A 143,466-nucleotide genomic window follows, 5' to 3' on the forward strand; every position below is an offset into this window, starting at 1 on the left:
GGTGGGAATGTGTGTCCATGGATGAGAACTGCTCCTCTGAGCCTCATCAACCCAAGTGAGCTGGGATTTTCTGAAGCTGCACTACACACACAGATGTCCTCATCTAACATTAGGGAAGCGTTGAGTAAGACTGCCCACTGGTATGAAATAATAATGATTTCAATTGATTAAGCAGTGGGTTTGATGATCTAAACAACAACACTGATTTGCGCTTTAAATAGACACCCCGGCGCTGGCCCTAGGCTGGCCTTGGGTAATTTTACTGGGCTGGTGCTAGTAGTGGTTTCGGGACAGAATAAAGCCCTCTGCGAAGCCACCTTGCTTCTGGGTTTTACAGAGGAGAAATAGTCTTGTTGTTGTGCACCTCAGGAAAGGTATCTGTGTACCCCGGCCAGTTAGTGTATTGTGTGCAGTTCTGGTGTCCTCAACATAAAAAGAACATGGAACTGTTGGAACAAGTCTGGAGCAGGCCACGAGGATGATCAGGGGCTGGAGCACCTCCTGTATGGAGACAGGCTGAGGAAGTTGGGGCTGTTCAGCCTGGAGAAGAGAAGGCTGCGTGGAGACCTCAGAGCAGCCTTCCAGTATCTGAAGGGGGCCTATAGGGATGCTGGGGAGGGACTCTTCATTAGGGACTGTAGTGACAGGACAAGGGGTAACGGGTTAAAACTTAAACAGGGGAAGTTTAGATTGGATCTAAGGAGGAAATTCTTTCCTGTGAGGCTGGTGAGGCACTGGAATGGGTTGCCCAGGGAAGCTGTGAATGCTCCATCCCTGGCAGTGTTCAAGGCCAGGTTGGACAGAGCCTTGGGTGCCATGGTTTAGTGTGAGGTGTCCCTGCACAGCGGAGGGGGGGGGGGGGGGGTTGGAACTGGATGATCTTGAGGTCCTTTTCGACCCTAATTATTCTATGATTCTGTGATATACAGGGGGTTGCTGCTGGTTGCTGGAGTCATGAAGCATCCTGGGAGAGATCCATAGGAATGACTGAACCCAACGCCCCGCTCCTTGCAGGACAGCCTGCAACTAAACCACAGTGCCAGGAGCATCGTCTGGAGGCTAAGAAGTTCCTGAACTTCTTCAAATTCTCTTTCAACCTTCCTTCCCCCCCCCCCCCCCAAAATCTGGAGCCATAATAAAGATAAACTGTTCCACTCTTTGCTATTATTTTCAGTATTTCACTGATGAGCTATTGTATTTAAACCAGACCTCTCAAGGAGTGCTGTATTTCATAGGGAGTTGGAATTGTACGAGCTTTAAGGTCCCTTCCAACCCAAACCAGTCAGGGATTCTTTGTTTCCAAATACAATCCCTCTCAAATGTCAGCTTTGACGGTCCTGTGTGCATATGGTAGTGCCGCAGAACCCACACAAGGTGCTGCCTTCCAGTTTACAATCATTTGCAGCTCATTTCCTATTGTATTCCTATTATTCCCATTTCCTATTGCAGCTCCTTTCTTATTCCAGTTTACCATCATTTGCAGCTCATTTCCTATTGTATTTCCTACAGAAATGAAAGCAAGGCGGTTTTCAAAGCCAGTATGGATCCTGGGCACGGCTGGACCTGTCTCCTCACTGTGAGTTGGCTATTTAATTAACGGATAGCAGTAACCCGTTTATATTTATCCTTGTCACCCAAATGCCTGGATTTTACTCGCTTCCTTCTGGGACAGCTGCGGTATTTATGGGAGCCTTGCTTTGGAAGTGCTCCCATAGGAGTCCCTGTTTGTGTATTCTGGGGGTTTGGGGCGGGTGGGTCAGTGTTCCTGGGAGAACATCCATTCATGTGGCCCCAAGGTATGAAGTAGGAAGTCATAACTGTACCGAACTGCACCTGATACAGGTTGGACACAGGGGCTTGGAGCAAGCTGCTCCAGTGGAAGGGGTCCCTGCCCGTGGCAGGGGTTGGAGCTGGAGGAGCTTTGAGGTCCCTTCCGACACAGACTCCGTGATCCCACGATTCGCGCCCGCTGCCGGCTCCCCCGGAAGCGCTGGCCCCGGACCCCCCTTGCCTTGGGCAGGGGCAGGCGGTGCCAGAAGCCGCTGCAAAGCCTCCACCCCACACAGCGCCCAAAATCCCCCTTTCCCCCCCCAAACGCCGCGCCCCGGCTGGGGCCGGCCCCGGGGGCGGTCCTGGCCGGTTACCGGTGCTCCCCCCCGGGGGAGGCGGCCGCACCACGGCCCCCGCCCCGTGCCCCCTCCTCTCCGGGCGGAGCCTGGCGGCAGCGCCCGCCGACGGCTGGAGTTTCACTCGGCGGCGGCGCCGGTGCTGGAGCCGGGTGAGGAGCGGCCGGGCTCCGCGCGCCCCGTGCCATGTAGGATGCTGCCGGCTCCCGCAGCCAAGCGGCCGCCGCCCCTGCTCTGGCCGCCCCCCGCCGCCGAGCCCCCGGCTCCCCCCTGGGCCTGGGTGCTCCCGGCAGCCGCGGGGCTCGTCCGGGTCGGCGCTGCCGCCTCCGGGGCTCCCCCGCCGCCGCCTCCGCCGCTGCTGCTCCCGGCGCCGCCGCCGCCCGCTCCCGCCGCCGCCCTGCTGCGGGCAGCCCCGGGCTGGCGCGTCCCCTGCGAGCCGCTCCTGCCGCTGCTGGCCGCCGAGCCCCGCTCCGCCGCGCTCCTGCACGGGCAGGTGAGGAAGGACCGGGGCCGGGGTCTGCCGCGGGGGCGGTTTCCCGGTGCTGCCGTCCGGAGCCCATCGCCAGCGCCGGGGATGGAGCCTCGGCCCGAAGCGGGGCGGGGGGGGCCAGCGGCGGGGCAGGTGCCCGCGGTGCCCCGTGGGCTCGGGGTGCCCCGTGTGCCGTGCCCGCTGCGCGGCTCTTCCCGCAGCGCTCGGCCGGGCGGCGCGGCGTGTGTCGGGGCTTCCGCCTTTCCCGGGACCCGGCCGCAGTGCTTCCCCGGGGCTGGGGTGCGGGGGGCTGCGGGTCTCCGACGGGGCCGCTGGAGGCCGATCGCTAGAGGCGTTTTGTGCCGGCGCAGCGCGGACGGAAGCTCTCCCGCGGCCGTGCGCGCAGGGAAGGGCTCCTTTTCGGTGGCTGTTCGCAAGCCCGAAGTTGTGACTCAAGTCGCTGCTCCTCCAGTGCGTGTTTCAGTTATGAACTGCTGTCGTAGCGCTGCTCGGAGCAGCGGAGCGTTCCCGCTGTCCCGGCACAGGGATGTGGCGGGTGCTGCGCTCCCGGCGCTGCCTCGGCTGGGTGGTTTTTACTCGGCAGAAGCACAAACGCAGCGGGATGCGAGCGCCGAGGCGTCCGCTGGCGCTCGAGTGATGGTTTCCAGCCTTCCCGGGCGCGAGCGGCTCTGGTGGTTTGGGAGCAGAGCGGGAGGGAGGCGAGGGATGGGCAGCGCGGGCTCTGGTAGAACCGAGCATCTGTTCCTCCCCGGTGTGAGAGCGCGTAAACTGCAGCGGTGGTTTTACCGTGGGAGCCGAACGAATTTAAGTGAAAGAAGAAACGTTTCTGACGTTTCCTATGGTTCTTACTCGCTTCCAGATGAATTTTAAAGCCAGTTTCTAGTGATGATCCTGTTCCGTGTCTGAGGTTGGTTGAGCAGAGGAGAACCAGACTGCCCTGGCAGCTAGCAGCCATTGGCCAAGTCCTGCTTTCCTGCCTGGCTGCTGATTTGTGGCTATCTAAAGCCCTTTATCATGCCAGTGCCAGGCACACTGTGCAATGCCTAAAGAAACCCAAATGGTTGTTGGGTTGAAGGGGCATATTTGAAATCTTCTGTACTCATATGGCATTAGGGAATTATGAAAAGCATCAGCTTATTCAGGATAAAACCCTTCTATTAACTTCTCTTACTGTCTTCTCTTTTTTTTCTCTCCCCCAGTGGATATTTGGAGCTCATTCCCCAGTCATTGGATTTTCACCTTCTTCGAGTGTGGAATTTGTCCCTGTTTTTCCACCTGTGTACACATCTACGGTCCCACCTCACGCTGGGAAAAACTGGATCGATAAAAGGCTCCCCAGCTGCAAAGTAAGTCTGGTCACGGTGTGTTGAAGGGTTTTAAGGGTGAAGTACTGGAAATGTCACGGGTTTGGTGAATTGTGAAGGTGTAGGAGAGGGCAGGAGTTGGTCAGGTAAAACTCCACGGAGGAGGAATGTTGTGAGGGATGGATAATGGAGGAGAGGAGTCTGCTTCAGCCGTTACACATCTTTGTTTTTCTCAAGTTTTAAAAAGACTGAAGTATCCTTGCCATTAGTCTTTATTACATTAAATAGAATGTTTCAGTGGGATGTAGTTATGGGAGTTTTCCATTTTCCCTTTCTTTTTGGTCCTTCCACTGTTTTCCCCAAGGGATGCTGCTGTGTTGCACTGGCAGTGCTGGCATCACCATGAGCACTACCATGCCCCTGGGGTGTCACTCATTGTCCTGTGTCCTCATCTTGCCCACAGCTACCTACATCCATAATTTATCTGGCTGAATAATGGAAATGTGTCTTTATGACGCTATCCCATGTCCCTCACACCCGTCTCTCCAATTTGGAAGATGGATGAGGTCTCTGGATCAGAGGTGGGCTTACTCCAGAGCAGCTGTGTGTGGGACACAAGTGCCTTCAGCTATTCCTTTCTCTGTATGATGCTGATTAGTCGTGTTAAATGGGAATCCACTTTTAAATGGTCAGCTCAACCCATCCTGCGGCACTGAGGGAGCTAAAATCAGTTATTTTTGCAAGCTGGTCCCTAGCTTGAGATACTGCCTGTTGTAATATTGAGTTTTATGTCTGAATTTTGTACCTCAAACCTTATCCTTCTATTCCTTTATGTTGGGCAGATATACCTGAATAATGCCTTTGCTCTGGATTCAGCGTGGCTCCATCCTGAGGACTCAGGACTCTTCCAGGGCAGTGAGAAGCCGCTGTTAATGAGCAATCAGGTCGCTATGGCTATAGCCAGGCCAGCTGCTGCCTCCAGGCCTCTCCCCACCGTGGTGCTGGCACCTCAACTGATACCAGGTCAGTAGGACGTTATTAATTAAGTACTTACGTTTTTTATTACCTGGATCTCTCAGAGATGCATAAACCGTTCTCTAATGTAAGGGTTTCATTGCATTCAGCTGAAAACCTCTTGCTTGATCTGAACCTTGATGGCAAAGTGCATTTCATCCTCTAAATTTCTTAAAGAACAAAAGATCACGTGTAATTATAGAAGATTATAACAGATTATTCCATAACTGGCTGTTGACTCGTGGAATGAAGGGGCAGCCTTGGCTTGTTTTCAAACAAGAAATTCCTGACACAGTTCATGTATAATTCTCCTGCTGGCTTCTAGAGTCTGGTGTAGTCTGTGTAGACAGCTCTCAGTAGGGAAGAGCAATTGATCCATCATCTCATTAAGACTCGGTTATACACAATGTTATTCCTGAAATAAATTCCATTAATCTGGGTAACTCGGCTATGTCACAGCTGTAACAGAGGAGCTGAGATTTAGACTTGGGGAAAAGAACAGGAATTACACTGTGGTAAAGCTGAATCTCTCTATTTGCTGCTGCAGTAGTGATTTAAAGTGGTTGTTTCATAGAAAGGGTTATAAAATGCTACTCATGGTTAAACCCATAACATATATCCTTAAATGGAAAATTAGGATATTGTTAATGGCTTGTTCTAAGTTGTTTCTTAGAGTGAAGGTGATGAGTGCTGGGTTGACAGCAGAGCCCTCCTTATCTTGGTCTTTGCCCTGTAAAGTCCTTTTTGTTTTGCTGCCCCGTAGCCCCCAGGAAGCCTTCCTGTGTTATGCCAGTAACCCAGAGATGCACTGAGAGAGTGCTGGAATTGCTCCTCACTGCCTGGGTTCGTTTGCCAGGCTGATTAATTAGCAGTGAATATTGGTCTGTACTGAAACACATCGAGCCGCTCGCATCGCTTCTGTGGTTTGATGGGTTAGCAGAAAGCTGCCTCCTCCTCCTGCCAGAATCGCCCCGTGCTCAAGTGGAGCAGTGCTTGGAATGAGACTGCTGCTGGTGGGATCCTGTTGGATGGATGCATTCCTCCGGGATACCGTGGGCAATTGTTGAGCTGCGCTCCCAGACAGGAGGCACCGGTTGAAGCTTGTTTTAAGGACAGGCAGGATGGAAAGAGAAGTGTTTTGTGCAGGGGAGTGACAGCCTGTTGGTTGGTTGGCTGTGTATATAACCCAAATACCCCAATATCCTAAACATGCATAAACATGTTTTATCACACAGTGTTTCAGACAGAAAGCGGGAGCGTACCTGGCACAGCGGGTTAGGGAAGCGTGCCTGGCTGACAGGGACATTCCCGGTCTGATGCCACATCTGTGGCCTGGAAGCAGGACAGAGAAAAGATGATTTTCTTCCCTCTGGGCAATGTGTGCACACAAGCCTGTTTACACAGGGGATGTTTGTGTGGATCCAACTCTTCCTCCAGCGGCGTGCTCAGTGTGGCTGCCACCTCCCCTCACAGGGAAGAGCTTCTGCCTAAGAGCTCATCTCAGTCTCCCCTCGGGCAGGTTAAAGCCATTCCCCTTGGCCTGTCCCTACATCCCTTGTCCCAAGCCCCTCTCCAGCTTTCCTGCAGCCCCTTCAGGCACTGGAGCTGCTCTCAGGTCTCCCCTTCAGGAGCCTTCTCTTCTCCAGGCTGCCCCAGCCCAGCTCTCTCAGCCTGTCAAAATCTTCCCATCCCTCATGAAATCATCCGATCCCTGTGGTCAGTGCTAACCCAGTGGTGTCCTAGGCTGTGTGTGAGCAGAAGTATGCATGGTGGTGGCACCGCTGCTGGATGGCAATATTGGTGCCCCACCAGAATCATCAGGAGCTCCTTCTGAGAAGTGTTATGGTTGTGCTCAAAGCATTTCCTATGCAATCTTTACACTTAATATGAAGAGTAATAAAAATACCAAGAGCAAATTGCTTAGTTAAGTGGTTTAAACTGAGGCGCTCATAAGCTTTGTGCGGGCTCTGTCTTCATTTTGGAGGCCTGTCTCATAACAGTTTTGCCTTCCACAGTTATCAGTAATGATACAACTGTTTTCTCGATGTATCAGCAATGTTACAGAGATAAAGGAAGGAGGCATCGGAGTTTGGCGAGCGGTAATGCTCGTCATTTAACAGCTGGAGATGCAGCTACTAAAGGTGTTATTTTCTGTAAGAAAAGGAAGCAGCTATTACACTCTTGCGTATTACAAAACATGAATTTGTGTACTTATTTTGTGTGTCTAAAGCCAACAGTGATGTTTTATTTTCCCACCTCGCCATGAGAGCTGCTTTCATGTCTGTTGGGTACTGCATTTTTCATGAGGAAGGCAGCGACTAGATATTTTTGCAGAGGAAGATTAATATTTGTGTCTCCTGCATTGTGCTCTCTGTGTGTGGATGAAATCAGGGCTGGTTGGGTCCCAAGGCAGATCTGCCCTTACGGCATCTGTGTGATGTACATGTCCCTCTGTGGGGTGAGGGACCACGAGCAGGACCCCTTGGTGGCACCCGTTAGATGAAAGCTGAAGCCCTCTGGTAATGTTCCATGCATTTACAGTTATTGATGCTATTTTAAGTGTGTGAGGGTGTTTTCTTGCAGTTTGGCATTCCTGGTTCTCAAAGCCATCATCAACAGTGGTGCTGTACAAAGAGCGTGTTCTTATTGGGTGTCTTTGAGAAGGCGTTCATAGAATCCCAGCCTGGTTTGTGTTGAAGGGACCTCAAAGCTCCTCCAGCTCCAACCCCTGCCACGGGCAGGGACCCCTTCCACTAGAGCAGCTTGCTCCAAGCCCCTGTGTCCAACCTGGCCTTGAACACTGCCAGGGATGGGGCAGCCACAGCTTCTCTGGGCACCCTGTGCCAGCGCCTCAGCACCCTCACAGGGAAGAGCTTCTGCCTAAGAGCTCGTCTCCATCTGCCTGCTTGCCAATGGCTTATGGAATGGATGCCCTCAAGAGTTTTTGGGTGCTCATTGTGGGCTGTTGCTCAGCAGCCATATGGAGTCCTGCAGAACTGGAGATTAGTAGAATAGGAGCCCCAGATAGGTGATTGGGTAAGTGGAGCTGGGATGCTGCCTCCTGCACTTCTCAGAGCAAGGGGAACCCTGGCATTTGAGCATCTGTTTCCATTTTGAAGCATTTGTCAGCCGTCAAATGGCTTTTTATATGATTTTATGCACATGTCCACATAAACTGCATTTTCTTGCTCGTGCTCTGTGCTGGATTGGCCCCGGTGCTGTGGATGCCCTCAGCAGTAGCTGCTGTAACATATGCAGAAGGATGCATTAGCACAAACCCATTGCTCGCTCAGAGGTGTCCTTGGGGGATCCTTGTCTGAGGCATGAGGGCAGGAGGAGATGCTGAAGAGGTGAAAGGTTCTTAATGGTTTTTATCTCAAACAAAATGCTCAGAGTATTGTATTTTCCTTTATAACAGAGGCAGTCTAACCTGGAATGAAGACTTGCAGGGTTTTCCAGTGCTGGTTTCCTCGAAGGAAGGTAGTCTTTTTAAATCAGATAGTTTGGTGTAGAATGATTCTGCAAGAGCAGTTATTTTCTGCTAAGTCAAAGCTCCATTGCTGCCTCTGCATTTCCACAGGGTCTCTTCTCTGAGTCGCAGTCCTTCTGCTCCTTCATCCATTGGTGTGGAAATCACAAATGCAGAGTTGATGTATAATCTTCCATCAAATCGCTTTAGCATTACTGAGGCCGTGTGGATTAATGTTTTCATCCTTCAGTTAGTGTCATTTCTTTTAAACCCTGTAACCTTTGCAGAGCTGAGCCAGTATTTGTCATGGGGTTGGAATTGGATGATTTTGAGGTCCTTTCCAACCCTAACTGTTCCATGATTCTGTAGCAAGTCTCAGCATTAGCATTTACATGCATATACTTGGGTCTGTACAGATAGAGTTTTCTGGGTGATTTCAGTTTAAATTTCAGACTTTACAAATCTATGACAAAATGTGATGGTTGTGTTAAATTTGGGCTCCGTTTTCTCATGTTTTGAACACTTTGGAAATACGTGGCACAGCACCTCCAACCCCCTGTATTTCCTAATCACAAGCCCTGTATCTGAAGCATGTGTGTATACAAATAGCCTGGGTTTGGGCTTCTCAGGATGGGTTCTCCTGTATTTAACGTGTGTGTGCTAGGGCTCCCTCTTTGTTAAACAAGAATGAGTGAGAAGCTGACTATCCCTGAAATGCCATGAAACCCCTCTTTCTTTGTGCAGCTTTCAGGCAGTGCCGGGGCGAGCACTTCATTCAGTCTTCGGGACCGCTTGACTTTAGTCACAGCCTTTACAAAGCTTTGGTTTTGCTTATTAAATTCCTGCTTTTTGGGGGCTTCTCCTGTTATCTCCCTAAATCCAGTGCAGACTTCAGCCCAGTTAAGATGGTTTTTACTTGAATTGTAGAAATAAACCTAAATGCAATGTGTTTATGGGAAGGGCTTGTAGGTCTGACCCTTTCCTAATATGGTCCTACCTGGCCCCAAGACTTCATTGTAAAGAAACCCAGATCTTTCAGTGACTTGAAGAGCCTGTTCTTGTTTGTGAGGAGCCAGGTATATTTATTTATTGCCTATGAGCTGTTAGTGGTTTTCTTGCTGTCAGGCTCATGCAATAGCTGGAGTTTACAAATGGAAAAGGCAATAAGCTTTTTTCCTCCCTTCAGGCTACGGAAGATAAGCGATATCAATATGTTTTCCTTTGCATTGGGATAAATATGCCATTTAAGCCAATCCTTTGCTTTGTTTTGTGGATGGATTGATGCTGCTGCAGTTGCTTGGCAGCTGGCACCCCAGACCATGTGCAGTTGAGGTGTCAGGGCCAGAGGGTTCTCTGTGGTCTGCCTTCTGTGAGCTTCAGTGCTGCTGTGAGCAGTCTGTGGGCTAGAGGTCTTCCAGGTATTTGTGCTGCACAAAAAGACAAGGCTTCTTGCCCATTAAAATCATGCTGGTGGCAACCCTGGGGTGGGCACTGCTTGGGGTGGACTTTACATGGAGGCAGGAGTGGAATTCCAGGCAGCTCTTGGGCACCTGAGGGAGAGCACCCAAACCACTCTTTAGCCACTCTGCAGGGTGAGCTTGCTGTACAGTGGGGTTCGGAGTGTGTAAGGAACGCCAGGGGGGCTTTAAGCAAGAAGCAGCCATGGCTTCACCTTCAAAGCTCAAATCCATCGGAAGGACTTAGGGGTGTTGGGTGACAAGAAACTCTTCCCTGTGAGGGTGCTGAGGCGCTGGCACAGGGTGCCCAGAGAAGCTGTGGCTGCCCCATCCCTGGCAGTGTTCAAGGCCAGGTTGGACACAGGGGCTCGGAGCAAGCTGCTCTAGTGGAAGGGGTCCCTGCCCGTGGCAGGGGTTGGAGCTGGAGGAGCTTTAAGGTCCCTTCCAACACAAACCGGGCTGGGATTCCATGATCATTTCAAGGATGTAGTTTGCTGAGGGATAAAGTGATAGTTTTGACCTGATTTGGAGTTCCATCCTGACCCAGGCCTTGCTCCCCATCAGTGATACCCAGCCTTAGATGCTCTTTGCGGTGCCATGCAGGGGTGGGCTCAGTTTAAGTAACACCTTCCTTTTCCTCCTCCTTTTGCAAGTGTCTACATGAGTTTTCCTGCTGGAGCCAAGTCTTCCATTGGTAGTTTGTATCTCTTTTAGAGATACATGTATTATGTGGAAATATTGGTCCTATTGACTTTACAGCACCAGAAAATAGTTCTTAAGTGGTAGAGAGCCGAGTGGAGCAAGCAAGAACAGAAAGTGCTTGATCCCAGGGGCTTGTAGTAAACAGCTGTCTAATCCTATTGATGAATAAAACTATGAATTAAAGAGATTTGCTTTCAGAGCTGCTGTTCATTTATGGAGAATTGGCTAATAATAGAAAAATATCAAATCCTGACGTTCGCACAGTGTCTGCAGACAGGGATTTTGCCCCTTATCCATTAAAGTTGGACCTCCCCCTTGTTGTAATACATCTTGCCACTTGGCATCTTACATCTGATCCTCTTCCAGCATGAGGGACTGTTTGTGGAGGAGGTTGAGAATTGAACCTTTAAGTTCAGGGAGCGTGCATCCCTATTTCGTGACTTGGACTTCCCTTGCACAGGAAAATCCAAATCCCACCAGCATCTCCTGGGTGTGCTGAAGCCATAGCTTTATGTCTGTCTATCACCAGGTTTTGCCTTGTTGTGGGGTGTTTTGCCTTGTGTTTTAATGGATTAGCTGGCCTGATAACCACAGCTGCTGGCCAAGAGAAGGTGGTGAGAGCAGGACCTCCCCCTGGGGAGGCTGGGAGGGTGATGGAGGGGGAGAAACCTCTGATCTCCACGTGGTTTGTGTTACGGCGTTCCCCCTTTTCCTGGTTCATCTTCAAGGAGGGAGGATCAAGCAACAAGAGCCATTTTGGCCTGTTTCAACTACCTTCTTTTTCCCTCTTCATCGAAGTTGTTGTCAGTTTTAGTTCTGATAAAAGCCTACTACAGAACTGTCATCTAACAGACTTCAGCTTGCAGACTCTGCAGATGAAGGAGAAGGGAGTAAGGGGTAATAAACAATGCTTCACATTTCAGTTTTTCTTTCATTGTCTCGGAGCTGTTTTTTCATACATCGATGGAAGCAGTGTTAAGTGTTTTGTGACAGGACTGGGCAGAAACCCAGAAGGAACAGGGATACGGTCAGGATGCTAGTGATCTATTGAGTTATTGCTAAAAATAAGGAGCTTGCATATTGCTTTGAGAAGAGGTGAAGGTGCTGTACATCCTTCTGTGGGCGAGGTTGAAGACCTCAGCATTGCTAACTTATTGACTCTGGGGTTAAAGTGTTTGACCTCTATTTAATAAGATGGTGTTCAAGGCCAGGTTGGACGCAGGGGCTTGGAGCAAGCTGCTCTAGTGGAACGTGTCCCTGCCCGTGGCAATTCCAAATTGGGTGAGCTTTAAGGTCCCTTCCAGGACAAACCATTCCAGGATTCCATGATAATTGACCATCGTGTGTTGTCTTTTGTCATGGCTCTGACTCCTGGTTCCAGTGCCTCCACCGCATTTCCTCACTGTTGGTGACCCATCTCTAAACAATCTTTGGTGCTTCTTCGTCTCCTTTCTGCCCTTCCTTTGCTTCACACCAAATTCTCTGCCCACCTCCTGAGTCTCTTCCTGATCTGTTTGCCTGAGAAGAGCAGAGCTGGAAGGCTGGGGAAGGGCCCTGTAATGGGGTTTGATGTTTCAGCAGATGAGCATTGCCTTCCTGTGCCCAGGATGGAGCATGACTTGGCAAAATGGGTTCAGGGAAAGCCTCTATTGCCAGGCAAAAATGTGCATTTTATTTTTCCTCCGCCCAGGGTATGTTGATAATGGTGTTTTTGAGGCATTTGACTCGTGAAAGCCATGGAAGTGTGGGGTGATGAAGGATTAACCCTTTCAAGAAGCTTTTGGAAACAGAGCAGGATCTGGTTCTCTCAGAAAGAGAAGACCTCCTCCTCTGCAGCTATGCTGAGGGCAGACGAAAGTCCTTAGCTCTCGACAAGTCACATCCTGCACCAACTTCCAGTTGCTTTGGCAAATGCTAGGTTATGTCAGAGGCTGACAAACTGCTGAAGATAATTGTTCAGCTGACAGCAGAGCAAGAGCGGGTTTGATGACCCGCAAGCACCCTGTCCACGCTCTCCTCTCCAGTAGTAACAATTATAGGGGCAGTCCTTCCTTCATGGAATTATTTAGGAGGAGAGAGGGAGAGAGAACTTCATCAAAGGCGAGGAAATCGCCCTCTTTCAGCTGACTGATGAAACTTTAATAAGGGCATTGATGAAACTTTAATAAGGAAGCCCTGCTTCAGGAGCTTTACTCATCTGTGCTGGTGGAAGCCTTCAGCTACCCGAGCGACTGAGGTTCCATTATTTTACTGCTTCCCTGGGCTCTTTGGGGAGATCGCGTCCTCTCCTCCAAAATGAAAGAATCCACGAGCACTGAACAGCCTTCCTGCTTGTGCACCCTGCGGGAAGCCAGGAGGAAAGTCAGTTTTTTTCCAGACAACATTTGTTTTCCTGTGACTTACAGAGGATGTTTTGTGGGTTTTTCCCAACTGCTGACAGCTTGAATTAGGAATGAAAGCAGGATATTGGAGGCCACGGGCTCAGTCAAGCCTAACGGTCTGTTCTAGTCCTTGGGTGAGAGACAATAAACTTGTATTGAACAGCTGGATTAGTTGGATGCTGTTTATTTCATATCACAGAACCCCAGCTTGGTTTGTGTTGGAAGGGACCTCAAAGCTCCTCCAGCTCCAACCCCTACCACAGGCAGGGACCCCTTCCACTGGATCAGCTTGCTCCAAGCCCCTGTGTCCAACCTGGCCTTGAACACTGCCAGGGATGGGGCAGCCACAGCTTCTCTGGGCAAAGGCACATGGAGTATTCCTTTTCATTTCCATTATGGCTCTGGCAGAATAATCTGGTTCTAGCCATGGTTGAATGAACAAAACTTGAATATTTTAGTGTGGTTTTGCTTGCGCGCCTGTTAATTTGTGCATGTGCAGATGTTTCAAGTGAATTGTTCTTGGCATTGATAAATACAGTAGGAATAATCGAAGGTTTTTATTATGGTGCTTACTGAAAATGCTTGACTTCTGTTTTGCTGTTGCAGAGCTGATTTTGTTGGCAAATAATTGTTTCTGATATTGTTTATGCCAAAAGTTAATGTAATAGCCTCAGGAGCCCCAATTAGCTGCAACCAAGGCAGGGTCATTTCCAAAAACCACTGACCCCTCTTTGCCCGGTGCTAACTGGGACCAAACCAGTGCTTAGCATCTGGATGAGGCACCCTGGATGAGGCATCTGGGTTACATCTGTGTGTAGGGGAACAGGATCTTAACCAAGCTTGCTCGGCTGCAGTTACCTTGCTTGGAGCATCAGTGCTGGGGGGGCTGCATCCCTGCATCCCTCACCCTACGGTCACACTTCCCAAGCACTGGCTGTGATCCCATTCCCTGTTTCTCTCACTGAGGTGCACATGGAAGCAGAAACGCTACAAACTCATGGAACGCCTCAAGTGAGGAGCCTGAGCAAACAGAGGTTTTTCTTCGGCAGAGCTACAGTTGGCTCTGGTTGCCTGGAGGGTTTCCTCATGAACCTGGGACGTTTGCTGAATGACATAATAAGCTAATGATTGCTTAATTTTTCCTTACCCGGCTCAGTGCAGAGCGAGTAACAGCTGGTGTTTGTCAAATTAGCTTTTCTCCGTCAGATTTTGACTATTCATTTTCTTGTTTATTTAACATACTCAGCTGAGAGTGAGCTCTGAAGGCCTGCCCTGCACGTCTGTTAGATTTACAGGTGAATATTCCCTGCTCTAAAGTACGTTTAAGCCTTGATTTAGGTTTTGAGTTCCCGTGTGGAACCACTGGAAGTTTCCTGCATGTTGTGTTTGCAGGATGAAGGAGGTTAGTATGTAAAACTGGTGAAACTCTGGTATTTGTGTGCAGAGCACAGGAGAGCAGTGGGGCAGATAACCCTAGTGTTAGAGGATGGTTAATACAGTAGGTAAAAGAAACGTTCAGATCTGCAATCAGACAACTTATATTTGGGAGAATTCAGAGTAAGGTGGTCACAGGCTGGTTTGTGTTGGAAGGGACATTAAAGCTCATCCGGTTCCAACCCTGCTATGGGCAGGGACACCTTTCACTAGAGCAGGTTCCTGATGGATTGTTCTGAAACTGTGGGAGCTGCAGGAAATGCCATCCAACGTGTTCAAATATTTGACTTTTTTATTGAAGGCTTTTTTTTTCCCATTTAAATATAATAACTTTGCACAGGCTCTGTATGACTCACTGCTGCCTTGTCCCTCTGGGTTGTAATGATATGTTCACGTATATTGGGTTTTAATATCTAGAAATGCACCAACTGCAGGCTAGGACTTTGAGAGTAATGATCAGGCTGTGTGGAGACCGCTGAGCAGCTGCCAGTGTCTGAAGGGGTCTCAAGGATGCTGGAGAGAGTCTCTTCATCAGGGACTGTAGTGCCAGGACAAGGGGTGATGGGTTCAGACTGAAACAGGGGGAGTTCAGGTTGGATCTAAGGCAGAAGCTCTTCCCTGTGAGGATGCTGAGGCGCTGGCACAGGGTGCCCAGAGAAGCTGTGGCTGCCCCATCCCTGGCAGTGCTCAAGGCCAGGTTGGACACACGGGCTTGGAGCAAGCTGCTCTAGTGGAAGGGGTCCCTGCCCGTGGCAGGGGTTGGAGCTGGAGGAGCTTTGAGGTCCCTTCCAACCTGAACGTTCTGTGATTCTATGTCTCTATTAGGAAAGAGGCTTTGAGAGTCTGCAGAAGATATATAATAGGTTAAAAATGTAGCATCTCTCCAAGGGACGCATGCTAACAGTGGGGGCCGGGTGGGGATGTCATAGAGTTTTGTTCTATCTTGTGCTGAGATTCAGACTGCTGAAAGCATTGTCTATAAATTCTCCGGTTTCCAGTTACAAAAGAAGCCTGTTGTGTTTCTCACCCTTCCGCAGGTGCTGCTTGCCAGAATGGCCTTAAAGCTGTTGGTGGCAATCAGACCCTGGCCTTGGCCACCACGGCGATGGTGTCAGTGGAGCCCGAGCCCCACCAGGGACCTCCGGCACCGAGCATCCAACCCTGCCACGTCCTCACCTTCTCCCCTATCAAAATCCCGGTTTTGGCTTCGCCTTTTCCAGGTAAGGTCAATCCTGGTGGCACTGAGGAGCTGCTTTTGTGTTTCCTTTGCAACAGAGAGGTTTCTGAGTGCGTTTTGGGTGCTGTTCAGGGGATATTGGTGGTGTTGCTGCGATCTGGAATGAAAGCTGTTTTGTCCGGTGTGGTTTAGAGGTGTTCTCTGGAGCTGCATGCTAAAAGGGACTTAAACACTGCACTTCATGGAGTTTTGATGTCATTGTGATGTTTACAGGCAGCAGATCCTGCATCCTCTGTTGTCAGTGACTTCTGTAAGAACACATGGTCTTGGTGACAGCAAAGCTTTGCAGCAGATCCTTGGGTTGCAATGCTGGCAGTGGAAAGGTGCCTGCTGCACATGAAATAGTATTTGATGAAGACTGAAGTAGGTTTGTGTGGGTGTTTGCAGTTATCAAATACATTGGAACAGTGTAGCCCTGGTTTTGTGTGCTTTGTGATGTTTTACATGGGGTTGCTTATGGCCTAAAATGCTCTTTTCTTAGCGTGACTTTGCGTAGCAGCTTTCTGCGTGTGGCACTCTGGCCCCCCTGACTCGCTGGGAGGTCTGGCTGCTTGAAAGTCTGCAGGGTGATTTTTGGAACCTACTTGGGACGCTGATGGTGGCCGAATATAGAAATGTTATATTCCAATTAAGTTAAACGTTTAAATTAGGATGCGTTTGCCATCTTTTTGGTACTTGAAGTGTAACGTGGCAAGATACTGCGAGATTGGATTCCGCAGGCAGCGTGCAGTTATGGGGTTGGTGTTCAGATGAAATCTGTTAATGAGAAATGTAGCTCAGTAATTACTGTTCCTGTTGAGCAGTCATTAGGATCACCCAGATAAATGCCTGTTGAGGGCATCCCATGGTGTCTTTGTGTTTAGGGAGTCTGGAGAGCAACAGACCTGTAGCAATGAAGGTACAAGTCTTTCAGACTGTGTCGAGAGAGGGCAGTACCCAAGTAAGAGCAGAAAGCAGAGTAATCACTGCTGTCGGGCAGGGATTTGGTGCTGCATCCCATGAGTGATATTTAACCCATAGAAACCACATCGCCTGTTTGTAAGTGAGCAGCTTTGTCGGCATCCCAAAGCCCTGTGAGGAGCAGAGGAGCAGCCGCTGGGGTGGGCAGGAGGCAGGGATGGGGCAGGAGAAGGATATAAGACTGATTTGTAGGTTAGCCCTTGAATGAATTTGGATGGGGCGGGTGCAGGATGGAGCATGGGGCAGAGCGGGGAAAGATCCCTGTCCTCACCCCTGCAGAGATCCAGGTGTCGCCTGGAGGACGGGGATGTTTTAAGGTCCTTTCCAACCCAAGCCGCTGGGATTCTGTGATCTTGGATGAGGACCCAAAGGGGAAATAAATCATTCTTTACGTGTGCTGAGGTGCAGGATTCTGTGCCAGATTCTGCCCTGAATGGAGCTGCTCAGGCGATCGGGAGAGGAGCTGTCACAGGACTTGTGAATTACAGCTGGAGGAGAGCCCTGCGTGGGGGGTGTCAGATGGGATCAAATAATCTAATGCCAGGAAGCCCCACCACTTGGATAACTGGCTCAGCTCTGCAGTGATAAACATGTCAGGCCATGATAATTGTTGCTTTCCTTTCGAATGAATGTATGATAGGCTATCAAATGGCAAGCTTTGAGTGCCTGAGCAATCATCCTATTATCAATCATTCACAGTAAGCCACACGCTTCTGGGTGCTCTCTCCTACAGAATATATAGTAGCTTTTTAGAACAGAAAGCTCCAGAGCGCCCGGTCCAGGTACAATAAACCTGGGATTCAGCTAACCGTTTTTCTCTATTAATCACTGTCTCTGGAGGGAGGCTGGTGCCTTGCAAAGGAGAACAAGAAAACACTTTTACGAATCTCCTTTTTACTGTGCTGGTGGAGAAGAGGACGCGGAGGTGCTGGGTTTTGGTTATCTCTGTCAACACCGGACTGGTCAAGAGCTTCTGAGGCTGCGCTGGGTGGGAAGGGGCATTTGGGTGTTCTCGGGGCAGGGACCACTCTGCATCCCCTGGCTGCATGCAGAGGGGGGCAGCCACAAGTACCTGGTGAAACAGGGGTGAGGGTTTCTGTAAGTGCTGATGAAGGACGTGGCCTTTTGATAGGCACGAGTGAAACGGGGCAAAAAACATGTGCAGAAGCTTTAAAACCAGCATGTTAAACTCGGTGTGCACTGAGTAACTCCTGCATCCCTTGCTGGAACACTGATGGACAAGGGGCTGAAACTGGGTTTAATGTACAGGAAGAACTGGTCAATTGGCCAAAGGCAGCTGTCTGCTGTCAGAACTAAATGCCTCCATCACCATATAAGTTAATGGCTGGGAAGATTAATGGACCTGCTTGAGTGAGTCCAGAGGAGGCCACGGAGATGCTGCGAGGGCTGGAGCAGCTCTGCTCTGGAGCCAGGCTGAGAGAGCTGGGCTGGGGCAGCTTGGAGAAGAGAAGGCTCCTGAAGGGGAGACCTGAGAGCAGCTCCAGTGCCTGAAGGGGCTGCAGGAAAGCTGGAGAGGGGCTTGGGACAAGGGATGTAGGAACAGGCCAAGGGGGATGGCTTTAACCTGCCCGAGGGGAGACTGAGATGAGCTCTTAGGCAGAAGCTCTTCCCTGTGAGGGTGCTGAGGCGCTGGCACAGGGTGCCCAGAGAAGCTGTGGCTGCCCCATCCCTGGCAGTGCTCAAGGCCAGGTTGGACACAGGGGCTTGGAGCAAGCTGCTCCAGTGGAAGGGGTCCCTGCCATGGCAGGGGTTGGAGCTGGAGGAGCTTTAAGGTCCCTTCCAACACAAACCAGGCTGGGATGCTGTGAGTCTATGAGAGCATCAAGGAAGCATAACCTAATGCACAGGTAGCCCCAAGTGCTTTGTAACTCTGTCAGCCTCTCTGTTAAAAACATTGTGCGTGGGCAGTTATGAACAGTGATTTATTGTCCTCAAAGAGGAATGCATCTTGGAGAGGAGCGTAATGCGTGCACCCTGGGGGCAGCTGCTTCTTTCGATTCATCTGTGATTTATAAAGTAACATGATAATTGATGAGCTTCCCATGTCCTCCTTGTCTATAGTTTATGCAAGGCAGTGCTCGCTTAATAGCAATGAATTTAGGAAAGCAAAATTAAATTATTTCCCACTTAAATCTACATGTGTATTGGTGCCCGTGAGGCTGAATGTCGTACGCTTACTTATACCTTGTTAAATTACTAAACTGGAGATCGGTATTATAATAGTGCCTTCTGTACTTCTGTGTTTTTAATCACAGCCATTTGTTCAATCGATAATCTTATAATTGAATATTTGTTTTTAAGGAGGCCTTTTAATATGATTAGTTTTGCAGCCTTATGGCTGCGTTGCTCCTGCCAGCCTCATTAGAGACCTTGGTGAGTCAGTAAGTAATAGCAGGTGAGTGAAACAAGGCGGGCGGGCAGGTGGGGCAGTAGGTGAGGGTCCAGGCTCCAGTGTCTTCCCAGCCTCACAGAGGGTATTTCTTGGAGCTTCCTTGAGGCAAAGCTCTTCCCTGTGAGGCGCTGGCACAGGGTGCCCAGAGAAGCTGTGGCTGCCCCATCCCTGGCAGTGTTCAAGGCCAGGTTGGACACAGGGGCTTGGAGCAAGCTGCTCTAGTGGAAGGGGTCCCTGCCCATGGCAGGGGCTGGAACTGGATGAGCTTTGAGGTCCCTTCCAACCCAAACCAGGCTGGGAGTCTATAACTCTATGATACATTTTCTAATAGAAATTCAGAAGTAGAGCCGTAGCAGAGTACAGGATATATGGGGAATTAAAGCCCGCTTGTAGCCTGCCCCTCTGCAGGATGCTGTGAAGGATCCCTGCTGGGTCTTTGGCCTTGGGGATAAGCAGATGAGGATGGGTTGTGCTGTTTGAGAGCACATGGCCCTTGGCTGTGATATGGGAGAAGCTTCTGTAGGTGTTTTTGTTGTTGTCTATTAGTTTGGCACCGTGCTGTTCTTAGAAACTTTTAGCGATGAAATAAATGCATGGCAAAGAAGAAACATAAAATCCTCTATATCTAAGGCTGAGGAACCTGTTTGTCTACATGAGGGGGTCTCTGATCTTCTGGGAGTCTATGGCTGCATGTTACAACAATGTAATGCAGAACAAAAACGCAAGCAAGGCTCTGACCGCCAGTGAGCAGTCAAACAGGAAAGGCAGAGGGACAAACATTTATGTCACCCTTGGAAGTTCATGCTCAGGTGTTGATATACGGGTTTATATGTGGGTTTATATCTAGGACTCAGTGTCTCTGTACCAAAGCTGAATGCCAGCCCACAGCATGGCAGCGGTGCCTGGACCACAGGGTCCTGGGGTCAGTGGCCTGGAGGGGTTTCTGGTTTTCAGCTGTAAGAGGCTTCCTTTGTCCTGAGAGTCTGCTGCAGCCTCAGTCCCTCTTGGTGCAGGACATGGACTTTCTGTTCGTAGTGCCTCTGGACTTGATGTTTTCCTGGGTAAGTCAAATCCTGGCCTGCAGCATGGACTGGGATCAGCCTGGCTGGGGGCAGCCCTGGGGAAAGGAACCGGGGGGGTCCAGGTGAACACAAGCTCAAAGGAGTGACCAGTGTGCATCTGTGGCAAAGAAAGCCAACAGGATGCTGGGGAGCATCAACAAGGGCATCACCAACAGTGATCCAGCATCACAGTCTGGACAAGGGGCGGGGACATCTAGTCTAGGTCACGCTTTGGTGAGGAAGGTTGGACCAGATGGTCCTTGAGGTCCCTTCCAACCTGGGATTCTATGATTCTGTGTTTAAAATCTGAAACTCAATTGAATTCAGTGTGATGTGATCGCTTGACTAAATAGGTGTTACAAAACCTTGTCTTGGTGCTAAGGGAGTTGACCTTGAATACCAGTGTTCTCCTTGTTTTGCTTTTGGATTTGTTTACTGCTCATACAATTGACAACAGCAATTTCTCATCTGTAAGAGATGGAGTCTGCCCTTGCCTGGACTGGCAGCTCTGTCAATGTGATGTGCGGTTCGTGTGAGGGTTAAGTTGCTGCTGAAGGCACTCTGTGGAAGTGAGGAGTCGGAGCGATGCTGTAAGCAGGGAAGGAGGCAGCAGAGTTGTGTGGCTCTTTCCCCAGCCTCAGCTGCACAGAAAAATTCCCGACTGATGAATGTGCACGGGGAGTGTGCGTACTGAAGTTCTGTTTGATTATTATTTTTATTGGGTAATGATTCCAGATAGAATATATGTTTTTCATATCAGATGAAAAGGCACATTCACTATGAGGGTGCTGAGGCGCTGGCACAGGGTGCCCAGAGAAGCTGTGGCTGTCCCATCCCTGGCAGTGCTCAAGGCCAGGTTGGACACAGGGGCTTGGAGCAAGCTGCTCTGGTGGAATGCTGAAAAAGTTGGTGCTGTTCAGCCTGGAGAAGAGAAGCTGCGTGGAGACCTCAGAGCAGCTTCCAGTATCTGAAGGGGGCCTGTAGGGATGCTGGGGAGGGACTCTTCATTAGGGACTGTAGTGACAGGACAAGGGGTAACGGGTTCAAACTGAAACAGGGGAAGTTTAGATTGGATCTAAGGAGGAAATTCTTTCCTGTGAGGGTGGTGAGGCACTGGAATGGGTTGCCCAGGGAGGTTGTGAATGCTCCATCCCTGGCAGTGTTCAAGTCCAGGTTGGACAGAGCCTTGGGTGCCATGGTTTAGTGTGAGGTGTCCCTGGCCATGGCAGGGGGCTTGGAACTGGGTGATCTTAAGGTACTTTCCAACCCTAACTGTTCTATGATTCTATGTGTCCCTGCCCGTGGCAGGGGTTGGAACCGGATGAGCTTTAAGGTCCCTTCCAGTGCAAACCATTCTGTGATTCTGTTTCTCTGAGCATCAAGGAGTCAAAAAGGAGAAGGTTCTAGCAGTACCATCAGAGCTCTGGTTTTGGTTGTTCGGTCCTTTTTTCTTTACCCTTTCATCTTTTTTCATCTACTGGTGGTTCTGCTCATACATGTACCAGGCAAAATCTTCCCTTAAATATTTAATGCCAGCCTTGCTGTTATCATAGTTTTTGTGCCAGATTTAACATGAAGGCTAAATAGGAGCTTGTGGAGGTGCAGCTACCCACTGTGCTGCAGCTTCACGCTTATGTGCTCTGCTGGTAGAGAGCATACTTCATTTTCCAGCACTCTGAAGCCAAGTCTTTGAAGAGGACTGTTGTAAAGACCCACCCAAACGCAGTAAACTTTGGGAATGTCACTTACATGGAGTGGTTCAGGGGTGGGATATGTGGTAATCTCTAATCCCACTTTTATGGCACTGTGTTAAGAATCGGGGTACTCATTTCTTACTTTCACATGCAATTTCTTGATTAGCAGTGTGAAAAAGGTAAGATTTGAGCCTGTGGTTACGGAATCCGTAAATTAGCAGAGAGTAGAAGTATTAAAAAAGGCACCATCTGCCATATAAACCATTTGCCACCTGTTCCCCTGCTTTCACAATTATTTAATGGTTTACATTTAATGTTTTAGGCTGCCACACAACAGCTGGGAAGTGACTAAGTATTTTCCCTATCAGTACCTTAACGGCCAAGCAACATTCTATGTTAAAACCAATTCCTAATGCCAGTGTTTTCCTACATGCTCTTTCATGTGGCTGTCAGCTTGCTTCATTAGCACATTCTGCTGATATAAAACACGGTTTTGTGACAACAACCACTCAATTATTTTTGGGGTGGTTCTGGGAGAAGCAGCGTCTTTCCACTGCAAGCAGAAGCGATGGCTATTTCAGCCTCACCTCTTCCTCCTCCCCAGGTTCTTACTGCTGCCAAGGGTGAGCTGGAGCAAGTGAGATGGGATGAAATTCGTCTGTAAGGAATAGGTTTTGTTTCCAGGGAGTGGAATTTAAGGAATTAAGGAGTAAGCTCGGACATCTCTGGTGTCTTTCAGTTACCTGGAGGCTTGTTCCACTCATTTCCTCCCAGCAGGCCTTGGGGATGAGGAGATTTGTCCAAACTCTGCAGAAACCGTGAATGTTTTCTTTCTTAACAACACTCATTAAAAAATGTGATCCTGTGAGTAAATACTTGGAAAGCTTGTGCAGCTGTGAGCATTCGGGTGGCTTCTCCCGGCTCCGAAGGGCTCATTTCTGCAGGTACTTATTCCCATCATTAGGAGGATTCATCACATAGCAATTTTCCTTGTGCATGTTATTTAAGATACTCTAGCCATTAAGTACTGCAGCATTCCTGGACATTAGGTGAGCAAGGAATAACAATTTGGGAAAATTGTGAAATCCTCCTAGCAGCCTTCCAGTATCTGAACGGGGCCTGCAGGGATGCTGGAGGGGACTCTTCATCAGGGGCTGTAGCAATAGGACAAGGGGTGATGGGTTCAAACTTAAACAGGGGGAATTTAGGTTTGATATAAGGCAGAAGCTGTTGCCTGTGAGGGTGCTGAGGCGCTGGCACAGGGTGCCCAGAGAAGCTGTGGCTGCCCCATCCCTGGCAGTGTTCAAGGCCAGGTTGGACACAGGGGCTTGGAGCAAGCTGCTCCAGTGGAAGGGGTCCCTGCCCGTGGCAGGGGTTGGAGCTGGAGGAGCTTTGAGGTCCCTTCCAACACAAACCAGGCTGGGGTTCTGTGAAAATCAAATGAGCAATTCCAACCAGAAACGGGGTGTTTAGCTACTCAGGAAGCTTTTCCTGGGTGTCCTACGTGTCTTGCAGGCTATGCTATGAACACGGAATAGTTCTAACAAGCTTGCTGTAAATGATCTGCCCAGCTTTAATGCTGTGTAACGAAGCAGGCAAATGAATGTTTATAGTTATTAAAGTGATAACTTCCTGCTCGAGCTAATATCCAGCATAAAATTGCCTTTCTGTTGCATATCTGTGTTGCCACGTACAGGGGAAGGCACACACGTACACTGGGCTTCTGAGCTGAAATGATGCCAGGGATCCCATTCAAATGAGTATCAATGTTTTTTCCTTCCATTGTGCAGTAAATCCCTACTGGAAGCTGCAAGTGCTCGGCTGCCCAAGTAAGACTCTAAGAAACGGGATGATTGTTCCTAAGATGGTTCTTATTATTTGTGTGGCAGTTCAGCCATTTCTTTGGGTTACCCAGGCAAACGCATTGCATGAGGAGGAGAGGTACAGTGATCTCAGGCAGAACTTCCTGCTATTGCACGTTTTTTACACCATCCCTGGTGAAAAATAAAGTCAATCATGGATCGTTTGTTGATGCAAATTATGGATGGGCTAAACTGGCTTTATTGGTCATGATGCACTTAGTCTGTGCAAATAGATGGTGATTTCCAAGCATTAAGATGATGTCTTATGTATCTGTAGGGAAAGACATCTCCAATCCTCCTTTTCCTGGAATTTCATTGCTGTGATATATAGTAGAAGGGAAAACTTTCTGGTGGTATAAAAATACACTTGCAGAGGGAATGTACTGCTGGGGTGCTTCATCTTATCTCATGCAAGAACCCTACAACCAAGCTGGTATCAGTTACAAACTAGTCCTTCATTTATACCATGCTCTTAGGTAAAGGGCTATTTTCTCTGGTGTGAACCACAAGTAGTGGTTCAGCGTCTTGACTGTAGCATCAAGTTCTTGACAACAGCAATAGTTGACAAACTAAAAGCTTCACATAGTAGTTAGAAAAGACAAACCACCCAAAACCTTCCAAAGGCCCAGCTCTTTGCCTGGGGAATGCCACTGAAGTCAGACTTAATTTACTCTGTGTTTAACTGCTTGTTAAAACAAGTAGTAGGGTTTTTTCTTCTTCAGAAAATGCCCTCGCACTGCTGTAGAGTGTTTAAATCAGATTTCACGTGTCAGTAATGGCGTTTACACTGTTAAAACACCTGCAGAGTGGTTTTTCCCCATTCAAGAGACAAGTAAGTGGCGCAGACCAGGCAGTTATTGCTGCTACACTTGGAAGATTACCATTAATAGGGCAGTTAGCAGTATTCCCTGCAGAAAGCAAAGGCACTTTGAGGAACTTTGTCTGCATTGGTGATGTTTCGCTCTTTCCCCAGCAGGATGGGTCTCTTGGAGTGTGCTGCCAGCCCCCCTTGCTGCAGCACGTGGGGAGCAAGCTAAAAGCACACTGTTGGATCACTTCTTTCTCTTTCATGCTGGGTGGTTGGTTGGCCAGCATCATAATCTCTGTCTCGGGAGTTTTGAGATCCTGCCTTGGTGGGATGTGAGTGCCCTCACTGTCTCAAGCTCATGCTTAAAAGGAAGGAGTCGGGACAGGGCAGGACTGGTGCGGTCTTTTAGGTCTTGATCTCTTCTTTAAGGGCTGAATTCCTCCCACCTGTGGCCCACAGGACTCCTGGGGATCCATAGAATCATATCATAGACTAGTTTGGGTTGGAAGGAACCTTAAAGCTCTTCCAGTCCCAACCCCTGCCATGGGCAGGGACAACTTCCACTAGAGCAGGGTGCTCCAAGCCCTCTCCAACCTGGCCTTGAAAGGTCTCCATTCCCATACAGCTCTTGAGGTGCCAGCCTGCCCACCAGTGTTCCTGAAGCAGCATCCCAAGGCTGGGGCTGTTTCATGTGTCAGGGAGTTCAAACGTTTCATTTCAAATCAGTTCAGCTTCTCCTTGTTAGCTACAAGAGAACCATTCCTTCCCCCGGTAGGCTTTTCCAATGATGGAGTCTGCTGCCTCATGGTTTTTTTCTATTGCAGACCCAGATTTAGTTGAGATTTCTGCATCTTAAGGCAGAGTCTTGGCTGAACTCGATAAAAGTGGAGCAGAAGTCTTAGAAGGAAAAAGCAATTGACTGAAACAAAGAAATAGGTCTTGCAAGGATAATAGTTTCAAGAAGAGAGTTGTGATTGCCCCCCTCTAGGAGAAGATGCATGGAGGGGAATTACTGTTTGTGACTGTGAGTTGTAAATCGGCACTGAAGTAACGCGTTTTGGTGGTGGCTGTTGTTTGCTTAAATTTATCTGTGCAATTAAACCATTAGGAGCTTTGCATGCGTTGCCAAGGCTTAATACGGTTACTGTGTCATGTTGCTGCAGTGCAAAATAATTCAGGTATGAGGAGGCAAAGCCATCCCTCCTGAGCTGCGTATTGGTACCACCAGAAATGCTGTGGTGATGCTGAGAGCAGGGCAAAAGAACAAATCTTGCTAAGATCCATGTGAAAGTTGGAAAGATGCGACAGGAGAGGAGTTCCCTTGTGTGCATGTCTCCTGCACTGGGGAGAACTTGAAGTATATTATCATGAGAAGGGAAATGTGGGATTTTTTTTATATTATAAATATATTTCATAATATGTTCGACTGGCTTCATTTTTGAGATGGGAGAGAGGGGAATGGGCTTATTTTGATGTTGTAAAATGAAGCTGTAGTGTGAGTTTCATAGAATCACAGAATCCCAGCCCGGTTTGTCTTGAAGGGACCTCAAAGCTCCTCCAGCTCCAACCCCTGCCACGGGCAGGGACCCCTTCCACTAGAGCAGCTTGCTCCAAGCCCCTGTGTCCAACCTGGCCTTGAACACTGCATTGGTGTCTGCATTGGTGATGTTTCGCTCTTTCCCCAGCAGGATGGGTCTCTTGGAGTGTGCTGCCAGGGATGGGGCAGCCACAGCTTCTCTGGGCACCCTGTGCCAGCGCCTCAGCACCCTCACAGGGAAGAGCTTCTGCCTAAGAGCTCATCTCAGTCTCCCCTCTGGCAGCTTAAAGCCATTCCCCTTGGCCTGTCCCTGCAGGCCCCTGTCCAAAGCCCCTCTCCAGGTTTCTTGTAGGCTTCAGCTTTCTTTTAGGCAACATCTTGTTTCAACCAGCATGTTCTCAATGTTTGATCTGTATTTGCAATACTGAATCCCATCTGTATGTAGTGTAAACTCAGTGCAAAAGCAGCATCTGATGGAGGAAGAAATCCTGTGGTCTTAAACTGTTCTGATCTTGTAGAATTTGCATCTGTAGAATCTTATTTCTTCTGATAGAAAATTCTCAGTGTGATGTGTTAGCCAAGGCAAGACTTTCACAGCATTCCCCAAAATGGAACAGGTTCTCAAGGGCTAATGGTGTGTTAATTTTCCCTTAAACAGTTTGTCTGATGTAATTGTGAACTGAGTAAACCCTGTGCCACAAAAGTGCCCTTCAGATAACTTAAGACTGCAATTATATTTAATCTGGGAAATTAAAAATACCATAAAAATACCTGTTTGGGAGCTGATTCTAAGGAAATCTCAATGTGAATGTAAATGTCAGGGAACCGTGGAGGTTCTGTGCTGATGCCCATGAGCAGCTTGGAGGCGATGGGGAGGGCTCCAAAGGTGGGAGCTCAGGGTGGTTCATTGGCCAGGACCCGATGGCCCTTCGGCTGGTGGATTTAGTCCTTCAGCCCTAGGGATGTGCATGTGGCATGTCCCCAGGGAGGACACAGGGCTTGTGTTATTATTGGTATTAATTATTATTACTAAGCCAGTGGAGCAGCTCTGCCTGTTCAACATCTTAAAGGGTGGGAAACAAGTTTATGGTGATTTTCATGGTATTTTTAACCAGTCACAGTTAGGAGTCAGTGGATGTTTTCTGGTTGACTTCACGGGTTTCTCCATCAGCCCCCATTATAGAAGTGTAAATAAATTTAACGAGGTAAAAATGAATCTTAGTTCACTGGCCAGAATATAAATAAGGAAAATTAATTAAATTCCCCAATTTGGAGCATGCCATAGATACTTCCCTGGAGGAGCTAAGGAGAATTGCATTGATTTTTATTACAAATTTAGTTCAGTCTACTGCATGCAAAACGGGATGGCGATGTTTCTGCAGCCGAGGGAAGGGCTTGTTTTGGAGAATGGATGAAGCAGCAAAGTCCAACCAGAGCCCCGTGGAACCAGAAAACAAACCCCCTCCCACCAGGTCTCACAGTGGCTCCCCACTGTGATTTCAAGAACCGGTTATCTTAAATCTCAGCATAAAAATTCACAGCCTGGTTTGTGTTGGAAGGGACCTCAAAGCTCCTCCAGCTCCAACCCCTGCCATGGGCAGGGACACCTTCCACTAGAGCAGCTTGCTCCAAGCCCCGTCCAGCCTGGCCTTGGAAGAGAACCTTGTGCAAGAGAATCGCATTTCTAGTTTCTACTTTACTGGTTTCAAAACTCCAAACCTAATTTATAACTGAAATCCTTGTAGAAATAAGTATTTAAAGATTTCACCCTGAAACACAAAGGATTAGTTCATGCAGAAATAATTACTCTGATACAGCAGAGAGAAAGTGGAATTTCTGAAGGTTTGAAAGTGCATAATTTAGTGTATTCTCTCAGAATTACATCCTGCTAACTGAAGAGATTGGAATTTTATGCTGGAGTTAGTTTTCATAAGGCTGGAAATAAATCATAGAAGTTTTGCAAGTGGGACCATGTTATGGAGCAGGTAGAAGCCTTATGAGACATGAAAGGTGTGGGGTGATCATTGTTGTTCCCTGCCCACCCCTAGGCATGTGCTTCTTGGTCCCATGGGCACACTGCAGCCCACACCAGTATTGGCTGGTGCATCTCAGTTCACAGTCTACTCTGAGAACCACTTCATTAACACCCTTAGAGACTCGGTTCCAAGTGAAATGCGCCGTGCCCACCCAGCAGAAGTCGCTGCTGTTGGGTTTGGGGACCTATATCCTTATTTTCCATATGAATCCATATGATGGATCATGTGAATAATTCAAACGGAGGCTTTCATCTTACACAGGCTGCCACGTTCCTGGGGTCAGGAGGTCCCCAACATGGGCAGTTCACCCAGGTTAAGTGCTGCTGCACTAGAAACTTGCCAAAATGTAATCCAATATTAACTTTTCTTTCCGTCTGAGGGGGCTGTGTTATGCTCTGTAATGCACCAGGAGCCAGTGGTGCCTCAAGTGATCACGGTGGAGTTTTAGACACGTGCCCCTAGAAACACACATGAGCTACTGCTAGGAAAACGTGACAGCTCCAGTGCTGCTCCTCTTAGCCATGGGTTACGTCTCATTTGTGTTTTACTGAAGGGTGAAATAGTAATGTCACAGCTTGCCTTTTACAAGAGGGAATTGAGAGGAAGCAATCCTCAAAATGAGAATCTGGAAAAAGGTAGATTACTGATACCTTAACACCTATATTAATGATTACATTCTTTTAAATATCAACAAATAAATCAGATACTGAGAACATACAGCTTAATTCTCTAAGCTGTGTTCCTCTAGCATCACGCAGATGAGACCAGGGACCTCATTTTACAAGGGCCGATAGGGCCAGGCCAAGGGGAATGGCTTGAACCTGCCTGAGGGGAGACTGAGATGAGCTCTTAGGCAGGAGCTCTTAGGCAGAAGCTCTTCCCTGTGAGGGTGCTGAGGCGCTGGCACAGGGTGCCCAGAGAAGCTGTGGCTGCCCCATCCCTGGCAGTGTTCAAGGCCAGGTTGGACACAGGGGCTTGGAGCAAGCTGCTCTAGTGGAAGGGGTCCCTGCCCGGGGCAGGGGTTGGAGCTGGGTCAGCTCTAAGGTCCCTTCCAATACAAATCACCCTGTGATATTCTCCTTTGCCCAGTGTCCATCGGCCAGGCTGATTCCCCAGTCCCTTGCCAGCTTTCCTGGGAAGGGGGCTGTGGGCAGGAGGCATCACATCCATGCGCAGTTGTCTGCACATCTTTGTGCTCAGCCTTGCTTGAAGGGGGCTCCTGGCTATGGAAAAGGTTGAGCAATGACCATCCACCTTCAGTAGCTGTAAAGTTGGGGCTGGAGGTTGACCATGAGCCCAGTGACTGGTTCATATGGTCAGTAAGTCACTTCAGCAGTGACAGTCTACATGGTGTCACCTTCTGTTGGATGGCATTGGCTTTACTGTTAAAGTAAGGCACAGAGGAGCAACATCATTTTAAGATAGAAGGAGAAACAATTATTTTCCCCCCTAATCTAACAGAGGAGCTGGGTTTCCCTTCACACAGTGCTTATTTTGAAGGTAAACCTGGAGGACGATACAATTCCATGGGCTTTGTCAATCACACCAGCTCAGCACCTGGATTTCATTCACTTCTAAAGACAAGCTATCACTTAGTGCAGCACTGTGCAAATCCAGCCCTGGCTTTGTTAAGCTTGACCAGTGTGCTGTGTTTGCTGTAGGCGAAGGTGGTTTTGCTGGGAGAAGAGTAGTATTTCATTTTCCCTGTCCTGCATCACTATGATTTTGCCTTCCAGAGGATCCTGTTCAGGGATTGCTTGGATCTAGAAGGCTGTGGTCATTTGGACAGGATAAAGATCTTTTTGCTGTAGGACTCTGTACCATTGTGTGTGTTTCCTCTGCAAACATATGTCCTGGCCACATGTTCCATGGCGTGTTACAGGAACTAAATCAGTTCTTATCTCATGGTGAGCTCACACTGTTCATAGGAATGAAAACAAAAACTTCTGCCTAAGAGCTCATCTCAGTCTCCCCTCGGGCAGGTTAAAGCCATTCCCCTTGGCCTGTCCCTACATCCCTTGTCCCAAGCCCCTCTCCAGCTTTCCTGCAGCCCCTTCAGGCACTGGAGCTGCTCTCAGGTCTCCCCTTCAGGAGCCTTCTCTTCTCCAGGCTGCCCCAGCCCAGCTCTCTCAGCCTGGCTCCAGAGCAGAGCTGCTCCAGCCCTCACAGCATCTCCATGGCCTCCTCTGGCCTCTCTCCAACAGCTCCACGTCCCTCTTGTGCTGCTGCCCCAGAGCTGGATCAGGGCTGCAGGGGGGAGGATCCCTCCCTTCATAAATGATGAGGTTTGGGCCAGGACAGCCCGGGCAGTGGTGTGGGGTTGAAGGGGTCCATTGGTCAGCGGAGCCTCCTTGCTGGGAGGAAGAGGAGGAGGAACAGCCGGGAAGGGGGAGATGTGGAGCTCCAGCGCCGGCTGTCTCCCCGCCTGTGATTACTGAGATGGATTCCGGGAGTTAATTAATGGGAGCGAAAGCAGGGAATCTAATTTCACACTTGGTGTAAGCAGCTGTTCGGGAGCTCGCTGTAAGTGGTGCTGAAGGTCTGCTCCAAAATGCATTACGGTCCTTCCGGTGTTGAAACCTTTGGGGCGTCTCTTGGTTCCCTTCTGTGGCCGCCCAATCCATAACGCTGCAGGAAAACGTGACATAGTAGAGATGGAGAATTCCATCTTTATGACTTCAGGTGGGGAATTGCTGTTCAGTGGCTCTGAAGCTTGGCATCTTGGGGGTTGTAATATTCATCCTTAAAAATAAATAGGGAGAGAAGAAACTTCTGGACAGAATTTGTGTTTTCAGTCTTCTGAACCTGTGGGATTTGGAGAGGGGCTTGGGACAAGGGATGTAGGGACAGGCCAAGGGGAATGGCTTTAACCTGCCCGAGGGGAGACTGAGATGAGCTCTTAGGCAGAAGCTCTTCCCTGTGAGGGTGCTGAGGCGCTGGCACAGGGTGCCCAGAGAAGCTGTGGCTGCCCCATCCCTGGCAGTGTTCAAGGCCAGGTTGGACACAGGGGCTTGGAGCAAGCTGCTCTAGTGGAAGGTGTCCCTGCCCGTGGCAGGGGTTGGAGCTGGAGGAGCTTTGAGGTCCCTTCCAGCCCAAACCAGGCTGGGATTCGATGAGTATGTGATTCTGTGAATCTGACCCAGGCAATGTGGCTCCAGCATGGGGTTAGCAGCAATCCAGGGAGCCAAGATGTTACGTGGGGATGCTGGCTGTGACACTTGGGATATGCATCATTTGCTTTTCTAATTGTGGGGCTTGAAGTGGTGTTTTATAGTCTTGTTTCTGTTATTAAATATGTCATTTTTAATACCATTATTATGATTCTTGCTTTTATGTCTCTTGTGATGAGAAATCTCATTAAAGTTGGGAAATGGTTTGTCTCGCCTGCTGCCGGGCACACTGCTCTCCTTCCAATTGAGATTCTTTAATGATTTTTTTTAATTAAGCACCCGTGGCAGGAGATCACTGATGCCATTCACAGGGGGCTTCACTCCTGCTGGAGACTGCAGACCATAGAATCCCAGGTTGGTTTGTGTTGGAAGGGACCTTAAAGCTCCTCCAGCTCCAACCCCTGCCACGGGCAGGGACCCCTTCCACTAGAGCAGCTTGCTCCAAGCCCCTGTGTCCAACCTGGCCTTGAGCACTGCCAGGGATGGGGCAGCCACAGCTAAAGGCAGTATCAGGGGTCTGGGCAAGGTATGTGTCGGGGCTGCTGTGTGGACTTGAGGAACCGTTTCTCCCAAAAAAGGAAGAAATGAGGATGCTGAGAACCCATCTAAAAATAATTCCTGTGGGAAATCTTGTAAAGTGAAAAGTTTCAGCTGTCCCCAGTGTGGCACCAATGCTTTTGGTAAGCAATCAGAGTTGTAACTGCCTGCGGTTGATGCCTGTTGAACGGGAAAACCAGCGCGGAGAGGGCAGCAGGGAGGTTTGTACATGGCTTTTCTTTTGGGGGTATTTTCTGCTTGGTAAAACCAGTGGGTTTGCGGTGCAGGAGATGCTCCCTGCTCACATCCTCCTCCCTGGGTTGGGACAGTGGGAGGGCGGCTGGTACCATCACTTCCCCCTGCTGTGGGTCAGGGAGAGGTTCTTTGGTTGTTTTCTAACAGACAGTATTTAGAAGCATCAAAGATAGCCTCTAAGAAAGGATAAGTGTGGCCCTTCAGCTGCTGGCTTTTAAAGGTATTGACTAGCTTCGAGTTCACTATGGTTTTGAAGCCGCTTTGACTTTGCGTGTTCCTGTGCTCATCGACTGGAAACTGCAAACCCCAGGTTGTTAAAAGGAGAGAAGGGGATAGGAAAGTGTTACCTGGCTCGGCTGGTTGGCAGGAAATGCTCACTGACACTTGGTACTTACTGTGCAGATTCACAGGCGCACTTGCTGCCTTTCTATCAGCACATCTTCACTTGCCACTCCAGTGAGCATTTTACTTCAGCATTTACTTGTCCTTGAAGTGGTTGTGCCAAGGCATGTTGAAACGAAAGCTTAACATTACCCTGCAGAAGCCAAAGTGCAGCTACTGCATGTGCTGGGAGGTGGCAGAGGGGTGCAAGCCACATCCTTAACAGTGTTCAAGGCCAGGTTGGATGAGGCTTGGAGCAAGCTGCTCTAGTGGAAGGGGTCCCTGCCCGTGGCAGGGGTTGGAGCTGGATTTTAGTTGCATAAATTGACGTAAATGGGTAGTTAGAAAACTTCCTGATTCAGTTTTCCTGAAAAGCAAAACTCTGACTTGAGGTGTTCAGTTCTTGCACTGGGACTCCCATGGGAATTGGGTGTTTGACTGAATTCGCATTGCTCGGATTTGTAGTCACCGCTGCAGCATTAGTCAGGTATGAGGGACAAGGAGATGCAGTGGTGAGCCCTGGTTAGGGGTTTGGAGTTGGCTGTGGGTGTGTGGATCATGGACTGATGCACCTACTCTGTCATCTTGCTGCTCTTCTGTATTTTCACATCAACACAGGGTGTATTTAGAATCATAGAATAATTAGGGTTGGAAAGGACCTTAAGATCATCCAATTCCAACCCCCCTGCCATGGGCAGGGACACCTCACACTAAACCATGGCACCCAAGGCTCTGTCCAGCCTGGCCTTGAACACTGCCAGGGATGGAGCATTCACAACCTCCCTGGGCAACCCATTCCAGTGCCTCACCACCCTCACAGGAAAGAATTTCTTCCTTATATCCAATCTAAATTTCCCCTGTTTAAGTTTTGACCCGTTACCCCTTGTCCTGTCACTGCAGTCCCTAATGAAGAGTCCCTCCCCAGCATCCCTATAGGCCCCCTTCAGATACTGGAAGGCTGCTCTGAGGTCTCCACGCAGCCTTCTCTTCTCCAGGCTGAACAGCCCCAACTTCCTCAGCCTGTCTTCATACAGGAGGTGCTCCAGCCCCTGATCATCCTCGTGGCCTCCTCTGGACTTGTTCCAACAGTTCCATGTCCTTTTTATGTTGAGGACACCAGAACTGCACACAATGCTCCGGGTGAGGTCTCACAAGAGCAGAGTAGAGGGGCAGGATCACCTCCTTTGACCTGCTGGTCACGCTCCTTTTGATGCAGCCCAGGATACGGTTGGTTTCTGGGCTTCGAGTGCACACTGAAGCCGGCTCATGTTCATTTTCTCATCGACCAGCACCCCCAAGTCCTTCTCCTTGGGCTGCTCTGAATCTCTTCTCTGCCCAACCTGTAGCTGTGCCTGGGATTGCTCCCACCCAGGTGTAGGACCTTGCACTTGGCATGGTTAAACTCCATGAGGTTGGCATCAGCCCACCTCACAAGCGTGTCGAGGTCCCTCTGGATGGCATTCCTTCCCTCCAGGGTATCAACTGAACCACACAGCTCGGTGTCATCGGCAAACTTGCTGAGGGCGCGCTCAATCCCACTGTCCATGGCAGCAACAGAGATGTTGAACAAGACCGCTTGAGTGCTCCTGCTGAGTGTTCCCTGCACTGCCCTCATCTGAACTGGAGATCCTTTTAATGCTCTAAGTAGCATTTGTGGTGATGCTGAGAGCACCTGGTGTCTGCAGAGGAAAAGCCCAGGAGCTGCCCACATTTTATGTGTGTCTGCAGCGTAGACTTGAAATCAACACGGATCATTTTGAAGGAGAAATTTTCCGGGCTAAGCTGTAGCAGAAGCGAAGTAATTGCAAACCATGTCAGTCTAGCACAGGTTGTAATCTGGTACTTGTAGCCATGTCATCTTTATGATTTGTATCTTGTAAATATCCGCTTGCGTGAGAGGAGATGAAATCTTATTTTCCCTTGGTCCCTAAAAATCAATTGCCCTGTTAAAATCATAGTGGATGGAAACTGCATTGCAGAGCAGTATCACAACATGCAATCATGTAGTAGGGCAGCCTGAGCATTCTTCTAGGCTGTTTGTGGTTATGAAAAGTCATCTCCATCCTCCCTTTAAAGAGGGCAGGGTTTATTGGATGCAGCTAAGGACACATCCCTGTACCAGAGTGCGCCTGGGAGATGTACGCACAGCCCATCTTGGCACATCTCTAGCTGCCCACGCTGCTGAGCAGGGATCCAGAGCTTATTCCTGTAGCACACACTGGAGCCAAAATACATATTCAGAGACCATCTTTGAGCTTTCTGCTACTCAGAACATGGTTCCGGTGGCTACCTGTGGAATTACAGTTTGTATAACGCTGGCAGTGGAGAACCTGCTGTTGGAGCACAGGAAGAACCGTGATGCCAGGACTTTGGAAGTGGGAACCCAGGCTGAGATTCTGGAACTTCTCCTGGACCCCAATGCAGCTTATACAGAGCTAGCAAGCGTTTTAAAGGGAGGAAGTTTAGAAGGGATAAGTGGTACCAAACCCATCTGTGCATCAATGCCTGTTGCCTCAGAGCATCCCAAGGTGGAAGACTTTGCCTGGGAGCCTCCTGCATGAAAAGGGCAGCTGGTCCATCCACCTCCGTGGGCTGGGGTGATTGGCCCATGATGGTGTCTTGCACTGGAGCCACCCAAAAATGCCGTTTATATTCAGATGGATGATACCATGCCTGCTGTTGCACAGCAGCGATGGTAAAGCAGTTTCCTTCTTTCACCTTTACACAAGGGTGGAGAAAAGGGTTAAATTCAGGATGGGATGTACAAGCCGAGCAGGCTGGAGGAGCAGAGGATGCAGATGGTGGAGGTGGTGGCAGTGATGAGTTGCTGGGTCCAGCACAACCAGAAAAGAGAGCTGAGGCTGCAGAGCACTCTTTGTGCGTCCCTGCTGTCCGTGCTTGCTGCCTCCCAGAGCTTTCAATCAGTCTGCCTCATGATTTAGCCCTACAAGCCCATGCCTTAGCTCTTTGTATTAGTGGGCAGTGTCAGTTATGCAAGCACAAAGAGCAGTTCTGCACCCAAACAATGAAATCCTGTGTTTTTCTGATGCACGGAGCGCTGCTGAAGGTACAGTCCTGCCTTTGCCATGAAGGTGGGGTTGCGTTTCATTTCTCCCCTTGGTCTTGAAAACACCCCCCCCATAAAACCAGTGTTGGTTCCACATTTGGCCTTGAAGTTATGGAGTTAGTGGCAAATATTCAAGTTCCCAAAATGTCTGTAAACCTGAGCCGTTTGGGTTGTGCATGGATGGCTCCCACCACATCACAGTTAACAAACCCATTCTTTTCTGGAGACCACTCTAATGTTTGCTGTAGCTCATTTACAGAGCAGGGACACCTTATGCGATGAAATTGTGACCTGGGAAAATGGCATGAGTAAGAACTTCCAGTTGTGCCCTTCTCATAGGAAAAAGGAGTTTCCCAGCGCTTCCAAGCCTCTGTACCTTTGGGAGAGGGTATTCATCAACAGCGATTTCATCCTCCGTTTCCATTCTGCTGTCAGGTGCAACACGCTGCGGTTTAATTTCTCTTTGCAGTTGTACGTAGCCCGTGTTCTGATTTCTGTGCTTGGCCACAGAAACTCGGATCCCTAATTTCTCTGTAATGAAGGGTAGCCCCGTGCATGGCTGTCAGCACAGGGTCTGCATGTTTTTAAATGGAATTTTGCAGGAGGAGGCTGTAGCTGCTCCCCCCCCCCCCAGCTGGGCTGGTTCTGGTGCAGTGTTCTGGTTCCTTTAAAACTGCATGATTAAAACAAGGCTGTTTCTAGCCCAGAGCAGCTATTGTTTGTGTAGCTGGCAGAAAATGAGGCGCGAAACACTCCACTAAGTCTGCATTACTATGGATGGGTTCGGCTCCAGAAGGTTCCCTTTTTTTATTATCCTTTTTGAGCCTGTTTCATTTGGTTTCTGTTGCTGATTTGTTTCTTCAAAGAGGTCTCAGGAAGAAGCTCTTCCCTGTGAGGGTGCTGAGGCGCTGGCACAGGGTGCCCAGAGAAGCTGTGGCTGCCCCATCCCTGGCAGTGCTCAAGGCCAGGTTGGACACAGGGGCTTGGAGCAAGCTGCTCTAGTGGAAGGGGTCCCTGCCCGTGGCAGGGGTTGGAGCTGGGGGAGCTTTGGGGTCCCTTCCAACTCAGCCCATTTAAGAAGCAGTGACTTCAGGCTGAGGAGAGTGACCACTGCACATCAACTTGGCTGCCAACACTTTTCCACAGGTGTTGCAAATTTACCTGTCTATTCCAAACCACTAAAGATTTCCAATATTTCCAAATACAGAAACATCTTCCTGTCTGTTTCCCATATTTGACCATAGCAAAGCTGAGGTCAGAATGATTGAACGGGAATTCTCACTGTAGAGATTTCCACAGGTTGACCCTGGAGAAGGAATCGGTTGCAGGTGTGGGTGAGCTGCTGGGTGGCCCCCACAGACTCTTGTGTCAAGTCATGTTCTGAACCAATGTTTTTTAAATAACCCGTTCCCAAAAGAAAGAGCTGGGGGAAAAGGAAGATCAAAGAACTCGGACTTTGCAAAGTGTGTCTGAAAGTGCTACAGGTCCTTACTCCAGGTAGTAGATTCGTGTCTAAGGGAGATTGTATCATGAGAAGCTTTTCTGCACATGAGGGGAAATCTGAAATGACAATCCTGTCTCAAAGTCCCATGAGACATGAAGTTTTTCAAGGAAACCTCGATTAGCATCTAGATGTGGGAGTTGAAGAGTTGGTCTGGGTTTGAGCCAGCGGGGTGCCATGGCTCAGCTCTGGTTTAAGTTGAGGGGAGGCTGCATTTTAATTGTGCTGAAGTAGAATCATAGAATAGTTAAGGTTGGAAAGGACCTCAAGATCATCCAGTTCCAACCCCCCTGCCATGGGCAGGGACACCTCACACTAAACCATGGCACCCAAGGCTCTGTCCAACCTGACCTTGAACACTGCCAGGGATGGAGCATTCACAACCTCCCTGGGCAACCCATTCCAGTGCCTCACCACCCTAACAGGAAAGAATTTCCTCCTTATATCCAACCTAAACTTCCCCTGTTGAAGTTTGAACCCGTTACCCCTTGTCCTGTCACTACAGTCCCTTCATCTCTATGGATTTACTGAGAGAGTAGCTGATGTGAGATTATTTTCTGGTCTTGGGAAGCCTGAAGACTTAGAGACCCTGTCAGGTCACTACCCTTCCAATGGATGTAGTGTGTGGATGCCCCAGTCTCCTTTGGGGGACTTTTGCCCATCAAAGACCCCCAAATATCTTCCCTTGAAAATCCAAATATGAAAAGTGTTACCAAGCTTCCTTGTGGGATGCAGGGAGGAAGCATAGCGTGTGCTGGAGCTGCTGCCTGGCTGTTGGAACACAGTGGGGGACTTGGCATCTTCCTGTGCAGAAACACTGCCACAGGCAAAGCACTGAGTTGTGAGAGTGAGACAAAGAGAACTGTTGGTTTGTGAGCCACCGCAGTGAACGTACGCGTTTGTACTCATCCTAAGTGAGGAGATTCTCCTTCAGAGCACACAGATATTGATTTTCTCTGCTTTGAGAGCTGAATCTATCTTCTCAAGCACCATTTTCAGGCATCCCAGCTGTTTGCTATGTAGATTGTCATGAATATCCCCCCCGGGGGCATTAGGCAGAGCCTGGACCGTGTTGCCTGTGCTGCTGCTCTCCTCTCCCACTGCTCAAGGGCACAGCTGCCATGCAGGGGTGCCTCAGATCCAATCCTTACATCCACATTACTAATAACGTAGAGGGAAACAGTTCCCAATAATCTGGTTTTCATGCAGAATTCTCAGCATTCGCCGGTGTAGCAGAAGATCATTGGACTGAACAGTAAATATTTGCCCGTAACTCCTCGGGGATGAAGGACACAAAGACGGGGATTTCAGAGCAGGGCAGTTCAGTGGCAGTCAGAGGAGATGACTTGTGCCTGATGGCCGAGATGGACACATCCGCTGGCCAGTAAGTGTGCAAGGGGATGGGCAATTACCTCCTGCAGCAATTCTCTGACCTAATGAGGGGGAGTTCCTAGGGATTTATGCCTCTTGGTATTTAAACAAGGCGAGCATCACTTGAAGCTTTTTTTGACATTCAGAGCGCTGTTTTCTTGTGGATGCTCAGTCACTTATGGAAAGATGAGGTTTTGCCATCATCTTGTCTCAGTCTGAGCACTTACAGCATCTCTCTCTTCTCCTCCTTCCTGCTGCTTATGGGTACAGAGGGATTCACCAGTCTTTGAGAGCTCAATCCTTCTTCTCAGATCTGTACAGGAGCGGTTTACAGTGTGTTTGTGGAGGAACTAAGGGGCAAACACCCCCAGAAACAGAAGGTATGAAGAGAAAGCTCTGCTTCTGTAGGAGCCTGGAGCTGTGCTGGAGCAGCTGCAGGGAGATGCGAGCTCCTCACCACAAACAGCTCGTTACTGACTTTCCAACAGTGTAGTGATGAGCCAGGGATGAAGGGCTTTGAGCTGATGCTGCTGGTGACTGTCATGTGTCTGCACCTGCTTTTGAAAAGGGATCTTCAGTCTGGCTTTGTGTTCAAAGCTGTGTACGGTGCCTGTAAAATACCTGAGGAGGGCCATGAAAGCCACCGGAGGGATGTGAGGGGTGCTGTGTGTGGATGTTTCGGGAGGTGCTGCTGGGGGAGAGCATTCTGCCACATTGACGTTAAAAAAGCATTGTGAGTCAAACAGTTGTAATCATGTAGTAGGAATTTATTTCATATTAAATGGTTATTCTTGCTACCATTTAACTGAATTCCAGTGTAAAGGTGGAAACTGGATGGATTAGGTGATCTTTGAAGGTCCCTTCCAACCCAAACTAGCAGGCTTCCAGTATCTGAAGGGGGCTACAAGGATGCTGGGGAGGGACTCTTCATTAGGGACTGTAGTGACAGGACAAGGGGTAATGGGTTCAAACTTCAACAGGGGAAGTTTAGATTGGATCTAAGGAGGAAATTCTTTACTGTAAGGGAGGTGAGGCACTGGAATGGGTTGCCCAGGGAAGCTGTGAATGCTCCATCCCTGGTGGTGTTCAAGGCCAAGTTGGACAGAGCCTTGGGTGCCATGGTTTAGTGTGAGCTGTCCCTGCTCATGGCAGGGGGTTGGAACTGGATGATCTTAAGGTCCTTTCCAAACCAAACCATTCTGTGATTGATTCTATGTAGAATTTTTTTCTTTCAAGTAGACTTTTGGTAGTTCTCTATGTTGTCTTTCAGCTGTACAGATAAATATGTATCTGTGTGTATATATCTGTCCATCTGTAGCTGTGTGTCATGCCACCATTTTTCATTTAACCAGAGAGAGAAAGGGCTATACTAATTTTCTGACCTCCTCATAGGGCAATTTATTAATCTGATGGCACAGCAATGAGGTGAGTGATCCTCTGCACTCTTCACTTTTAACTGAAAATATTAAAAATTCTCTGTGTCAAAACTGATAAGCCACCTAATGCTTTTCTAGGTTGCTGGGATGCCCTCGAGTCCCTTGTGCCTGTGCCAGGAGGTACCATAACCTGCTGAGAGCTATTCCTTTCTAGAAACTCATATTCATTTCGGTATCACCCTTCACCCTTCCAGCTCATTGCCATTCTTCTATTTTCCATCCCAAGTCATTGAATATATTATTGTTGTAACTCACCTGTACAGCAGCAAAATAGATCTTCAGTAGCAATTTCATGTTTTATTTTGCTTTAATTTAAAAACAGGAGAAGCCAAACAGAAATAAACCCCCGAGAAGCCTGGACAAAGAACCGCAAAGCAATGGGGGTGGTTCTGCCAACAGCAGTGATGCTGCCAAAATTTAAAGTGTTGTTTCTATTCAGATAGGTGTCGTGGTTTGAGCCCAGAATGTAACCCCCACAGGTTGAGATAAGAACAGTCCAGTAACTAAGGTATAACACAAACCACTGGTGCTACCACCAATAATAATAATGATAAGGGAAATAACAGGGGAACAGAATACAACCGCTCATCACCCGCCGACCGATACCCAGCCTGACCGAGCAGTGATCTAATCCTTCTGGGTAACTGCCCCAGTTTATACAGTGGGCCTGACGTGCTGTGGTATGGAATAGCTCTTTGGTCAGTTTGGGTCAGGTGTCCTGTCTCTGCTTCCTCCCGACTTCCCCTCCTCATGGCAGAGCATGAGGCTCACAAAGTCCTTGGTCAGACCAAACATTACTGAGCAGCAACTGAAAACATCGGTGTTATCAGCGCTGCTCCCAGGCTGAAAGTCAAAACCACAGCACTGCACCAGCTACTGAGGAGATAAATGACTGCTACTGCTGAACCCAGGACAATAGGGAACAATTAAAGTCTGGGTTTACAAAATTCTCCCCTTGTCTCGTCCCTGCTGACACGGGTGGTCCATGAGCTGTTACCTTCCTGGTGTATCTGTGGTTCAGGTATGGGCCGTGGTTCTCTATAAGCAAGCAAATGGATCCCATCTGCTTCTCATTGGGAAATTTGCTTCAGTTTCTGGTTTCTAACAGAGAATTCAAGGGGTTACTTGCACACTGCAGGTGAAGAAGTGCTCAGTGCAGTGGTTGCAACATAAATCATCGTTAACCTGTGTAACCACATTCATGGTAGATACAGGGAAGATTATAAACAGGGAAACAGGGGTTGCCATTTCCACACACCTTCCCCAGCTCTTGGGGGTGCTTTTTTGGGTGGCTGTGGCTTTCCTACCTAACACCACAGTGTATGGCAGCGTGATGGAGATTTCCTGCAGTCACCCAGCACTGGAGGTGAGGAAAGGAGAGGGCAGAGGCTTGGTTTGAGTCCAGGCTGGGAGGGAATACAGGGCTTTGAGAGCCCTTTAGCAGCTGGGCAGCATCTGTGCTGGAGATGTTTATTGCAAGGGTTCACCCAGCAGCAGCTTTACAGACCAGTGCGGGCAGATGGTGCTCTGAAAATGCAGCACGTTTTGCAGCCTAAAGCAGAGGGAAGAAGAGAATCAAACTCGGGAAGCATTGGGTATTTTAATGGCTGTTTCCAGGTCTGTTGAAGAAAGAGAGTAAGGAAAGGGAATTCTGCAAACGTGGCTTCCAGGCAGCCTCTGAAAACGGCCATGGGGAAAAGTGTGGTGTGACCTTGAGGAGAGGGTGGAAGCAGAGCTGAGGGGCTGGATGTCGCTGGAGGAGCCTGCATGGCTTGTAAAAATTGATTTTCTTTTTTGTTGCTGTTCAAGTCCTCCTTTGTTCACGCAAAGAGACTTCTCCCATCCTTTGCAGATAAGCAGTGTTGCCCCAGATTACCTTATCATGATGGATGTGGCTTCTAAATGAAGCAAGTCCCTGGGCCCTGATCTTCACTAACTTCTGGTGTCATAAAATGATAACAGCAATAATAAAAATAAATCAGTGTGTTTCTGTGTCTGCCTGCTACTGGCTATCAGATACAGTGATTGAAATTGTGGATTTCATTGCTTTTCTCCTTCCAATGCCCCATCCCTGGCAGTGTTCAAGGCCAGGTTGGACACAGGGGCTTGGAGCAACCTGGTCTAGTGAAAGGTGTCCCTGCCTGTGGCAGGGGGTTGGAATTGGAGGAGCCTTAAGGTCTTTCCATCCCGACCCGTTTGATGACTCTTCGATTCTATAGAACTAAGTGTTACATGTTCCAGGGATTTTCTGATCCTCCCTACTGCTTGGCCAGACCAAGGTGACCACAAGGGATACTCCTGGGGAAGCAGGATGACAATTGTCCCCATCATCTTGTCCTGGTGTTGATGCTGATGTCATTCACCGGGGTGAGGCCCTTGGGCTGGGAACGTGCACATCCCTCCCAAGTAAATTTTCAGTGATGAAAGGATCGGACCAGGGTTCTGTTTCCTTGTTGTTGAACCATCCTTTAGCAGTCTTTGCTGCCTGTGACTTTCCTTGCCAGTAGAAAAACTTCTTTTCTCTGCTGGGCTGGGTTTAAATTGGGGGAGGGGGTTCTGATGCTTGTTGCCTGACCTGCTTAATCCCAATTACATTTTTCTTTAGGTTGTTATCTTCTTCCCATGATTCTTTCTCTCAGTTCAAGTCCAAATCCCACAGGAGACATTAGAGAGAGAGCAGAAATGAGTTAAGTGTGAAATGCTGTCAGTGATTTTTGTAAGCAAGCTGTGGTTTCCCTGCAGCATCACGTGCTGGATTTTCATTCCTCGTACTTAGCTCCAAACTACCAAGCTGCCCGCGGCAGCAGCTGGGTATTACACATGTTCCTCACATTGGACAAGGGCTGGGTTTAGTGCTCACCGTCAAATCCCTCTCAGATGTAATGCCTCAAGTGGTGACAGCGAGGAGGATTTTGTAGAACTGCTCAGCCACCATAGTGACAAGAGGATGTAGGTGCTGACAAGGTGCTCTAGATGCTGTGTTGGGCACAGGGACCTTTCCCTCTCACCTTTCACGGTCTCTGTGTTGTGATGGTTGTGTCTGCAGGGTAGGACAGCATCCTCCAGGTACGGGATAAAGCTGTTTGTGCCCACCCTGCAACACAGACATGTTTGTTAGCTGCTGCTGTGGGATTGGTAAGTGCGTGGCTTCTCATATCTGCACTTCATTTGTCATAGAATCCCAAAGTGGTTTGGATTGGAAAAGACCTTAAGAAGACAAGGGAGGGTTTGATATGCTCAGTGCCAGAATTTCTCCTCTCATCTCTGAAACAGGTTTTACAGCACCATGTTCATCCACTCCATGGTTTCGTAGGCATCCATAAGAATAAGGAATTGATGGCAAGTTTGCTTTGGTCCTAAAACTTTTGCTTCCTGTAGGCACTCACCCCAAAGGAAACAGCAACTCTATCTGCTGCTCTGAGGAAAGCTCTTCTGAGTGTTTAGACCCAATATTAGCCTTTGGTTTCTTATTTCTGTTTTGTCTCCTGCTTTCGACTTCTCTGGAACTGGCTGGTGGGTTGGGTTTTGTTTGATTTTTCCTGTGCAGAAGTGGAATTCCCCTAAGGGGTAGCAAAAGGGCAAAGCCCAAAGCCTGCCTTGCGTCAGCATTGCTCCCTGGGGCCCCCTGGAAGGATTAAGGTAAAGCCCTTCCCCAGCACAGGCAGACCACTGAATATTTAATACTCTCTGTTAATATGTTCTCATTATGTTTCAATTTGGATGTAAAAAAGAATCACTGCAGCTCACGTTTGACTTAGAAATAAGCAAATCTTGCAGGGCCTGCTGGCTCCTATGATGGGGGGGATTTTCCGTGTTGCATCAGTGACTTGAAAGTCAACCAAATTATACTGTAAATGGGTTTTCTACTCTTTGGTCATGGGTACCCTTTTGAAAATGACATTCTTGGCCTTTACACCACTGCAAATTTCCACTTTCTTTAGAAACCAGAGGTGAATGTGTCTGTATACAGTGGAATGTAATGAATATCATGGAATCGGGGAACGGTTTGGGTTGAAAGGACCTTAAAGCTCCTCCAGCTCCAACCCCTGCCACGGGCAGGGACCCCTTCCACTAGAGCAGCTTGCTCCAAGCCCCTGTGTCCAACCTGGCCTTGAACACTGCCAGGGATGGGGCAGCCACAGCTTCTCTGGGCACCCTGTGCCAGCGCCTCAGCACCCTCACAGGGAAGAGCTTCTGCCTAAGAGCTCAGCTCAGTCTCCCCTCTGGCAGCTCAGAGCTGCAAGTTTAGTTTTATATGATGACTTCCATAGCATGCATGTTTAAATGGAAACCCTTCCAAATATATTTGTCTTTAATTTTAAATATGCATGGAAAACATTTCAGATCCTTGAGGAAGCTGCTCAGTACTTGCTGTGATTTCTCCTAGTACTGTTGAGTTCTGGTGTCCTTTTCCCACGCTGAACAACCACAGATGAGCACAGGAAGCAGCACTGAAACAGGAGGTTTGGTGCTTGGAAAGCTTTGCTGGAAAAGTACTGTGTGGTTCTGTGTTCTTGGTGTGTGTTCACCTGGAGAGAGATAGATCAGCTTGTTGCAGTAGAGATCCATTGGTGTTAGAATTGTGTCTTTTAGCTATCCCAGGCCAAAATGAGGAGGCAGCCAGGTCAGTGTCAGTGTCCAGCTTTTTGGTCAGCCCCTTTAGGTATTCCCTGTAACTGGCAAGGTGTGCAAAGCAGTAGATGGACAGGCAAAGTCTGAGCCTGTAGCGTTATGACAAGACTATTCCTGGCTGAATTATTTCAGGCAAACCAGGATTAATATTCACAAAAATGCCTTTGGTTTATATTCCTCTTTAACCATCAATCCCAGGGGTATAGGAACTGCTTCAGTAAATGTGTGTTTCATGTTTGGAAACAAATGTGTAACTACAGGCAAATATGGAGTATGTCTTAAAAGGTGTGAAAAGAGGAAGAAGGTGAATTGAATAGGGATGGGTTTAGGTGTCTGAACAGCATCCAGTTTTTGAAACGAGAACGTGCCCTGCAGTGCTCTGTCCCCTGACTCCCTCCCTGCAGGAAACCCAGTGTCCTGTTTGTTACGGGTTTCTCACCACGTGACTATTTCCAGGTGATGTGAAGGGTTAACCAATGCACAGGGGGGTAGGTCAAGCTGCTTGCTTAAGTGTTACTGCTTGCTCATCCTTATCATACTTGCAATGTACAAAGGGGTAGATCAAGCCACTTGCTTAACAATGTTACTACTTGTTCATGCTTACCGTACTCTCTGTATATGCTAGAACAAGATATAAGGACATGGCTATTGTTAAGAGGCAGGGGCTGTGACTTGGTTCCAGTCCTTTGGACACCCAGGCCGGCTGAAATTGGCTCTGCACTTTGGACAATGACCAAGCCTCCAGGGAACATGCATAGCAACTAGAGGTGAAAAGTTCAGGCCCAAGGAAGAGTCGTTGACTTCATCTTGAGACCCTCGCCCACGACCACCAGGAAGCACTGCGCAAGCGCAAAGGACCTTTCAGCTCATTATAATACGGAGTGGGGATAGGACATGAATATGTATAGGCATGATGCTGTGCAACCTCATGCGTATGTCTAACTTTAGAGGATAAATGCAAAAGGGAAACGACATTGAGGTGCGCATGCCTTTGGAGGAGCAATCCCCCATGCGCCTCAGCGCTGAATAAAGCATTCCTACTTTACAACTTTAACGAGTTGTGGAGTCTATCCGCGTATCACAGGGTGTATTTTAGGAATCCTTGCAGGCCTTTTCCTGGTCGAGTCCTGCCTGGTTGAAGCCCCACCACTGGCACCCCAGCAGTTGTGCTCTTCCCATTGCTGCCGTTCTTGCGGCAGCCTTACAAAGCCAGTAGTGAATACAAGTCCTGAGATATATTTAGCTAATATACATACAAGTGAGTAATGCTGCTGTTCAGTAATGCACGAAGAGCTTTTGTCCCAGGGCATGGAGTGGCTTTGCAAGAGGCAAATTGCAGGAAGAAAAGCTTTGGTTTTAGGAGTGTGTTTAGTGCCCATACAGCTCAATGGAGAGAATTGTGCTGACTTCACTGGGGGTAAGATTATGCTTGCGCTGTGGATATTTTCAGTAGGAATAGTTAAAAGAAATAATGTGGGCCCTGTTCTTTTGGGTTCAGTTAAAGGCTTCTTGAATCACAATGAGGAAAATCAGGCTTAAACCCTTGTCAAACTGCCAACCTAGGCTTAAGTTGGAAGTGCCATGGTTTAACTGGAAAAGGTAAGAATTAACCCTTAACAGTAGGAGCAGACCTCCACTGCCATGGCCTGCAGTGTGGTCCAGGACAGCATTGTGTTATTCTGCAATGGGTGTGTTAGTATGGGTCATTAACATCCATATGCTGTCTAATGAAGCGATGAGAGATGATGGATCTGCCGAGGCATGGAATAAACCTTTATAAGAACAGTTTTGCCCTCAAAATCTGTCTGATCCCTTTCAACCAAGCTGTGAGTGTCAGTAATGCATCCGCTCCATCTCCCAGGTCTTGTTTGGCTGCAAGCAAGTAGAAAAGGGGGTTAGCAGCAGTGATCCATTTGGGTGATGTGGGGTGAAGAAAGGAAGAGACTTTAAATGCTGTTTGCTAGAAATACCTGAGGTGGATATGTTAGCTGTGTGTTCTGGGGAAAATCTGCTCTCTGATTTGATTTGGCTCCTAATGCACACCTGGAGGTGGTGGTTTCTGCTGTAATAGTCAGTCAGTTACAATAAGGCCAGGTTGGACAGGGCTTGGGGCAACCTGCTGTAGTAGAAGGTGTCCTTGCCCATGGCAGGGGGTTGGAACTGGGTGAGCTTTAAGTTCCTTTCCATGATTCTGTTGTTCTGTAATGGGGAATTTTCTAATTCCCCATTAGAAATAATAATAGTATTAGAAATAATAATAATATTCTATTCTAATTTCCCATTCTTTTCTTCAGGTGCTGAAGCAGCAGTATAAAAATGCTGATTCAGGCATGCCAGGTGATGGGCTTGTGTATTATAACTGTTCCCATTTTCAGCCAGTGTGGCTGTAACCATTCCCACTGTGGCTAGAGCTGCTGTAGGAGCTGGCCTCCCTGAGTTGCCATTGCCTAGGAGCAGAGAAGAGGGAAAACGTCCCCGGGTTGATGCCAGCCCTGGTCCCAGGCTGCTCACATGGAGGCTTTTTGCTGGGCTGGGAAGTGATACCAGTGCTGGAGCTGTCCCTGCCACCCTCCTTCTGCCCTGCTCATGGTGATGCTCAGCCATTCCTGAGGTGGGGCTCAGCAGCGTGGCTGTGGGACCAGCAAGCTGGAGGTGGGTACATGGAGCTGCTGCGCAGGGGAAGGGAGCCTCAGGCACCCAGCCCTCCCCTGAGGTTCCCTTCATCAGACATGCAAATCAGTGTCTGCTCATTAGTTATGCAAATCAGAGCGGAGAATCACTTGCAAAAGGATCTTCAGGTTTCTGAACCTTTCACTCATCTGCTTTCATCCTCCTTTGTCCTTGTACCGTCCTGGTTGCAGTTGAGACCAAGGTCACTTGTGTTTGTAAGCGATGGTAAAACACACCGAAATGATCTTAAACAGGGACAGATGTTCTCCAAACGCATGACTTGCTGGTCAGGCCTCCTTGGCTGCCATCAGAAACTTCACAGAAAACATCACTTGCCTCCTTCCCATCTTCAGCATTCATTGGTTTGCAATAAGATTTACCCAAACTCAATCATAAACCGCACAGAACATCCATAGGTGGGTACCAGGTTCTTCATGGTTCACCTTTAGGTGTTATTCCAGCCCAGGTTGTGTTCAATTCAGGCTGAAAGCTTGTACTGCATCATGACATTAAACTCAATTCACAGAGTCTATTTGTATTCCAAATCCATCCATGCTCTTTATGAGCATGAAAAACTAGAAAGCATAAATATTTATTCCTCAAAGGTCAAGATTGCCTTAAATCATTCAAGCTTGTTTGGTGAGCATCAGATGTAATTAAACTGAGCAGTTGAACTCAATCTGCAGGTATGAAATAATGTGTGTATATATATGTGTGTATATGCTTGGCTTCAGTATGGACAGAAGGTGTGAGCTAATTGCTTCCATCACACCAAAAGATGCACTGATAATTTTGTTGCTCCTGCTTGTGATAATAAATCAGCATAAAGAAGCAGCTGAAATTGTATAATAGCAAGTCACGTTTGAACATGGAGCAATGCACTGTGGTAACAAAATGAGCGGAACTCATCTCATGTGTCCAACTAGAGGGACATAATTAAGCACATTATGCAAATTGTTCCAATTTTGGGTGTAGAGAATTGACCCTAATTGCCTGTGTACCAAAATCCACGTGCACACCTTAATGTGAGCCTCCAGCAGCCTGGTGTCCCTATAAACTTCAGCATCGGGCTGTGAACCTCCAAGTGTCCGTGTGTGTCCCACATGTTCTTCAGGTGCTGCGTGGCCACAGAGAGCTTCAGCAGCAGGAGGGGACCGGGGCAGGGGTTCACATCTGGAAGCATGGGCATTAAAGGGCAAACTGGAGATTCCTGGTCGTGCTCATCTCCTGTATGGTTTGGATTTGTTGCTGTCTTTATGATCTTTAATACCTTAAGATGATGACCATCTTTAAGGTGATGACTGCCATCATTAAGATGGTCGTTTTGGATATATTCAGAATCATTGTGTAGCCCTTTCCAAGGGTATTATTGTAATGCAAGGCAGTCACATGCACTTACCTCACTCAAGACTGATTTTAATCAGACTCTGAAAGCAATAGGGTGAAAGTGTCCTTTTTGTTGTCATCAAATTTACAAAATCACAGAATGGTTTGGGTTGGAAAGGACCTTAAATGTCATCTAGCTTCAACCCCCAGTTAATTTGAGAAGCCAAAGAAAACTCAACAACACTTGCTTTATGAAATATTACTCATGGAATTAATTGTGTAGTAACATGACCTAAGTTACAGATGGGAATCTTAGCTTAAGACATGGTCTCCAAGGATATGGAAATCAGCATTTCAGTCTGTTCATGTGGGCATCCTGCTGGGCATCTCCATAAAGCTGGAGGCGCTGTTGTGAGTCTGCTGTCATGTGGGTTGCTCCATATAATTAGAGGCACCTTAGACTTTGGTGTAGGAACTGATGGCTCCTCAGCGTTTCTTTATATCCAGAGAGCTCATCAAAGATAATAGTTTTGCCAGGGGCTTTGACAGGAGCATTAAAAAGAAGCTGTCATTGCCTGAGGTCTGAACAGCAGCTTGGGCAGGAGAATGGCTCACTGCCTCGTTAGAGATGGCCAAGTTACGAGTGCCTCCCGTGATGTTACTGTGCTGCAGGTAGCACAACAAACATCACACCGACCTGTTCCTCTTCTCTACATGCTTCATTTGTCATTCTTTCTTCAAAGCAAGTATGGATTAAGCTTAGTACTTTGCAGGGTATTTTCTTTATCGTGCTCCTGATCGTGTCTTGCAGGAATTTCTCTTATCCTGATGATGGCAGGGAAAAAAAAAGAGAAATAATCATATCTTTCTTTCCCTTTTCTGGTGTTTTCCAGCAGCTGCTTGTAGCTCACCTCCCCCATGCCCCCAGGCAGCCCATGCTGCTGCTGTTGTAGGGTCATTGTCAGCAGGAGGTTCTGCTGTCCCAGGGAGGAGGCCACCAGAAGAACAGCATGGGGCTGCTTTGTTGGGACAGGCAGTGCATCACAGAGGTTTTGCTGTTGCTGTCTCCTCTCTCTGCCTGCTTCGTCACTGTTAACTGTCTAGGAGCATCCTTTGGTGCCTGTTTCACTTGTTCTAGACTGTCATCGGTCTGTGGAGGTTTCCCACTCACCAAGTCAGACTGGGCATCAGGCCTGGGCATACGTGTACATGTCAAGGGTAAAGAAAATCTGTGCTTTATGTATGTGTTTGTACAGGTCCAAAGCCCAGGTCCAGGTTTCCTGTGGCCCCTTTAGGCACTGAGAGTTGCTCTAAGGTCTCTCTGGAGCCTTCTCTTCTCCAGGCTGAGCAAGCCCAGCTCTCTCTTGCCAGCTCAGTTTTCAGATGGTGGCTTGTACACAGCGTATGAAGACTGCTAATGGGGCACTGGAATGTCCATCTGAAATGAAATTATGTGTGCTATGGGTCGTTCAGGTTCTGAGACATGGTTTCGTGAGCAGTTAATGGGAAGCTGATGCTCAAGGTTTCACCTCAAATTTGCTGCTAGCCACAAATTCCCAAGGATTAAGTAGCTTGGTTTAATTTGCACAGCTCTAGCAGCAGACCCGGATTACTGATTTAACAGGAATGACATATAGCAGGAATGTAGTGATTTTGTTTTGTGCATTGTCTGAGCAGACTGTGATTCCCAGGGATAAAGCTGCTTGTTTATACTATCAGCAAAATGATTTTCAATGGGTAGAGTGGAACACAAAGAGTTTGTGGTGAATTAACAGTAAAACTGGAGGTCTGTTACTTAACCTTAAATAAGAAAACTAATCTTGCTGTAACCTGTTCTGAAGGCATTCATATATCCTTGAAGTTCTTATCTTAAGGCCATGTTTTATTAATTTAAGATTTCCACCAATGCTTATTTCGTGTGAACTGATGGACATCGTGGCCAGAGTAGACCAGTAATTCAAGTAACACAGCCCTCCTGTTTTACCGTGCAGACAGGCATAGGGAGAAGTGGTTAGCAGGAGGTTAAAAGAGCATCTGTGGAAAAAGGGAGCTTTTTAAAGGCATTTTTGTTCACTGGAAAAAACCCAAATGTTTCCTTGTGGTTTGAATGCAGGTTCCGCCTCCAGAATGGATGCTCACGTGGGTCCCTTGATGCCAGCGCAAGTCACCCGTGTAACGGCTTTGTCTGCACCGACGGTGACGTTCATGGCAACCAATTTGATGGATCAGGCCTTAGCAGGTGTGTTTATGGTTCTATACACTGATTATATTACTGAAGCATATGTTGTGTATTTGCATACTTCCAAACCGTCTTTCCATACTGCATAGAAATGGGGGAACCTTAAAAAATCAGCTCAAATTTTATGACATTTGCTTTAGCTCATTACGAGTGTGTTCAGAGGGGTTTGGATCCTGTGTGCTTGGTCTGGCAGTTGCTTTGCATTTGGTGATACAAAAGGCAAGTTTCCGAAGTGTCCTTGGGCTTTTCATGTCCCGTGCCAGTGGTATTCACAAGCATTACAGTGATAATGTGGTTATCTTTTGGATAGTTGCTCCATGAAGGCTCGTTGACTGGAGCCTCGGAGGATGCTTTGTGCTGTACTGTGTGATAAAGCTGCTTCATTTACTGTCATGTAAATGTGTGTGTGCTATTGTGAGAGAAGGGGCAGTGCTGTTCCCAAAGGCTGGAGGAAGTCCTGTGGCTTTGTTCAGATTCACATATGTGCGTTACAAATCATAATCAAAATCAGATTTTGATAGGAAATTGGGAACATCATTGATCAGCCCTGCAGTCCTGGTCCAGCTCTGGAGCAGCAGCACAAGAGGGACGTGGAGCTGTTGGAGCAAGGCCAGAGGAGGCCATGGAGATGCTGCGAGGGCTGGAGGGTCCCTCTGAAGCGGGTCCAGCTGCTGCTCAATGAGATCCTGTCTGAATCATGTTGCTGGGTATTCCAGCTCTATCTAGAAATTGCTGGAAATTTTAAGACACAGACACCTTAAAACTGCAGAAACGCTCATGCACATCTCCTGACACACTTCAGCTTAAGGTTTCTTGTCTGGTTTGGTTTGCTTCTGGTAAACACCTACCTCCTTTATTGCCCATAGTTATTGTGTTCCAAGAATTGCATACTTCTCCTTAAAGTCCCCAAGAGCTGTACTGACTTGCCTGCTTGTCAGAAGCCAGTGAGATGGAGGAGATACTGAACCTCTTCAAGGAATGCAGGGATGGATGCATGCAAGGGTCAGGCTGCTCTGCAGCTTGTTGAGAACTGAAATCCTGGTTTCTCGTGTATTCCACATGGAATAGACTTTATAAACTCCTTGCTGGCAGTCTTGAAAACACAAACGCTCCTGCTGTTATCCGGCATGCTGAATAAGGATGTGTCTGTAGAAAGCCTTTTGATGATTAGGTGACATCTAATGACAAGGCCAGTGTGACATTTGATCCATAAGTTGCCTAAGCCACGTGGCCCCATGCTGTTGGGAGGCCGTCGCTTTGGAAGAGCAATTGGTATGGTTTTATATGCATACAAGTAATGTAAATAAGACAAACATTACATTTTTGTTTCCAACTTTCTCTTGAAAAATACGAAAGATCTTTTTTTGTTCTCCTTTTGTCACCTTTGCTTTGCTGCCGAATGCATGTCAGAGAACAGTGGTACTTTCACTCAACCACGATGGCCTTTGCTTTAGCGTTTTGGAGGAGATCCCACTCTTCTTCTCCAGGTTGCTGCAGACTGTCCTTATCTCCAGTGGAACAACAATCAAAGCAGGAGTCATAATTGACAGCATGTGACACTCATACAGGTGTTTTCACACCTTTCACAGCCTCTAAGTGCCACAGAAAAGCAAATGTGCACTTGAAGCTGTGGCTGCCCCATCCCTGGCAGTGCTCAAGGCCAGGTTGGACACAGGGCTTGGAGCAAGCTGCTCTAGTGGAAGGGGTCCCTGCCCGTGGCAGGGGTTGGAGCTGGAGGAGCTTTGAGGTCCCTTCAACCCAAACCATTCTGAGATTCTATAGTCATCTATGTGTGCACTTTAAGTAAAATCCAATCAATGGAAACGTTTAGAATCAAAATTTTAAACTAATGGAGGTTTGGCTTCCAAATACTTTTGCAAAGTATTTGGTTTAATCTCTTGTCCGTAGCTTCTTGTGGCATGAATCAATCTTCCCTCTTTCCTCTCCCTAATTCTGCTTTTAATGAGATGTTTATGATCACACACCTACACCCTCTGTGATATACCCAAGACAGTTTTGCTACTTCACCTTTATTTTTCATACTGTGAATTATTCATGGCTCTCTACCTGCTGTGGATCCTCAGAGTAGTGTCTTTAATCAGATATCTTTATCCTCCCATCTCCAGCGCATCCTTCAGCGGCGTTATAGCGAGCGCAGGAGCACATCATCAGTAATTGTACTGCTGAGTTTGGGGGCAAAAAAAGGTGTGTGATTATGTTGGAAACGTGTCAGGGTAGCTTAATTGTCAGGTTGTGGGATTGTATATGTACAGAAGTTAAAGGGGGGGGGGGGGGACACGGGACGAGTTTAATTAATGAGAAAAGAGTGATCCTGAGCAAAGACATGCACTGGTTGCTGCTGGAGGGTAAACACCTCTTGCTGGCTGGCTGTTCCTGGTGTGTTCAGAGAAGTCTCTAAGGATCTGGGGTGGGGGGGAGTATGGGGATGCTGCGAGGGCTGGAGCAGCTCTGCTCTGGAGCCAGGCTGAGAGAGCTGGGCTGGGGCAGCCTGGAGAAGAGAAGGCTCCTGAAGGGGAGACCTGAGAGCAGCTCCAGTGCCTGAAGGGGCTGCAGGAAAGCTGGAGAGGGGCTTGGGACAAGGGATGTAGGGACAGGCCAAGGGGAATGGCTTGAACCTGCCCGAGGGGAGACTGAGATGAGCTCTTAGGCAGAAGCTCTTCCCTGTGAGGGTGCTGAGGCGCTGGCACAGGGTGCCCAGAGAAGCTGTGGCTGCCCCATCCCTGGCAGTGCTCAAGGCCAGGTTGGACACAGGGGCTTGGAGCAAGCTGCTCTAGTGGAAGGGGTCCCTGCCCGTGGCAGGGGTTGGAGCTGGAGGAGCTTTAAGATCCCTTCCAACCCAAACCAGGCTGGGATTCTGCGATCTAAGGAAGTTCTGCCAGTGTTCTGCTTCATGCCCTCCTCTGGAAGCAGAGTGGGGCTGTGGCTCAGCAGCACGGGCTCTCTGCCTCCCCTCTTGCAGTTGCAGGTCTGACACCTCGCTTTTCAGAAGCTTGGTGTCCCTCCATAGCAAAGTGAGCCTGAGCTGAGGTGTGCTCCTGCCCTGGCATGTGTTCCCTGCTCCATGGGCACCAAGTGCCTCTGAGCTCGAGGGCAGAATACAAGGTCAAGTTATTTTTTCTTTACATGACATGGAAACCAGCCGCAATGTTCAACCATGGATATAAAGATAAACGACTCCTGACGTGCACAGTGACTTTCAGGACTCTCTGTTATTTTATGGGTCTTTTATTTCCATCTTATTTCCTATGTGCTGACTGTCCAGAATGTTGTGGAGGTATATTGCACATGCGAATGCCTAATGCACTGCGTGCTGCAGAAATTCACTGACGTGCTGTGCTGCGGGTGCTGCATTTCAAGCAAAACCTACAGCACCCAGGCTCCTGCCTGGGGCTTCTGCTTTCCAGTTTGGATGCAGTGAGGGGGCTTTCTAAAGGGGAAGGAAAAGAGGTTGACTTTGGCCTTTGCAGCACAGTGTTTCCATGCTGAAGATGTGTAAGGTTCAAAGGGGAGTGAGAATGGCTGCAGTGTGCGAGAGCCATGCCCCCGCTCCATGCTTCAACCCAATCTTCATTTATGAAAGGGCAGGGGAAGAGCAGCAGTAATAAAAGTACTTACCCCGTATGTGGTACCTTCCTTTGCACCAAGCTGGAGCTCCCAGCGCTGTGCCAAGGCTGCTTTAGGTTCTCTCTCCTATTTCATTTCCTCAGCATCAGCTGCGGGGAAGCCCTCTGCTGAATTTCACATGTGCAAAGGTTTGTTTAAGTCTGCCAACTGACAGCTCTGTGTTTGCATTAACGCTTCCAAAGCCAGGCAGTGAGTTGTCGTGTTCCTCATCCATGTGTGTGTGCGTGCATCTACATGAATGAAGCATCGTGTCTCCTTCTTAAACCAATGTGATAATGAAGACTACAAAGGAAGGAAAATTCTAATAATAAGAAAAAGCTTTTTTTTTGTCCTTGTGAAATAGAAGGAGAAAGAAGTGTGTGTGTGTGGGGGGGGTTGGTGGGATTTCCCTGCAAATCAAAACTAAAATCCCAGCTTTGTTAGGCATCCTTTCCCAAGTGCTGCTGCTCCGTGTCTGAGTGACAGAATCCAAGCAGCTTTTGTCTGTGTTTCTTTCAGCAGCAGCTGACAGGCCTCCCAGACCTGTTGCTCCAGGGATTGTTCCATGACAAGAGCAGGAGCCAGGAGCAGGAAATGCTGAGGCATACCATGCCACTCAGCAGCGTTGCCCTGAAAGGCTCCTAGCACGTGGACAGCCATGGTGCCTGTGCCAAATGTGCGCAGGCAGAACGTGCCTGGCACCAGATGTGCGCCTGCAAAGGGATCCCAACCTTGGGCTTTAAACTGCTACAAAATCAATGAGGTGCAAAGGAACCTTTGCTGTGGAGGGGCATCTGAAAAGGTTCCTTTAATCCCCTACACATGTATTTCGGTTCAAAGCCCTCGTCGGAAAGGAGGTGGCTGTACAGGACCCGTTCACCAGCCATGCTGAGGGCTGGCTCGTTGCACACAGTGGGAGTGGAGAACAAGCCACCAAGGGTGTCCCTGGGCAAGAGCAGTTGGAATGACAGGAAAACACAGGGCGAGATAACGAAATACCTCCGTGACATAGCCCAGAAACTGCACTCTGTCTTCCTTCTGCTGTGCGTTAGCGATGGAGAATGTATTAGCACAGTTTAATTGAAGCGAGGTTCCCTAATTGTGGCTCCAGGTCGCTCCGAGCAGTGCATGCAGGAAGCATCCTTGGTCCTTGGCTCTCCTGCTCCGTGGAGGTGGGTGCTCGGGGCCTGGCTGAAGCCAGTGTGACAGTACCACGTTCAAAGACCCATGGGCCCCACATCACTTTGATTCCCGATTACCAGATGTCGAGGGAAGAAAGATAAATTTAGAGACCCTTTTGATATGTATTAGCAGCTCCCTATGCCTCGCTCTTTAATGTGGAAATTAATTGCTATGATTTGTAAAGCTTCTTTTTCACTGCCCGTAAAAATTAAGTGCTCATCTGCGAAAAACGACATTTGTTTAAATATTTATCATTATGATATATTCCATGGTGAAGCAAATGGCTCAGGCTCCACCTTTCTCTCAGTGTAGCCCCTGTTACATGTCGCCTATGCTGTAGTCTGATTTTGAAATGAAGTGAATAGTATTTTGATGTGTGAATCTGCTATGTAACATGCAGTCCTATAGAAACCCTGCAACAGGGTTCTGCTTTGTTCCTGGGTCAGGGAAAGCAGGATGAAAATCTCAGAGCAATAAACCGCTCACTCTGAAGAGTATGAATGTGTCCCATTAAAACACAGGATGGTATTTAGACAGGCAATATGGTCCTCAGCACACATGCGTTACACACACGTATGTGTGTCGATAAGTCATGGCAGGGGGGTTGGAACTTGATGATCTTAAGGTCCTTTCCAACCCTAACTATTCTATGATTCTAAGTGAGTGAGGAGGAAGAGGGGAAGGCAACAGGGAGGGGCTGGGTTTAATTCACCAGCTGTGGCTCATTGGGAATGTGTTGCCCATTAAAAAGAAATCCTTTTCCCTCACAGATAATGGCAAAGAATCGAGTCGATCCTCCTGCCCACCCGCCTTGATTCTGCACACGGAGAGGAAGAGCACCCCTGGGCACAGCGCTGGTGAAAAGGTCTGCAGGGTTGGGGGGCCTCTGTAAACCTCTTTAAGCTATGGAACTGCACAAATCCAAGTCAGGATAAGGCAGCGTCCTCTGGCTGGAGCTGTGCTGCTGATACAGGATGGTTTCCTAGGGTCGATTTTGAAGAGCTATCTATCTAATTTATCTTGGTTTATAGGAGCTCTGTCACTGTAGTGTCAGGGTATCGGAGGAGGGATGCTCACAGCTGGGTTTGATGCTGACAGCTGGGTTTCCTCCCCATACTGGAGGAGAAGTGAGTCTAGGGGTTGGGGGGGGGGAGTGTGTGCATATGTGGAGCTGTGACACAGCCCACGAAGCAATTCATGTGCTGAGAAGCTGTGATCGAATCACAGTGTCTGTGATTTGCTGTCTCACTGCAGTGGCAGCGACCTGTGGAGGTGGCTCAGCCCCTGCTCGGGGCAGGATCATCCCCTCGGTGGGTGTTGTGCTGCTTATTGCAGTATCAGCCCCAGGGGCAAGAAAGAATTTATTCCTGCCCCCCTTTTCATGTTACTGATTTGAATTGCTGTGCACTTCCATAGCCTCCTTTACAGGTAATTACATGGTCCTTGAATAAAACCTCTTCATTAAAGGGGGCCTACAAGAAACCTGGAGAGGGGCTTGGGACAAGGGCCTGTAGGGACAGACCAAGGGCAATGGCTTTAACCTGCCCGAGGGGAGACTGAGATGAGCTCTTAGGCAGAAGCTCTTCCCTCTGTGAGGGTGCTGAGGCGCTGGCACAGGGTGCCCAGAGAAGCTGTGGCTGCCCCATCCCTGGCAGTGTTCAAGGCCAGGTTGGACACAGGGGCTTGGAGCAAGCTGCTCTAGTGGAAGGGGTCCCTGCCCGTGGCAGGGGTTGGAGCTGGAGGAGATTTAAGGTCCCTTCAACCCAAACCAGGTTGGGATCCTGTTCTATGATCTTTGTATTTTGATACTGCACTGAGCCACAGCACTGCCTTCCTCCCAGACCTCCCCTTGCAATTCATTTCCATAAGCTTTTACAATAAATTGCTGTTCTTCAGCAGGTAAAACAGCACCTGTACTTGCTGGTTGCACCATGCAACCTCCTGCATTGCCTGTTGCTCCATCCAAACAGCCTGGCCCTGTCACGGGGGGATTCCTGCATCTCGGGCTGCAGTATGCAATCATATCCACTCTCCCCTGTGAGCTGTTGGCGTGGATAAAAGCGTGTCTGCTGGTTTTTCATTTCTATTGCTTTAAGTCAGGCGATGTTTTGTGATTCCCCGTTTCTGGTCTATTCCCAAGGTAGCTGGTTGTTCATAAAGCCCCTTGTGCAATAATGGCCATGAGGTTGAACCACTTCAAGTTAAAGGGAGTGATTTGTGTAGCAGTAGCAGCCTTCTGCATCGGCTTCATTTGCTGACTAATCTCTATCTGTCTTTCAAGGAGCATTCATTTAAACTAGTAAATGAAGATGACAGCTCATCCAGTGGCAACAGGCCCGTGGCATCCACTCCAGTGCCGGGATCACCATGGTAAGCAATTGCTAAAAGCCATTCAGCAGTGCTGTTTCCGTTGCCAGAAATGCATTAGTGCTCTGTTACATGGGGAAGACACACTGCCCTGGGTGTTAAGTAGCAATGCTGGGGTCCTGTCCAAGCTTCTACTAGAGCTTCTAATTAATCTCATGATCCCGGTTCCTGACCATGTTCCCATTCAGGTAACTACATACTGGGTAACTACATCTCATAGTAATGAGTTATACTTTGTGGCTGGTCTAGAATCCCAGCCTGGTTTGTGCTAAAGGGACCTCAAAGCTCACCCAGCTCCAACCCCTGCCACGGGCAGGGACCCCTTCCACTAGAGCAGCTTGCTCCAAGCCCCTGTGTCCAACCTGGCCTTGAACACTGCCAGGGATGGGGCAGCCACAGCTTCTCTGGGCACCCTGTGCCAGCGCCTCAGCACCCTCACAGGGAAGAGCTTCTGCCTAAGAGCTCATCTCAGTCTCCCCTCGGGCAGGTTAAAGCCATTCCCCTTGGCCTGTCTGTGGGATCTTTGGCACTCTATGTGTGTATCATCCATTATTTGTTATTATCATATTGTGCCATTTTACAGACTGCTATTGTAAGCACAGTCCAACATCCTACTTCGTCTCAGCATCGTAAATACATTATTTACATCAGTCGTTTCTCTTCTTGACAATTGCTGCTCTGCAGTGTAGTGCAGAGGAGCTGCTTGAGTCCAGCAGTGTCATAAGTAGGTTATGGTTCCTCCTTTCTTACAGGGAAGAGCAGTAGCTGATGGTACTCACAGTGGGATCTAACGGCACCCCCTCCTACAGCAGCATCTGCTTGGTGTGGGATGGGAATCCAGGACCTCCACTCAAGTGCACTCCTCTCAGATCTAAGCTTGTGATATTTCAGTCTCTTAAGGAGAAACCCAGGATTTCTCGGTTTCCAGAGGACTGTTTAGTGTGTAAGGACCATTGGTTGAGGTGACAACTCCTGCGAGAAGAAGCTAGACCGTAATTTTTAATGGCAGAAAAGTTTTCAGGTGTCTCAGCAAACCTTACTCACCTGATGGAATCAAAACCCCACTAACATCATTATCTTGTGCCCTTACTCATTTGTAAATACAGTTTACTAAAGGGGAACATGATCATAACAATATCTCCATTTCCAGCTTATGCTCTGTGACTGAAGCAAAATACCACTTACCCCTTTGGATAACTGAAACCATTATTATACCAAAGGGGTAGAAGTGATGTGTTACAGGGGGAAAGGGACTTTAATCTTAAACTAAATGTCAAATTATGTTAGTCATAGAAAGGGAAGAGGTGTCAGCAAAGGACCCCAGAGTTTCTAACCTGCAGTGGTGGCACATGGGACATGGTGATACTCGGAGGTCAGGGAGCACCATCAATGTGTGTGTGTGAGGCCAGGGGAGCACTGTGCTCAGCAGCGTGCCCCTAGAGACAGAAAATGTGTTACCATACCCCATCCCTGGCAGTGCTCAAGGCCAGGTTGGATGCAGGGGCTTGGAGCAAGCTGCTCTAGTGGAAGGGGTCCCTGCAGGGGTTGAAGCAGGTTGATCTTTAAGGTCCCTTCCACCAGAACCCTAACAGAGGATGTCTTGTGGGGCTGTTTGTGATCCAAAACAGTTAGGCGTCAAAATAAAGTTATTCAAATATTTGTCACATCCCTGTTACTGCATCCGGCATTACTGCCAGAACCTCCATGGGATGTGCCTAAAGTCCACAGCTGGGTTTGTACAGCCAGTTCTGTGCTCCTGTTTCCTGGGAGATCATTTAACTCCACTGAACATGATGACAGGGATTTTCAGGCTCAAGAACACACTTATACCAAGTTGTTGCCATCACCTTGAAGCTTCCTCCATGGCTTCTTACAGGGGTTGTGCATCTTTCATTACATGTCTGGGCAAGATCAGTGGTGATGTCTTACCATGGTACACAGTACCTTGGGTTATCTTATAGCACTCCACAGTGATGGAGCATTTTCATGTTTGCAGTCTTTTACCCAGACCAGTCTCTTTGTTAACCAGTTTTGTTCCTGATTTTAATCACAGTAAAGCATCTTCTAATGATAAGATTTTTTCCTTCCATGTGTTTCTGCTTCAGAGACCGGCATTTTCCTAGTAGAAGTATTTGTGTGCATGAGGAAGTCAAAGTGTGTAGATGATGTTTGTTAGTTTTCATTATGATTCAGAGCATGTGGGTTTGAGATTGATATTCTGGTTGTTTATTTACATATAGATTTAGTATATTTAGTATACAGATTTAGTGAAGTGCAACTTGGGGGGTTTGAATGTCTATTAAGGATGGTGTGGTGCTTATTTTCATGTTGTTTTACCTGATCTAAAATTAATGCCAGGACAAGAAGTTGAACTGCTGCTGTGCATATTCAAACTGACTGAGCCAGGGAGCTGCAGCTTGCTCAGCAGCACTTGGGCGTGTTTTTCATACTTGAAAGAGCCCATAAAACCCAACCTAAACCTTTGTGGCAGATTTCTACAGTGCCTGGTGGTACCTGCCCAGAGCAGGCCATGGTGGGAGCCAGCAGGGATGCCATTGAGATGCCATGGGATGCTATGGGGATGCTGTTGGGTTGCCATGGGGATGCTGTGGTTGCACCTCCTCCCTGCTAGTAGTAGGCAAAGCACCAACCTGTGGTCATCAAGGCCACTGAAGTGATGGGCACCCAGCCCCAGTGCTGAGGGTTCTGCTACCTGCTGCTCTCAGCTGTGTCTTTAGAACATGCAATGTGTTTTCCTGTGGCTTCCCTTGCTGTGGGCACCACAGCGCTCCTCCCTGCCTGGTTCTTTTTCCCATCTGTGATAGAATATTCCCCCCACTGCTTTTCTGGGGGTGTTCAGACCATTTCTGTGACATTTTATCCTACCTGAGGTGACTGGTGTGGGCTGGTGTGGAGCAGGCTGTCAATCCAAGAGGAGCCTCAACCCACAGGCTGCAAACAGGGGTGCAATAAATCAGCTGTGGGTTAACTGCTTGTTCGTGGGTGTACCTGACGTTATCTAAGCATAGTCTATCACTTGGAATAGGTGTGTAGTCTGGACTGGAGATGACCGGGTCTTCTTCTTCAACCCTACAATGCAGCTGTCAGTCTGGGAGAAGCCAGTGGACCTGAAGCACCGCGGCGACATAAACCGGATCATCGAGGATCCTCCTCACAAACGCAAGCTGGAAGCTGCAGCAAGTAACTAAAGCCCTGTGATTATTTGCCTCTATTTAAACTCAAATATGGAATGAAGCGTGGTCACTAAATACGCTCAGAGAAAGTTTGATAACTGTAATTAGAGTGGGTTTCCTTTGGGGATTTCATCTCAAGTATTGCGTTAAAATTGATGTTTATTGCAAAATCCTTATTTTCACAGCACTGCTGAGCTTGGGGATAGAGTATTCTCATTATTGGCAATGAAGAACCAGGTGCCTTCTTATACTGAATCAATCTTTGATGTAGAAAATACATCTCGGAAGACGCTGTCTTTATGTTTTATTACACTTATTTCCAAGATGTACATTAGGAATGCATTACCAGTGAATTATTCAGCTGTTATACAGGGGGAGATGCTCCATAGCTAATGATTATCCAACCAAAGTGGGGGGGGGGGGGGAGGAAAATCCCTGCAGTAAATCTTTGATGAGTGTTCAAAGGTCTGGTGGAAACGTGGGTGCTTGCATCTAAACATGACCCTGCAGTCACCTTCTAAATGCTGAATTCCTGTTACTTAGTTGTGCTGAAGAACAGCATGCTGACCTGCAGGGCTGTGTGCTCAGTGCTTCAAAACACAGTTTAAATACACTGTTTGGCTGGTCGGTGATCAGGGTATTTGCTATCCAGTCATTCCCATCATGACCAGTTCATGGAGGCAGTTTTCCCAGCTTGCCTCTCCCATCCCATACTCCATCTTTTTCCCTGCTCTCTGTACCAGAGATGTTCAGGCCAGACTTTGTCCGTGCTGGTGAGCGGTCCAGGAGCAGCCCCGCATGCCAGCCCGTCCAGTAGTGTCTCCATGTTTGTTCCACCACATTGCTCTCCAGAGATTATGTTTCACCAGTTTTTGTGGACTCTTGTGGTACTGGTCACTGCTCCGTGCCATAGAATCCCAGACTGGTTTGGGTTGGAAGAGACCTTAAAGCTCCTCCAGTTCCAGCCCCTGCCACGGGCAGGGACCCCTTCCATAGAGCAGCTTGCTCCAAGCCCCTGTGTCCAACCTGGCTTTGAACACTGCCAGGGATGGGGTGTCAGTGATCATTTTGTTTCCTGATGCCTTATGTTGGCTTTCATGTAGGAGCAGTGCCAGTAAGACCTGCTCTTACTGGCAGGACATCCAGCTGCATCTAGACCACATGCTTTGATCCACAGGCACACCTGCCAGTTAGCGTGACCTGCCTGCAGGTAGATAAAAGTGAATGATAATCAGGATTTATGTTACCTGTGTTAGCAGAAGTGTGCTGATAAAAAAAGCTGCAAAGAGTGGTTTTCTGTTAGTCTTTATCCCCATATAATGTCATAATATTTTTCAATATAAATTTCAATCGTCAGGTGCTCTTTTATGTATCATTTATGTCTGTGGCATGAAGAACTTCAGCTGTATATCTAATAATTCCAAAGTTCATTCTTCAGGAGAAAAATATGGCACATGTTTGCTGGTACAGGTTATACTGAAAGACCAAATAATTGCTGACCACAGGGAATGATGGCCAAGGACAAAACTGAGGGTCATTGTTCATGGTCTGTAATTAAAGAGAAGAGTCTAACGTTGTTGTTATGTGCTGCTTCAAAGTCTATTTTTTGCTGTGTGTTCCATCCTTTCTGTTTATTACCTATATATACCACGCAGATCTGATTCATGCACCAGTTGCTTTGTGACCATGGTTATCATCATTGCTAATAGTCTTAATCTTCCTTGATATAGCTGGGAATTGTGGTTGCTCGGTATTTGAGTGAGTCAGGTTATAATTAGTATATATGAGCTGCTGAGGTGAAAGGAATTACTTGTCACTATTTCTCTTAGCTCGGAATCTGGAGTAAATAAATAACACATGAGCTGTGTGCTTCCAAAAATGGTTGCCAAACTTATTTAGTTTAGTTGGTGCTGCTGAGTTTTAATTGGAAGTCTTAAATCACAGGCATGGAAAGAAGTTGGCAGAGTAGTTCTTCATGGGATGCTGGAGGTTGTGCATCCCTCTGCTGAAAGAACAAGCGCACTTGTAATTTGAGCATAAATGCAAAATTACTATTTATCAATTCCTCCACCTCCACCAAGTATTAGTTCTTAGGGAGATGTGTAAGGTGTTGAGGTGTATGTTATATACTCATTACTGATCTGTTCCCATCAGGCGATCTCTCAGCTGGCATCCCCGGCTCCTCCATGGGGACGTCACCGGGGTGACAGACTGACCATAATATCCCTATTTGCCCTCAAAGATTCTTTGAAATATTTGTCTTACTACAATGGAAAAACCCCATTCTTATCTATTCCTATTCCTTCCTCTGCTCAAATGGTTTCTCTGGATGTTCAGGCTGAGGAAGTTATTTATTCAGCTAATTAAAAGAAAACGGACATTCTGGCCTCAGATAATGGCTAGTTAATTCATAGTTGGTATGATCCCTGTTCAAAACCAGTTATGATTTAGTTTAGTCTGTTCCCACAGATACTTAGGACCCTCTAGCATTCAAACATATGTATAAAGCATGGCTCCTACATATAGGTAAGCTCCCAAGCTTATGTGCAATACATACTCTACAGCACTGCTGATCACATCTTTGCATCTGGCCAGTGGCTTGATAATGTTTCAACTCACCTGGTAAATGCTGGTGTTCCCTCTTTGTTCTGGAGATTGAGCTGGAATTCATGACTTGGCTGGGATTAGCTGAATGATTTCATTAAGAAGCTCTAAACTTGATAGACCGTCAGATTGGGGCAGTGATTTCATGGAAAGATTGCTGCCAGGTAATATTCTTCCTCAAAGCTTTAAATCAATTATTAGATTTTGTGCTTGGCTGCCTCTCTTCCCTTTCAAAGTCAGTTTATAATCTTAGCAGAGGTCCAGCAGTACAAAGTGAATCAGTAGGTTCCTGAGTGAAAGTATAGATAGCGTTTGTCATGTTTTACTGAGCTTCCCTTTGCACTGAAATTTGAAGTGATGATGCTGATTCTAATCTCGTTCCATTTATCCAAGGCAGTATAACCGCAGCAGTCAGTCATGCAGGGAAAGTGAGAAGGACTTGGGAGGCTGTCATTGCTCTCTGGGAAAACCTGACTTGTGTCAGGAGCCAGCAGATGGAAGCAAACTCTGAAATCACAGGATCCCAGCCTGGTTTGTGCTGGAAGGGATCTTAAAGCTCCTCCAGCTCCAACCCCTGCCACGGGCAGGGACCCCTTCCATAGAGCAGCTTGCTCCAAGCCCCTGTGTCCAACCTGGCCTTGAACACTGCCAGGGATGGGGCAGCCACAGCTTCTCTGGGCACCCTGTGCCAGCGCCTCAGCACCCTCACAGGGAAGAGCTTCTGCCTAAGAGCTCATCTCAGTCTCCCCTCGGGCAGGTTAAAGCCATTCCCCTTGGCCTGTCCCTACAGGCCCTTGTCCCAAGCCCCTCTCCAGGTTTCCTGCAGCCCCCTTTGTATCAGAGTTCTTTTGTCTGAAGGCTAGATGGTGGCTAAGATTTGGTTGTATAAATGCAGTTGACCTAATTTACACAGTAAAATCTAGAAATTCTGTATCCTTTTCAGAAGTCTGTGAAAGATTCTGATCTAATTTGACTTCAGATTTGTATTCTTCAAGTACCTGTAGAGCCCCATGTAATTGTTTGTCATCGCCAGTGAGTTTGCTCTTGTCCTGTTGAAACACTGAATGGGAAAGACTCACTGCCCTGGCCAGACTTCTCACCACTTGCTTTAGTAAAAGAACATCCCATCAGTGTTTGTAATGTCCACGCATATGTCCTCGAGCCAGCTCTGGCTGTGGTGTGACAAATGGCTTCTCCTCTTCTTTATCAGTTGTGAAATTTGGTAGGAGCGGGACTGTGCTTGCCCAGTCACCTTCAGCTCTCTTGGAAGACACCATTAAGTACTCTGTCATATTTTTACCTTCAGATATGTCATATTTTTACCTCCAAAATACGACTCATTGTATTTTTACCTCCAGAATTCCTTAACGTTCAGACCACTGCTGCCTCCCCAGGTTGTTCATCCCCTGATAAACAGCTTTATAACATCTCTGTTGAATTACACTCCATTGCAGGCTGTTTTTCCTATTTCTCTGTGGTTTTGATCAGGTGTCCCAAAGAACAATTTCCAAGTAGAGGTAACAGCTCCCATGAACTTGTGTTTATTTAAAATGATATCAAATTCAATTTTGTTGTCAGGAATGTTGAGATCAAACTCTCCGTAGTTTGGAATGCCGTTCATCTCTCTGTATGAACATTTTATGTTCTAGTTTATACATTGTCCTTTTGTATTTCCTCCTTATGTGCTCTCTGTTCCTGGTCCTTCCCTCACTGCAACATTGCAGCTGCCATTTGGTTTTTGTTGTTCCTTTTGCAGTGATTTAGTGTTCGCGTTCTTCAAACACTTAATATGAAAAGGTAACATTTGCTGGGAGCGCACTAATAAACGTGTCATTTACTAAAATAGGGAAGCAAAATGAGCTGAGAACAGGATTCTTAAATTGAAACTTGAAATAAATGGCCAATTTTCTATTATCTTCAATGATGCAGATATTAGACCCATTTTGTAGGAAATGGCTTGGAGTTTCATCTGATTTCAGTGAGATCAGATCTCACCATACCGAGTTATTCAAACCTTTAAACTCCATAACCTTAGTTCAATTTTAGCTTTATTTTTGATCTATTTTTTCATCATTTCCTCCATAGCAAGCCATGTTTTCATTACCACGGTAATACAGAGAGGCTGACGTTTGGTGTTTCTGATATGCCCAAGCTAACCACGTACACACACCTTGATTATTATGTTTCTCATGGTGAGCTACTGGAGTCCCCAGCACAAGCCGAGCACTGAATGGATGTGGCTCCTGATGTTCTCTTTGATTTGTGATGAAAACTGCAGTTTGTGTACCTGAAGAAAAAGGATTTCCAGAAATACATATCTGTCCCATATGCTTCACATTCGTTATGTGACAGTGCAACCCCAGAGTCCTCCAAGGATGGTTGTCCAGACCAAGCCAGGAGCGTAACATTACCTTGGAGTTACCTGTGGCATAAGGAGCATGGAGGTTGTTGGTATCCCCATGATCTTGATGCACTGGGGGTGGAATCCCAGAAAAATAGCATTATATTTGCTTATATAAGAAAGGAATGGGCTGAGGAGGGAAGTTCTGGTGCGAGGTGCTGCTGTTGAATCCTTGGTTGCCAGTACTGACATAACCGTGCAGAAATGCCTTTGTAGTTGCATTTGTAAGGGAAGGGAGGAGGGAGGATCAGGTGAAACCATAACAAGATTTAAACCAGTCATGTCACAAATGAAAAATGAGGAGCTTTTCAGAATGGAAATGGTCGGGTTTATTGCTATCACTTTCATTTGGGTGAAGGCAATTGTGAGGATCTGATGAAAGATGTGTTATTTTTAAAGCGCTCTGTGGAGAGGGAAGAATAGCAAATATCTGAGCAGCAGCCAAAGGCAGGGAATGAAAGGTTAATTTGAGGAATCTGTATTCCCATTTATCTAGTTCAAATCTAATAACTATTTATTTCCTTTTAGCAGACAAATGTGTTAGCTCTTGCCCAGGGGATGAAACTGATGATCTTAGCATCAAAACTAAGAGAAATAAGTAAGTTCTAAAGTTTCTGTATTATATATAATGTTGGGAAGCTAATGTCTGGCACAAATAAATGTAAAGAGAAATACAGTTCTTTTATGTGTGGATAACTCCTTATGAAAGTCACTCTTAAGGTAGCCAGTCTTCATCAAACCCCATGATTCTCTATAATCTCTGTTTCCCCTGAAATCCATCAGTTTTTGTCAAATTCATGCTTATTTTGAAATGGTTAAAAGAAAAGATTATAAAGATATATGTGGTTGTTTCAAAGACACTGGATAAAAGCTTTATCTTCATTGAAGTGGAGCAGATTGTTTTCCACTGGTGTCAGGCTGCCAGCTTAGGATATCCGGAGGTATTTCTGTTATTGTGCTTTCATTTGACCTTTATTACTATGTGCGTTTCCAATTCTGAGGAAGTAAGAGGCAAAAAACCCCATGTGCCAAACAAGCAACTCCCTCATCCTTCACCAGAGCAGGAAGAAAAGGAACGTAACAGCTTGTGTTTTAAGGAGTACCTTAGAGACATTTCATTCTAGTTAACCTAACTGCAGCTAGCGTCGGCTGCTATGGGTAAGATACTGGTTTGGGCCATTAAAAAATAAGCCTGTAAAATAAATCTGCATAGAATAGTGTGTTATATTTTGAGGGCGTCGTGCTGAGCGAGCACAGCAAATATCTTGTGTTTTCCAAATGAATATATTGAGGATAATTCTATTCTCATTGCTGTTCCTATCCTACTACATCGGGTGGTTCCTCTGACCTTGGGAAGACTTTCTGTGGTTTTGTGTTGGTATGAGGGAAAAGTCGGATACTCCCAGATGGAATACTCATGCTATTTAAGCATTTAATGCTTGGTGTAAGAGAGTCTATTTATACTTTATGTGTCCTAAATATGTCCTATTTACATAGTGTTTTGCATTCGTAAACAGTATAAAAGTTTATATTTAGTATAAAATACTTAGGAATACATCTTCTGATGTCAGTGGGTTTGACAGTAATGGGCCGCATTCTGACCTGTGTACAGAGGTGGATGTTTTCCATGTGCTATTAAAGGGATTCCCTTTAGTGACTGGCTGAGAAAATGTGAAAGCATCTTTCCATTCGTGTAGCTAAGGAGAATTCTAAAACTCGAGAATCTTATTGAAAGAACTCCAGAAAAATGCACTTATTCAAAGATTATTGTGTTAAAAGTGCCTCTTTCACTGTCCACTTGTGAGTAAAGAATGTTATCTCATCTTCACTGGGTTTCCATGACTTACTCACTTGAAATACTAACTTTTAGTCTCTTATTTTCTTTATACTCAAAGGAACATTGTCAAAATTATCAGTCCCAAATAAGGCCCATCTTTTTAGATATTTGCAGAATTTATCTTGTATTTATTTGCAGAAATACGTCTCCATATACGTGCCTTTTCCCCAAAGCAAGTAAGTAAATGCAGCTCAAGCTGAGCAGTCTCAGCCTACCACAGAGATGCTGCCTGACTCTCCTGCCTTAATGCACTGTAGCATCGTTCTTGCGGTATATATTTATAGATACATAGATATGTATATATGCATATATAAGCATAAATCATACAGCAATCAAGCTAAAAGCGCAACCACATCATAAATGCAACAGGGTGGTGGCCGGCATCTTGAATTGCCAGCAACATTTGCTGGGCACAGGCAGCAGAACAGCACTGCAAAACGACCCTCAGTTGTGACTTTATGCCGCAGAAGTTGAATAGCAGGTGATAATGAATTTATATCAACTGCTGTTTATGCCATCCTTTATATTATGTTGTTTTTATGTATGGCATAATAAATAATACAACCTTTATTGTACTTGAGATTTGTGACAAGATGTTCATTGAGAGGCTATTTAAATCTCTAAGAACCTTGCCATAAGTTCATAGAATCACAGAATCCTGGAATGGTTTGGGTTGGAAGGGATTTTAAAGCTCACCCAGTTCCAGCCCCATGCCATGGGCAGGGACACCTTCCACTAGAGCAGGTTAATATAAAGAGTAAAGCAATCTTCAGAGAAACTTAGGTCTTTTGGGGTTTCTTCACAGTGGCAGAAGGGCTGGGGACACCTCCGTCCCCCTGCTCCCAGCAGGTCCAGTGGGTTGAGCATCTCCAAGGCTGGAGCCCCACAGCCTCCCTGGGAAGCCTGCCCCAGTGCCCACCAGCCTCACAGTAAAAAAGCTTTTTCCTGCGCTTAGATAGATTTTCCTCTTTGTGCCCATTGCCCATTGTCTCTTCTTTTGTCAGTGGGTACCACAGTTACATAAAAACATCCCACTGCCCTATCCGTGTGAAGATTTCCAGGCTTCCAGGATTGTTCTAGTAGGCTGCCCGCATGTGTCTGTCTGAGAAGGAAGTCACATTGTTGTTTGTGCAGATTATTGTATTATTTTCTAAAGAAAATTCTTTATTGTGTTCTAGTCTCTATTGTGTTGTATCCTTTATTGTCATTTTTGCCACAAGAAAAAAGCCTGTGTGATTTGCAGCATCGTTTTCAATTGCATGAGGAGGACTGAAGGAAAGAGGGGCTCTTCTGGTGCTTGGCTGGTGGAGCAGGATGCTGTATTCCTCCCAGTTTGGGCTTGAAAAAGCACTTTGTATCTACTAGAGATTGGATTGGGCCTTTCATGGATCATGTCACAGACTGAAATGCGCTATTACAATATGAAAGTCACTGTCAATCTGTGAAGAACACCAGTTTGGTATCTCTCAAATCACTAGTAGCACAGCATCATTTTAGGATAAATGTGAGTGTAATGTAATTATTTGCAGAAGGAAGATAGCCCGCCAGAGCTCGCATTCCAGACTAATTTATTCATTTGCTTGGAAACAAAATAATGCTTTCCTGTTGAAATTTCAAACTAAGTATTATTCTGTAGTGGGGAAAATTGCCTCAGTAGAAAATGCAGTCATGCCGGTAGGAGGCTAAAAAAGAAATCATCTTATATCCATTATCCTCACTTGAACCTTGTGAAGACTCCAGACCTTTCCAGAAAAAGCCTTACATTCATTCATAGAATCCCAGCCTGGTTTGTGTTGGAAGGGACCTTAAGGCTCATCCACTTCCAAACCCTGCTCCCACGGGCAGGGACCCCTTCCACTAGAGCAGCTTGCTCCAAGCCCCTGTGTCCAACCTGGCCTTGAACACTGCCAGGGATGGGGCACAGCAATGCTATCTATGTGCCTTTATCCAGGGGGTTCCTGCAGGCAAAGGGACTCAGGCAATACATAGTATTTCTCAGAAGCACCTATTTATCCAAATCAGATGCAACCTAAGAAAAGGGCTGTCAGGATAAATACGGACCTTTCTGCACTGACAAAGGGCAGGTTCTTCACTGATGCTTTATTTGCAGGTTTGTGCATTGCCAGATTTCTTCCCTTAGGAGCAAGCTCCTGGGGTGCATGAGAACATAAAGATCAGTGTTGACTTTCAAATTCTGGGGCACAAAGGCAGAGGATGGAAAAATAAACCAAGTTGAGTCTCTTCAGTCACAGCTTTCGAGTCTCCAGTCCTTGACACATCTGATATGAAGTTGTCATATTTCTGTAGCTTGATATAGACCCTAGCATTGTGGTGCTGAGCTCCTCTGTGATCACACCGATGAGCATCCTTCCACATAATGAGCTGTTGGAGATCCACTGGCAGGGCCCATGAGCCCCATGGTTTAATAACACAGCACAGGGCTGGGTAACTTCTGAGCTGTCAACCTTCGCTTGTGAGCAAGAAGTCCAACATCCTGGAGGGTTTTCTTGGGAGGGTTGAAAGTCCCCTCCCCAGCTGGCAATTACTGAACTGTTGTCTATCTTACCTTGTTAAAGAATAGAAGATTCCCAAGCTGCTGACCAGGGAAAGGCTGAAACGGAGGAGAAAAATGAGGAGACATCAGCACCTCAGGTCACGCCTCCCCTAGAAGAGCGCATCACTCATTTCCGAGACATGCTTCTGGAGAGAGGGGTAAGAAATGCTTGTTTTCTCTGACGTATCCCCTTTATTAAGCTAGAGCAGCATCTAGGAGCACTACAGGAATAATTTCATAGCTGTGACTTAGCAGTCAAATGAAGAATTACTGAAGGTTTTTCTGCCTTTTAGCCATGCTGGGTTTGCTGTACTCTACTGTGACTGTTCTTCCAATGCCATCCGGTCAAACACGGCCTTGTGGAACTGAAAGCCCTTTGCAGGTGCAGTTCCAGGTAAATGCCTGTAGACAGACCCAAAGATAACCAGAGGTGGTAGATCTTCCCTGCAGACCAGTGGCTGAACAGGGCATGGAGACCATGGTCACACACCAGCCCTGGGGTCCAGCATGAACCTCAGAAATGGAGCAAAGAGGAAGAGATGTGTTGTGTACATCACCTGAAAGGCAGTGCCAGGCTTAGGAGTATTTTCTACCTAGAACAGTCCTGGCAAGCTCTTTGCTTCGTTTAGCATCATCACCACAAACTCTCATGATTCCAAATTCATTTACTGGCCATCCAGAGCCATGGAATCCCAGACTGGTTTGTGTTGGAAGGGACCTTAAAGCTCCTCCGGCTCCAACCCCTGCCATGGGCAGGGACCCCTTCCACTAGAGCAGCTTGCTCCAAGCCCCTGTGTCCAACCTGGCCTTGCACACTGCCAGTGAACTGATCATTTTGAGCCTGAACGGTATTAGTAAGCACACCAGGTTTAGGTCCTAGTCCTGTCGATGTAAATGGGTGTATAATGGAGTAGTGAGTGCAGATTTTTTGCCTCCCTCCAACACTCTGCAGATACATATTCTGTAGAAGTTCATGTAATTTCTGTAAAGAATAAATATCCAAGGTGTCTGTTGTTAGGCAGCAAAGCCTGTGATATTTATCACTGGTAATCAGCAGGCTTTAAAGGTAGATAATTAGAGCTCCAGAAGCTCAACAGTAAATTATCTCCACACCAGACCTGCTTTATTAACACATTTTGTTATTTATGCTTAAAAAATGCAGAAGTGCCAGAAATGAATACTGGTTAAAGACGTCTGCTGGCATCATTTAAGTCAGGGGGCAGTAAGTCAAAATCAAAAGCATTAGGGATGTTCTATAATAGGATTCCTCAAGTGTTTCCAGTGTGAGTCAGACTTACTGATAAAAACAAGAAAATCAGGAAATCTGCTGCTTGGTTTTGCTATTATTTAAAAGGCAGTGATAATTGCTTACTTTGCTTTTGCCCTGAGCAGGTTTTAAAGGTCCAGAGAAGGCACTGGTTAGCACCAGCTTCTTGGCATTGCTTGACACAAAGTGAGGCTGTCAGTGTTCTTTTAGCCTGGTTATTTAATGAACATCTCCTGCCATCTTCTCGTAATGTTGTTATTTCTCAAGAAGTTCCTTGGTGACATTGCGAAGAGCTTGAACTGGGTGGGAAGATCTTCAGCGTGGTTCTAAATCCTACATCAGTTACAGCGACAGAAGATTATTTCTTGTGAAGTTTTATAGGATTTTTGGTCTATCTCCAGGACAATGGCACTATAAAGTCTGTGGCAAGTTTTCCTATGGAAAAAAAATGGAATCACTGATATCCTCCTGGAATTTCATCCCATGATTTTATGATTCTGCAAATGAATCTGTGATGAATTAGCCCAAGCTTAACTAGCTTTGTGTTCTAACTGGCCTTTGTACTGGGAACAAAGCTGACGTCCACGTGTATGTAAGATACCCTAAAGGAAAGGATTCTTGCTTGATCCTTCTAAAGGGGGGAAGTACTCCTGAAGCCAAGAACCTTTCCAGGAGGAAACCCCAAACCTTGGGACTCGTCCACCTGTGTGGGCATGGAGGGTGATCCACAAACCCATTTGACTTCATCACAGCTTTCCTGCTTGAGCATTAAATGCTCTGTTTTAATTATACTTCACATACTTACTCTTTTTTAGTGAATTTATTCTTCATTGTAATTAGATGAATGATTAGAATATTTTATGTTACTCCAGAGTTTTCTGTAACAAATTAATTAACACTGATGTGGTACAAGGCACAGAAACCAGCCTGGGGATCTCAGTCCTATGCTCCCAGGCTGTTGTGTTGTAGAACTCTTTGGCACAGGGCACTGAGCATAAAAGAGACCTGCTCAGACCCACAGTGGTCCTTACAGCCCACACATCCAAAAGCACTCTGGGAGAAGGTGGAAGAAGCTCTGTAGGAGTGTGATACTTTCATTCCATGTAGCTGCAGGAATGTGAGCCATGTAGGGTATAAGGGGCTTGGGTGGAAGACCAGGGTCCTGCTCTGGAGAGCTGGGTTCACTGGGAAAGGGGAGAAGCCTCTAAATGGAGGAGATGTGACAGCCATGCTGCTGGAGGGAAATGGCACGTTTCCCGTGAAACCTGGTGTTTGAACCCCAGCCTGGTTTGTGCTGAAGGGACCTTAAAGCTCCTCCAGCTCCACCCCATGCCACAGGCAGGGACCCCTTCCACTGGAGCAGCTTGCTCCAAGCCCCTGTGTCCAACCTGGCCTTGAACACTGCCAGGGATGGGGCAGCCACAGCTTCTCTGGGCACCCTGTGCCAGCGCCTCAGCACCCTCCCAGGGAAGAGCTTCTGCCTAAGAGCTCATCTCAGTCTCCCCTCTTCTAGCATCTTGAAGATTCTCACCCCTAGTTCTTCTTTGTGTGCACGCACTGGCAGCTCATTTGAGTTATAATTTCAGTTTCAGAGAGGAGGAGAGTTAAAGCTGAGATAATTGTTTAGCTGGAAATTGATGCTTCTGTTGTACAAAGGGGGTCATAAAATGGCATTTTCCTTTCTGCTATGGATTCTTTCCACCAAAAATGTGGAATGACCCTCTCCCAGACACTCCCTGAGATGTCCTAGAGCAAATCAATAGTAATGGTGTGGGGGCGACCAGAGCATTACCAGAAACAGATTAGAATTCAACTTCCAACTTCTCTGAAGCATCCTTTAGGGGGTTCATTAGCTTTCTGAACTGCTCTTTTGCTTCACCTTGGAACATTTTCTTCTTTCACATCCTTATTAAAATTCCTTAATGCAGCTGTGTTTGTGTATTTCACAGGTTTCAGCTTTTTCTACGTGGGAAAAGGAGTTGCACAAAATAGTGTTTGATCCGCGCTACCTTCTGCTAAATTCAGAGGAACGTAAGCAGGTGAGGGTTGCCTCTAGTATGGCTCCTGATTGGCGACAAATGTCTCCCAAATGAAGCGTAATAAAAGAGGAATTATCTCGGCAGGATAAAGGGAATTGCATAAAATTAAAATGTCTATTTTGAGTTCTTCAGTGAGACTCGTAACTTAGGCTTTGCTCACAGGAAAATGCTGTCTCCTTAGGAAAGCAAGTAGTAATGAGTGTGTTTGTGCGAGATGAGCCACAGGCTCTTCAGTTGTAGGAACAACAACTACTGAGGCTGGGAAACTGGGCTGTAGGAAGGGAAGTGGCCATAAAGCAATGTTACCACTCTGAATTATTTAAATACTGTAGAGAGACTACTTCATTTTTATTACTTGGAATATTTTCTGGGAGTTTGCTGTTATTTACTGCTGTATCTTGCAATAACTAAGCTTGCTAAGACATAAATGGAGAACACTGTGGCTGTGCCGGTGTGTGTCTGCTGAAAGGGTTTAGCTTCTCTGGCAGGCTGCAAAGGGAGTGGGGTTCTTGCTGCCTTGGTTATTTGGGCATTAATCATCACTGGGGATCTAAAAGGACCCGAGGGCTGCAGTTCAGTCTAAAAAATGTAGGGCAGATGCAAGGAAGTTGCAGGGGAAGGGAATGCTTCTATTCTGTGGGTATTTCTCTTCCTTACAGTCTTTTGTCATCCTGGAGAGGGAAGAATTTTGAATATGGAATTGTCCATTTTTTAAATCAACACAATGAAAAATGTTTTTAATTCCTATTCCATTGCACTGGGGGCTGTGTTGTCTCATGAGTCACCAGAGAGCTTCTTGTGGGGATTTACCGAGGCACTGGGCACGTACATCTTCATTTATTCCTTTTCCAGTATTTTCTTTCCTAAGAAAAAAGGTGAAATAAAATAATAAGGAAATACAGGAATGAAAATGTAAGAGAAACTGCTAGAATGGAAAATAGTGCAAGGCAAGAGAACAAGCAGGGAGTTTTGTACTCACTTCAGGGAATCAGCAAGGACAAAACCTAGACCTTGCTGGGTCAATCAAGATTTATGACTTCTTTCTTTTTATCAGCCTTGGAGACGGTATAATAAAAATACATCATGAATACACATAATGTGCTTGAAGCACTGCTGAGAGGACCTCGTCTGTGGGGTGGGCTTCAGACTCAACACAAGGGTTGTGGAAAAGAAATCATTGGCAGTCCTGGAGGTAGAAACCTGCCACCAGGTAGAGGCTGGCTCAGAGCTAATGTGGAAGAGGGCGGTTGTTGGTTGCTCTTCTGCCAAACAGTGCTAAAACAGCAGCGTGTGGGAGCACGTGCCAGCTGTGTAATATATTGTAGGTGCTAAGCTCCAAGTTAAGATTTCCAGATGTTCATTATGAGTAGTGCCATTTAATTAGACCCCATTTTCCTCCAAGAAGTAGTTTAAGGATAAAGTCTCTGCCAGAAGAGATGCCTGATTTAATGAAAGTACTTCTTGAAGCACAACTCCAATTAGTAGAAGACATTATTTAGGTTTATGGAAACATTTACCTTCATGGCTGCTGGTGTGTGGCCTGAAAGCTCTCTAAATTATGCAGATTAATTGATATTGGAGAGCGTTAGAGGTGAAAAGTGGCTCAGAATGGAAGTGAGGAAGGAAGGAAAGAAAAAGGGAAGAAGGGAGGAAAGTGGGGAGGGAGGGAGGAAGGAGAAGGAAGGAAGGAAGTAAAAGGAAGGAGGGAGGGAGGGAAGGAAGGGAGGGAGGAAAAGGAAGGAAAAAAAAGAAGGAAAGGGAAAGGAGAATGAGCATGGCTGGCTGTACTGCAGTTTCCTCCTTTTGATTGTCAGGTAGGAAAGGGCAGGGAAAGTGTTTTGACTGAGATCTTCAAGTGTCTGAGAGAACTTCCTCTTGACCTGAACTTGTGTTCAGGTGGGTTTGGTGTGCAGGAATGGAAGCTCTGCTCTTGGTGGGTGTCCTCACACAGCCCAAGGGATGTAACGATCCGTTATTGAACATCTGCACACTCACCAATGGTTTCCAAGGGGTTATTAGCAGTTGAAGGATGCTTTTGTGTATAAGACTGGAACAGTGAAGGGTAAAGGAGCAATTGCATTAAAATAATGAGCTATCTGTTAATTTTGATTTAATACCTTGCTGATAGCTTCACTGATATCAGAAAGGCCAGCAATACAGTGTTGCCTACTCTATTTGTTCCATTTTTCCACCTGCTCTTACACTCAACTTACACAATTACATAGAGTATCATAAGTCTGGATTTCCTGGGGTTTTCATAGTACTTTTTTCATGGACATTTTTTGATGTTTGCTTTCCCAGTGCTATTTCTTCCCTTTTCCACATACTATGATAAATACCAGTTGTAAGTTGGCTACTTTAGCTTTCATGGCATGTAGATTTGCAGCTGTGCATCCTCATGGCTGATGAGGAAGCAACTGAGGTAGTAACCATAGTAATCATATTTAATGTATGTGATTTGTAGTGAGAAGGGTGGTGAATATGGAAAGCTAATGGCATTTTGAGGCTTTTATTCAACAATTTAGTGTGCCACACTTCTCAGAGCATGAAACGAGCAGGGCCTGATTTTTGCTATTAAAAATGTGATTAAAGCAGTTGGCAGAATTTTGTGCCATAGTGCACTACTTGATTCCTTTTCAAGACATCAGAAATCCAGATGCTGAGGCCATGCTGCTTATGTAGCTGCCAAATACTGTTAGAGGAAGATCATCAACCATTCCAAACATGTTAAAGCTTTTGGGTGTATGTGTACAGAGAGTCGTGTGTAAGCTCGTGGGGTTTGACAACTGATTTGAAAGGTCTTCAGGCTATTTGGGGGAAAACTACAGAATATCGGTGTTTAGATTTATAGACATTTTCAGGAATTCCAGCAAGTTGGGAAAGATGCAAGATCCAAAGTAAATAACTGCAGTCAGCTGCGCAGATGCCCAAAAGTAAGGCTATAGGCGTGAAAACGTGAGCAAGACGCTGAAGTCTGGAAATTGTGATTTATGTTGCTCTCAGTGTTTGGATGAAGATGCTATCTGTCCACATTGTGCCTTTTCCCATCCACTTGTTTTGTGAGAACACGCTGTTTGTGCTGCATGAAGTGTGTTCAGCTGCACGTTGAGTCAATGAGGGCAGATAAGAACTGCAGGTCTGGAGACTTGACAGCCCTTTGATGAAGCATAAATACCACGAAGGCTTTGTTAATAAACTCTGTATCTTGTTTTCCTTTCTTGGAAAGATATTTGAACAGTTTGTCAAGACCAGGATCAGAGAAGAGTACAAAGAGAAGAAAAACAAGTTATTGTTAGCCAAAGAAGAGTTTAAAAAGCTCCTTGAAGAATCTAAGGTGTCACCAAGGTATGGCGTTGCCTTGTTGAGTTGTTGAGATAAATTTTCTCATTTAGCCTGTGCTTATCAGCCCTGGAAAGTCATAACCCTGAGCAGACTCTTCATATTCAGCTTGTACATCCATTATTCCAGTGCTGGGTTGGCATTGCTTCCCTAATATTTTGTAATATTTTGTTATATTACTGGGAGAGGGAACATTCCATCCTTCCCTGTTCCTTTCTCCCTCTCTTATTCACAATATGCAACATTTTGCATACACTTTTATTTCTTCTGCATATATATGTTGTAATTATAGAACACACACATATCTATTAATTAGATAAAATCAATACATATTAAAGCTCATTTACATTAGGCATACAGGTGTAACTAGTGAAAACCCATTCAGGTTTGCCTTTTGACGAAGGACAAATGTAATTCAGCCAACAATATTAATGGCACATTGCTAAATTAAAATAAAGCGTGCAAGTGAAAGAATCCATTTTTCTACATTGCTTTTTAAGTAATGGACCCCAAACTGCACCATTGAGAATGCAGAGCTGAGGATGCTGCTTTCTCATTTGTAAATGATATGGAAATAAAGGTTTATATATTAAAAATCCAATTAAATTATCGGAACTGAGAAATTAGTTTTCTCTGCTCAAATACACGGGTAATTGTACAGCACTTCCTGCCCAGACGTGGGTACAAGCAACACATCAGGCTGAGTGGAAGTAATAACAAGCTTTTTACAACGAAACAGAGAATATTCTGGGCTAATGTGGCAGCTAAATGCTGGTCCCAGCAATGTGCTGGCTTTGAGGCCAGAGCTGTTATGTTAATGTTTCTGTTGAGCTGAATGCAAGACCACAGCAGCAAAGAAACTCATGTTCCATCAACAGTCTCTGGCTTGTTTCTGATATGCAATGAGATAAATAAATCAAACATATTTCCAATACGAAGAAAACAGGCCTTTTCCCAAGGGGCTCTTACATATCTGCACAGTGTTTAGAGCTCTGATTCAGCCAAGAATAAGTACTGCGAAGTCAATGTGGCAGAGCACAGCGACGATCACTGACAGGAGAAGCAGGCAGCAGCGTGGTGCAGAGGGCAGCACAGGCAGAGGTGTCCCATCACAGCATCCTTGGCAGCAGCTCTGGGACCAGCCGGAGTGCCAAGCAGCCAAGGGAACACCCACTGACCTGGAGCATCTCCAGTGTCCCCGTGTGCTTCTCTGGAGTACTGGGGATCATTGAATCCCAAAAGGGTTTGTGTTGGAAGGGACCTCAAAGCTCCTCCAGCTCCAACCCCTGCCACGGGCAGGGACCCCTTCCACTGGAGCAGCTTGCTCCAAGCCCCTGTGTCCAACCTGGCCTTGAACACTGCCAGGGATGGGGCAGCCACAGCTTCTCTGGGCACCCTGTGCCAGCGCCTCAGCACCCTCCCAGGGAAGAGCTTCTGCCTAAGAGCTCATCTCAGTCTCCCCTCTGGCAGGTTAAAGCCATTCCCCTTGGCCTGTATATATAAATATATAAAAAGTCAAGGAGTTTAAACAAAAACTCCTTGTTGGTAGCCTATGAATTATGGTGCCAGTTCATTATAGTGCTCACCATGCTGCTCTCAGACTGGGACCTATGGACCTCTACTGGGATTAGCAGAAGCATCTGAGCAAAGATACCAGTGAATGTTTCTGTTCTCAGATACCATGTTTGGAGCGGAAAATGCTGGGCCTGATGACGAAATCCTCCTGCAGAGCTCCCTATGGGTTTCAATGACATGGTGCCCATCAATCAGAGCTACAATTAATTTTTTTGCTATTTTTAGGAAAGATGAAACTATTGGGTGTTTCATCAGGTGCGGTGCAGTCAAAGTGCATTTGTTTGCAATTAGGCACAGGTCTGGTTTTCTGCTGTGTTATAAGCTAATTATTGAAATACTGGCCAGAAGTACAGGCAGGCATAGATTAAAGCTGCAGTAAACCAGGGTGCAGCAAATACTGTGTTAATGATTCCGAAATGTCCTGTCAACCCTCACCTAGATTTTTTTAAAGCAACTTAAATGTTGCAGGCTGATCCATGAGTCCAAAGCAGTTCTGGCATGGTCTTGTGTCCTGGGTTCAGCAGCAGCAGTCATTTTTCTCCTTAGTAGCTGGTGCAGTGCTGTAGTTTTGACTTTCAGCCTGGGAGCAGCGCTGATAACACCGATGTTTTCAGTTGCTGCTCAGTAATGTTTGGTCTGACCAAGGACTTTGTGAGCCTCATGCTCTGCCATGAGGAGGGGAAGCCGGGAGGAAGCAGAGACAGGACACCTGACCCAAACTGACCAAAGAGGTATTCCATACCACAGCACGTCATGCCTGGGATGTAACTGAGAGTTACCGGGAAGGGCGAGTACACTGCTGGGTCGGGCTGGGTATTGGTCAGTGATGAGCGGTTGTATTCATTTCCCTTGTTATTTCCCTTATCATTGTTATTATTGGTGGTAGCAGCAGTGATTTGTGATATGCCTTAGTTACTGGACTGCTCTTGTCTCAACCCATGGGAGTTACATTCTTTAGATTCTCCTCCCCATCTGTGTGGGAGCGGGGAGTGGGGAAGGAAGGGGAGGGAGTGAGCAAGCGGGCTGTGTGGGTCTGAATTACTGACTGCACTTAAACCATGACATCTTGCTTTCCTCATCCTGGGTTTGCCATTATATTCCTGTCAAATATCAGAATATCCAGAAGGAGTCTTAATTTGTGTGGAATTCATTCATAGACTCACAAAACAGTTTGTGTTGGAAGGGACCTTAAAGCTCATCCATTTCAGGACACCTTCCACTAGAGAGGTTGCTCTAAGCCCTTGAACACTGCCAGGGATGGGGCAGCCACAGCTTCTCTGGGCACCCTGTGCCAGCGCCTCAGCACCCTCACAGGGAAGAGCTTCTGCCTGAGATCCAGTCTAAATTATTCCAGTATAAAACCTCCTAAACTAAACTCTGTAAAGCCTCTCTAACTTCTGAGGCTTTTAAAACAGCCATTTTTAAAGCTTATTTTTGTTAATTACCAAAACATCAGGCAAATTGTGTTACGGCAGGTCCCTCAGAACATCCTTGGGTTTTAGTGCCTGTATGAAAAGTCAGACCCAGGTTAAAGAGTCAGAGAGTGGATTGGCCAAGCCACAGCTTTTAAATTTGTCTCTTTTCTGCAGAACAACGTTCAAAGAATTTGCAGAGAAATATGGAAGAGACCAACGGTTCCGGCTCGTGCAGAAGAAGAAGGACCAGGAGCACTTTTTCAATCAGTTCATACTTATTCTTAAAAAGAGGGACAAAGAAAACAGGATAAGGCTACGGAAAATGAGATAAAAGCTCCTGAAACTGGCAAGAAAGACACAGGTCCAGGCTGTGACTGCACTAAGGAACTCGCATGAAGGCTAAAGCGTTCAGGGTTAAACTTGGGACAGCTTGATGAGGAAGAGGAGATCCCTGAGGAAATGTTCCTCTAAGTGGAGTTTGGTGAACATATATTGAATTTGGGAAGGCTGTTCTGCAGGAATCAGAAGGATATTTTGTTCTCAAAGAATTAATGTTTCATATTGAAGCTCTCTTTTGTACAACATCCAGAGTTTGATGCATTTCTAATTGCCATGATATGTCAATCCGTTAATTGTTTTAATTATGCAAATTACTTGTAATATACACAAATTATGAATCCAATGCAGATTTATAATTAAGCAGAAGCAGATGCCATCCATAACTATCTCAAGATATTTCCATCATTTAGGGGAATCATCTAAAGCAATCTTTTGGCAACTTTACGCATTACCCTAAAGTGTTTGGAGGTGCAGTTGTATGCAGGAATCCATTACCCGGTGTTCATACGTCTCTATCCGGTTCTCTGAGTAGTAGTAATAAGATATTAATTGTTAACCTTAGTGAAGAGTGTGGAAATCTCGGCATATGTTCCATAGGAAAACTCCTAAGTTTCAGAACTAGCTTTCAGCTTACCGCGGATAGTGCTTTTGGGCACACGGGTGGTAGGAGCATTTCACTGTCAGCAGTCCAAAAAGAAATTAATTTGTAAAACCCTCACAGTACCAGTTATGTTGCTGTATGTGAAAAGTCTGCATGAGATTTTTCTCATCATATTTGTATACATAAATATTTAACTTTTTTAATTAATAAATATTTTAAGCCAATTTTCAGGGGGGTTTAAGTTTCTGAACTGTTGGGAATGTTGGGTGAGAGATCGCAGGTCTGATGGGTTTTACTTGAGAGAGAGAAAAGCAGGGAGAGTTCCCACCACTCATGATTTGTGTGCTAATTCCACTACTATCAGTTGGAATTTGGAGCATACTGAGAGCGAAATAGTTGCTCTGGCTGTGAAGGTAGGATACCATGGCTAGAGTAACTGAGCACAGCAGTAAATCCCTTCCTTTATGCTGAATGAAAGACACACTCTCCTCTGTGGTCATGATCATTTTCTCATTTGACCTGATTTTTAAGTTATTACCCAATAGATTTATAGATTTCTATTTTCTAAGTAAGCTGTTGATATTTTCCCCAGCTGATGGCAATTTTTCTTTAGCCTTGCACTGCATATTTTTTTATAATCAAGGAAATAAAGTGTATTTTCTAATCCTTTGGAAAAATGAACTCAGAATAATTCAAAAAAGAGTATTTAATGTAAGATATGTATAATCATAGAATGGTTTGGGTTGGAAAGGACCTTCAAAGGTCATCTAGCCCAAACCCCTGCTATGAGCAGGGACAACTTCATCTAGATCAGGTTGCCCAGAACCACATCCAGCCTGGTCTTGAGTGTCTGCAGAGATGCCACATATAGAATCATAGAATCACAGATTGGTTTAAGTTGGAAAGGACCTTAAGATCATCCAGTTCCAACCCCCTGCCATGGGCAGGGACACCGCACGCTACACCATGGGCTCTGTCCAACCTGACCTTGAACACTGCCAGGGATGGGGCAGCCACAGCTTCTCTGGGCACCCTGTGCCAGAGCCTCAGCACCCTCACAGTAAAAAAAAAATCCTTCCTTATATTTAACCTGAACTTCCCCTGTTTAAACATATTACGCCTTCTCCTATCACTACAGTATAGACCACATCCCTGGACAACCTGTTCCAGTATGAAGTATGTAGAGTTTCTAACTTCCATGTGAAAAAAGAAATCATTTATTTCTATGAGAGCAAGATCTGACTGAAGCTGCTGGTGGTTTGGGTCAGGAAACGTGTTCCTGTGTTGGCATTATTGGGTTTAAGAGGTGCTGCCCATTTTCACAAGCGAGGGTGATGCTTCGGGACTGAGCGAGCTGGAGTGCGAGCTGGTAGATGCCGTTTGGTTTTAATGGCTTGCAAGACATGTGCTAGCTGCTTACAGGTTTATTTTACAATTATTTTTACATCTCTGGAGGAGCCTGGTTTGCTCCCACCCCTGTGCAACTCGGGAGTCCTGCGGGAATGATGTAGAGACAAATGCTGTTCACTTCAAGTGTGGTAGGACCAGCAGCAGTGACCTGGGAAAAAGACGTGGGTTGAGTGGGCTGAGGACAGACTTCAAAGGGGCTTTCAGAAGGTTTTGAAGGTTTTCCTTTTGAAGAAAGAGTAAGCTGCAGCAAACCAATGAGACGAGGCTTTTATGACTACAGCGTTTCTGTTTCAGTGGCTTGTAGCCCTTATGTTGTTTTCTGGTTTAACTGTATGTGTGTATCTGGACCTTCTACTGCCATCCCCTATTTTGAATATGAATAAAATGGGATATTAATATTTTGAGGATTCTCCTTGATTTTGGCATTTCCTGACAATGTCAGAAATCCTCATCACAATGTAAATATGATAGTGAATGGATAACGCCCCATTCCTGGCTGTGTTCAAGGCCAGGTTGGACACAGGGGCTTGGAGCAAGCTGCTCTAGTGGAAGGGGTCCCTGCCCATGGCAGGGGTTGGAACTGGGTGAGCTTTAAGGTCCCTTCCAACACAAACCAGACTGGGATTCTACAACTGCTTTTCATTATCAGATTCTCCTCAGACCTGGCAGAGCATATGGCCACAAATGTGTCACCATCACACATTAATGGCATATATTGAGTGCCAAGACATTATAGCTAAGTCCAGGGGAGATCACCTGTGGAGTCATACCCAACACCTGCATGTCTACCTGCCACCTTTGGAGGTAGCATCAATCCCCCCAGCTCAGGTGCAAAGCACACACAGAGCTTTGAACTTCCTCAGGGATCTCTGGAAAGCACTAGGCTCCAGGAAATGCTCAGATTTGGTGATTTTTCTTCAGGAAATACAGTTTTTCCTGAGTCAGTTATTTCTTGTCTGCAATATATCTGAATTTTCACATGCTGGGTTGCACACTTCAGTATGGCTAAGTCAAGCTACGTCAAGGATGGACAAACAGTGCTGCCTACCCTTGATCATTGGGAAGACCATGTTGACAATAGTTTTGTGTGGAGCTCGTCTGTGTGAGGTGCTGTGGTGGCAGCCCCATCAGTTGCGAACACCAAGGAGGAAAGGAGATGCTCATGTAAGAGAAGACTGAAGAAAAACCTTAAACCCCTCCGCCTTTGTTTGGCTGGTCTGGAAAGGGAGATCATGATCTGAACAGGGGGAGATGATTTTTACCAAACCTGAGCAACTCCGCAAGAATAAATCAGAGGACACTGATTTCATGAGTTAGTTAATTTTCAGGACTCTCTTTTTCCCTTCTAAACCGAGGGCACTCTTCCTTTTGTCTGGGTAACCAAGAGGAAAATCTAATTATTCCTGACTCGAGCAACCCTTTGCAGTTTTTTCTGGCATGGTTTGAAGAGAGCAGCACCCGGGTGGATTGTGAATAAATTGTTCAAATTAATGTTACAAATTTTGTTCACCTTCGGCGTTCCAGGAATCCCGTGTTTCCTAATACCTGGCACATTAAAACAAGTGTAATCCATCTTTTAAGTCCTGGGCTCACTGGGATAACTGGACATGGGTGGGTTGATGAGGGGGATTCATTTATCCCAGGTCACTGCGCTGATGCAGGGGTGGGAGACAGCTGGGGTCATGCTCCTTCCCATCTTCAATGCAGGTTTTCTGACCCTGGTCTTTTCATAACAGCAAATATCAATATCCAGAAGGAGTCTTAATTTGTATGGAATTCATTCATAGACTCACAAAACTGTGTTGGAAGGGACCTTAAAGCTCCTCCAGCTCCAACCCCTGCCACGGGCAGGGACCCCTTCCACCAGAGCAGCTTGCTCCAAGCCCCTGTGTCCAACCTGGCCTTGAACACTGCCAGGGATGGGGCAGCCACAGCTTCTCTGGGCACCCTGTGCCAGCGCCTCAGCACCCTCACAGGGAAGAGCTTCTGCCTAAGAGCTCATCTCAGTCTCCCCTCTGGCAGGTTCAAGCCATTCCCCTTGGCCTGTCCCTACATCCCTTGTCCCAAGCCCCTCTCCAGCTTTCCTGCAGCCCCTTCAGGCACTGGAGCTGCTCTCAGGTCTCCCCTTCAGGAGCCTTCTCTTCTCCAGGCTGCCCCAGCCCAGCTCTCTCAGCCTGGCTCCAGAGCAGAGCTGCTCCAGTTCTCATCTTGTGGGCTCAGGTGCGTCCAAGCTGCCCTACACTTGTCACAGCCCCAGCTCAGAGTTGCCTGGGCAGGAGGAGATAACTTGGGGGTTCTGGTGTGGGGGTGCTGGGCCCATTTCTCCCTTGGAGCAGTGATGGTTTGGCTGTTGGAAGTAGAAAAAGGTGAATTTTTTACTGGATTTTTGAAAATGAGCAAAAGAAAAGGTGTTGGAGGGGGTGCAGATTTGTGAGGTTTTCCTTTTTTTATGTAAAGTTAGAAAACAAATATTCTGTAATGACTCTAAGTGGTCCTAAAGGAGCCAATAAAAGTGGGTAATGACATTGAAATTTGCTATTTCTGCGGGGGAAATAAAGTGGAAACAGAATCTTCAACAAGATTTGTAATAACTATAATCTGTCTTTGTTGTGAGAGGATTAAAACCTTTGCTATGTTTTAAAGTACCAAGAAAATGAAATGCCAGCAGCAGCAGAGTCCAAGCCCACCAGAGCAACAGGGGACAGAACTAGAAATGAGTTTGGGAATACATGGAGCAGGAATGAACTAACACACATTCAGAAGGAAGCTGCTGGTGTTGGTGAATTTCTTAGGATATTGGATTTCTTAGGACCAGAAAATCTTTTCTCAAAATGAAAATATTTTGATCCTGTAGCATTTGTTCAGCACTGTATTTCAGTAAACCAGATCCTGGTTTGCTTTGTTAAAGTAATTATGGAAATTAAACTTGGCATATAGGGGGGATCACAACAAACTGCACTGCCCTGTTCCTTTAAGCCGTTCCCTGTGTTCAGTAGCCTCAGCTGTGGATAATCCCACCTGATGGGGATTGGGCTACTTTCATTCTCTAAACCTGCAGAAACAGGTTTCAGAGATCTCAGGTGATTCATTCCTTAGTTTAAATGCTCTTAGGGGGAAAGCTTTTCCTTTTCTACTGTGAGTTTCTTCTGTTGCAATCGAAGTCCATTATGGCTTGACACATATGGACATAGGAAGCAATGTATATACTTTATATTTTGCCTGGAAATCTAATATATATGAAGCAGTTGGCTCTTTTGTCTGACCAATACCCAGTCTTGGCAATAGGATAAGGAAAGGGCTAGAGTAATGCCCATGGAGCTGCTCCATGCAAGGGCTAGATATGCATAGTGCCTGATGTCTGCTCATGTGGTGATGATCAAAGTACTGGGTTCCTTGCTGCTTGGTGGAGTCTCCAGTTGATCTGGATCTTCTTTTGGTTGCTCCGTGATTTTCTGTCTGTGATGGATTTGGTGTTTTGCTCAGGTAAGTGCCTTGGGGGGGTTGTATATCTGCTCTGTCTCAAGTTGGAAAAGCAAAGCACTCTGAAGGATGTGATGGTTTCCAGTTTAACCAATAGCATAGAGAGAACAACCCTGAAACCTCAAAAAACCCCAGAACAGGACATGCATAGATGATATGCTTGTAAGTTGGTTAGGTCATTGATACTGAGCTGCACACAGGGTACATGCCCAGACAGAGCTCTGGGTTTGCCTCCCTTGTGAACAAGGAAGTTGTAATTTAAAACTAAGTTGAGGTGAAATGGACTGTCAAAAGCTTGAGCTGTTTGCATATCAGCTTCACATGCTGATAGAATACTAATAATTAGCTTGAACAATGCTGTTTCAAGAGTAATCTGTTTGTTTACAACCTGAACTGGATGAGATTTGACTAAAAATGAGATACATAGGAAAAAGCAAAGGTGATAACCCTATGGGGGCTTGTCTTTAGGAAAAATGAAAAAGGGAATAAATTCTGAACAATGAGAGCAATGTGGAAATATAGAAGAGAGACTGTTGATGGTAGTTCTTCATGGGTTTTGGCTTGAGGTTTTCTCTGCTTTTGGGCTTCCTAACAAGGCTGTAGGTTTTGGGGTAGATGATAAGTGGGTCAGCAGCAGTTAAAAGTCATTCTGTTCCCCTTTCCTAAGTACTTTCTGGCTCTCTTTTTTTTTAATTTAGGTCTTCCTATTGTGCTTTCTTCACTCAGGTTTACCTCAGTAAATGGTGCTTTCATCCCATTCCTCTGGGAGCACATCTTGATATTGCTGTGATCATTGTTGGGAGAGCTAATCTCTAGCATAAATGAAGAGAAGTCACAGAAATGAAAACAAATGGTGGGAATGTTCCCAAGAGACCACAAATTTACTTTTCTAGATTCACAGCGAGATGCTTTGGGTTTGCTTCTGTGGGCAATTTAACTTGATTTATCCTTCCAACCATCAATGAAATATCTATATATTGTATTTCTTCAGCAGTGGCTGTGACATCCAGAATTGTTGCCTCTCTGCACGCTTTTCATAATGAATACACTTTGCTTCTCACAGAGCTCTTCTGTATCCAGACAGTTTTCTATGGTTTTCTTCTGCTTACTTGTCTTGAGGTTGTTGTATTCCATCATGTTTTCACACTGCGGAAGGAAAGAGGGCAGTAACTAGAAACACGGAAGAAATGCTTTCTCTTGGACAGGGAACTGAGTTTCATGACTGGCTGCAGAGAGAGAACTGAAGCTGATCTGCTTTTGAGGAGTCTGTGAGAAGTTGCCTGGAGACAGTGAGGTGGATGCTCTGTCTCCCCCTCACTGAATGCTTTGTACTTAGTTGAAATTGCTATCAGTTGGACATTATTTTCCCCCAAGCATCCTATACTGGATTGGAAGAGACATTAATGCAGAACCCTGCACATGTCTGTCTGTAGTTTTGGGGTGCCTTAACCTGGGTTTTCAAGATCTAAGGTGAAATATGTAGCTGTGGAGATGAAATAGGCAGATGTATGAAAATGGGTTGGGAACTCAACTGCACATGGGCAGCTGCAGTCGCTGGTTGGCTGAATGTACTTGACATTGAGAACAGTAGGTTTAAATATTTCTAAGCACCCAAATCTCCTAAAAACCTGACAACCTTAAATTAATGTGCAGATAAAGGGTTTGCTGAAGTCCTGCTGACATCAGCAGAGTCGGGCTTCACCTCTTGGGTCATAAATGCTTAAATTTGGACAATAACAAAGGAAGCAGGGGCTTTGGCCATCACTCCTCATCTCTGTCCTGTTCTACATCCCTGCAGAGATGCCTGACCTGTTCCCATGCTTTGGTCGTTCCACCCTTACAATAGTACTTTTCAGTGCGATTTCCAGTCCAACCCTGGAAAACACGTAACAATTGTTCTTGCCCTTCCTTAGTGGTGCTCTGCCTGGTGTGCTGGTAGAAAGTGCCCCAATCCTGATATCATTCACCCTAAGTAAGGCAGATTTCTTCCAGCCTCTCAGGTTAGCAACTCATTTTTACAATTGCCTCATAGCTTTTCCTTGTTCCTACCACAGTTCATTTCTACGAAGGGCTTTTGCAGTGATCAACAAAACATGATAATGGATGCAGTTACCACAAAGGTACAAGGTAAATTCAAGTCTTTCATGTTTCTGCTTGACAGTCACCTTTGTTTTGGCATAAATTAATCCCCAGGTGCCTGATCTCACATTTCTTATTGTTAATCATTTCCCATTGCTGTTCATCCTACCTCCTGTGCTGGGTTCATTAACACCTTGCCTAGAACCCTTTGTGTGGCATCCTTCTTGAAAGCTCTTTGGAAGCCCAAGAGAGTTTACCTAAAAAGTGCCTAAAAAATCAATGCTGAGCCACACATGAGTCATGGAGCTATGAGCTATGGTCTGTTCAAACCAGGCTGGATGGGGCTTGGAGCAAGCTGCTCTAGTGGAAGGTGCCCTTGCCCGTAGCTGGTGGTTGGAGCTGGAGCTTTGAGGTCCATTCCAACACAAACCCATCTGGGATTCTCCACCCTCCTGTGCTTGTCGTTTCCTGCAGTTTCTGCCAGTTAAAGATGTTTGGACTGTGATCATAGCAGAAGTGTTTGTCTTTGCTTACAGCTCATTCCCAGTCCACTCTATTTCCATGCCCAGGTTTAGCTTTGGGGAGAAAAAAGATAGATATTTTTTGCTGGTTTAAACTGCAGCTGTTCCTGTCCCCTCTCTTCACTGAAAACCACAACACATCCCTTTATCTTCTCTTTCTAGTTATATACCTGAATAAGTTGTCACTATTTAACTCTGAAACAGTTTTCAGTATATACCTCAATGTCTTCTGTAGTTGTTTTTTTGGAGTTAGCTGTACCTTTTTGTTACCAGAAGCTTTCTTTGCCAATTCAGTCTTTTCTTATTTGCAGGCTCCCAGCACTCCCCCTTCTTTGTGAGCTTGTTATTTAGAAGGAAAAAAGCCTGTTCTTGTAAGCCCTCATTCTTGCTCGAGATGCAGATTTCGGGCAGCTTTTCAATTGAACTGAAGTCTCCAGTTCTGCATCTAAAGATTAGTCTGTATCTTTCTACATTAATTTTACCACATTTGCCTGTTGGAATCTCTTTTTCTATAGCTGTCACCAACTTTGAACAAAACCGCTTTGGGATTAACAAATCAACATTTTTTTTTCCTTATGTTTTCCTAACTAGCTCTTTTATGCAATTCCCAGCATTTATCAACCCTGCTCTTAACACGGCATCATCTTTTGTTAGTGATTTTTCTATTATGTGTTCAGCTAGAGCAGCTCTTCTGTTAATTCCTCTCCCTTGGAGCTTTCATAGCAGAGTGCAATGGCATTGAGATTTCTGTTCCTATATTGTCCTTCCTGTTACATGAACCTCCACTGCCTCTTCCTCAAACTTCTTCTGCAGTGCTGTCCTCCTGAAATATATAAGAGCAAATAAATCACCTTCAAGGGGCCCTTGTTGGAGGTTATGTTCTTCAGCATCATCCCAACTTTGTGAGCAGCATGAACAGGCCTTATGTGATGAAACAAAATGTGCTTTTTAATATATTCCTCCTTTTCCTACCTTGAAAAGTTCCTCCCTGGCATGCAAGAAAACAGTGTTTCTGCCTGGAATAAGCCCTGCATGAAAAACAAGAATACATTTGAGTGTAAAGAGAATTCTTAATAAAGTCCTTCCACATCTGAAATGTCGGTGGTTGTAAGCACGGTTGGCTGAGACTCCCAAAGCTTGTGTTTTATTTGGATTAAAAGTAATTTTCCATAAAATGTGATGTTTTTTCCTTCTAAAAGAATTAAATATTGATTTAATAATTCAAAGTCAACTGGAGGTTGACATGTCATCCTGCCCCCGTTCTCTTACAAATTGCAATGGTATGCTTCTATTCTTTAACAAAAGCTGTTTATTTTTCTCACTGATAGTCAGAGTAGCTGTAATGTTAAAGTGATGGGGAATCCTCTTCCCTTCAGCACCCAATGGTGCTTTTCAGAGTGAAGAGCATGGCAGGGACAAACAGATTGAGGGGGCTGTGCAAAACCTCTCTGTGGTTAAAGGAGATCTGTGTGGATGGCTAGACTGGGGAGGTCATAAAATGGGAAAAATGAGAACTTCAGGAGAACCTGCTCAATGCAAATGAGCTGGGATTGGTGGCACAATGTGTGATGTTCGTTCTCTCCACTCAGTTGTCATTTAATACTTGGAATCCTAAAGGAGATTAAAGGCATTTAATTCATTCGTAAGTTTTTGTATGTGGCTTAAGGTGAAAATCAGGCCTTAATTAAAATGTATTATTTACAGACCACGGAGAGCTCTCTCTTCTCTTCCATTTCCTCATTTAATGTCTTTCTGGGGGAACACAGATCTAAATATCTGTTGCATTTGTGATCCAGCACCTACTGGATGATGAAAAACCACTCTGAGGGTGGTGGGGCACTGGCACAGGAGAAGCTGTGGCTGCCCCATCCCTGGCAGTGTTCAAGGCCAGGTTGGACAAGGCTTAGAGCAAGCTGCTCCAGTGGAAAGTGTCCCTACCTGTGGCAGGGGTTGGAACTGGGTGAGCTTTAAAGTCCCTTTCAACCCAAACCATTCTGCGATTATGATGATTTCAGTGCCAGTCCTGCTTAGCCCTGAGAAGCAGCACAACACATGGTGCTGATGCACATAGAATCGTTAGGGTTGGAAAGGACCTTAAGATCATCCAGTTCCAACCCCCCTGCCATGGGCAGGGACACCTTATGCTAAGTCATATCACCCAAGGCCCCGTCCAACCTGGCCTTGAACACTGCCAGGGATGGAGCATTCACAACCTCCCTGGGCAGCCCATTCCAGTGCCTCACCACCCTCACAGGAAAGAATTTCCTCCTTAGATCCAATCTAAACTTCCCCTGTTTAAGTTTTAACCCGTTAGCCCTTGTCCTGTCACTACAGTCCCTAATGAAGAGTCCCTCCCCAGCATCCCTATAGGCCCCCTTCAGATACTGGAAGGCTGCTCTGAGGTCTCCACGCAGCCTTCTCTTCTCCAGGCTGAACAGCCCCAACTTCCTCAGCCTGTCTCCATACAGGAGGTGCTCCAGACCCTGAGCATCCTCGTGGCCTCCTCTGGACTTGTTCCAACAGTTCCATGTCCTTTTTATGTTGAGGACACCAGAACTGCACACAGTGCTCCAGGTGAGGTCTCACAAGAGCAGAGTAGAGGGGCAGGATCACCTCCTCACATGTTGCAGCTAAAGCAGCCAGAAGTGATGATGGGTGATAACCAGGAGGAGGTGTCTCTATGTTTGAATAGTGCTTGGCTGATTGCTGAGGGGGACCAGTGTTAAAATGGTGTGACTGCATTAAGGGGGGACATAGCCTGTCGGTGCCAGTGGCTCTCCAGCCCACCACCTCCAGCAAACAGCCAGTCCTTCAGGATGAGCTGTTCGGGGAAGTCCCTCCTGTCCCTCTTGGACCAGTGAGGAACCAAAAGCTACCTGCACTCCTGTTGCATCTCACTCTTTTCTTCAGTGTGTTATTGCATCTTTGAAACCTGGCCATGCTTCATCCCCCACTGAGAAGCAGTAGAAAGGGGGAAAATAAAAAACCTGAAAAATATATTCCCTAGGTGATTTGCTCTATGTTTAATTAGCTAGAAGTCATAGTGAGGGCAGTTATTGCTTGTCATTTGCAGCACCGTTCTCCTGGGATGGGATCCTGGTTTATGAGAGATCCTCGTGGTGTTTAATTCTTGCTACTTGTAAATTCTCCCCTTTCCTCCATCAGAAAAGCCATGGGGTTTGGGAGTGTTTGGCCTCCTTACAAGAAAAATTAAATAACTTTCAGCACTGAAACATCCTCATTCTTCAAGACCAAAATATATAGTAACCTGGTATCGTCTCACATGCACAGCTGAATAGAGCACACATAGATGATGTGGTCATCTCCAGGATAAATATGGACTATCTTTTGGATAACATAGCCCCAGGCAGTCTGCATGGGTGGTTCTGAAAGAGGTGAATGGCCCCAAAGGAGCCTCACAAACCTTTAGCTGACATCTTGGCAACAGAATGACTGCAGTGATGGTGGGGTTGGCACATTTGCTTCCTATGGCCATTGAGTATCTGAATGATGTCTGAAAAAATGGTGCAAAACTGTCCTGGGTTCAGCAGTAGCAGTCATTTTTCTCCTTCTTAGTAGCTGGTGCAGTGCTGTGGTTTTGACTTTCAGCCTGGGAGCAGCGCTGATAACACCGATGTTTTCAGTTGCTGCTCAGTAATGTTTAGTCTGACCAAGGACTTTGTGAGCCTCATGCTCTGCCAGGGAGGAGGGGAAGCCGGGAGGAAGCAGAGACAGGACACCTGACCCAGACTGACCAAAGAGGTATTCCATACCACAGCACGTCAGGCCCACTATATAAACTGGGGGCAGTTACCCAGAAGGGTTAGATCACTGCTCGGTCAGGCTGGGTATCAGTTGGTGGGTGGTGAGTGGTTGTATTCTCTCCCCCTGTTATTTCCCTTATCATTGTTATTATTGGTGGTAGCAGCAGTGGTTTGTGTTTTACCTTAGTTACTGGACTGCTCTTGTCTCAACCCGTGGGAGTTACATTCTTTGGATTCTCCTCCCCATCGCTTCGGAAGTGTTGGGGAGTGAGTGAGTGGCTACGTGGTTCTGAGTTACCTGCTGAGCTTAAACCACGACAAAAACAAAGCCTTATCCTCTACTGCTTTTAAAGGAGGAGGTTTGGATTGGGTATTAGGAACAATCTTGACTAAAAGGATGTCAGGCACTGGAACAGGCTGCTCAGGGCAGTGGTGGAGTCACCATCTGTGGCTGTATTTAAAAGCTGTGTAGATATGGCATTTGGGGACATTGGTTAGTGGTGGTCTTGGCAGTGCTGGGTTAATAGCTGGACTTGATCTTATAAGTCTTTCCCAACCTAAACCATTTTGTGAACCTAAGCAGACATTGTTCTCAACTCTGGCAATCTCCCTGCATTATTCTGGCCTCACAGCAGCCACTCATAAGGGATGCTGTAACTTTTCCCCCCAGTTTAACTTTCCATCCATGCAGTTGTCCTGAGGACCTCCAGATACTGCTGGGCTCCTGTCCCTTGTACCCTGCCGCAGCTTAACACTGGTGACCTAAAAGTCAAGTTAATTTCTTTGTGCTGCAATCACTTAGGTGGGTATTGGGTGAGCGAGTAATAAATTGCTGCTGTTGATGAGCAGTGAAAGGTCTCGGTGCAGCAGAACGGTTCATCTCTGTCTGACATTTAGAGCAGACGGGCTCAAGGGACGTGCTGACAGGGGCCTTGGCTGTCACAGGGGACAATTACGGGTGGCAGATGCACTCTGTGGGCAGCGCTTTTGTCGGGGCCAATTTGCACAAACAGTGGCTAATTAAAAATTATTCAATCTATCAATTCTTGGCTGTCACTTTCTGTGGCCGAAGGCTCTGCAGTGGCACTGAACAAAGGGACAGTGCCCGCACGTCAGGTTTGAAATGGTTACACCAAAATTGCTATTGCAATGGGTTGCTGTGAAAAGGGAGATGGGTGCATTGCTTTAAATTAAAGTATTTGCATTAAAAAGAAATCAAAATAGATTATTTTAATTGCCTTAAGCAAGCTACAAGTTCCATTACTGAAGAGAAACCTGGAGAGGGGCGTTGGACAAGGGCTTGTAGGGACAGGCCAAGGGGAATGGCTTTAACCTGCCCGAGGGGAGACTGAGATGAGCTCTTAGGCAGAAGCTCTTCCCTGTGAGGGTGCTGAGGCGCTGGCACAGGGTGCCCAGAGAAGCTGTGGCTGCCCCATCCCTGGCTGTGCTCAAGGCCAGGTTGGACACAGGGGCTTGGAGCAAGCTGCTCTAGTGGAAGGGGTCCCTGCCCGTGGCAGGGGTTGGAGCTGGAGGAGCTTTGAGGTCCCTTCCAACACAAACCATCCTTGTGTTTTAGAATATTCTGCTGTGTCCACAAAATGCAGGAGTAATTATTTTCTCTTTTTCTGTTTCTTTTTTTTTTTTTTTTGATATAAGAAAGCTGCCTAAAATACAGTGCAATAAATACAACACAAACTAACTAGATTCTAACCTGCCAAAGGATCTTCCTCATCCTTCACACTGCAGTCATTGCTGATGCTGGAGTACATTGGCCTCTGGCAAAGTGAAGGAGGAAGGGGAGGCATGCACTAACAGCCAGTTGGAAAAATTAATATTGAAAGGAAAAGAGGCCACCTGCAGCACTCCTTTGAGCACATGGAGTTTGTAGGTTTCACAGTGTGATGCCAGGGCCATGCAGTGAAAGAGCATCTCTTCTGGGACTTGTGTTATCCAGGGAGCATGGCCTCAGCTCTGTTCAGACATACCTACAGCTCACACAGCTTTCTGAGCCTGCCCTCAAGGCTCTCCAGTGCAGAGTATTTCCATTAAAAGTAGGGATTTCTCTTTACAGCCTTGGTTGTGCTTTACCACGCTTGTTATGGGGGTCACTTGTGCAGTGAATGTTGAGGTTTGGGTTTGTTGTTCACCAAAGTGAAGATTAGGATGGAAAAAAGCCATGTTTTCCTCTCTGCTTTGCTGGTCTCTTTAAGTATTCTGTGCTTGTCCTCTGTTAGGAGAAGTTTTGCCACGGGAGAGATACAGGGAAAAACAAAACCAAAAAGCCGTACGATTGTTTACTTTGTATGCTCGGAATTATAACATGAATTATGCAGAACGCCAGAAGTAAGCTGAAATGTGTTCAGGAGAAGGTATTGTGGGTTTACATCCCAGCACTGCTCATCCCCGCATCGGTGGCTGCCATCACTGCCAGTCATCCCAAATCCAGAGCAGAACCCCCCTAAAGGAGCCGACAAGAAACCGGGAGAGGGGCTTGGGACAAGGGATGTAGGGACAGGCCAAGGGGAATGGCTTTAACCTGCCCGAGGGGAGACTGAGATGAGCTCTTAGGCAGAAGCTCTTCCCTGGGAGGGTGCTGAGGCGCTGGCACAGGGTGCCCAGAGAAGCTGTGGCTGCCCCATCCCTGGCAGTGCTCAAGGCCAGGTTGGACACAGGGGCTTGGAGCAAGCTGCTCTAGTGGAAGGGGTCCCTGCCCGTGGCAGGGGTTGGAGCTGGAGGAGCTTTGAGGTCCCTTCCAACCCAAACCAGGCTGGGATCCTGTGATATTGTCCTGTCGAGGCAGGACCCCTCTGCTCCTCCTGAAGCTGGTCGCACATCTGTTCCCCAGGGCTTTGGGCAGGAAGTCCCACTGCATGAAAAACATGTTCCTGGCTTTCTGTCCGTGTTTCCTGATGTCTTTCATCTCCGTTGTTCGGCTTTAACTATGAGAAGAAAGAATTTATTTCCCTCAGTGGAGTTGTCAGCTATTTCTTAGGCTGTACAAGTATCTTGTGATTATCCTTCCATGATAAAACCTTCATGGTGATAAAACCATTATGTTTTCCAACTGGTGTTCGAGACGGAGCAAGGAGGAGGTGGGGCTTTTTTTGTACTTTAATATGTTTAGTTAGATACAGCAGACAAGAGGATAAGTTTTACTCCACTGATCTATGATACTCAGGAACACAAGCCATTATATTTCAAATCTCACTTATTTTCTTTCAGTAACTCTGTGTGTCTCCCAGCAATGGGACATACACCTTAAGGGAGATGCAAAAATCAATGTGTTCCTTTACTGGGCCATCCTGTAGAATCATCCCTGGATGGGCAGGCCGGCAGTGGGGCACTAAGGTCCCTGCTCATGTGTGAGCATCCCCCAGGGCTGTTACAGGAAGCCCAGCAAAAACCTGATTTCAATCAGGGGAATCAGAACTGTTGTTTTTCAGTTTTGCTGGCTCCAATCTGATTCCCAATTAAATGAAAAAGAGCCAATCAAAGCCAAACAAGCTGGAGCACCTATTGCAGCTGATGCCTTGGGTAATTTCAATCTCACCGGTGCAAACCCGTGGTGGAGCCGATGGTTCGGTGTCTGGTAGTAACTCAGCTCCTTCTGACAGTAATGACAGAAGCAGATGGTTTTGCACATGGGTTTTATTTCTATTTCTATAAACAAACATTTATTCTGACTGCTATGCTAAATATATATAGTTTATTAAATGGTCTTAGCTGCTACTGTGAGTAACGGTAATTACCCGCCCCATGTGTTGGGTTTATAGCAGGAGCCTGACACCTACTTTACAGCAAATGAATATATGATACATATATCATACATATATATGACTATAGTGACACAACTCTGAAGTTTAAAAAAAATATAACAAATTGAGCCACCTGTAGTTGATGCTCCAAAGCCAGAATCATTTCTAAAGCAATCTTCATGGCTGTCTTGCGAGCTGGGAAGGGTAGTCTAATATAAAATATGCAATAGTTCTACTTCTTCCTTGTACTTCTGACCTGACTCTTTCAATAAGAAAATAGAATCATGGAGTCACAGGGTGGTTTGAGTTGAAGGGAACTTAAAGATCATCCACTTCCAACCCCTGCCAGAGGCAGGAACACCTTCCACTAGAGCAGGTACCTACAAGCCCATCGATCCTGGCCAACCTGTTCTCTGGGCAACAGAGGTTCCCTCTGTAGTTTGGTTTGTGGGAGAGCTGATCACTAGATGAGCTGCTTGATAAGCCTTTGGAAGTGGAGAACACCGCAGTTTTCCATGGGGCCATGTGCACCTGTGTTTTCCAGGCTTTTCTCTGGGCTGACTTTCTTTGTCTTTAAGTGAATTATTTCACAAACCAGGATGTCATTTGGTAACAGCATTAACAGAGGACCCTGTGTCACGAAGCGCAGCTCTGGGTGATAAACTGGCTGAACCCTACCCATGGGAATGTGCATCCTATGGGAACCTGGGCTGCAGCAGGGCAGGGCTGCAGCCATGGACCCTCAGACCCTAATCTGGTTTATCTCCCCATAACAGATAGCAGCAGAGCCGCAGGCTCTTGCTGTTGGGGAAAGCCTGTGCTGGAGCTTTGTGCCTTCCTGTGAGTGCTTGTGATGAAACCCCTACAGCCAAATGTCAAAGCTCCTGCCTTCCGAAATGGCAGATATAGAAGAAACCCAACATTTAACTCATGGCCTTATCTCCTGCTGAGCTCAGGACTCTGTAAATCCCTTTTGCAATCCAGCACAACCTTCACGTGCAATGCATTAGCTGTAGGTACGGCCTTGTCAGAGCAATGCACTGGAAAATGAATGCTAACAAACTGGAAATCAGGCTGCTTTATGCAGACTCGCAGAAAAGAATTGGTATTACCTCTGCCACCTCCTCTGCTTCCTGCTCCCCTCAGAACCCTCCTCGGCTCTCTTCAGCAGTGCATTCAAACAGCAGAAGCAGTGCAGGGATTCAAGCGTGTGTGTCCTGCTGCTCTGACCCCCAGCAGCAACAGGGTGTGCAGTGATAGCATTTTGGTTGTGTCTTTCTGCCCACTGCAAAGCTGAAGTGTTCCCAGATAATGAATGATTCAGTCTAGAGGTTGTTGGTGTTGGACAAGATGCTGATGGGTGGAAGCTGGTGGGGACCTGCTGGTGCTGAGGTCAAGACCTCACGACACAAAAGCATCTGGTCGGTCCATCATAACCCATCACAGGTTCTTCCACAGCTCCTCTGAAACCTGTCCCCACGCAGCGAGGTGAGACAGCATTTATCAGGAAGCCAAAATAGCAGCTAGAGCTGTAAATAGGCCCGGGCAGAGTGTTTGCAGTCAGAGATCAGCACTTCGTACAAATCCTGCTGGGATCGGATTATCCTTGGCTTGACTTTCCTGATCTTTTGGTATGCTGCTCGATCAGCGTCCTTCTAAACTCGGCCTTCTGTTTTCCACTTTAATTCCTGAACTCGATTATCCGCTCTCCCCTGTGTTTAAGCCAGTTTTGGTTCACTTACTTCACACTTATCTTTTTCAAAGTGTCTGTGTTTACAGTTTAGCTAATTTAAGTTTTTGTTTTCCTCTCTCTCCCTGCAATTATGTGTTATAACTGATAATTTATGCTTGGGGGGTATAAAAAAAGGCATATTTTGTTCCAAAACTGCCTGGCTATTTAGCAAAGCCAGCTCTGTTCAAAGCACTCTCCACTACTGCTAAATCAATCTCTCAGATCCTGCAGACATCCTTTGGCTCGTTGGGAATCTGAAGCGTGATATCATAGGAAGGTTTGGGTTGGATGAAGTGCATAGGTTTAAATACACCGCAAGGCTGAGAGAGTCAAACCTCAAACATGTTTGGGATACTCAAAATAATAATGGATAATGGATATTTGATTGCTGTCTGATGCTCGTGGCTTGCTGTGGTTGTCACTATCCCACTGCCTGTCACCTGCATGGGCCCAGACCCACTGGGATGAAGTTGGTACCTGCCTCAGGTCTGCACGGTGCTGGGCATCCCTGGCTGCTGGTCGTGAGGAGTCCATACATAAAACCCTTTACCAAGGAACTGTGAAAAGTCCCCAGAAAACAGGGATGACAAAGCAGCTGGTTGCTTTAGAGTAAATATGGATTTCTCATCCACCAGATTCATTAAGCAACCCAGTGCACTTATACATATGTATAATCAACCATTTCCAACAACTCCTCATTCCTTTTATCTCCTGACAAAAAAAGGAAGCATTCAATTAGCAAACAGAGGCTTTAAAAGGGTGATTAAACAGAGCTCAGGAAATAATAAACCCAGTTAATGAGTAAGGTCGTTCCAGACTTGCCATTTAAGGTACTTTTGTTCTTTGAGAGGAAAGCTCCAGCCAAAGTCCTGCTCATGGCAGTGTTATCCAGGGAAGTCTGTGCTTCCCATGAGCACACCAGGGCCCTTCCCGAGTTCTGGCCATCAAGTCCCAACCTGATTCCTTTGGGTAATGTGCTGGTGTCCTGGGAAAGCTGCTGCAGGGCAGGACCCCCTTTGCTGTGGGGCTGAGGGTGTTGTACCCCAGTCTGATGCATAGAGGAGGGATCTGCCATCTCCTGTGCTCTTACCTGAGCACATCCCTTTGCTCTGGGGAGACCCCCCTGCAGCCCTGATCCAGCTCTGGGGCAGCAGCACCAGAGGGACGTGGAGCTGTTGGAGCGAGGCCAGAGGAGGCCATGGAGATGCTGCGAGGGCTGGAGCAGCTCTGCTCTGGAGCCAGGCTGAGAGAGCTGGGCTGGGTCAGCCTGGAGAAGAGAAGGCTCCTGAAGGGGAGACCTGAGAGCAGCTCCAGTGCCTGAAGGGGCTGCAGGAAAGCTGGAGAGCGGCTTGGGACAAGGGATGTAGGGACAGGCCAAGGGGAATGGCTTTAACCTGCCCGAGGGGAGACTGAGCTGAGCTCTTAGGCAGAAGCTCTTCCCTGGGAGGGTGCTGAGGCGCTGGCACAGGGTGCCCAGAGAAGCTGTGGCTGCCCCATCCCTGGCAGTGCTCAAGGCCAGGTTGGACACAGGGGCTTGGAGCAAGCTGCTCTAGTGGAAGGGGTCCCTGCCCGTGGCAGGGGTTGGAGCTGGAGGAGCTTTGAGGTCCCTTCCAGCACAAACCCTTTTGGGATTCTGTTATTAAATACATTTGCAAACATAACGGGCATAGATTTCACATCACTGGCCAGCAAGGGAGAGCTGATTGTTCGGAGCACATAGACTGAAGCTTGCATCAGGACATCCTTCCCCCTTTCTTGTGTGGCTGCCCTGAGGAGCACCACTCACTGATAGCACCCAGCTGCCTCCCACAGCAGCATATCCGCAGCACCTCCAGGACACTGGCAGTCACTGACTGTGATGGGTTTTGGGCTGTCTGGCTTGCAAATAGATCGATTCCAGCCCCAGGGATGCTCGGGGAGAAGTTTTGAGCTGTTTGAGGAGGACATTGGAGGTACAAAGCAAATTAAATTTAGCCTGTAGACTCCTCTCCTGTGGTGCTCTCAGAGCTCGTTTGGTGCTGGCAGGGTGAGCACACAGCTGCTTGCACAGCACTGTCCCACAGAAGTGATGCCTCATTTATTCCAGACAAGAAACAGCCGCCGTTACGGTCAGTTAAGCAGGGAGGTGAGGTTGGAGTGATGGAGACGTGCTGCCTGTGCTCCTCTCCACGCTCACTCCGGGTGGAAAGTGCCTCCTTCCCAGGAAACAGCTCCCTGGTTTTAAGATGCTAATTCTCATTTCAGTTGGACTTTTTGGTTTCCTTGTTCCTCAAGCAGTGAAGGGTGAGCCAAGACCCTTCTATGCACACAGCTATTGCCTGACGTCCTCTCTCTTCTACTTGAGTTACTGTTCTTCCTTTTCTCTATCCTAACACAAATGAAAGTCTCCTTGATTCAGGTTCACCTCTTGGCATCCCCCCTCTTCCCATGGAGCTTGGTGCTATGAAACATCCCCATGGGTGAGGGTTTTCTAACGCTTTAGTTGTTAAAATTGGCGTTGCTCTCCTGCAATAGCCACTTTTAGTGACATCGTGTCATTTAGCAAGGCAAAAACTCCATTACCATCTGCATTGCTCCTATCAAATGTGCTGCTTCCCAGCTAAGCTGCTCCCAGGGGTCATTTACTCCTGCAATGATTTTGTCAGATGGATGCTTACATCCCTCCGTAGTGCTTGTAAGCATCTATTAAGTGAAGCCACTTGCCCTGCATCGCTCCTCCATAACCTTTGTTGAAAATCCTGAGATTCATTCTAATGTGGTTTTAATTTGCCTTTAGCCCTGGCAGTGACTCAGCAGAGGTGCATTCTGCTCCAGATGGGGCCTGCAGCACCACTGCTCCTTCCTGCTCAGCTTTGTGGATTCAGGCTGTTCTTTAGGGGTGACAGGCCAAGGGGAATGGCTTGAACCTGCCCGAGGGGAGACGGAGATGAGCTCTTAGGCAGAAGCTCTTCCCTGTGAGGGTGCTGAGGCGCTGGCACAGGGTGCCCAGAGAAGCTGTGGCTGCCCCATCCCTGGCAGTGCTCAAGGCCAGGTTGGACACAGGGGGCTTGGAGCAAGCTGCTCTAGTGGAAGGGGTCCCTGCCTGTGGCAGGGGTTGGAGCTGGAGGAGCTTTGAGGTCCCTTCCAACCCAAACCCTTTTGGGATTCAATGAAAAGCTGTGGCCTGGAGAAGGCTCTTGGCACCTTGTGCAGGCATAGCTAAAGGTGGACAGAATGATGTGGTTTGAGGTCACCTGAAAGCATCCCTGGGTAGATATCTTGCTCTTTCAGACAAATTAAAATGCAGTTTGTTTCATGTTGGAAAAATAGCTTGTCTCTGCAGCTGATTAGAAAGTGTTGGGTTTGTGATCGGATGCACTCTCAGGGCAGCACAGTTTAATGAGCAAGACATCAGTATCCAGACTCACTCCTCTGCCTTGCAGAAGAAACCTGAAGGCAGGGATTGAGCTGACCCTGGGCTCGGGAAGTTTGAGCAGTGGTTTATTACATCCAGCCTGAAGTCGCTGTCCTGCCGAAGCCAGGTCAGAGAAAATTGGTTTTTGCTATCACTAAAAATTCTCATTTTTGCAAAGAAGTGTCACTGTAAAAACCCTTTTTTCTTAGTCAGAGAAAATATTCTTCCCCGATTGACTGTGTGGCTGAGCCAAGTCCAGAAGGCTAACAGATTATGCTTTACAGAAATAATTTCCTTAATCTTGTCGGCTCCTTGAAGACTTTAATCTCAGTTGAGGCTCACAGGCAGATATTTTATTACTGCTGGTGTCGCCGATCTGGTTAGGCTTAGAGACTTGTTAATAGAAATCCCGTATGCCTTTTGCCTTAGTACTTTCTTATTAATCTTTCAATGAGAAAAGGGAACAAGACTGGGCTGCTTTTGTGTCAGAATGCTGAAGTGTGGTTGCCCTTTTCATTTACTGGCCAGCCTAGTCCTGCAGAGCATCATCTGGCTGGAGGCAGATGAGTTGATTTCCTATCTCTGCTTCGTTTCTCCATAACAGCCATAAAGCCCCATTTTCAAAGATATTTAATAATTCCCCCCCCCCATTTTTCCATTCCTTGTGGTGCTGGAGGGCTCCCTCTTCACCCTGGTTTCCAGCCCCATGGCACAAGTGGTGTTTGGTGCCATGCAGTGGTGGCATGGGCAGCTTTGAGACCCTGCTAAGAGGCTCAGGTTCCCTGGTCTGAGCGTGGTGTTGGACCTTTTGGTTTGATGAAAGTGAATGAAAAAGCCCTCAATCACCTCCCAGTTCCTGTGGGAAATGAAAAATGGAAACACAACCCTACAAAGACCTCTCCTTCCAAGCCTAGGTACACCTTCAATGAAAGGCGTTAGAGACATGAAAAGCCCCTAGGAGACAGAGAACATGGAGAAGTGTTTTCCCATAGGTTCAAAGCTACCCCAGAGGAGCAAATTCAGATCTCGTGCATAGCAGCTCAATCTGAGCCTTCATGCAAACCAGCAGAAAAGGGCCAAATAGACATAGTAAACCTTTATGCATCTCCTATTACTAATCTATACTTCAGCTAACAAAGTGTTTTGCTGCTACAGTCGTGAATGTTCTGATACGTGGGATTTCAGTACACATGCCCCTTGAAATTGATTTCAGGTTGGAGCATCCTATATCCCGATATTTCTGTTTCTAAACTGATGAAGTCATAGAAAAAAAGAATAAGCAAGCAGATGAGAAACAGATTTTACACCCACCCCTTTTCTCAGTTAAGGAGCACCTCTGCTTCAGCCTCGGGAAGAGAAGGCTCATAAAGGGGAGACCTTAGAGCAGCTGCAGGAAACCTGGAGAGGGGCAGGGGTTGGAGCTGGATGAGCTTTAAGGTCCCTTCCAACACAAACCATTCCATGAGTCTATGATTCTCTATATAGCTGAAGAGCCTGCAAGCAGTTTGGCAATAAAAGAGACTGGCTTAGAGCAGTAGCTGAATGGCAGCAAGGTCTTTCCTCTCTGTAGTTCAGCAGATGGTTCGATCGATCACAGGAATGATCGTTCCAAACAGGCAATGAAGAATTCTGCCTTTCTTTCCACTTTCAGGAGGGTGGTTTCAGGCAGGGCACTACACCCTGTGCTGTTCCCTGCCCTGTCCAGCACCTCTCATGGGCTTCACTCACCCATGACGCTGGTGAGGAGTGGACAGTGCCCCAAATCCTTGTGTGGGCTCCAGTTCCATGTAGGGAGGTATTAGGGAGACCCACAGCAGAATGAAATGGTTTTGAATGTGATTGGTGAGCTCTGGAAACTGCACCATTTGATGCGCTCCTTGGGGAATCAGCTAAATATGCCTTGAAAGGGTTATCTTCTCTGTACCAAATCTGCTTACATTGAACCTACAGAAAGCTCCGTGGAAATATTCTCTGTCAGGATTTTACTTCTCCTCTCATGGAAGCTGGGATGTAATAACATTGCCTGAAAATACTGGTGCGGGAGGGAAGGAAAAGGAAAACGCAGAGGTGGATCAGCCAAGGGTTGGGATAAATTAGGAATTGGGAAAAGCTTAAAAAGACATTTTCAAAGGCTCTTTTCATGCATTCAGAAGTCTCTGCATGCTGCTTATATGGCATTTAGTGACATGGTTTAGTGGTGGTCTTGGCAGTCCTGGGGTAATGGTTGGACTTGATGATTTCGGAGGTCTTTTCCAACCTAGTTGATTCTATGGTTCTATAACATGGTTTTGGTGTAACCGCCAATGTTTGGAGCACAGGGCAGCTCCCATGCAGCAGGACTGTACGAAACCCATCAGGTACAGATTCGCTACTAACTGCATGTGCAGCAGTGCCCTTAGATCTCATGACAGTACTTCATAGCACGGACTGTGCACCATCACCACAGCTTGGTAGGACACTGCTTGGAAATGTGTGGCAAGCAGTTTGATTTGTGTGTAAACTCCCAAGATGCAATGAGATGGTTAAATACACCTTTACAGGCATGCACTAAACACGTTCAGTAATACTGCATGCTTATCTCAAATGACTAAATTGATGTATACCTAAATCTAGTTAGTATGGGTCTTCTCACTGACAAATTGAGTGTTTAACTGCTCATGCTATATTTATGCACATTTTGCACAATCCCAGCCTGGTTTGTGTTGGAGGGGACCTTAAAGCTCATCCCGTTCCAGCTCCCTGCCAACCTTCCACTAGAGCAGGTTGCTCCAAGTCCCGTCCAACCTGGCCTTGAACAATGCCAGAAATGAGGCATCTATTACCTCTTTGGGCAATCTGTGTCAGTGTTTAGATTAACATCCGAATCAAATAGATATTGAGAATTAACCCTGGGTTTGGAGAAACAGGAGAGGTCTTGACCTTGGCCACTTAGAGACTGCTTCTGGAGCATGACCGCGTTTCAGCCACGTGCAACACTGGGCACTTGTGGGTGAGCAACTTACAACACCCCAGATTGTGGCTTTGGTCCATACCCCATGCTGTGCTTGTGAGGATGGTGAGGAAGAAGCCAAGGGAGCACAGAGCTGCAGCAGGCTGGAGGAGCAGGGAGCAGGGAATGGGATTCTCTTCCCTGCTGGCTGCAGGGGCTATGGAGTACTGGGCATAAATCACCAAGATGCATTGCTGCACAAAAACCACATTGCACAAGCTACAGTGGGAATAAATCTTTCAAATCAGTCAATTTATCAGCAGATTCACAGTTCCTAATTCAAAACAAGGGAAGTAATTATTGAAAGAAAGTCATTAGTTGAAGTAAAGCTCTTTATTGAATATGCTACTGAGTCGTTCTTGTAGGCACTTGGGGGTTTATTGCATTGTGTTTGAGATGAAGGAAATCTCTGCAAGGTCACTGGAAAGAGCCAGCCATGGGCTGGAGCAGTCCCCACCTCATGGGGCATGTGGACTTGAGAGTGATGGGTCAGTGTTGCCAGAGTGCAGCTTGCTCTTAGTGCTGCTCAATGAGATGCCTGTTCCACTGCTGCATCCCACTGTGACCTCCTTCCAACATGGGGCTCTTCCAGCAGGATGCTTCTGCTATGCGCAGCTGACATTGGGATGCATTTCTTATATTTGAGTAGAAAGTCTTTTAAACTTTGGTGCTCTGCTGTTAGAGTTCACTGCGAAGTCCACTTGGAGAGCCCTTTAAGACACCCTGGAAAGGTGACATGGAGAGGGAGGATGCTTTGTCTAGAAGTACTCTTCTGAACTGGCTGCTGAGCTTGCAGTAATGCTGGGGGAACAGAAGAACTTCAGATGAAGAGCCCTTTGCATAGAGATGTGGTACATATCTCCCATCACAGTCTTTACTGGATAGACGGCCAATCAGAATATCTGCAGCATGCCTTAGGGATCCCTTAACTGTGTCAATCCAGTGTGATGTCCTGTTATGTGGACTATAACCTCTCAGTTCCCAGAGTCTTGGCTTTTGCCCTGGCTCAGCCCTTGCAAGTCTGGATGGTGTCTTAGAACATCCTCCAGTGGCAGGATTGCTGAGGCTGCTCCATGCTCAGTGCCATGGCTCCTCAGCAGATGGGTGACCATGGTCCCACCTGCAGCCCGTGTCCATGCAGTGGGTCGTGGTGAGATGTAACCTGATGGTTGTTAGAGCTCAGCAGGAGTCTGTTCCCTGCACCACCAGCCCCTCCAGAAGTAGAGGTTTGAAGGAGGGTTTTGAAAGAGCTAGAGTAATTTTCTACTGTGTGAATAAAAGAAATGAGAAGATGAAACAACCTATTCTCTTATTCCAGCTTTATCCATCTAGGGGTTTCTACTGCTGTTGTTATTGAGCCTGAATTTATACTCTAATTGTCAGCTCTGGCTGGCTCCCATCCCATTTTGTTTCAGCTGATGGAATGCATCAAATCATCCCTCTTTAATAGAGGAGCAGTCTCACTGCTCCAGCCTCAGCAACTGAAAAGGCTGAGATGCATCTGAAGCTCTGTGCAAAGTGATGTCTGGCTGCAGCTGGGCTCTCTATGGCTCTGGGGGAACTTCACGTGCAGTTTGGGCCATAAAGGCCTTGTTTGCACAGGAAGCAGTTGGATATTTGCTCAGTGGCAGAAAATGAAAGGCAGTCTTCAGAGGCTGGTCAAGAGGAACAGGGAAACCCAGATGTAGAGATACCTTTTGGAGAGTGGTGTGTTAATTTGGGGTTATTTAGTCATTAGTGGCTTTCAGAGAAGCTGCTCCATCCCTGGCAGTGTTCAGGGCCAGGTTGGATGGGGCTTGGAGCAACCTGGCATAGTGGATGGTGACCCTGCCCGTGGCAGGGGCTTGGATCTGGATGAACTTTGAGGTCTCTTCCAACCGAAACCACTCTGTGATTCTATGATGAAACTCAGCAGTCGTAGGAGTACCTACTCACTCATAAGTGGCAGATGGGGAGGGTTGCAAGTTGTCTTTTCTGGTGAGGTACAGGCTGTTGTGGTATTTTGGCAGTATTTTGACATGATCAAACGCCCAAATCGACTCTGTGTCAAAGGCAGCAGCTACGTTGCTATGCTGTGAATAGTGCACGAGCATATATTTGTACTTCATCAGTATTGCATTCAGTATATGGTGTCATTTTAGTTTTGTCTGAAAAGAAACCCAGAAAGGAACAGCCATTTCAGCAGTGATGCTGGCTTGTCTGCGTTACTGCATGGACTCACACACACGAGCGCTGCATAACGCCGTATCGAGGGACTCGCTCGGGAGGACAATTGGCTCATGATGGTTTTAAAACACAGAGGAATCAAGATCAAACTCTAAGCATCCAACTCAGACAAACAGCCCCAGCACGAAACAGCAAGAAGAGGTTGCATTACGAGCACGGCGCTGGAGAGCTCTGGCTCAGAGGCTGAGCAGTTTTGTTTTCAAAGGGAACTGAACTAGGCGGCACGGAAAAGCCACTCAATTCCTCAGTTTGCTGTTTCAAACGGTGCCAGTGCTGTATTTCACTTCCAATAGCATTTCTTCATGTTGTTTACAGAGCTTAAACTACCTCTCCTCGGGATCACTAGTATTGGTTGATTTCCAAAACGGAAAAGTTACAGCAAACATAAATCAGACCAGGAATTTATTAGGAAAGTGCATTTCACCTGCGATCAGAAGATTGATCCAAGGACACTGGTAGCAGGGAACTGCCTGCCCGCCCCCCGTTATTACTGTAATCTGTTCTAAGAATGTGTAATCAAGAATGACAACAGGAAACAAATGGATTGGGCTGGTAATGGCATGGGCAGCAGCGGGGCTGATTAACATATATATTCCATAGCTTCCTGGTGCAATACTTCATCTGGAGTGCAGGCTGGAGAAATGAAATCATTTATTTCTGTGACTGTAATAGATAGGAAAATGAGATCATAAACAGACTGGAATAAACATTACAACATAATTCACTGATGTTCTAAGTAATTCTAATTCATGTGTTAGTGGTTTGTAGCATGGTCACTAATTTCTATTTCATGTTCTTTTGTCTAAAAAAGAGTAATTTTCAAAGGAATGATGAGTTGTACTTGGCAGGATTTTGACTGGAACCCTGAGGGACACTGTATCCTGCATCTATCCCCGACACATGCTTTCCCACATAAGCCTTCACCTCGTGGTCTAGCTGATCTTCAAACTGCCAAGCAAAAGTAAGCGGTCACCAATACCAATGAGGTTTGACCATCTCTGTGTTGGATTTTAGCCCTTATTCATGGAAAGGGGTTCCGATATCCCTCCTTTTTCAAGTTTACGTTTTAACTTTATCCAAAGATGCTCCATCCCTGGCAGTGTTCAAGGCCAGGTTGGACACAGGGGCTTGGAGCAAGCTGCTCTAGTGGAAGGGGTCCCTGCCCGTGGCAGGGGTTGGAACTGGATGAGCTCTAAGGTCCCTTCCAACCCAAATCAGTCTGGGATTTTGTGATTCATGTGAGGCTCTCTATGCCCTTGGTCTGTATCACTCCTGAGCACACCAGCCACGTCTTCTCAAAAGCACAAATACGAATTAAAGAGCCAGGTCTTTTGTGGAGCTGATTGATGGGGGAGGTCTGGCAGATGTGGTACTGACACCTCATAGCTGAAAACTGATGGAAATGGAACATTCTGGTTATTCTTCTTGTCCTCTTGTACTATATATCTTTTTGTGATGCCCTTGGTACTTTCCCAGGCACTTTGTTTCTAGGTTGTACAGCAGCCTTGACAAGCTCTTTTTGGGAAAACAGAGGAGGTTTGCTCTCTTTAGTCCCATTTGCATTCAAAGACCATGCGAGTTTTCTTGACTCCTGCATTGATTGTTTCAGCTCAGTTCTGGCCCATTTTAAAGCCATCTCCTGCTCTTTAGTTTGCATGCATGAACAACCTACCTGTGGTCCAGCCCAATGACCCAGCCTTGCCAGATGTTTCTGACTCACAGAGCAGTGTCCATATCATTACGAGTTTGAACCACAGCAAGTTAAGTGCTGTGAAGACATAGCCCTTGCTTGATCTGTCAGCACAGCCCAAACCCACTCTTGGTTTCCAGCTCCTGCCACCCTGTAGTACAGGCACTGCTTTTATGAGTAATGCCCAGATTTGCACATTAGTCTGTCTATGTCTTCTGATTACCAGCTCAGGTGTTGTGGAGAAAAACCTCTTAGAAGGATTAGTCCTTACAAACCCATATAGTTAATCAGTGAATTTTACCATGGTGAATTAGGGTCTATCTTCCTTCCTTACTTTAACCTGACATAATGTTTGTCAGGTTATTGTTTGGATATTTTCATTGCTAGGAGTGCTGACTTTAGGTTTATTATTATTTATTGGCTTTTATTCCTGTGGAGCCCATTACCTCAGTGGTACCCTCCTCCAAAGCATCTGAGCTCAGGACCAAGCCATGTGTATGCATACCCAGGAATCAGGAGGTATGGGGGAAGCAGGAGGCATGAGCCTTGACACCATCACCACGGGCTCTCAGGGGTGACTTCTGGCAGGTCTTTCTCCATGGATGTCTCAATGCTGTCCTTTTGTGATGGCAGGCTTTACTCCATTGAAAGCTTTTTCTTCAGCAAAACAAAGTAAGTCAGAAGTAAATTAAGTTTATGTTAGAAATTGGTGGTGGTTTATATATAACAAGGCGGATCAAGTGTCAGGTTTAATGTCTCTTACTCCTCTCTTTGTAATTCCATAAATCTCTACAGGATACCCTCTTATTTATTTCCTCTTGAATGGAGCCATCCCATCTGCTTGATTTTTCATGCGTTAACAGACGCAGATAACTTTCTATGTCTGTGCAGCTCTTGAGATGGTGAGAAATACTGAGTGCATTTTCCAAGTAAAGCATCTCTAGTTTAGAAAATATAAATTCAGGCTGGGACAAAGATCCAGCAACAGGTAGGAATCAAAGGTATCCTTCAGACTGTTTGATTTCTATTTCATTTTAATGATGTCTAGCCCTTTTAATGAGCAATATCACAGTAGGCAGATGAGTTTGATCTTAGAAATCATTTCCAGGTCTAATCCCTCACACAGCTGTAAAATGCTTCCAAATTTTATAGCAGTGTGTCTTTGGCAAGACGTGGGTTCCTCCACTGTCGTCCTGCCAATTGACCTGAACACGTTTGGTACCCACTAAATGACCCCACAGTCGATTTGGTTTTTTGACCTTTGGATGGTTTCAAGCAATTTGTGGCATCAGCAATTTTCCCGTTTCGTTGCTCAGTCTCTCTTCCAGAGCCCAGGCAGCAGAAAAGCTCTGATTTAAACAGCAGAAGTCTCGGCCGCTCCTGCTTTAACCTGGGGTCCTGTTGGTTTCTGAGTCATCACAAATGAAAAGCCTGAATTTTATGAAAAGATTCCCAGAAGTTTCTTAAAAGCCTTCTGGGGTCAGAGGTCTGGGAGCCGCAGCGGTCGCTCCCCAGGGCTGCTGCTCCTCCTGCTGTGAACTGAGAAGGCCCTGAGCTCTGCTCTTCCTTCCTTTGAATACCCAGAAGCGTGGAACTGTTAACTTTATTACACCAGCTACATCTGTGACACCCATGTGCACCTTCTCCCAGGGGAACGCGGGTGTTTTGCACTGCTGGGGACCAGAGATGCCCGAGGGAGCAGCAATCTGTGCCACGCACAGCCCAATCTACCACCTTGGTTATTTTTAACCACATTAATTTTGACAACATTTTGTGATTCAAGCTTGAGATCAGTTCAGATTTTTAGTTTTCTAATATTTGGGTTTTCTCAGATAATGCCTGTATAGGGTGCAGGCTGTGGAATTATGGCCATGAATATTCATTCAGAACCTGTCAGTAGCATTCGATGCTCCTTAACATGATCTGACAGCTTCTTGGCTCACTGGAGGGGTTGGCAGCCTCTCTCCAGCTGCTATCATACAGGTGACAACATGAAAAACAAGATCCCCATCCTCATGGTCATTGTAACTCAGCTCACTCAGTGGGGACACATCTCGTGCACGGCTGGAGGCTGAGAGGTCCCTGCCCTGATGTCCCTTGGGTGCAGGAGAGGGGACAGGGCTGCCCTTTGCCATGTTCCTGTAATCATGACTTTCCATGCTGCTCAGTGCCCTTTTGCAAGTACAAGAACTTCAGAAATTAGATGATCAGTGAGTTTTACCAGGGAGTCGCATAACATCCCTGTTATTGATCCATTTCACTTGACATGACGCCTCTTAACACGGTACCACTTAGTGATCAGAGCAAGGTCAACCTCCGGAGACCGGAGCAGACAGTGGCTAATGTGTGGTCTGTGCAAACGAAGGCTGATATAAAACCTTTCACCACTTCCAGTTAAATGCCTTGCTTACATCAGACACATAGGCATGTCTTAATTTCTCTTTCATTTTTAAGCTCATCTCAAATAAAGAAGAATTTGCCTTTGGATTTGAAATTGGGAAAATCCTACTCCATTTCTGAGGAGGATGAAAGAGGGAATTGTTCAACCTTTCGTGAAACTCCTGTAGGTATTCTCAGGAGCCAGAGCTGCGCAACCTTTGCAGAGCACCCCTTCATATAACGTATGGCAGCAGTGGGGTTTTGGTGTTCAAAGAGGAGAAGTGCTAGTGTATTTGGGCACAGCAGGCAAAAAGGATCAGACCAGCATCATCCCCTGCTTTGCAGAACTCCAGGGATTCAGGTCCCAGGGGCACTGTGTGAGGAACAGACAGGGTCAGCTCCAAAGCATCGTGTTTTGCAGGAGGGATGAGAAAGCAACTCTTTAATATTAACCCTGGGGAGCTTCTGAGTTGTTCTGATGCTCCATTCCTCTTCTGTGGGATATTCCTCTTTTCCTCCCACCCATTGGCATTAAATTCAAGGATAACACAGAATTAATCATAAAGCCATTTGATAGCTTGTCTGAAGATTTATACTCTTTTTCTCAAAGAAAAGAACATAGCCTTGTGCAGCTGAATAGCCATGAATCACATCAGTGTCACTGGTGGGACAGCAGAGAATGAATGCCTATTTTGCTTTTAAAACCTGATATTTAGGGAAGGAAATTCTTCATGCATTTTGAAGTGTTATTTTTATTACAGTTGTCACTCCAGCATTTAGCTGAAATTAGGCTTCTGAGGAAGAGAAATTTGGAGATGAAGTCAGACTTTGTGATGCAGGCCTGTTTATATGGGCTGCATGAGGAGCTGATTCCCTCCACGGAGCCAGGCTTGTGGCTGGAGTTTCCCCTTTTCATTCCCTGCTTTTCTCTATTGTTTTCTGCCTTTCTATTTACCTCTTACCATGCACTGGTGATGCTGCCAGTGCCCTCATTGCTTGGCTGGTGTCTCCTGCCTGCTTTTCCCTCTGCCCCACTGCTCTTTCTGCATCTCTCACCAACCCAGCCTTCACATGAGGTTCTTCTTGTGTGTCTTGGGTTGGGCTGTGATGTATACAGGTGCTCAGAGTGGTTGCTGCTGCCTGCCATCTCAGCTCCTTTCTCCCATATAACAGCCTCGTTGTGTTCAGGTTTTCACTAATGTGTAAGTGAAGGATGACTCTTCTGCTGCCCCATGTCAAGAGCCCACTGGACTTACCAGGGCTCTCTGACATTTCCCATGGAGGCATTTCAGAGTGGCTTTGGGTCCCCAGTTCAATCCAGGCTCTCGCTGGCTTCACTGAAACCACTCCTGTTATTGAAACTAGGGCTCTGCAGTGATCCCTGTGGGTTTTGGATTCACCTACCTAACACATATTCTCTGTTGGCGTATTGAGTTTAGTCTCATTCAAAGAATTTGCCCTCTAGCAGGGTAGAAACTGTTTTGGTGTGGAATGCTGAATGTGCTCTGACTACAGTGCAACTGGTAGAGGGTCTTGAAGATGTGAAAAGACAGTCTGGGAACCCTCATCTTTTCAAGGAAATGCTAAAAGATGAGTAACCTTGTGGTTTTGCTTATAAAGAAGGTACTACCATCATCCTACTGATGGATCTGGGCCCTACCTGCTTCCCATGAGCTCTGACCTTGACCTGTTCTTGCTGGTGGGATATCCCTCCTGGTGCCAGTGATGCTTCCCTGGGGGAAGCATACCTCAACCCACAGCCCCCATACCATTATTCTGAGCAGTTTTGATAGCCAAAGAGAGCTGTTGCACACCAGCTTATCCACAGCCTTTTATATTCTCTCTGCCTTATATAATGATGTATAATTTGCAGTGCAGAAGTAGTAGAAAGCTGAGCAAATGAGTTCTTCTGCTTTGCTGGGTTCCTGTCATAGAATCGTACCATCATGGAATGGTTTGGGTTGAAGGGACCTTGAAGATCATCCAGTTCCAATCCCCTGCCAGGGGCAGGGGCACCTTTCACTAGACCAGGTTGCTCCAAGCCTCATCCAACCTGGCCTCTTACACTCATAAACCAAAGTATTCAATAATGAGGTAATTCAGGGAAACTGATTTCCCATGTCATTAACTGGTCTTTAGCAAATTAGTCTAAATTTATTTTCCAAAATTTGTAATTAAAATTGACATATGTCTATATCATGGTCTAGTTTTCCTTCATGATTGTAACCAGACTTTAGCTGTGCTGCTTAACTCAGTCACAGTGGCATGTAACAGTATCGTAGCTTACCACGTTAATCTTTATGGACTCACCAGAGGCTTTCAATTTAGCAACCTGAACTGTCTTGGGAGTGATTTTAAGACTGTGTATGGAGCAGATATATTTCAAAGCCATTGCCTTATTCAGTGATCACATTTCTTGACCAGGTTTTATGATCTATGCTTTTTTATTGTGATCCGTATTAGAATAAGTGCTTTGTCTTCTGTAGTCATAACTGATGTGGTAAGCATTACTGATGGTCTGAGTGCTCATCCGTATCTGGCTGGCAGAGATCATTGTGCCTCTGGGTAAACCTTGAGCAGAGATTCATCTGCTTTGCAAAAAGGGTGAGTCTCAACAAAAGGTATAAAAGAACATGAATAATGACTTGAACTTTAAAGTTCCTCTGACTAATCTATGTTGCTCATACGTTTTCAGAATCCCGCCATACAACAGACAAAAGTAACATATGCTGCTTTTTTCCCTTCCGTCACAACAGGATCTTTTGTTGCAAGAGCAGTCCAAGTTTCACGTGTGCCTTTGGGCACTGAGGAGCAGAGTTTATTCCAAATTGGCTCCAGCATATGGGCTAGCCACTGCTGAGTGCAGAGTGGGCAGGACAAGCAGCTGCTCTTTGGATGAAGATGGAGAAGGTGTATAATGAGTTGGCCTCTCGTGCTGCTTTGGAAGAACGAAGATATTGCATTGCTGTCCTTTTAATATACCACTGAAATGGCAGAAATCTGACACCAGAAAAAGGTTGTTGGCTGGTATTTCTGTTTTGCAGTGTGTCCAGAATTAATTGGCTGGTGTGTTCGCTGGCGACTTACTCTGGGTGCATGCTGGAAAGCAAGGTTATTGAAAGATAGCTCCCCGAGGTGTTTTGTTTGGGTGGTTTTGTATTCCAGAAGGCAAACACTTCTGTTTTCTGTGAGTAATGTGTGCGGTTCCCATCAGCTGTCATCATCTCATCTCATAGAGTTTGAGGGAAAACTTGTGATCGTTCTCTGCAAATACCCTTGCACAGTCAGGCTGCCTGTGACAGTCATCAGCTGGTTTTCAAATGCTTAATGAAGGGCTCTCAGCACATCCCTGATATATATCTGTTGCTTTTCCCCTCAAAGTTCTCTGAAGCTGTCTTTTTGGTGAGAATTTTAGAGCAATCCTTCCAGCCCTTGTTGAAGTTCTTGTATTTCATACGTCTGGGTACAAACACTGTCTTTGCAGAAATCCTCCCTCAGACAAAACCAGGCAGCGCAGAGTTTAATCTTACTGTATAGAGCTGAACAGGTTAATACCATGAAATCAGAAATGTAGAAGGGCTTGTTCATCAAAGCGGGATCCCTGCTCACCAGCTTATTGATGTTCTGGGCTGAAAAACAGAGTGTAAACAGGCACAAGGGAATAAACTGCCATCATCATTGCCATCAATAGGTTGGATGTCTGGCCATTGCCCATCCCTTTTAAAAGCCATCTACAGCTGAAAGGTTGGCAATTGTGTGCTCTGTGTAGATAGCTGAATATTTTTTGTAATTGAAATAACTTTCATTCTTAATGCCAAGAACAGTTTTGGTCACCTAAGAGCTGCGGAGATGTGTATGTGAGGTGTGTCTGCGGTGTGCATTGGTCTCGGGCTAATTTCTAGTAGCACAATTTACGTGCCTTAAAAATAAAGTAAGAAAATCATATGGAAATCTTGCTGACAGCCTCACAAGGCAGTGGGCTACATGCTAGAGAAAAATGCTGCAGAAGAGGATAGCAGCACACTGAAAAACTGTGGAGAATTTGTCCTCATTCTAAGCAAGTTGCTGTTACACTTCAGTATGGTTTTCAGTTGAGTGTTGTCAGCCATTTCTCTAGATATGTGACTGAGGCTAAACATGGTTTGGGAATATGCTTAGAAGTAAATCTGATCATCCATTTCAGTAGTACCTGCAAATCCATTTGTTCCTTTCCTGGTGAATGTTCAAGTGAACACATTTCCCTGGCTGAAATAGAGTCTGTTTCCAAGGCTTGCCTTGGTGTAGCTCAGAGGTGAGGGATATTCAGGGCTTGCTCTACCACATACCACAGTCATTCAGCCTCAAGCTGTGCCAGAGGAGGTTTAGACTGGAGATGAAGAACAAGTCCTTCCCCAGAGGGTGCTCAGGCATTGGAACAGGCTGCCCAGGGCAGGGCTGCAGTCACCGTCCCGTTCACACCCCGTGGAGACGAGGCCTCAGTGCCATGGGTTGGGGGTGGCCTGGACAGTGCTGGGTTAATGATTGGACTGGATGAGCTTGAAGGTTGATTCTGTCTCCTCCAACCTAGTTGATTCTGCGACCTGCAAAGCTGGAGCAAGCTCTAGATCTTGCTTGGACTCCAGCAACGTCTCTGGAGTGATGCTGGGTACAAACCACTGACGGGTATCTCCTCACTTATGGAAAAACTTATTTTCCTTACTTTTTTTAATTGTCTGATGCCCTTCTTTTAAATGAGTGACTGTTGTCCTCTGAAATACACTGTCCGTTTTCCTACTTTCCCCCTCATTTGTGTTCTCTACGAAGCGACTTTTCCTCAGGTTGACAAAAGTATAGGTGAAGAATCAAATTATTTTACCTAGAAAGTAATTTCTCTATAATATTTCCAATTCTTTTTAATACCCCAATTGCCCCTCTTTTTTTTTTTTCATGATTTTAGTGTGCATACACATGGTCGAATGTGTTTTTAAGTATTACAATCACCCATCATAACAAGATGGTATTTGAAGGAGATTTTTCTCTCAATAAAACACAAAAGCACTCTTTGCAGAGGATGCTTTTGAGCAGAACATGAAACAGGTGGAAAATAGACACGCTCTGTAAAAAGCAAACAGGGAAAGGCAGTATTTTTAGCCTTTTTTGATATGGCAACACTGTATCCTGCAAGTCCTTTAAGCATAATTGACAGGATACATGTTCTGTGTTTTCAGCTTGCCTTTAAAACAATGGCTCTGTCCTCTGAATAATGGATCTGATCTTTTAAACCAAACACTAAGCATTATTTGAACCTTTCTTTTTCATTCTTTAGATTTATTAATAACTTCTTTCACTTTGTTTTTTCCCAAATCATTGATGACAATTAATTAAATTAATTAAGACATGTTAGGGGGTTACGAGGATGCTGGAGAGGGACTCTTCATCGGGGACTGTAGGGACAGGACAATGAGTGATGGGTTCAAACTGAAACAGGGGCAGTTCAGGTTAGATATGAGGCAGAAGTTCTTTACTGTGAGGGTGCTGAGGCACTGGAATGGGTTGCCCAGGGAGGTTGTGAATGCTCCATCCCTGGTGGTGTTCAAGGCCAAGCTGGACAGAGCCTTGGGTGCCATGGTTTAGTGTGAGGTGTCCCTGCTCATGGCAGGGGGGTTGGAACTGGATGAGCTTAAGGTCCTTTTCAAGCCTAACTGTTCTATGATTCTATATTTAAAGAAGCATCATGTATGACAGTAAATATAGCAATAAAAAGAAACCCAAAAGAAAGGCTCATGGAAATTTCCTTGGGTAATTCTCAGGGTCTGTACTTTGGAAAATGCTATAGGCAAAATACCTGTGGAAACTGTTTTTTAAAATCAGACAAGTGCAAAGGTCCCTGTTTCAATGTGAGAACTGAAAATACTAATGTTTTCCAATCAAAGCCTTTTAGTGTCTTGACCTTCCGAACTGCATTAAAGAGATTTCAAGCTGAGGCCTCAGGCTTCCCGGCGTTCATGCACATCCGTAGCTCCACCAGGTCCTCAAATGACAAAAGCCTGCAGGTGGAAGCCAGGGTTTATACAAGAAGGGTCAAACCCTGTGCTGAGATGCAAGGGGAAGCAAACAGCTGGATGTAAATTTAAGCTGCTGGCTTTCCCTCAGCCTTACAGCATCTCTGAAAACAATCTGAATTATAAATCAAATGCCTCACAGACAATTTTCAGCAAGAGGAGAGCTGCAAAATATCGGTGTGAGAACCAATCATCTGTCCAGGGTCAGGCTCAGCCCTGAACTGAGCAGAGGAGAAAATGCTCTTCCTCTGCCCTGAGATGCTGCAGGAGGAGCAGCTGTAGCTTCAGAGTCTCTTGGGGGAATGTCCAAGCTTCCATTGAAACACCAATAAACCCCAAAGCTTTTCTAACTCAAAGCAGCACAGGTTTCCTTCTGGTGCCTAAAGGGGCTGCAGGAAACCTGGAGAGGGGCTTGGGACAAGGGCCTGTAGGGACAGGCCAAGGGGAATGGCTTGAACCTGCCCAAGGGGAGACTGAGATGAGCTCTCAGGCAGAAGCTCTTCCCTGTGAGGGTGCTGAGGCGCTGGCACAGGGTGCCCAGAGAAGCTGTGGCTGCCCCATCCCTGGCAGTGTTCAAGGCCAGGTTGGACACAGGGGCTTGGAGCAAGCTGCTCTAGTGGAAGGGGTCCCTGCCCGTGGCAGGGGTTGGATGAGCTTTAAGGTCCCTTCAACCCAAACCAGTCCGGGATTCTATGATTCTCTGTCTTGCAATGTCTCACCTTGCTCTCTCATTTGGAAGCAGTTTTCCTGCCTTTTCTGTTGACAGCATTGAGAACACAGGATCAAAAGCGCCATGAGATCTGCATGTGCAGAGGAGGATGAATAACCTGAACCCACCCAACCATGATAATTGCAGTGAGCAGAGAATGATAATTGGCATCAGTCCTTTGAAGGGTTTTTATTTGGGTTGAATGGCTCCGCTGAGTTAAATGTTTTATCAAATCTGATAAATAGCGGAAGAGTGAATGGGCTCCATTGAAGCCAAGGGAGTAAATTTGTGCCTGCATAACTTAGGGAGGTCAGACCCCAGCTGGCTCAGCATTTCAGAGGAGACCTTCAAGAAAAGCACATGACAACATCTCTTCCTTCTTACCTGATTAGTGAGGCTCCAACTCAGTATGTTCTGGAGAATGACCGAGGCCTTGCGGGGATTGTGTCTGCGGGGAATGGTCTGTACGTGCCCGCTGGGGTTCCTGCCCAAGCCCCTGTCATGAGGAGACCAGGACATGGTGGTGTCCCCATAATTTGATTGTCTTCAGACTTGATCTTTTAAAAACCTACCCCTGTGAGGTCTTTGGACTCATTTTGAGTGTCAGGGGAGGAACAGATGATATTATTCCACTTACACCTATTTCTATTAGGCCATCGTTGTACCATATAAATTACTCAAAATAAAAAATCAATAAAAATTCTCAATGCCCTAAGAACTCAGGAAATAAATTCATCACATTTAGCACATAGAAATAGGGAGCGTTCAGCAAAGGTCTATGTAGCAAAACTGGATATATTGGCTTATTCCAATGCTCTTGTTATCGGTGGCTGTTCTGACTAGAAAACTCATGAGTGCTTGACTAGAAAACTCACATTTTTGCAATTCAGAAATGTAACAGGATTATCTTATCAGCACCTCCTGAGATAGTGGGGTAATGGTAATGCTCTCCTCACAGGTGGCAGTGGCAGATACGCTCTCATCTACGCTAAAGCCAGAAGGAAAAATGCAGGTGGGAACATCCTGTGGAGATGACCCTTTCCATACCACTCCTCTCCTTGGCTTTCTCCTCTCAAGTATTTCCCATCACCCAGTGACTCTTTTAGTAACACCTCCTACCTGACTGCTGCATCCACCTTTAAAATCCTCTGCTGGAAATATCTGGATGGGACATTTTTGTCCCATCTCCCTTTGTCTCAGAGCACCCATGTGAATATACTCGTCCCTCCAAGCAGCCACCAACTCCCATCCCAGGAGACAGAGTCCAAGTCTTCTTGGAGATTTTCCCTGTTAAAGTGTATGATTTAACACACAGCAATGATGCCTTGTGCTGGCTATTGATCTTCATAAAATTATCCTAAATCTGTCTTTGCTAAGGCACCCTTTATGAGACGTTGAGGATGTTAGAGATGGCCCTACTGCCTTGTCACCTTTCAAAGCTGACACTGTTCTATATTTCCTTCCAGCCCTCCAAAATATCCCATACTTGTTGCTTTCCTGGAACAAACTTAACACCTACTTATTTCAGGGCTGAAGAAATTGGTATCTCCAAGCCAATGATACTAACAGGAAAAATAAACACTAAATCTTTTTGAATTAGCTGAACCCAAAGTTTCCAGCAGCATCAAAGTATGTTCTATTAAAAAGAATGTTACATTTTAGTCCAAGAAGATGAGAGGGAATAGGAATGAAATAGAAAATTATCAATCACCAGAATTTCCTTTAGAGGCCAATAGTGAAATATTCCCCCATCATCTTTCCATTAGAGACAGCAAGTCACATGTTTAACCTGCCCAGAACCACGATTTAGTTTGAACTGCACTTTGATTGAAGATTTCTTTTGAAGATCCACTGCTTTATTTGAGAATATCAGATAGAATAAATAAAAAGATTATCAGTACAGACCAGGAACTGAAAGATAAATGTCATAGGGTGTGCAGCATGAAATTCAGATGAGCGGAATTGATTTAAAATAGCAGTGTAGAGAATGTAAGTATTTAGACATTAATGTGAAAATGGGGTCTGCCTATGGCAGAGGGGGGAGAGCAGATTAATGATTAGTTATAAGAATTCTTGCATAGATCCAGTTTATTAACAGATATCAAAGGTAAGAATGAGTCCTTACAGTCACCGAGGCTAGCATCATACAGAAATCAGTGTCAGAATGTCCTGCTCTATTCCTGCTTTGTGTTTAGGATTTCGGGCTAATGCATCTTATGTTTCTAGTTATTTGCAAGGAATCTCTTCACTCTCAATTGAGGGTTTGTTCATGAAGATTACTCTTCTGCATCCTTTGATGATGACCCTTGCTATTAATTTAGTTTCTGCTAGAGATCATTGAGTAGGCCCTGGGGAAGAAGCCTTCCAACTTCTTCATGCCTACATGCATCATCTATTTATCTTGGTCATCTTCTGGGTGTTTGAAGAAGCCTCCAAGATCAGGATTTCAGTTCAAAATCATGGCCAGTGTTCATTAAAGCTGTGAATTGAAATAATTCCTACGTTACATGTGGGTTTTAGCTGTTTGTGCTATAACTTGTTGTCATCTTGAACCTGACTTCAAAGCACAGCTAAAATAAGAATTTTGAGAATGGTTAACCATAAATATTCATATTTCAGCTGCTGTTCAGCAATACTGATCAGATCAGTGACGATGGGATGAATAATAAGAGCTACTAATCACTGCATGACACTGGTTTTGTCTTCTAACAAAGAGAGCAGCATGTGTTAGTCTGCTCATGAAGATGTTTAATTACCTCAGTCATCATTTCCTTTCTGCGCACCGTGTCTGGTGCTGCCAGTGGGCAGGGTTTAGTGAGGGGTGTGTGTACACCAACACTGATGATTCATGTCATCATCAGAGCAGGCAGCAGAGTTTCTCTCTTATCTTCTGCTGCAGGACCAGAAAACAGAACACAAAATAATGTACTTCTATAACTCTGAATATGTATTAATAGCAATACGTTTAATTACACAACTTCTAGAGATTTATAAACAGAAATCCTTTCCCAATGAAAGTCCTCCAATCTGTGGTTTAAGGTAGCTCAGTGTTGTATGGAAAACATCTGAGTTCCTAGCACTGCAATTCAGTATCAAAGGATTTGCTTTTCTACCCTTATCCCTGCTGAAGGTTGTTGATAACGATGCAGTCTGCCCCTGCCGATGGGAGATCCTCATGGCCATGGGTACCACAAGCACATGCAAAGTACTCTGAGAACCAGGTGCTGATTACTAGCCACTGTTCCCCAAGACAATAAATGGAAATCAAAATCTATACATGCTATATATAAATATACTGCTCAAGCTTAGATCAGTTGACTTCCATGTAGCAGGAAAACTTCACTGGATTAGGTACTGGCTTCTCTTTTACAGACTGGTAAATGTTAATTCACGTCTATTTATTTAACTCAGGTAAAGCAATGTTTCCTGCTCCCATTGTGTATCCTTTCTTTTTGGAGAAATTGATTGCAAATTTACCACTCTATTGAGCTAGAGCAGGACAGGACCTAATAAATCATCTCACATATGGCAGGCCTGACCTAGAAAATTTGGTACAGAAATTTAACCCACAAACATACCTTGATCTTTGTTAGTTTTTAGGAAATTGGGACCTGGCAGACAAGTAGAAACACACCCACAAACCAAAAGGAACAGCCCCAAAACCTCAGAAGCGTGTTTGTGCATCTTTCTATATCCATAGCTCTAGCTCCCAGGGACTTCAGATACCTATTTGCAAAGATTCAGTTGATTCCTGATGTATGAGGACCTGATAATAGTTGCTTTTTATGTAGAGTGGTTGCCTGTAATATTGCAGTATTTTATGGGGCATTATTTCCAGTCTCGTCCTGAAGGGGAAGGAGAAGTCAACTTGAGAAGAGTCTGGGAACACCTTTGGAGCAACCACCTGAAATTAACTGTACAGGTTCCCTAGAGAAGGGTACCCTCGAGACCAAAAAGGCAGTCAGGAAGTTTCACTTTAATAGATCATTCCCTCCCCTCCTCCAAAATAGGTTAAAAGGCCTAATTGGTTTTCTTTGAAGAGAAATGAGCTCTGCCTGGTTGCTAAGCAAAGGGGCACAATTTGCCTTTTCCCTTTTGTTCAGGAGAACTCCATTCAAACTTTACAAGAGCACTTTCAATTCGTGTTTATAATTCATCACAAGGAAGTTCTCTGATGCTATTGGTTTAGCCTTACAGAGCAAAACCCTCACACTAAATTGTGCCTTAATAATTGAATATGGAGCGGTGGTGGGGAGGGTATTTCCCACTCATCACATTTGTACCGGTGGAGGAAATAACAGGTCTCCTGCTGGACAGAAACTAAACAAACCCAGTTCTGGATGAGGGGTTTGGCCACTGAGCAGATGAGTGCTCAGGGTAGATGTAGCAGGAGGTGCTTTCTGGATGCGTGGCACGTTTTATCCTCCTTTCTTTTATATTCAAGTGGGTTTTCTAGACAGCGTGGTGAAATTGGAGCAATGCATTGGCCCCAGAACTCAGACCTCCAGCATCTCCACCAGCCCAGATCTTCCTGGAGAGCACATCCTGGCACAAAATGCTCACAGGGATGAGCTTGGGAATGACACCACGTCCCTGCTCAGCATTGCTCCTGCATGATGACTGGTTTGCTGCATAAGTAGTGTCACAATTTCTGGTTAATCTCTCAAATGAAGGACTGTAATTACTAATCACTGCATCAGCAAATGTGCCATCCTGGCAGCATGGAGACCTGGCTCTGAAAGAACCTGGGAGCTCGGAAAATTCCACCATGCACTATTACAGATTATTATCAAGGTTATAGAATCATAGAATCGAGGAATGGTTTGTGTTGGAAAGGGCCTTAAAGCTCCTCCAGCTCCAACCCCTGCCACGGGTAGGGACCCCTTCCACTAGAGCAGCTTGCTCCAAGCCCCATCCAACCTGGCCTTGAAACTGGGGTAGTTCTTGGCCGTGATTACAGCTCAGGCTCTTACCTCATTTGGAGCCTGCACCAGTCTAACACTGGTTTAGTTAAGGGCTGGAGTGCATCCATCAGAGCTGTGACCATGACCCATCCTTGCTGGTGGAGGTCCCTGCCTGGAGCCCTGAGGATCTGCCTATGGGAGATGGAGCAAGCAGTTGTGAGCCTGCAGAAAACGATCTGTTAAAGCCTGCAGTTGGTGCAAGATGACCAAGAGGTTTTGGCAATCTGCTTTACAAGGTCTCCGTGGGAAAGCAGAAACGGAGGTGTGCAGCAATTGCATTCCGTAAGGGCTGTTTCCCATATGCAACTTCAGCAAATTCAATGTGGTGCATGTTGTGGTATAATAAACTACAGAATAGGGAACAGCAGGAAAACAACCACAGTTGTGTTTAATGGAGATGTCCATAACACTAAACCTTTCCTAACAGAATTTTATTGCCATTTCCAAATTGCCTGCTCATGTTTTGTTTTGTTTAATATAGGTAAAGAATAAAGTGTCTGAGTGCAGAGATAAAAGCTTCCAATGTTCTCTGAAACACATTCAAACTACTCAAACATCTTGAATATAGGACTCTTGCTAAAGCAAGAGGAAGGAGAGCACCGATAGATGTTTGGTGTGAAAGCATCACCTGGCACACAAAGCACTGATGTATGGAGTTTCTGGGAAAGCAGTGCTTGAACAGTAGAGCTGTGCACCTCTTTTCTTGCTAAGAGCTTGCTTATTTTTGTGTCTTGGTTAGGAAAATAATCTGGGAAGAGACTGATCCTTTTCCTCTATAGACTGAGATAAAACTCTTACAGCTGACTCCATCTCTGCTTCACAGCCTTCCTGTGGTACATGAACCTAAGGTAGGGCTGCTGGGGGCAAGAAAAGACTGTGCTCCGTCAGTGCAGGAGGTGTCAATGGGAGATGCCAAGCTCATAACTTGAGTCAGTTCTTCAGTCCCTCTGCTTGGAATTCATCCCGAGAGCCCCTCTGAGCAGAGTATTTCAAGTGGATGCCTGCTTACCTGTGGTGTTCAAAGCCTGGGAGATGGTGGGCAGCAGGAGCAATGCGCTGCCAGTGGCTTGGCGTGAAGCAGAAGAGCAGATCATAGCCCTCTTTTGTTTAGCAGGCTAGAAGCTGCATGTAGTTTTCCTTTAGAAGGTTAACTCAGAGGAGGAGTGTGGCAGATGCTTAGCTGATAGCAGGACATCTGTGCTGCTACAAGCAGTGAATGCTGCTCCTGCACTGTAAGGTGAAATAAAGCTATTTCACTGGAAAGCTGACTTGCATCTATCATTCCCACCACTACACGGTTCTGCACTATTCCAGACGTTATTGGAGTAGCATTATGTTCTTCAGATGACAGAGGTTAACAAATCTATTATCCTCATCTCACATTTTTAACCCACTGTTCCTGCATTTGACACATCCCCATCACACAGGGGGTGGTTTCAGAGGAGGAACAGGAACTCTCTGCCACAGAAGAGAAGAGTTGATAGTCAGTGTAGAGTAACACCATAATGCGAGTCCCCTTTAGTCATAAAACTGTTACAACTGCATACAGCAATAGCGATGATAAGCAGCAGAGGTGAAGTACTGGATAAGGGAATGAGAAGTACTTAGTACAAGAGTCCAAGCTTTCTTTCTTATGGCGCTGTTCACTGTGATGCTGCAATGTGTAATACTTGGTGGTTTATGGGAAGAGTCATGAAGCTGGGTCTGCAGATGGCTGCATATGAAGGTAATGCAGGTTCATTGAAGCAGACTATGGATGAGTTCAGCTCCTCAGGGTATAAGGTTCTTACCGTGCTTGCAGCTGTTTAGAGCTCAGCATCTAAATAACGTTTGTCAGTTCCAGAAACGATGCTAAACTGAGACTCCAGCAGAACCTGTGCACAGTGTACAGAGAGGGGCTCTGAGGAGCACAATGTGTGTAAAGTATGGTCTGAAAGCTGTACCTGTGCCGGCAGATCCCTCTGTCCACGTGGTTTCCCAAGGGATCAGGCTCAGGAGCGCCTGCAAGACCAAACCCATGGGAGAGATGGCACTTCTCATCATGGGATTGGATAATAATGAACCAAATTCTCTTCATGTGTGTTTGAACTTAATGTTTCTATTCTGTTGCCCTTCACAGATTAGCCTTTCCCCCCCCCCTCAGTTCAGTGCAATCCCATGCAAGTCCTCAAGGAGATGAAGAGCTACTTGGGGCTCTGGAAACTATTTTTTTCCAGCTGTCTGCTGGGTATTTGACAGGATTAAAAGCATTCAAAACCTTTGAAATCAGTGGGCATTTTCTATGGGCATTGCTGGGTTTTAGGGTAAGACCTTCCTTTGTTACCTAGAGGGAAATTAGACGGGAGAGGGCTCTTCTCAGTTCTCTTAAGCTCTCCACAGGGACATGTGCCATCAGTGGGACATGTGGGAGGGTTGTCATTCCCAGGGCAGCCCAATGACCTTGCTGGATGGCTTATGAAGAGCAGTTGCACCAAACAAGACTGAGCGCGTGTTACTTACCTTGACTGCAACTTGCAAACAAATTCAAGAAGATGTATTTCACTATGAGGGGGGTGAGGCCCTGGTGCAGAGAAGCTGTGGCTGCCCCATCCCTGGCAGTGTTCAAGGCCAGGTTGGACACAGGGGCTTGGAGCAAGTGGAAGGGGTCCCTGCCCGTGGCAGGTGTTGGAGCTGGAGGAGCTTTAAGGTCCCTTCAACCCAAACCAGGCTGGGGTTCTATAATTCTATTTAAAATTATTTCCTTATTACAATGTAATACTTCTGAATGCAGTTTCCCTTTGACTCCACACTGAGATCCGTAGTTGGGTGCAGGCTGGCAGCTGTGTGCATTAATACTTTCCTAAGAATATCTCGCACCTGACAGTTGTGCTGCCATATACAGGATTTTCATAATAATGAATATATTCCTCAGGAGGGTGCCACAGATCAGAGCAGATGAACGTTAACTGGATCTGGAAATACAACAAGATGAACCTTGTCCATACGCAGTCTCATTTTAACCTTCAGAAGGAAAACCACAGTGCACAATGGACTTGCTTTGGTGTTGGAATGCAAAATCAAAAGGCCTTATTTATTAAAACCAGGGCAATAATGCAGTGATGAGGGAAGGAGCCACCTCTTTGTTTGTGTATCTGTGGTGGAACGGGAAGTACATATGCCTGGAGAGGAGAGACATATGTTGTGCTGCGGGATTAACATTGGGGAGAATTTCCAGCAGCTTCCATTTCTCAAGAGCTGGTTTTCCAACTATTAACTCATTTCCTTATTAGTACTAATTTCATCTCAGCATAAGTCACAGTGTCAAAATAGACTGTGAAAGGCAATTTCCCTTCTAGCGTGGAAACAAATGTTACCACCCTGCAAGAAATAAAGGTACTGCAAATAGAGTCTGGGTACATGAAGAAAATGCATATTTATTTGAAATCCTTTATGCAAAAACTGTGACACTGAAAAGCTATAACGAGGTCTAAATGCAGCAAAAGGGCAAAATGAAAAAGATCCCTCTTTATCTGATGTGCTTTTTAATAGCTGAAAAAATCAGTTGGCATCACAAGGGATGGATGAGGTGTTACATGCCTCCGGTCCTGGAATGAAATGTTAATAAACTAATTCCTTTTTCCAGTCCTTTCCTTCTTTTTTCTTGTTACTCGCTGACTTTGTTCCTCCTCAGCTCTTGTTTTTCACGTCTCATGCCCTTCCCTCTAAGTTTTCTTTTGATGTGGTGCTCCAGAAACCTTCTGTAGATGTCAGGTTCTTGAAAGAGAAGGAAATTTTGCTTTCTGCAAGACATGCTCTCTTTGCAAAAGGGACTCTTGCTGAAGTGCTGAAAAACCCAAGTGACTGCTTCACCTCTTGAAGACTCTAAAAAGTACTATTTATCTATAGATGAAAAAGAACTTCTAGGGCCTTTCATTGACTTTGTGTTTGCTCTTTTCCCTACTCATTAAGCTGATGTTCTGTGGGATTGAAACTTCCGACACATATATTGTAATCTGGAAGATGTGATACAGTGTGTATATAGGGAAGCTCTGCCTTCGTACACCTCAAAATTCATGCACTGATGTTCGTGGGAATTTTCCACAGGTTTAATAGAACTGCAGTCTCATGGAATGGTTTGTGTTGGAAGAGACCTCAAAGCTCCTCCAGCTCCAACCCCTGCCACGGGCAGGGACCCCTTCCACTAGAGCAGCTTGCTCCAAGCCCCTGTGTCCAACCTGGCCTTGAACACTGCCAGGGATGGGGCAGCCACAGCTTCTCTGGGCACCCTGTGCCAGCGCCTCAGCACCCTCACAGGGAAGAGCTTCTGCCTAAGAGCTCATCTCAGTCTCCCCTCGGGCAGGTTAAAGCCATTCCCCCTTATTTTATCATTACTTGCTCTTACAAAAAGCTCTTACGAAAAGTTTCAAGGGGCTTTGGCTCAGGACATGGGAGACAAGACACACCCCATCTAGTGCTGTAAGCTTGAGAAGATGAAGTATAGAGAGGAAAAAACACTGTGATATAAAACTCATTGTAAGAAAAAGAGTGATTTTCTTTCTTGCTATGGGGAACACTGCATATCTGTGAAACAACAGACTTGGTGAGTGCAGAGGCGGCGTGGCACCATCATGAGCCCTTTTTTTGTCTGAGATGACAGACAGCGTTTTCAGCAACTCTTTCCTTGGCTTCTCTCTGCATAGTCAGTGCTCTTTTCAGTAAAGGCTTTTAAAGAGACTTTAACCTCCTACAAAAGGGAGGAAAGGCAGCGTGAATCCTGCACAAAGGACGCCAACTGTGTTTAGGAAACACAGGAGCAGACCAAGGTAGGGAGGTTTCTGCTGGCAATCTGCGGCCTGCCATGGTCACAGAGCAAAAGCCACTGCCTGTCACATGTGAATGACACTTTATCTCTAAGATCTGAGAGATTAGGGAAAGACCTGACAATTTCATGAAGTGAATGTAGGGATAAAGCAATAACTACTTTTTCCCTCCCCTCCAAATCTCTTAATCTGTCGTTAGAAGAGCTCGTTCAACTTCTTGCTGGACATATGGTTACAGTAAGAAAATAACCAATCTGACTCAGAGAAGATGACAAGAAAAGAGGTAAATCATTTTCCACAATAACATTCCACAGCTTTTGTACCCACTTTGTGTAGAATAACAGGTCCAAACGGCACAGTTTGCTGAGAAGCTTTTTGAATGTCACTGATTCATTTTTTAAAGTTACTTTTAAAACCTAACATTTCCTAAAGCATTAACTTCAGTATTAATGAGGTGACAAGTTCTTCAACTTCAATTAGCCATATAAAATATGATACCATTTTATCATAGCTTGTAGTTTTCCCTAACTGCCGTCATTATTCCATTTCCAGGTTTCAGAACTAGGTTGCAGAACTGAGGTATGAATGCACCCACAGCTATGGCTATTTTGGGAAGGGGGGAACTGTAATGCCAACCAAACTGTCAAGGATGTGTTAGAGCTCTTTGCCAGACATTTATTATTTCATATGGGAACTTACACTTTTCCTCCATGTCACACTCTGTTGCCAATTTGTGCTGATATAAAAGATCTCAGATTTATTACACCATCTCTATCAGGGCTGTGCTAAAGTTTCTTTATTAAATTGTTTTATTCATGTTGTAACTGCAGCTGATTTCTAATCACAGTTGTCTTCACTTGTGTGAGAATAAGCTTTAGATACCTAGATATAAGTGGCTGATAAAGTAATTTTCGGAAACAGCTATGAAATTGGCACATGGAATCCCCAAATGTACTTGCTATGGCTCAGACTCTTTTCATTAGTCTAATTTTGGAAGTTTTCTGTGTCATTTGTCTCAGTACCGCTTTATGTAATGTATTTACTAATCTGTTGTAGTACCGATTGTTCATATGTTGTTTAAGACCATTGCTGAAATCTCTTTCCAGATAATGAAGCATGGCTTTTGATTGAACAAATCCACTAAATCATATGTACCTACTAACAGGATAGAGGACTATTATGATTTTCAGCCATCATGAACAATATCAGCCATGGATCATCCAGGGGCAGATTAGCTGGTTTCTATAAATATACAGGAAAATATTGCTGTAGGTAAGTCAGCCAAAGCAACACCCATCAGATCCCTGGAGAAAGAGCCAGGAGACCACCAGTTCCTAACGTTTCTCATCCAAAAATGTATGAATTTATACTTGGCTGAAGTCTAAGTTTGAATCCAGTGTGCTTTTCAGATTCTCCATCCTCCAAATAGTACAAAATAACCATATCATGGGGCTAATCTAATCCTGCACATGAGTTTGAGCGTGTCAACCTTAAGGGCATCTTAGACTCAGCATTGTACTCTGGCTCAGCAGGAGGAGAGAGAGAGTTTAGTTCTGTCACGGTATGATATAAACCCATCTCTGTCCATAAAATACAAGTGCATGGGAGAATTAAAAAATAATTCCATGCTTTAAATTGTATGGAAATGAAAAATAACACTTTTCAAAGCACTTAAGGACTCAATCCCCAAGACATCTGGGCAGTAGTTTTCTGATGTGCTTAAGTTTTGTCTACATCTCAGCTTTGGTGTCTCTATCCCTTTCAGATTTAAGTCGTGGGTGATTTAGGAGTGCACATCTCATTTTCAATGATTGGTTGGGACACTCTGATTTATTTTGGGCCCATTCACACCTACTAACTGCAGAAGCCAAGTTCCCTGTTTGAGTTTAGCAGCTGCTGAGACAGTTTTAGTTTCGGGATATCATCTCTTGGACATAAATATGCATGAGACAGATGAGTGTGGAGCTGTGCCAGCATGTGCCAGCCAAGGAGCTGCCTCGCACATCTATATCATCCACTCTGTGCTCCTACCTGAGACATGTAATAGAGCTGTCCAGAAATAGTTCCATGCAAAACACTGATGCTTGAGGTTTATTTTCTGGTCAAAAGCGTTATTTGTTGAGACTGAAGCTGTGCCCCAAAACGTGCTGAATTTCACGGAGATTCCCAAGGAGAGATGTGCACCCAGGGGGTTAGCACTGGGTGATGTTCCTGTGTTCCTTCACGGGAATATCACCCAAAGGCTTAGCTCTGGGGTTTGGTCAATTAAACCACCAGCAGTGGACCCATTGCTGGGGTGTCCCAGAGACATCAGCTCTCAGAAACAAGTCCATGGGTTTGGTACTATTATTTTCATAGCTGCATTTAGGGTTTTCCCCCTCTGCTACTGCATTTAACTCTGCTTAGTTTCCCAGCATACAACCTGGTGTGCAGCACCGATGTAGGACAGCAAGGGCATAACACAGATTCTTCAAGGCAGTTGCCAATTGGAGTTTGGAAGTGGTGTTGGTGAGATGGATACGTGGCATGGTGCCCCTGCCTCGCTGCAGGGAGAGCTGCCCTGCTTCGCCTTGAGCCATTACACGGTGCCTTTAATGATGGAGTGTTTCATAGGAAGAGCTCAAGTCTCCAGGGATTCAAATTTGGAAAACTCAGGTCTGTTGTTTAAAGCTGTCGAAACCCAGTGGGATTCAAAGGTGGTTTAGGATAAAATAGAGGGTAGAATTTGGGGGAAGGAGAGGTTTTTCGGTTGATTGCTGGGCTAAAACTAAAACATTTATCTTCAAAATTGCTAATGTGATTTTTTTCTAATAGGCATTAAACTAATCCTGCTGTACAAGATGTTCATTGAGGTTATTCAGGCATTTCTGTTATAGTCTTTGTAGCATTGCTCATGTGCATGTAGTGGACAGCTTGCTTCCGAATTCAGGCACAGTTCTTGTCAATGGATGTGGTGAGAAAATGGAATTTGCAACCTAATTAAATGATACTTTTTGAGTTCTTTTCAAAAGAAAAAATATCCCTCAATAGCCATGAAAGCATGATCCAGAAACAGCGAACAAGAAGGGTTGCTGCTTCCAGATTTACAGAGTCCAAATCATATATCCTGTCTAACAGGCAGAAGAAACAGCCTTGGACCTTTTAAACACTTGAATTTATTGACTGACAAGCTCCTAAACAGCCCAAAGTTTAATTTGGAAGCTGTCAGGGAGTATGGCTCAATTCTTCAGCATTCATCATACACACAAGCTGGCAACTTGTCAGAAGATACAGGCTTCTTTTCAACGGAGTATTTTGTTTGCACAGGTGCGGGCTCTGTTGTACAAGTGCCACCTAAGTGCAGTCATGGGTAGGCACAGATGTCTTCCTTTTGGCCTGTGCACAAGACACGACTCCCTTCTTGCTTGGGGTTTCAATGCAGGAAACGGGTTTAATCAAACAGCAAATCAAAGGAAGCCTATCTGGAGACCTGGGTTGGCCCAGTCCCTGTGGTTCATGGACGCACAATGGTGAGGGCAAAGGTGGTTGTGGTGACCCTCAACAGGGGCTTTCCAATGGCACATCATGGGCACTGGAGAAACCCCATCAGAGTGGCTTTGAAGAACTTGCTTCAGAACAGAGGAACCTATTTATATTTTGGCTTTAGCTTCTTCCCATCTCTTTTACTCCTCTCTTGAACCCGTTAAGCAGGCCTGGGAGGATTGTTTTTGGCTTTGTTTTGTCAGGCAAGGAAGGATTGATAGGTACCAAAACACTTCAGCTGCAGAAGTGTTAATGGGAAAATTGCTGTGACAGATTGCTTTCAGTAAACCCCGTAGGTGCTAATAAATAATCCATCAGTGGTGATTCTTAACCACATTCAGCAGCCAAGGCACTTGAAGAGCCTGTGTTTATGTCGTTTATGGCCTGTGGAGGGGGACAGGGCAGGTACGGTGTCCTCAGGCTTCTTCCTGGTGTGCCAAGTAAAGGTATCTTTATGATCTACTCTACTGCTGCACCTTCGCAGCAATGGCTCTGTACACTGACTACAGTAAAATCTCTGTTGGCTATGACTGGTGCTGGCCGGAGACTGTGTGAGTGATGTATGTGAAGTGCTGCAGCTCTGCTGATGGGAATCCACCAGTGTGGGATGAATTTCCCAGCTGAGGGGCAGCAGCTGGCAATCGGGGTCCGTCTCCAGGGAAGCACCAGTCATCCAAAGCACCACTGCTCGTGGAAAGGAGTCATCGGGGAGAAGAAGTGGGTTTGGGGATGGGAGGAGGTGTCTGTGCCTGGTGCTGACAATGGTCCTGAGCTGCACCCTGGACTGAGCTCCCAACTCTTGACCTGTTTAAAAGAAAGGACATGAGATCATAAGGATGCCCCATCCCCGGCAGTGCTCAAGGCCAGGTTGGACACAGGGGCTTGGAGCAAGCTGCTCTAGTGGAAGGGGTCCCTGCCTGTGGCAGGGGTTGGAGCTGGGTGAGCTTTAAGGTCCCTTCAACCCAAACCAGTCTGGGATTCTATGATCTCTAATCAGAAAGCTGCATGCAATGCAGAAGATATTCGCATGTAGTAACTTTAATCTGCTACAACCAGCCCCATAAATCCTATCCTGAAAATAATACGACCCAGTAGAATACCAGTGCAGCACTCACAAATCCTGCCCAAGAGCTGTTTTCTGTGTGGGAACTCATAAAGCACATAAAACACTCTGTACCAGCTTTTATGAGAAGGTTTGCTGTCATTTAACAAAGGATAACAATAGTAAAGCCATAAGGGTGGGAGCTCAGTAAGTTTGCTGTGTAATGCAAATTACCTAGTTGTTTAGGTAATTACCTAAATTACCTGTGCAAGACAAATCACCTGGCATGAGTGATGCCTTTTAGCCTAATGAATCCCATTTATTTACTACAAATGTGGTATCTTTATTGATAGATCTCACATCAGTCATTGTCAGTCCATGCGTTGCTAAAGCAGAGTCAGGAGCTCTCGGTTATAACCGGGTTTGCAGTGCCTGCTACACTTCTCCAAGCAAATCCTCCTGCCTCATTCTCATGCTGTCTTGTCTTGTAGGTCTGTTCCTTGTTGCTCAAGGGTCATTTTCCTTCTGCTGTGAGTGTGTATTGGGTGGATGTGTATGGGGAAGGGGGACAACAAGTGTTTTGCGTCCTCTCCCTACCCCTTTCGTCATCCAGTTAACTCTGTTAATGCTATCAGCATTTTCCCATCAGCCAAACCCTTAGACTTCTATAAGCTAAATACATCTTAGCTACTAAGAAATGTGCTACTAGGGCTGTATGTCAGGCAGGGCTGAGGCTTCTTAATTATAGAAGGTGTTTTAATTAACCTCATTAGTATAAAAGGACTAGGAAATATCATAGAGAGGTTCATGTGGTTCTACATGTAGTGGAGGTGGATGGGCAGCTCTTTTTCCTGTGTGATTTGGCTTGAATTTAGGGGGTGAGTTTGCATTCAAGGAGTGCTGCAGGTAGCTTTGTGTGCTGTTGGGCAAGGCCATGTGCTGTCAGTGTGTTCAGAGGGGCAGAGGGAAGAAATCTCTGTGAAAGAAAAAAGCAAACATAAATAATTTACTCGCCCCAGTCTGTTCCTGTGCTCAGCATGCAGCAAACATTAAAAACCTGTTTGTATTTAGAGGTGCTATTAAAAATCTGTTTGCTTTGCAGACAGAGCGTATTAGCAGGGAGGAATAATTCTTGTTCCTTACATAGCTTCATCTTTATTGTTTACTTTTTCTTTTCTTTAAGTAGGCTAAAGCACAGAGAGGTGACGGTGGCACTATGGCAATCAATGGTAATTCAGTAATCCCAGCCTGGTTTGGGTTGGAAGGGATCTTAAAGCTCCTCCAGCTCCAGCCCCTGCCACGGGCAGGGACCCCTTCCACTAGAGCAGCTTGCTCCAAGCCCCTGTGTCCAACCTGGCCTTGAACACTGCCAGGGATGGGGCAGCCACAGCTTCTCTGGGCACCCTGTGCCAGCGCCTCAGCACCCTCACAGGGAAGAGCTTCTGCCTAAGAGCTGTGTGAGCCCTGGGTGGGAAGGTGGGAGCAGTGCCTGCCCCAGCCCCACTCTGCCCTGTGAAGCTGGGGATGGGTTTTGGAAGTCAATTTAATGCCCTAATGACAGGGAGCACCTAGGAAATAGAAATGACCTATGGCAGATCCTGTAATGTCAGGGGGTACTAAATGGGAATGCCAGGTATGTAAGGAGTGACTGAGGGAGGAAACTCCGAATGCTCTCGAATTGTCCCATAAGGAAAGTGTTTCTCCCCTGGGGTTTGCACAATCCCAGATGCAGAAGGTCACTGGCAGAGAACACGGGAAGGGTTGTGTGGGAGGAGAAAGGGTCCAGAAGTGTGGGGGGTCTCCAAGGAGCCTCCATTTCCCTCCAGGGAAGCAAAGTCACTTGATAGGTGCAGTTACCCTGCGAGATGACCAGTGAAATGCTATTTCAGGCCTGTGCATCACTGGTTTGACTTCGAGTCCATAAAGATTCAAATTCAATTCTTAGCTGGGTGGATGGGTATTTTCTCAGGTCCTCCAGAGAAGAGCTGAGGTGGTTCACTTCAGATGATGGAGAAGTTGCAGGACAGTTTAAAATCACTTAACTGATACATCCCATAACTTGTAGGGCTGCTGTATGTCCTCACGCTGAATTTCTCAGCACCTTCCTTTAAGGCAAACAAACTTAAATGGAGGAAGAAAACCCCAAACCATCGTCATACAGTTTAGGTACTTACAACCATTGTGAGGGAATAATCTAGTAAAACAATGGAAAAAACAGGGGAAGTTTAGATTGGGTATAAGGAAGAAATTCTTTCCTGTGAGGGTGGTGAGGCACTGGAATGGGTTGCCCAGGGAAGCTCTGAATGCTCCATCCCTGGCAGTGTTCAAGGCCAGGTTGGACAGAGCCTTGGGTGCCATGGTTTAGTGTGAGGTGTCCCTGCCCATGGCAGGGGGGTTGGAACTGGATGATCTTAAGGTCCTTTCCAACCCTGACTATTCTCTGGTTCTATGGATTTCTCTCAGGTAGGCACTGTTGTCCCTGGGCGTACTGGGATCGTGTGGTTTCTCAGGACTGGAATTGCTGAGGCAGTGGCAGGTGGCTCATGGCTGTCAACACTTATCTGTGAGATGGGCTGCTCCCTGCTCAGTTATCCTCAATAAACTCAAAACCTGTTATAGATACACACAGTCCCCTGCCTGGCTGTCAGATCTTCTCCTAAGAGCAGAATCTCAGGGTGAGTTTAATGCTCAAGGACAGAAAAATGCATTGGCGATACACCTTCTCAGCCGCATGATGGCTGTTTTCATTCTGCTGCCAGAACACATCTTCGGACACTATTTTGGGGGATGTATAACAAGTCTTCACAGCTTTCTCATTGTCAGTACATTTCTCTTTGTGTTTTAATTGCCAGCTGACATGGTGAGATCTGGAACAAGCCACTCGAGAGAGGGCTCCTGCAAAACCTGAGAATAAGGGGCAGGCTGACTGGAGATCCTGCTCTGAATTAGGCACCTTCGGCACATCCTTGCCTGGATCTGCTTCAGATGACAGCAAAAGGGTTTGTGAATCAGACTGTGGTCTGGGTTGCATGAGCAGATGGCTTACCTTGCTTTGGTGAATGCTGTTTGGGAGGGGGGAAATGGCATTTTTAGCTGTCCCGCAGCTTTGTTCTCTCGCCTGATGAGCCCATGTAGGATTTAATCCGCTTTTGCCACTTAGCTTCAGAAGTATGTCCTGGCCCTCAAGGGCAGATGCAGAAACTCAGGGATGCATCCAGCCTCTATTTAGGCACCAGTTTCTCACCAAGAGCCATGGGAATTCAGGTTCCTGGTGAATATCAGGAATCCATGACATGCAAAGCACAAGCTGAGCATCTGGTTGGTCCACCTGCACAAATAAATTACTGCCACCATCCCTACTCCTGAAGACCAACGGAGATGCAATCCTACAGACACCCCAAGCAAGGTATTTGGGTTTCTAGTACCAAGACCAATCTTTCTCACTGCAGTTTTAGGCCATTATTTCTGGTGTGAGCCACTGGGGATGTGGAGAGTGGGCTGCGTCCTCCCTCTCTGATGTGTTTGCAGAGTTATCCACTATCACTGCCTTTTAATCATCAGCCTAATAACCATGACTATGAGATGGCAATTAAATTGCTGTTCTGGATCTGTCCTGCGTAACTAACCTGTATTTTGGAAGATTTAAAATCACAGAATCATGGAATGGTTTGGGTTGGAAAGGATCTTAAGATTATCCAGTTACAACCCACTGCCAGGGGCAGGGATGCCTCACACTAGACCATGTTGACCAAGCCTCTGTCCAGCCTGGTTTGAGCTGCAGTGGTTTGAGAACATAAAGACATGCTGGAGGTGTGCTTGTTAGAATAATGCACATTGATGGGAGAAAACAGATAGAAAAACCTATATTTTTCAGCATTCCGTTTTCTAAAGGTGGCAATAGCATTGGTTTGGCATAAAGAAGACGTGGAAAATGAAGTTTTGGAAGGTGTAACTGCGATGCCTGCTGACAGGATGTAAAAGACTGCAGTACTTGTATATTGTCCATCTGATTGTCCCCTTGGTAAAATGGATTCTTTTCATTTTCATTTCTTATAACTGCAGTTTCACCCTCGCTCATGTTTGTATCTGTCAATCTGCATCTTTGATGGCTGAGCATAATTCATTTTAAGCACAGCTACTCCTTCCTTTGTGATGATGTGACTCACTGCTTTATGTTGTAATTCCAAACACATTCCACCCAGATGATGGAGTTTTTGTGAGCTGTGCTGCCAGCACAGTGCAATGGGAACTTAGAGCTGCTGCTTTCCTTCATAACAAATTCATCCTCGGTCAGAAAAGATCAAGCTGGAATATAAACCCCATAATTATCGATAACGTGATTTAAAATAAACCGGAATTCTCTTGGTATTACTGTCGTATGTTTAAAGCATATATATGGAGCAGATAGAGCAGTGCATAAAAGAAAGCAGTACTGCACATGTGAGAAGTACATAATTTGTTCTGGCCTGGCATTTTTCTATTATGTGTGCACATGAGTAACTCCAAGCCTGATTGTTTGAAGCATTACAGGGAATAAAACCTGGCATCAGTCATCAGAGTAAATGTGAAGTGGGGCAAGATTTCACCCATATACTTATATTTGTGTGTATATATACAGATATGCATTTTAAAGAGAGTATCCTGGTGAAAATGTGTGTTGAAAAGACAAAAGGGGAGCTTCTATAATCTTGGTCTCATACCAGGAGAGGACATCTGGTCTTGAAGTTAAAAAGACGTTCATTCCTTACATGCTTGGAGTTTTTCCTCTAAGACTCTCTTCCACTGCAGCTTTCCTGGTGATATGAGGAAAACCCAAACAGGGGAATAGTTGGGTTTTTTCCCTTTTCCATCGAGTAGTGCCTCTGTTGAGACAAGGGTGCAGGTGCCTCTGGTGCGATGGTCCTGCACACTGACAGGGAGCATCCCAAGCCGTCTTCCTCCGTGTATCTCTCATTTCTATCCTTCCACCACGGCAGGACGCGTGTACTGAGAAGCCCTGGTGTTCCCCAGTAGCTTCCCAATGCTGCTACAGCCATTGCTTCTGGTGTTGTTTCTGATGGTTTGTGTTCCACCCCGTGAAGGACCATATTTCAGTTTTACCCACACTACTAATAAGTGGTTTAAGCGTGCTGGCTATATAAAAGAGTGTCATTTTTCTTCCTCCACAGAGCAGCGATGCCAGAACTTAATGGAGGCTTGCAACCAGGTTTCTCTGTCTCTCGTTTAGAAAACAGCTTATGTTTAAACTAGGAGAAGTAAAAGCCTGACATCAAATTGTGTTCATTGATCATGCCCCTCGTTCCATTAGCTGTTCATGGCCTTTATGTCCTTACAGCCCCTATTACTTCTGCGTTACGGAATTGTTCAGAAAGTAAGCAAAGAAACGCTTCATGTCCCAGTGCTGATCAGGTTTAAATTCCAGCCTCCTGTGGACTGTTTGCTGGTTTCTGTCATATCTCACTGCACATCTGTCAAGGCTTGAGTTTTGCATACATGGGATGTAGGGCTGGTTTCTAAACACAGAAATGGTCTCTGATCTGGCTACAAATATTTATCTTGCTATAACAGGGAATAGCAAAGAGAACAGAATGTGGAGAAGAGAAGCATAAGATTTATATATGTATTTTAAAAGCATAGAAGCACATAAGTATTTAGAAGCATATAATTTATATATATATTTTATATGTGTGTGTGTATTCCCTTTCTACATATCACCTTATAAACAATCTCAATTTAACTTGATTTCCAGTTCCACCCTCTAAATCTTCATCTTACCTTTAGCACAGATCGTGCCAAGAGGCAATGGAGTTGTTACTACAATAATATCACAGAATTCCAGCTATGAAATGTCCAGCAGGAATTTGTAGGTACATGTATGAGTTGTTTCAAAACATGTAAATTAGCTTAAGAGATTTTGGTTTTATGATGCTAGTTTGGGCTTTGTTGGGTTTCTTGCTTGACTCAACATGTCTCTTGGAGTTGCCTTAAACCCCAGCAATTTAGTGTATATTATGATGTATCTCTGTACTTATAAAATGATTAAAAGTAGCCTGAGATACAAAGGAAACATTTTATGAAAGGAAAGTATGACTGTTACTCATCTGGACCGTTTTTTGTTTGTTTATTTAAAATGCCGTTTTGTTGTCAGTTTTTAAGGATGATGACAAGATACTGATGTGCAACAGTTTATATTTCAACGTCTTTCAGCACAAATGCCGCCTCTAGAAAAAGTTAGGAAGGAAAAAGCTTCTTGGAGAAGCCAAAAGCCGGTGATAGAGCAAGTAATTTATACTGAGGATAAACACTGCCCTTTGAAGTCCAAGAAGCTGAAGAACCACGCAACACACCGATAACTACTGCGCTGTGTGCAGATATAACACAACAAAGTGTATCAAAAAATCTGGATAAATCAGTGTTTGGTATCATTTTCTGTTATTTTAGTAATTAAGGCTTCAGCTGACTAAAAGCAAGAGCTGTGTGCTGGGCAAAGTCACGTTTCCAAAGCAATAGCAGTGCTGGGGGATTTGGGGCTCCGGTAGCTGCAAATTCTTCCTCCGTGGGGCTTCATTGCAGCACAGCAATATATCACCCCTTCCTATGAGTCTGTCTTGTGTGATCTCTGAACAAGTAAAAGAATTTCTTTGCTCTCATATCCATGTCCCTGAGTAACCTGGAAACTCATCGGACCACCCGGCTAACGAAATAGAGCTGTAACTGTTAAACAGCAAAAAAAAGAGAGCAGGTGTTCTGGAGAGGCATTTTATCAAATCCTGACAGTCTGACAAACCCAGAGCGCTTTGGGGAGACTCTTCCATATGGGCCATGCTCGCCCTAAAATCATCCAGGGCTCTGAAGGGAACCTGCCTGTTTGCTGGCTCATCCAGCCCCACTCTCGGCAGCCCAGCCTGCATCAGGCATCCTGCTCCCAGGGGGATAATCTGCAGGTATAATCTACTGTAACCCTCTGCTCAACAGAAGGATTTGGGATCTATCTGAGGACAGGTGAGGTTTTTAGGACCCTGTCCAATTGGTCTTTGAAAATCCCCCAAAATGCCAAGTTGTACAATTTTTATGGGATAACCTATTGCAGCATTTCATTGCTGTGATTGACAAGTGTTTTTTCCTTATGTCCACTTGGAATTTACTTTGCCACAACTTTGGACTGTTGCCTCTTGTCCTCCTTTTTAAGTTTTCCTCTCTCATTTTGGGGTGGTATGTGTCTGATTAATTCAAAATCCAGAATGAGAACGTGCCAAATAAGTAAGAAATTAAAAACCGCAAAGCTCCGCCACAGAGTGGAAAGTCTGATTTAAAGTCATGTTCCAAAGCAAGCGTACAGGCTGCGTGTGTTCATGTCCAGTTGGCCTTTTGGTGTCTTCGTGGATTCCTGCATGAGTAATAGGGACTGTTTGGGTGAATGTGGCTGTAGGAGTAGTTCAGGGATCATAATGGTATCAGAATATGCATATGAGATAATAATTCATAATCAACTTATTAAGATGTCTTTAAACAAAATCCCATTTCCATCTGTTTGTTTTTTTTCCTATTGGGAAATTAAGGATTTCTAGCAGTAAAAATCTTTATTCTTCAGAGACATGGCATCTGCAGCTCTCTGATCTCAGGATCCATGTTGCAGAACAAAGAGAGGAGCAAAATAAGAACTGGCCATATTCCTGGATTTTAAAGATCATCATCAACCAAAACCCTTGGGGTGGTGCCTCCTGCTTTTACTCCAGATATGCTGATGTGGGATAAATGTGAATGGGGTTTCCCAGCTGTGAGCAACCTACAGTGGCGCACTGCATGGGCTTGGAGCACCGGTCAGATTTATTTTGCAGGGAAACAAAAAAGCTTCCATATGGAAAGGTTCAGTAATGAGCAATGGCCAGAAAACAGGCACCAAATATGTAACAAATGTGTGGGAATTTTTGTGTGCATGAGGAGTTCTGGGAAAAATTGGAAATCTATTATCCTGTGTTGTCAATTCACAGCTCCAGAAGCACTGCCAATTCCAGAGCTGTAGTATAAAGGTCTTTTTTGTATCCTAGGTGACAACAATAATTTCTTCTGTAAGCACTGAAAAATCAATCCTTCTGTGCCCTGCATCACCAGCTGTGCAGAGAGGTGTTTAATATCTGTGCTAGGATGATGGGTGTCCATGGTACCTTGTGCTGTACGGTGCGTGTGAGGGATCCCTGAGAGCATCAGTCTTTGCAAGGTGATGTGCCACAAAGTAAAAGTGGTCACTCCCTGCTCTGCCTTGTTCTGATGTCTGCAAGTAAATGTGTTACTGATTTATTTTTGTTCTTATGGAAATATTTAGAATCAGCATAGAATTGTAGAATGGTTTGGGTAGGAAAGGACCTTAAGATCATCCAGTTCCAACTCTTTGCCATAGGCAGAGACACCTTCCACCAGACTATGTCACCCAAAGCCCTGTACAACCTGGCCTTATTACATATTAATATAATGAATATTATTATTTATAACATAATACTATAATAATGATAATCTATATCATAATAAGACTATTGCACCATATTATATTATATATTGCACTATAATAATTATAATATAGTAATATGCTAGTAATAAAAGATATTATTAACATAATATATTGCAAATATTCTTTGTCAATGTGAATATGTTCTTTGCAGTTGGAACTTGGGATCTGGCATGGTGATTTTGGGGAAGGAATGATTAAGAACTGAGCCAGGCACTGATTAAGGACAGGGATCTAAGCTGGAGCTCTTCTCCTGAGCAAGCTGTCATCGCACTGCCTTTTCCAAGGGAACCTCAAGGATGGTGAGGTGACTCGATAAAACACAGTGTAAGGCATTTCACAGATGACAAATGTTCCCAGCTGACCCTTCAGGCACTGATCGTGATGAGACTTCAAGGGATTCTAATCAGAAAATGTAAGTGGTGTAATTTTAATTTTTCATAAGGTGTACCCTGGATACAGATTCATAACCCAGTTCATTTAAGCCTAACTGAGGTCTCTTCGTATCTTGCAAGCTGTTAGGAGCAAGAAATACTATTAAAATTAATATTGAGAGTATTATGCTTATTTTGCTTCCTCTCTTTCCTGAGAGAGAATACATTTCTTGTTTTCCTCCCATACAAGACACTAAACTGAAATACTTTTAAGTGATGGGAGGGATGTATTTCATCTCACAGCTTTGTGATCTTCTGTCTTGTCACCATCTGTACAGATTTCTTTGTAGTTGCATGGTTTATTATTCCCTCTGTGGACCAGGGTCCAGGTGACTGCAGTCCCCTGCTTGGAAGGCAAGGTTTTGGATGGATCCATAGGGAGATGGTGGACTCCTATTCTGTCCCATCCCATCCCAGTGGTCACCATGAAGGGGTTGGCCTGACCCTTTGACTGCAGGTGGGTTACCATCCCAACAGCAAATACCCTCCTGGGCTTACAGCCAGCAGCTTTCCTACATAAGATGATGAAAATCATGTCTTAGAAAAGAAATACAGCCATGAGGGAGAATACATCATTATCTGCTGAGGCCAGAGAAGAGGCGTTTCCCAGGTGAGGCCATTTCTCTGTTCAGTTTTACTCTGGTATCTGTTGCCGTGTACCTCTAGGTTTAATTGTTGGCAGTAATTAACTATGTAGGCAGCTGTCTTTAATTATCCTTTTTAATGAGTCAGCCTGTACTGCGAATGACTGCTAGACATAATGCTGTGCATCTGTGTGCTCCCTGGTTAGCATCTACTCTTCTGCAAGCTCCTGCAGCAGCCGCTGGGTGCAATCCTCCTTCCTTGCTCCCCCTCACCATGTGCAGCAACCCCATTACTCTTCCCTAAAGTCTTCTGTAAGGCCTGATAAATGCTCTCAGAATTGTCTGGATTGGCTAAAATGACGTTGAATGTGGTTTTGGCTTCATACAGGGAAGTGAAGGAGCAGAGAGGAAATGATAATACAAGCAGGGTTTTGCCATGGAAGTTGCAGGCTTGAAAGCTGGTGGCAGGAGCTGCTAAGTCCTTGATGCTGGGCCTTTGTACTACATTGTAGGGTAAGTTTTACCACAGTTTTTTAACTTTTTCATTTTGCTTTCTTTGAAACTTTTTTAGCAATGTAATTATGCTTCGAGCACAGCTGATCTTCCCCTTCTGCAACTCGCTGCGGTTTTCTTCCATGCATCTGGTTGGAACTTGTTGCAAAGCACTGAATGATAAATAGTTTTTCTTTAGTTTAACCATATGCATGGCTCTGTACCCATGTGCACACTCTCTTAGATAAATCACTGAAAGCAGGAGTTATGCAGGGAAATACGTTTTCATCCCTTTCCACAACTGTTGTGAGAATTAATCGGTTGTTGCCTTTTAGCATGCCACTACCCTCAAAATAGTAGTAATCTGCAAAAATACATATATGTACATTTAACAGCTACAACTAAGGATGGGAAAAACAAGAAAGCACATTATAAGATACATCAGTCTTGCTTTGGGAAGATGTGAGGCAGTAGTCACTCTAACAAATTAAAAGAAGAGGTCTTTTCGTAACAATAGGAAATGATTTTATTTCCTAGGATAGATGGTTTCCCATCTCCTCTGGGATGGTGGAAATGATACTGTGTTATAGAAGAAAAAAATGTAAATAGAGAGCTGTAATCAAATTACTGGGGGTTGTCGTAACATTTGTTCAAATGAAACTGGTGCTGGGCTGTAATCTATCATCCAGCTCAGAGCACACTTGACACGTCCTATTACCCTCCTTTTCTGTCACCTTTAGGCCAAATAACACTCTTTTAAATAACTGGTATTCATTCAGGTAGCCAGTCTTTAGTCTTCTTTAGATGTGAATTCGAGCAGAAGTCATATTTCTGACAGCTGCATTTTGTACATTTATTTGAAGTCAATTCATTGCCTTTGGTTCAAAACCTGAAAATCAATTCCAAGTCTTGGGAAGAGCTCGGAGATAGGGGTACATGGCTCTGCTGGTGAGAAGAACGGAATTCATCACAGTGAGTGGTTGTACATGAGAGCTCCTCCACAGCACTAACCTGCCCTGTGAGTTGGGCCTGAAACCAGTCACACAGATCTGATTATCTGTGAGGAGAATTGTGGTCGGCTGGTAGCGAGCAGTGCTTGAAGCTTCTCTGACCTATAAAATACGGTCAGTGGAGGTGATGTTGAAGACTAATGTGCTTCAACCTTTCAGAAGCCCTTTCTGGCCCCCTTCATTCCTTGCAGAAGGCAGAGAAAGTCTCTACATAGTCCTTCTCTCTCCTCTTTTAATTCTCTTCCCCCTTCCTTTTCTTTCTTTCTGCTGTTTCAGCACCAAAAGAGCTCTGGTTTTGAGTAGCACAGAGACACTGACTGAGATCTGTGATGCTGGGGGAAAGGGGAAATTCTTGGAAAATTAAATGGTATCTAGCAAATGACCTGTTCTGTTTGAATGGATTGTGGGAAATGGGCATTGCTCCTCTATCTGTGCCCCACACGTGAGTCTGCCCACCCTGAGCATGCTTTGGTTTGACAAAACCCTTCCTGGAGACAGAGGTGTGTGATCCAATACACCACATGTTGTTTTGTCTAATAGAAAATGGACTTTGTGAATGAATTCCTGAGCATTTTCTGTGTTCAGCGTTATCAGTTCCGGCACTGACAACCCCGGACTTGGTAATAATACTGACATTTAGGATCCATGTTCAGTTCAATTTTTTAATTGTGTTTTATTGATAAAAGAAATATCTACATCAATACAGTCTAATAGCATTGATTTCAGCATGGAGCTATCAATTAGTATTCAGAATTCTCTGTTATCTTGGTGCAGTTCCGTAACCTTAGCAGATAACTCAATGTTTCATGCGATACCTTCAACTAACATCAGTGTCAGAAGTGAATTCCTATGTGGAGCTACTGTTCTTCCGTCGTGTGCTTCCTGGGTAAATAAGGCATTTGTTGCTTTGACAAGGATCGTGATACACTGAGAGTACTTTCACTTATAATACTGTTTGCAGATACAGCTGATACATAAATAAGTCAATGACTCAGCTCGGCAGAGAACCGTTTCCTGAGGCCGCAGGAGCAATGATTGC

The 143,466-nt window shown here is 46.0% G+C and overlaps 1 protein-coding gene across 1 annotated transcript; it reads left to right on the top strand.

Annotated features, from left to right (window-relative positions):
- Positions 1-2,246: 2,246 nt before the first annotated feature.
- Positions 2,247-81,132, top strand: TCERG1L (transcription elongation regulator 1 like). Its single transcript, XM_061478696.1, has 13 exons — positions 2,247-2,619; positions 3,816-3,962; positions 4,763-4,943; positions 15,415-15,597; positions 50,445-50,570; positions 56,147-56,241; positions 57,658-57,746; positions 60,790-60,944; positions 66,471-66,540; positions 70,356-70,491; positions 73,550-73,639; positions 76,866-76,984; positions 80,143-81,132. Exons 1-13 carry the CDS (start codon positions 2,320-2,322, stop codon positions 80,297-80,299), a joined length of 1,848 nt encoding a protein of 615 aa, XP_061334680.1. The 5' UTR covers positions 2,247-2,319; the 3' UTR covers positions 80,300-81,132.
- The last annotated feature ends 62,334 nt before the right edge of the window (positions 81,133-143,466 follow it).

The sequence above is a fragment of the Pezoporus flaviventris genome, unplaced genomic scaffold (assembly GCF_033815535.1).
Source record: "Pezoporus flaviventris isolate CSIRO_AGI_PZ_B2104156 unplaced genomic scaffold, CSIRO_AGI_Pfla_v1 ptg000129l, whole genome shotgun sequence".
In the NCBI taxonomy this organism is placed as follows: domain Eukaryota; kingdom Metazoa; phylum Chordata; class Aves; order Psittaciformes; family Psittacidae; genus Pezoporus; species Pezoporus flaviventris.

What these genes read in the sequence shown, in the direction of transcription:
- TCERG1L (XM_061478696.1), top strand. Translation starts at nt 2,320, where the DNA reads ATGCTGCCGGCTCCCGCAGCCAAGCGGCCGCCGCCCCTGCTCTGGCCG. An exon ending in ACATGCTTCTGGAGAGAGGG is followed by an intron (nt 70,492 to 73,549) that starts GTAAGAAATGCT and finishes TGTATTTCACAG; the next exon opens with GTTTCAGCTTTTTCTACGTG. An exon ending in ATTCAGAGGAACGTAAGCAG is followed by an intron (nt 73,640 to 76,865) that starts GTGAGGGTTGCC and finishes TTTCTTGGAAAG; the next exon opens with ATATTTGAACAGTTTGTCAA.